The following is a 121,896-nucleotide window of genomic DNA, read 5'->3' as shown; positions in this document are numbered from 1 at the left end:
TGAGATCATGCAGGTAAAGCGCTTAGCACAGCTCCTGGCATACATCGGGCACTCAATAAATGATCATTATTATTACTGACAGTAATGCCTACACCTCTGGGTGGGTGAGAGCCTGGGAGAGTGCCTGGTGGTACGCGGCCGGCGTTCGACAAAAGTGAATTCTCTCTCCCTTCCCTCATGCCCGCCGGCTCCCGGGGGACCCAGGCATTCCGGCCTCCGGCCGCCCCCCCACGCCGACCCTTACAAAGGCCCTCATTCATGCCTCGCGCACAAAGCGGCCCATTCACCCGGGTCCCTTGGGCTTCCCGCCCCTGGCCGCCCCCCGAGTCTCGCCATTGGTCTCACTCCTTGCCTGTCAGACTTCGGGTCCCGCCTATGACCGCGCCGCCTAGCTCCACGCTCCGGCGCCGTTCTTTTCCCACGGCTGGCACACTCCGGCAACTTCTGATTGGTCCCGCCCGCCAGCCCCTCCTCTTGATTGGCGGGCGCGTCCCTCGTGGGCGGGTCCATAGCTTGTCGCAGCGGGCGCCGATTGGCCCCTGCTGCGCTTGTGTGGGCGGGGCTTTCATGGCTGGCCCTCCTCTCTTTCTCCCCAGGCCGAAGCCTCTGGACGGCCCTGGAAGCCGGTGAGTGCCCGGGGCCCGATGCCCGCCTGAGGCGGCGAAGTGGGACTGGGCCCGGGGGAGACTGGAGCTTCGGGGCTCCGGTCGGGGCTCCGGAGGCCGGCGCGGGCTGCGGGGGAGGGGCGGTGACGCGGACACTCACCTCGGGCGCGCAGCCGGACGGCAGCGGGGGTCGAAGGGAGGGGGGTGGGGCGGGGCGCCTACACTCCCCCAACTCGAGCTCCTACTATGTGCGAGGCCGGGTCGGGGTCCTCGCTGGAGCCCCAGGCCTACTCCGCAGATGGGGAAACTGAGGCTCGCTTTGGGACCTTGGACGCTTTAATACCTGAGTCATTGCCTTCAATCCCCCGCTCCCAGATGACAGTGTCTCTATTTTCACGTGTAAAAATTGCGGACCAGAGACAGGGATCATCATGACTGGCGGAACAGAGGGGTGGGGAAAGACATCTTTGAGCCCCCACGGTGTACTTGGGCGCTTTTATTTTTATAACTAAATAATTACCTTTAATTATATTAACTCGAGATGGGTTATATTGTACCCATTTTACAGGGAGGGTAAAACAGGCTGGACAGAGGCGGTGACTGCAGGGGGACAGGGTTGAGAACAACACTTCAGAGACCAACTGTGTGCTGAGTTCCTTAACCTTTTTAATCCCACAGTAGTCCCCCAAGGAAGGCTGTAGTCTCTAATAGATGGGGAAGCAGGTTGAGAGAATTACCAGTTGGGAGGAGGAAATTGACATCTTTGAGGACCTACTACACGTTGCTCTCAAATCTCCTCTTTAGAATGACAGAAAATGGTCTGGGCTTGAATCCCATTTCTCCCTTTTACTGACTGTATGACTTTGAGCAGTTTACTTCGTTCACCTCTCCATGCCTCAGTTTCCCCATCAGAGAAGTGGAGATTCTGAGATCATTCTATGAATTTGGACAGCTGTTCTAAAAGCAGGAAAACAAACACCCGGCACATGGTAGGTGCGCTTACCACTATTTAGTCCTCAGTTCACTCCTGAGAGGACTGAAGCTCCAGAGCCTAGAAAAACATTTTGTCGTCTTCTTTGGTACTCCTAGTGCTCTCTGTGGATTGTGTGGTCCCATTTCCAGGGTCGGGGAAACTGAAGTTCAGCGAGATTAAATGATGTCGTGAGGCATTACTTGTTTAAGCGCTGGGCTGGGCACTTTCTCCCACATCGGCTTATTCATTTCATTGGCCTCAATTCGCGGAGAGGAAAGCCGATGCCCAGAAAGCTTGAGCGGGATGTGAACCCCCGGAGTCCTCAGCCCTCTCTGCCGCGGGTCCTTGACCTTTGCTCGCCAGAAGAAGGAGGGGCCCCTGGCACTGCTGCTGCCGCCGCTGCCGCCCACCTGGAACAGGCTTATCCCCGCCTCCCGCCATCCCCCTGTCTAGAGCCTTGCAGCTCCAGGACCCGCCCCCTTCCCAAGCCGGGCAGGTGCTGGGTGACATCAGAGCCGGGCTCCCTCCCGGTGACGTGACGTGGCCCCGCCCCGCGCTGGACCGCGGAGGTAGCCGCACCTGAGAGCTCGGAAGAGGACGGGGGATTCCCGTGCCCCCTCCCCATCTTCCCGCTTCCTGTACCAAGCCGGCGCCCCCCAGGTAGCCCCGAGAATCCGCGGTTGAGGGGACAGCTACACGGGCACTTGGGTCTCGGGGAGATGGGGGTTGGGCGCTGGGATTCCGGGATCTGAGGAGAGGCGCTGGGGGGCCAGGAATCCCAGGTCTGATTAAGGACGGCTCTGGGAGTCTGGGCTCCTAGGTCTGGAGGGAGGAAGGCACTGGGGCCAGGACTGTGTGTCTGGGAGCCTGAATTTGTGGGTCTTGAAGGAGGAGGGGGCTGGGGACCTGGACTCCTGGGTCTGGGGGCCCAGATTTCCGAGTCTGGGGGCAGAGAGGACCCCTGAATCCAAGCACTAGACTAAGGTCAGAGGGCCAGATGCCAAGGGCCCCAACCCCTACCCCAGGGGCAGATCCCTGGCTCCTTTTCCTTTCCAGCCCAGCAGTTTCTGCCCCTCCCAGGGCAGGTGCTTTCACCTGCGCTGGTGACAGAAATGAGCCCTGGCAAAGGTGTTCCAGCAGGCTAAGGAGGGTGGGGCTGCCAAAGGGGCAGGCCCACTTCATCAGAGCTGTTATCAGCCCTCAGAATCTGGATGTCCCAGGCGTCCTCAGCTCTAGCCCGCCTGCAGTAAGGTGAGGGGGCTCGGACTCATGGGTCCAAGGGAGGAGGGGGCTGAGGGTTCTGATTCCTGGATCCTGGATGAGTAGCCTGCTGGGGGCCCAGACTCCTGAGTCTGGAGGAGGAGGGGGCTGGGGGCCTGGACTCCTGGGTCCAAGGGAGGAGGGACTGGGGGCCCAGATTCCTGGCTCTAGGGAGGGGAAGCATAGGGCTGGGTGATTGTAAAAAACTCCCAAACCCTTCCTGGTCAAAGGCCGCAGGCTGGAGAGGAAGTGGGTGGGGTGAGGGTGGGGGTAAAGTCCCAGGGATGGGACTTGGCTGTGAATGGATCAGGGCCGCACGGTAGGCCTGGGGTGAGCCTGGGCAACTTGGGGCCTGGGAAGTGGAGAAATGGTATCCAGCGGTGGGAGAAGCCTGCTGTTTGAGTGCAGGGGCCTTGGGTTTGAGGCCCGAGAGCATCAGGAGCAAACGTCACAGGGTGGGCTGGGGGCCTGGGACTGCTGGTGGTGAGGAGAGGGTCTGGGGGAAAGAGGGACATGTGGCCTGGAGCTGAGTTTACGGGTGAGGCGAAGACAAGAGCCTGATGGGACCAGATTTAAGGATGCCCCAAGAGGAGCTGGGTGTTTGGAGGGACTTCTCCAGGGATATGTCGGGGGTGGGGGGGCCTGGAGGGCAGAGGCAGAAGCACCGAGGTGGAGGAGACAGAACACTGGGGGGTTCCTGTGACAGGGGTGGCGGTGGCCAGGCAGTGATGTGGCCATTTGAGGCAGTGGGAGGGATAGAGGCCGACTTTTCCCCTGACCTGTGCTTAGACTGCTGTAGAATTGCCGTGGTCTGTTCACTACTGGTCTGCAGCCCCTTTAAGGGCGGGGAGGGGTCTAGCACAGGCTGGCTCCTCCAGCGCCTCCCCTGTCAGCTCACAGCTCATCTGGGTTCTGACTGTCCGAGACTAGAACTGTCCGAGACTAGAGCACCCCCAGACCAGGAGCTCCTCAAAGCAGGGCCCTGTCTGACTTATCTCTGGGTCCCCAGACTCACTCTGGGCAGAGCCTGGTACTTGAACAGCCTCAGGGAATGTTGAGTGAATGCAGAAGTGAATGAATGGGGCCAGTCTCCCCATTATAAAGAGAAGGAAGTCAGGTCACAGGGAAGGAAGCCACTAACCGAGGGATGAGATTCAGGTCTGTTCTGGGGTACAGCAGAGGTGGTCAGGGAACCTAAGTTACAGAAATCAGATTGACACCCTCCTAGGGCTCACATCTATGAGGTCAAGGTCCTCATCACAGCACAATCTGACCCCTTTGGTCCCTAATCTTACCTTACCTACCACCCTCTCCGCCTGGATCACCTGGCACCAGCCACACTGGCCTCTCACAATGCCACAGACATACAGGCACACACCTGCCCCAGGGCCTTTGCACGGAGCTATTTTCCCAGCCTGGAATGCTTTTCCTCCTGATGTTCCCATGGCCTGCTTCCTTCATCTCCCTCAGATCTTTATTCTGATGCCACATCAAAGAGACTTTCCCTGGCCACCCCAATTAAAAGTTCAGCTCCCCTCAACCCTAACATCTCCTGTTCCCTGCTTCATTTTTCTCCTTGGCATGTATCATCATTTAACATACTATATAATTTACTTATTTATCTTTGAATCCATCTCCTGGGATTAGAGCAGTGCGAACTCATACAAATACAATGCAAGGCAAATGTGTAATTTAAAAATTTCTGGCCACATTAAAAATGAAAAAGTAAAAAGGAACAAGTGACATGAATGTTAATGATATATTTTATTTAACCCAATATATCCAAAATATTATCAGTGCAATATGTCGTCAAATGTAAAAAACACGAATGAGCTTTTTGTTGTACTGGCTTTGAAACTGGGTGTGTGTCTTATGCTCAGAACCCACCTCCGTTTGGATTCTCCATTTCAACTTTCCAGTAGCCACACAGGGCCATGGCTCCCGAAATAGCCAGAGCAGGGCTAGAATGTAAACACCTTAGGGAGGTGGGGACCTTTTTCTGGCTTGCTTTTGGCTATATGGTTGATGCCTTGAATAGTGCCTGGCTCACAGCTTGGCTTATTAAAGAATTAATTCTTAAAAATTTATCTCATTGAAGTATAGTTGGTTTACAATGTGGTGTTAATTTCTGCTGTACAGCAGAGTGATTCAGTTATACATATATACTTTTTCATATTCTTTTCCATTATGGTTTATCACAGGGTGTTGAATATAGTTCTCTTGTGCTATACAGTAGGACCTTGTGGTTTATCCATTCTGTATATAATAGTTGGCATCTGCTAATCCCAAACTCCCAGTCCTTCCCTCCCTCATCTCCCACCCCTTGGCCACCACAGATCTGTTCTCTGTGTCTGTGAGTCTGTTTCAGTTTTGTAGATAAGTTCGTTTGTGTCATATTTTATATTTTTTTTTTTAATTTTTATTTATTATTTATTTATTATGTTTATTTTTGGCTGTGTCGGGTCTTCGTTTCTGTGTGAGGGCTTTCTCCAGTTGCGGCGAGTGGGGGCCACTCTTCATCGCGGTGCGCACGCCTCTCTCTATCGCGGCCTCTCTTGTTGCGGAGCAGAGGCTCCAGACGCGCAGGCTCAGTAGTTGTGGCTCACGGGCCCAGTTGCTCCGCGGCATGTGGGATCCTCCCAGACCAGGGCTCGAACCCGTGTCCCCTGCACCGGCAGGCAGAGTCTCAACCACTGCGCCACCAGGGAAGCCCTGTGTCATATTTTAGATTCTACATATAAGTGACATCATATGATATTTGTCTTTGTCTGACTTACTTCACTTAGTATGATAATCTCTAGGTCCATCCATGTTGCTGCCAGTGGCATTATTTCATTCTTTTTTTAATGGCTGAGGAGCATTCCATTGTATGTATGTACCCCATCTTTATCCATTCATCTGTTGATGGACATTTAGGTTGTTATTAAAGAATTATTAAATCAGGGATTCCCTGGGGGTCCAGTGGTTACGACTCGGAGCTTTCACTGCTGTGGCCAGGGTTCAATCCTTGGTCAGGGAATTAAGATCCAACAAGCCACGTGGTGGGGCCACACACACACACACACACACACACACACACACACAAACAGAATTATTTAATGAATGAATGGATAGAGAGGTGAATGGGTGGAATGAGTAAAGAAAGATCTGTGGATCCATTTTGCAGACGTGTAAATCGAGATCTGGTGGAGAAAGGCAGTGGCGACTGCCTGGGGGATCTGGGGTGGGGATGGAGCCCCGCCTCCCCGACCCTCACCCTCTGCTATCTCCCTGCAGACCATGGCAGCAGTGACCGTGTCGGTGCCCGGGCGGAAGGTGCCCCCCAGGCCGGGCCCAGTGCCCGAGGCGGCCCAGCCGTTCCTGTTCGCGCCCCGTGGGCCGGGCGTGGGGAGCGTGCCCGGGGGCTCGGCCATGTCCCCGCAGGTGGAGTGGACAGCACGGCGCCTGGTATGGGTGCCTTCGGAGTTGCACGGCTTCGAGGCGGCGGCCCTGCGGGACGAGGGCGAGGAAGAAGCCGAGGTGGAGCTGGCGGAGAGCGGGCGGCGGCTGCGGCTGCCGCGGGACCAGATCCAGCGCATGAACCCACCCAAGTTCAGCAAGGCCGAGGACATGGCTGAGCTGACCTGCCTCAACGAGGCCTCCGTGCTGCACAACCTCCGCGAGCGATACTACTCCGGCCTCATCTATGTGAGTGGCCTCCTTCCCCGGGAGGGCATTGCCCGGGGTGCGGGTCTGGGTGTCAGCACCACAACTTGAACCAACCTGAGGCTATTTATAATCTTTATCCCATGTCGTATGACTCTGCCTACGCTTACTTGCCAAATGATAAACTATTGCATATCAAGAGTGCCTCAGACCCCATTGGGGGCGTCCTGTAATATTATAGGGTAGATGCTCCTTATTATTTTCCTTAAGTTAAAAAAATTCTGAATCCTCAAATATAACACATCCAAAGGTTTTGAGAAAGGGATATGGATCTGTAGTGATAATTAATGGGAGCCACTGAGTATGGAAAACTGCCTGCCTGGCTCTGTGCATTTGTTTCCTTTCATCTTACAAATAGTAGAGTGTTCTATACCTAAAAGGAAACTGGGGCCCAGAGAGATTTAATAACAATAAAAACTAACATTTATTAAGCATGTACTAGGCACTCTAAAATATATTGTTTCAATACATTTGCACAATTATAAAGCATTTTGTCCCCATTTTACAGATAAAGAAACTGAGGCACAGAAAGGTCAAGTTCCTTGACCAAGGTCACCCAGTTGGACTTGGCAGACGTGGGTAGTCTGGCTCCAGGCCCCACCACTTTGCTCTGATGCCTCTTGGGATTAAGACGGGATTGATGATAGTGATGTCGACTATGGTCTAGTCTCTGTTAAGCATTCACTGTCTCACGTTAAAAGCAAACAGGTGGAGTAGGGCGGCAGTTCTTAACTCTGCTTCACGTTAGAATCATGTTAGGAATTTTTAAAAAATACCAACGCTCAAGCCCCGCCTCACCCCATTTAAATCAGGCTCTCTGAGGGTGTGACACTGGTCTTTTTAATAAGCTTCTAGGGTGGTTCTAAGGGACAGCCAAAGCGTTATTCAGAGCAAACAGGATTAGAGAGAGTGACAAGGAATGTGGAGAATAATAATGAGAAATAATGATCATGGGTGGCTAGCAAATGTTTATCCAGCACTTGTGATGTGCCAAGTACTGTTCTAAGTGCTGCATGTGGGTTATCAGCTCACTTCTGGGGCGGAGCTTGTTCTTATCACCTGATGTTTCAGGAATGTTAAGTGACTTGGGTCCCAGGTCACATGGACATGAAGGATTTGAACCCAGGCAGCTGGCCCCAGAGTCATGCTCCGAACACCAGCTTAGAGGGCTGGGGTCTCACTACCTTACTCATTTCAACTGACCCCACAAGAAGAACTACAAAATACCTCGCTAAAACCCTAAAAGGAAAAGTGCTGGTTTTATATTTTTTTAAAAACCACAAAACTTTAATGAGAGTAATAAAAGAATATTTCAATAAATGATGAGATGTATCAAAAAATAAAGATAAATAAACTGGCCCCAGTATCCACCCCATTAGGGGTCACAAGCACAAGATTAGAATATTTTTTATGAAATCTGATTCCTGTTTGGGGAGGAGACTGAGGTTGTGAGAGGGCCAGTGGCTGGCTCAGGGGCCCTCAGCTTTTGGTGGCAGGGGTGGGATTTGAACTGAGGGCTGTCTGGCCCTGGATGGAGTTGGCAGCTTCTCCAGGCTGTACTGGGCCCTTATGATTCCTCACTAGCCTTTGCGAGTCCTGGGAAAGAGACCTCTGTCCAGGCCACTCCCCTGGACCTCACCAAAGACAAGGGATCAGTGGGGCACCCAAAACACTGAGCCACCCTTTTCCTGTGAATAAACACTCTGAACCCTCACGGCAACTTTGTAAGGTATCTCCTATCATCCCCATTCTGCAGGTGGGGACACTGAGCCTCAGAGAGGGGCCAGGATTTGGACAAAGCCCCACCAGCTACAAACCAGCTTAACTGGGATTTGAACCCAGGCCATCTGACTCCAGACCCTACATCCTATCCACTGCATTAGGAAGATTATTGAGAAAGTTCAGGGGAAAAAATGGTAAGGCCTGAGCTAAGGCTATGGCCCGAGAGCCAGAGAATTGGGACCTGACAAATGAAAGTGAGATGGAAGATTCCAGAAGCCCAGACAGGAAGCAAATAGGGCCTTAACAATAATCATTAGCAATTAGTGAGGGCCTGCTTTCTCCGTCAGGAGCTGTTCTAAACTTCTTTCCAATATGATCTGTTGACCCCCCTCTCCACATAAGGCTGTGAGGTAGGGGTTATCACCTCCTTTGTCCACGGCTTGGAGAGGAGAAGCCATTAGCCCAGGAGTAGCTAACAGCTAACATATTGAGCACACACAGCGAGCTCCCTGGAGGCCCAGTGGTTAAGACTGCAATGGCAGCGCAGGTTTGATCCCTGGTCGGAGAACTAAGATCCTCGCATGCCGCGCGGCAAATAAATAGATAGATAGATAGATAGATAGATAGATAGATAGCAGGCACAGGGCTCCAGGGCCCACGCTGAGCCCTGTACTTGGAACGGGAACTTGCGGATGGCTCCCAGCAGCCCTCTGTGGAAGCGCTGTTCCCGTCCCTGTGTGATGAGAAAATGGGACCCAGAAAAGTTAAGGTGCTTGCTCAGGCCACGCAGCTAGAAGGTTCGATTCAAGCTCCACCTTGTTCGTCCTCGGGCCCTGCTTAATAAATACTAACTGGCCAACTGGTGATGGGAAAGATAGCGCTTCCCAGTGCAAGGAGTGGGGGGCGTCCAGGGTTCTAGAAACCCAGTTTCTGTCGCTAATAGGCTATTTGGCCTTGAGTGGCTCAAGGTCTCGGTCCCTTCACTGGGATGCTCTGGGCAGGAAGGGAACCCATCTGCCGGACACTGGCCATGTTCTCTGCTCCGTGAGGCACTGGAAGGTGCATGGTGACATGCCACTCTCAGAATCCTTCTAGACTCGGTGGGGGGGGTTACAGCTCCATTTTACCAGGACTGGCAACTGAGGCTCAGAGAGGGCAAGCCCCTCGTGCTAAGTCACACAGGGCTCGAAACCCAGGATGACGTGGCATCCGAGTCTGACTGAACTCTTAGCTTTCAGGTGGGATGGGAACGTGAGCGTCTTGGGACCCATGACTGGAGTGCCTTTTATGGGGCCCCGCCTCGGGCTGGCTGGTTTTTATTCATTATCGTCCTTAATCCCCACAGCCTCTGTAATGAGATGGGGAGGGTTTCTCAGGGAGAAAACCGAGACTGTGGGGAGAGTCACGGGGCTGAGGAGAGGGGGAGGCAGGGAGTTGCACCCGGTGGGTCTGTCTTCAGAGCCCCGAGGGCTGGGGCAGCCACCCCAGACCCTTCCAGCCAGGTTTTCCGCAGCTGTGCCCCGGCCACTCAGGTGTCCCCGACCCTCTCTAGGCACACCAGCCTCTGCCCTTTGCCCCCTGGCCTTGGCAGCCAGCTCAGGTTCCATCTGGTATGGTTGGCAGGAGGGGGCTGAGATGGGGAGTGGCACGGGTCGGGGAGGCTCCTCTGTCAGCCAGGAGTGGGGGCCTGGGCACCAGCAGCCATGAGATACCCTCCCTGGGAATGTGGTCCGGCCGCCCTGCCCTCGAGAGCTCCTGGGAGCTGCTGGCAGGGAGGGCAGACACCCAGCAAACCGGTTGTTCTGCTCTAGACTGGCCACCCACCCTCCCATCCTTAAAAGCTTGGCACCTGGGAGCCGGGCAACCTGTGGTGGCCACACCCTCGCTCTGCTTGAGAAGCTCTAGCCATCTGGGAGCTTAAAGCAGTTCTGCTACCAACCAACAAGTAACCGGCTAGCCATTTAACTAGCTAAGTAGCTAACTAGCTGGCTAAGTAGCTAACTAGTTTCACAGTTAACTAGCTAAGCCCCTAAGCAGCTAACTCTCTGCTGGATTAGCTAGCTTAGTCCAGCTAACTTAACTAGTTAGCTCTCTGGGTTGGTTTAGCTAGGTGATCAGCTAGCTCTCTAGCTGTCTAACTGCCTCTATCCATCCTAAGTGCGTCTTATCTACCCGAGGCTCTGTCCAAGCTGGAACAGTTCTTAAACCTTTACAGGGTCCTGCACTCAGGCCCAACAGCTGTGTGGACAAATTCAGGGTGTCCATGAACTTGGATGCAAAAAAAAAAAAATTACATCTTTATTTTCACTCACCTTGAGAACCTGTTTAGCATTTCCTCCAATAATAAGGAACCACCAAGATGGTCGTGGAAGCAGGTCCTGTGAGTCTGTTATGAACAGAAACTGCAGACATGCTCTTGTCATGTTTCAGCTGCTGCAGATACTGGGAGCACCTTTCCAGAAATGTTCTATGTGTATTCAGGCAAATTCATAAAAATATTCTTCTTGCACCCCTTTCAATGCAAACAGTTCTTACCTTGTCTCCTTTCCGTGGTAATGTTTTGGAGATAGTTCTCTACCTGTATACAGTATACCGAAAGCATCATAGGAATTCATTGTATGACCGTGCATCCAGATTGTCTCCAGTCTTTCGCTGTTTTAAAAATGATGCTACAGATGAACTTGCACATGGTCCTTTCACGCATGTGCGAGTCCAAGCAGTGACAGGGCTACAGAGCCTGCCTTCTCTCTCTGTGTGTGAATCCTCATCCGTACAGCACCTTTGTGCAATTTGGAAAGCTTCTTTTCAACCATCAGCCTGAAACTCTTTGTAAAATATGTTCAAATCTACATTGTCGTGGTGTGAATGGCAGCCCCTTTGCCAGATGTCCTTGTGCAGTGCACAACCTGCCCAGCTGTACACGGCAGCCCCATGCTACCCTCTGGGCCACAGGCAGGCAGCTAGCTGAGGCCCTCTCCTTCTTGCCCGCTGCAGACCTACTCCGGCCTTTTCTGTGTGGTCATCAACCCGTACAAGCAGCTTCCCATCTATACGGAGGCGATTGTGGAGATGTACCGGGGCAAAAAGCGCCACGAAGTGCCGCCCCACGTGTACGCAGTGACTGAGGGGGCCTACCGAAGCATGCTCCAGGGTGAGTGTGGGGCTTGGGCTGCTGGAGGTGCCTCTTCAGTGGGGACTGGGCTGGGGGTCAGGATCAGATGACAGGTCAAGGATTTCAGACACTGTGAGGCTTCTTTGTGGGGCAGGAGGTAACACAAATGGAGGGCCAAGTGGGCAAGGCTCTGGGTCCTACCAGACAGGCCCCTTTTTATCTGTCTCTCTGTTCACCCCTTCCCTCAACAAGTCTCATTTGGGACCTCACTGTTGCCAGCTCTTGCAAAAATTCCTCTTGAAACAGTGATTCTTAAGAGTGTTCATTCATTCAACATTTATATTGTTGACATGATCTACATTGTCATGGGTGAATGGCTGCTTCTTAGACGATGGGCAGCATGGGGTCGCTATGTACAGCTGGGCAGGCTGAGCACTGCACAAGGATGTTCGTCAGAGGGGCTGCCATTCACCCCATGACAATGTTGATCAGTTCTGCCAAAATTCCATAGTTCCCATGTAGTATTCATACTATACTCATTAGATATTTATTATGTATACATACATACATATATATATATATAAAATACCTGCAAATACCTGCATTATGCACTCAAACATTTATATATAATGTTTTTATAGTCACATTATAAATCTGTATTTAGTCAGAGGTAACATTTTATTTGGTTATATAATCTGTTACATATTTTTTATACTAGTTAATATAACTTAGGAATAAATGTTCAAGAAAATAAGAGTGAGTGCCTACTCTGGGTCAAGCACTTTTCAGGGATGAACACATTTAACGTCACAGCCACCCTATGAAGGAGGTGTGCTCGTTATCCCTGGTTGCCAGATGGGGAAACTGAGGCATAGAGCAGTGCACTCACTGCCCACCGTCCCACGGGTGGGTCAGTGGCTGAGGTAGGATTTGAACCCAAGGCCCCCAGCTGCTGCTTGCGTGTAGGTCACACTGTGTATCATGTCCTCATCCTGGGTTGGGCACTGTGAGTTTTGACATGTGACCCTCCTGGATTCTAATACCTGACCCCGACTCAGCCTCTTGCTTGCTGTGTAACCCTGGGAAAGTGGCTGTCCCTCTCTGAGCCTCAGTTTCTTTTTTTTTCTTTTTTTTGGCCACACCATGAGGCTTGCAGGATCTTAGTTCCCTGACCAGGGATTGAACGTGGGCCCCAGCAGTGAAAGTGCCGAGTCCTAACCACTGGGCCACCAACGAATTCCCCCTAAGCTTCAGTTTCCTCAACCTGTAAAATGGAGACAATAAACTCCAACTGAACAGAATGTAATTCATTCAAGAAACTTCAATTTGAGCCCCTACCATGTGCCTCCTTGTGCTGAGCATGTGAAATTCAAAGACATGAGAACAAGATTCTGGATCCCAGGTTCAGCCCTGGATACAAAACAGGCCACAATACTGTATTATATACTAGCTGGTATATTAAAAAAAAATTGTTTTTGAAGATTCTCTCTGAGTTCTGACTATGGCCCTGTGAGGTAGGGGCTGGTTTTTTTTTCTGGCTACGCGGTGCAGCTTGTGGGATCTTAGTTCCCCGACCAGGGATCAAACCCAGGCCCCAGAAGTGAAAGCACCAAGTCCTAACCACTCTGCCCCATTTTTCAGATGGGGAAAGTAAGGCACAGAATACCTCAGAGACTGACGCAAGGTCACACAGCAAGGCGGGGAGGTGGCTGGGCCTTGAACCCGTGTCCGTAGGGCTCCCAAACCAGGCCGCTAACTCTGAGGCCCTATTGAATGCAGCCCTGTCTCTGGCTTCAAACCACCCAGAGACCTCCTGCCCTCCTTAAAAACCATCCAGACCCTTTAATCGTGGTCTCCAAACCCATCTGCATCATCTCCAGCTCTGCCCCCTCCCCCAGCCTCACTGGCCTCCTTGCTGTCTCTCAAACATCTCCAACTTTGTCCCACCACAGGGCCTTTGCACTGGTCGTGCCCTCTGCCTGGAATGCTCTTTCCCTGCTTCCTCGTCCTTTAGGGCTGAGATGAAATAGCACCTCTTCTGAGACGCCTTCTGGCTCTCGACCCCTCCCCTCAGTCACTTCTTATGACTTTAGACCGGGGCTTCTCAATCCTGGCTCTGTTGACATTTGGGGCTGGATCAGTCTTTGGAGTGGGGGGTTGTCCTGTGCATCATAGGATGTTAAGCAACATCCCTGGGCTCTACCACTAAAGCTTGTAGGACAACCCTCCCAGCTTGTGACAACCAAAAATGTCTCCAGACATTGCCAACTGTCAAATCTTCATTTTTAGTTTATGGGGTTTTGTTGTTGTTTTGTTTGTTTGTTTGTTTTGCTGTGCTGCATGGCTTGTGGGGATTTCAGTTCCCAGACCAGGGATTGAACCTAGGCCACGGCAGTGAAAGCCCAGAGTCCTAATCACTAGGCCACCAAGGAACTCCCCTAGTTTATGTGCTTTTATCCCCCACTCAAGCGGATGCTCCATGAGGGCAGGGACCTTGCAAATTCCCACTGCCCTCAGTGTCTGACACTTAGTAGGTGGTCAGTGTGCATTGTGTGAAGGGTTGTTGAAGGGTGAGCGCAGGAGGAGATGGTGGGGACTGAGCTGTGCTCTCTGCCCTCAAGTTGGGCAGATGACCCACCAATGGGCCACCAGTCACCATAACTACCATTCTGTGGCCTGTTTTCTATTAGAGGCTGAGCCTGGGGTCCAGGATCTCACTCTCATGTCTCTGAATTTAACACACTCAGCACAAGGCAGCACACGGTAGGGGCTCAAATTGAAGTTTGTTGAATGAATCACATTCTGTTCAGTTGGGGTTTGTTGTCTCCATTTTACAGGTGAGGCCACAGGCTCAGAGAGGGGTAGCTGCTTTCCCAGGGTCACACAGCAAATGAGAGGTTGAGTTAGGGTTAGGTATTAGAATCTAGGAGGGTCACACATCAAAATCCAAGCTTTTCCTTAGCCCTTGGGAAGGATTTTGAAAAGAGGGTAGCCAGTGTCTCGCTGGAGAAATCCTCCCAGGTGACGCATCCCCCTCTGTCCCCTACAGATCGTGAGGATCAGTCCATTCTCTGCACGTGAGTAATCCTGAAGGACTTCCTGGAGGAAGCGGGGTCCCGGCTGGGCGTGGCTCTGCTTGGAATGGGCGGGGCTTACCTTGGAACATTGCTGACCCTTTTTGTTTCCCTTTGTGCCCCCCCTTAGCGGGGAGTCTGGGGCTGGGAAGACAGAAAACACCAAGAAAGTCATCCAGTACCTCGCCCACGTGGCATCATCACCAAAGGGCAGAAAGGAGCCAGGTGTCCCGGTAAGTGACCTGCCTTGGGACGTCCTCTGGACCCTGCCACCAGCAAGGCCCCCTCCATCTCAGGTTCTGCTTCCCCCCATAACTAACTCCCTGCCTCCCTCATGGAGGGACACAGTTGTGGGCCTTCTCCTAGCTGCCCATGCCCCCTGCGTCCCTACTGTGTGCCTGATATAGTGCTGGGAGCAGAGGCAGGGTAGACACAAAAATGTGAAGGCCAGTCCTTGGCCTCATTGGCCCTTGGAACAGCACCTGGCGCACAGTAGGTGCTTACATTCCAGAGCATCCACTGTGTGTCAGGCCTGTTTAGGTTCCGGCAATTCCCAGGTTTACTCTATAACTGGGCATTTATATAGTACTAGTCCCTTTGCTTCTATTACTGTAACACTCCAGTGAAGTGGGTGTGGTCTTCCTGCGTTAAAGACGGGAACCCAAAGTCACAGCTGTGGTGAGTTGGTTGTCCGAGGCCACACACCCAGGAAGGGCTAGCCTGGATTCAAACCCCGGGTGCTGCGGGTACCCCCCCCGACGCCACCCCGCTCCACATGGCCAGTTTCCCCAGCCCCTCGTCTCTCCGCCTCACCCCACCCACCACCTGAGACCACCAGTTCACCTGTGTGTCTGTCCACGTTCCATGTGCTGTGTCCTGGTCCGTGTCCCGGTCCGTGTCTCGTGTCCTGTGACTTCCTCAGGCCTCCACCAGCACCGTGTCTTATGTGAGTAGTGGGGAATCACCTCGAGTCCTGTCACCCCTAATACTACCTGGGTCACCCCAAACCACAGTCTTCCTGGCAGACAGGGCCCCCTCAGGCACTGATGGTCACCCCTGCCAGGAAGCCACATTGCCACTTATGGCAGTCCTGCTGTGTGCACGCCCAGCCCCACACTGTCATTTCACACAACCCTACTGTGTGCACATAGGCCCCCCCGCACCCCACTGTTGCTTATGGCAGCCCTACTGCATGCACACACCTAGGGCCCATGCTGCCATTTAGTGTGGTCCTACCGCACATGTGCAGACCCCAACCACACAGCCGTTTCTGTTAGCCCTACTGTGTCTGTGCAGACTGGCCACAGATCCCAATGTGAAACAACCCAGAGGCCACAACTACCATTTATTGTTGATTTGCTAAATATATGTAGACAGAGCCCACAGATACCACGAGGTCACACAACCCACAGACCCACACTGACAGTTATGGTAGGCTTAATGTGTACACCCAGCTCAGGCTTGTGTCTGAGGGCTCACAGGGCATTTAAAGAAATAGTTGGTGTCTTTGAGAGCCTGGCTAGGAAAGAGGGGAAGGGGATTGCTGTTGACTGAGCACCTACTATGTTCCTGGCTCTGACACCGAGGTGGCTATAGGGAAGTTCAGAATAAGATCCCTACCCATGGGGGTGGGGGGAGGGATAAATTGGGAGTAGGGGATGAAAAGATGCACATTACCGTATATAAAATAGATAAACAACAAAGATTTACTGTATAGAACAGGGAACTATATTTAATATCTTATAATGAACTATAATGGATAAGAATCGGAAAAAGAAGAATATAGGTATATACATATATATGTATAACCATATCATTTTGCTGTATACCTGAAACTAACACAATATTATAAATCAACTATACTTCAATTTTAAAAAAAGGTTCCTGTCTTAAAAAAATAAATAAATAAAAAATCCCCACCCATGGATCAGCCTGACTGGGGGAGGAAACTACCAAACTTCCAAACAGTTTGAAGCACTTTACTTAGATGGTATAGATTTTTCTTTAATTCTGCAAGTGATACATGAGTATATATTCACTGTAACAACAGCAACAACAACAAAAATCAGATAAAGTGAAATTCCTCTTTCCTTCTCTCAGTCCTCCTTCCTTGGAGCGTCTTATGCTGTTGACAGTTTGGTGTGTATCCTTGCAGACCTTTCTCTAAATGTTTACAGACATGTGTCTATCCTTATAGAAATAGGAGTCTCGTTCTGTGGTGTGCTTTTCCCTCAATTTATTTTTTATTAATGGGATCACACTGTAGGTGTTTTCCTGCAACTTGCTTTTTGTTTTGTTTTGTTTCCACTAACAATGTATCCTGGAGATGTTTCCTCAGATGTTTCCTCGTTCCCTTCACAGTAGACTGAAGGGCAAGACCCAGATGCGGGAAAGCGGGCACACACCCGGACACACAAAGGCCCCTCACACACAGGCACTCAGCCGGCTGTGACACAGACCCACCCCCCTTACAGCTGGGCCAACCCCCCTGCCTCCACTGACGCGCCTTCCCCCGCGCCCCTGCAGGGTGAGCTTGAGCGGCAGCTTCTTCAGGCTAACCCCATCCTGGAGGCCTTTGGCAACGCCAAGACAGTAAAGAATGACAACTCCTCCCGATTCGTGAGTGCTGGGGGAGGGCGGTGCCTGGGCCTGAGTCAGTGAAACAGGAGCTGGGAGTTTCGGAGGATGGTGGAGGGGAGGCAGGATGTGTGGGTCTGTTGAAGGAGGAGGGGCCTGGGGGCCGTGACTTCTAGGTCTGAGAGATGAAGGAGCTGGGGACCTGGGTCCCGAGGAAAGAAGTCAGAGGGGCCTGGACCTTGAATTCCCCTGGGAACTGCCCCCCCCGAACTGGAACCTCATGATTGGAGTGGGGGTCAGTGGAGGGAGAAAGCAAGAGGCAGCCCTGGCCCTGGGAGGGGTGAGTGTGGGTTGGCGGTGCTCTCTAGGCCCGCGGGATCCTTGGCTAAGTCCCTGCACCCGCTCCCCTCGCAGGGCAAGTTCATCCGCATCAACTTCGACGTTGCCGGGTACATCGTGGGCGCCAACATCGAGACTTGTATCCTCACCGCCCGGAGGGGTGCCTGGTGGGGGGGACGAGGGGTGGCAGCCAAGGAGGGTGGCTCTTGGGATCTCACGGCTTACGGAAAACAGGCATCCACACTCGCCGGGAACCCTGGCTCCCTGCAGCTCAGAAACTGTGCCTCAGTTTCCCCCTCTGCAGAAGGGGAAGGACCCTAGAACCTCAGGAAGGGGCAGAGAGACAGCATCTCCACATGAAGGGAGGAGGGCAGGGCCTCCCGGAGCTTTTAGGAGAAGGCCAGCCCGGCCTCGCTATGGGGCTATGACTTAACCATAGAGAAAGGTCGCGAGCGCAGGCAGCAAAAGGGGAAGGCGTGTGGGGCTGAGTGGGGGGGCGGGCAGCGCCAGCTTCCAGAGGCCTTGCCCCGTGGAGTCACACGGGACGTGCTTAATTCCCAGCTGTGCCAACATGTGTGAAATGTTTTCTACCAGGCACGCTCATCAGAGACTCCGCACCCAGGGTTTTTACTGGGGGCTGATCACATAGGCACTCTCTCCCTGGCACGTACCCAAATTCCAGAGTCCCCGAAGGAAAGCAGGTGTTCAGAAGAAACCATGTTGTTTTGCACAAATAGTTTAGGTGCAGGGGGCCCCTCCTGTCAGCCAAGGAAGGCTGGGAACCCTCCCGAAATCCAGGTTCCCAGACACCAGCCAGAGGCGGGCCTTGCAAGCCGGCTAACTCGGGCCAGCTGTGTCAAACCTTTCCCACACATGCTCGGTAGGAACTTAAGAGAGAAAACCCAGAAGCTCCAGGAGTGCAGAGCTTAAGAGAACAAGCGAAGAAATCACACCCACCCGCGTTCGAATCCCAGCTCTGCCACTTTGAGGCTCTTGAGCATGTGATTTGACCTCTCCGGGCTTCAGTTTCCCCCTCTGTAGAGGGGGGACGGATCATAGAACCTACCCTGGAAGGGTCTGAAGTGAGGCAGGTTCTAAGCATGGCCCCTGCCACATCGTAAGCACTCAAGCATGAGCTATCTGGGAATTCCCTGGCAGTCCAGTGGTTACGACTCAGCGCTTTCACTGTGTAAACGTGCCATGTGGCTTTCCTAGAAGGGAGAAGCTGAGAGCCCCAGTAGTCATACGGGGAAACTGAGGCTGGGAGGGTCATGACAGCAGCAGGTATTCTTATCCTTGGTAGTGAAAAACCAGGCACAGCTGCAGTGTTTGACACATAATAACTCATTTACCCCGACAGCACCTCATAGACTCATGGACGGGTGTTAGTATTGGGCCCCTTGCACAGATGAGGAAACTAAGGCTCGAGGCTTAAGTGACACAAGTCCAAAGCCACCGGTCCAGTTAGCGACCAGGTCGCCGGCCGGGGCTATGAGTGACTCCACTGTTCCACGGGATAGCCGGGGGGTCCCCTCCATGCGGCACCTTGACTCGCCCCCCACCCAGACCTGCTGGAGAAGTCGAGGGCCATCCGCCAGGCCAAGGACGAATGCAGCTTCCACATCTTCTACCAGCTGCTGGGAGGCGCCGGGGAGCAGCTCAAGGGTTAGTGTCCGATGGCTCCCCGGGGTCTGGGTGGTAGCCGGCGTGTGGACCCCCCGGGGCGGAGGACATGGGAGGCACTAACCTTTGTCAAGCACCTGCTTTGTGTCAGGCTCCTGCTGGGTGGTGGATTCTCTCGCCTCCCGGATCCCACCGCCCCTGGTTTCTGCCGCCTCTCGACTCCTGCCACCCCCAGACTCTGCTGCCCTCTGGTTCCCGCTGTCTCCCGGGTCTTGCTCATGCCGGCTACGTGGCCACGTGTCTCCTGCCCACACACTTCTCTCCTGAAACTCCGGGGCTCTGCTTACTCCAGCGGGTGCTGTAACAAGTCCAGCTTTGCCGTCTCGTGGTCCCCGATGATGGTGGTTTGCGTGGCTTGTAGGCTCCTGCTGCCTCCTGTCTCCTGCTCTGCGCTCCTCCAGCCTTCTGGCTGTGGAAGCGCCCCAAGGCCGTCTCCTCTACGGTGGCCCCGGTGGCCCCGCTGCCCTGTGGCTCCCCTGTCATTCTGGCTTCTTCCACCCCATAGCTTGGGCCGCCTCCTGGCCCCTCCGCACCCAGCCTCCTGCTGGCGGTGGCTTCCGAACCCTCTGCCACCGGCCCCTCCTGTCCCATGGCTTCTGCTAACTCGGGCACCCGCAGCCCTGTTGCTTCTGCCAATGCGCGGCTCCTGCCTTCTCTGGGCAACTCTGCGACTAGAGAATCATTATGGAAGGAGGGAAGAGGAAGGGTCTAATATGGGCTAAATACCCACTTCACGCCCGGCCCTTCCTACAAAACCCTTGAAGGATGGATCCCCACTCATTTGACAGAGGAGGAGACCGAGGTTCCTAGTGGGGAAGTGATGCTCTTCCCGGGGTGGCTGTTGAGGAAGCCGGGACTTGAGTCTGACTCTACAGCTCATTCTTGACCTTGGCCTCCGCCCGTTACTCCTACAGCTGATCTCCTCCTGGAGCCGTTCTCCCACTACCGCTTCCTGACCAACGGGCCATCATCCTCTCCGGGCCAGGAGCGCGAGCTCTTCCAGGAGACACTGGAGTCCCTGCGGGTCCTGGGATTCACCCACGAGGAAATCACCTGTGAGTGAGCCGTGAGCCCAGAGCCCCCCATGAAGGATGGGGGTGGACACCTGGCCATGCATTGCTCGGTTTGAAAACTAAAACAGGGAACGGAGGAAGGAGGAAGCTTTAAATAGGGGATCGGGAAGGACACACTGTGTTGGTGATGTTTGCGCAAAGGCCTGGAGAGCCGAAGGTGTGAGCATTGGTGCTATCGGGGGAAGAACAGTCTAGGCAGGGGGAAACAGCGTGTGCAAAAGCCCTGAAGCAGGAAAGGCGTGGCATGTTTGAGGAATTGAAACTTCTCGAATGGATTCAATTAGTGGGTGACCCAGGGGAGTGGGGAGATGGAGCCACAGGGGCAGGTGAGGCCTCAAATGCCAGCCTGAGGGGCTGGGATTTGTCCTGAGGGCACTGGGGAGCCATGGGAGGGCTGGGAGCCGTGGAGGAGCAGCTCTGGGCCGTGTGGAGGATGGACTGTAGGGCAGGAGGAGGCTGAAGTGAGGGTGCAGGGAGGACCCTGCCCCTGGCCCGGGGTCTTCCTTGGTTGGTCTGGGCTCGGGGGGCACTGGGGTGAAATACTCAGCTCATTACCCGTGTTCTTCTGCTTTGCCCCCCACCTTTCTCACCAAACAGTACATTTTGACAATAGTTCCGTTGCAGTACTGTATTCGTTTGCCAGGGCTGCCATCACAAAGCCAAAGCACCATAAACCGAGTGCCTTAAACAAGTGAAATTGATCATCTCCCAGGTCTGGAGGCCAGAAGTCTGAGGTCAAGGTGTTGGTGGGGTTGGTTGGTCCTGGGAGAATCTGTTCCCTTCCCCTCCCCTAACTTCTGGTGGTTTCCTTGTTAGAAGCGTCACCTGATCTCCGCCTTCAGCCTAATGGGGGTGTGCCCCCCTCCCTGCCCAAGCATCTGTATGCAAATCTCCCCTTTTATAGGACACCCATCATTTTGGATTAGGGGCCACCCCAGTCCCGTATGATCTCATCTTAGCTTAAATAATTACAGCTGCAACGACCCAATACCCAAATCAGGTCACATTCTGAGAGGTCCCAGGCATTAGGATTTTAGTATATTTTTGAAGGGAATAGAGGGACACGATTCAACCCATTACGTGCACATAGAGGGGGAAATCTCAGTCCTTTTTCCGGCTACCTGGCATTTCATTGTCTGGATGAATTGTGATTCCTCTCACCAGTCCCGCGGAGACCCTGATTTCCAGTTCTGAGCGGGGCCGGGCCTGGGTCTCATTCTCCTCTGGTCTCCGGGGCTGTGGAAGGCCTCGGGAGCCACTGTGGGCTCCAGGGCCAATGGGGAGGGCTGGAGACACAGTCAGTGCCAGGTTGGCTGTCCACCCAGGCAGCGAACAGGCCAGCGTCCTCAGGCATATTGACACAGGGTCCCAGGCCTCCCTGCTAGATTTCCCAACCACGGGTTGCGTAACTGCCCTGCTCCTCCCTGGGCAGCTGACAAACAAATTCAGATGGAGGCCACAGTGGGGGCCTGAGCCTCTCAGGTACCGCCTGCCCTCCTGACACAGGTCACCTCAAGTAACCCTCCTGCCGTGTGGTGGGCGCGGGTAGCAGCTCCGATTTTTCCAGTCCCGAAACAAAAATTTTGCACCACCGTCGGCGTGTAGTGACATAATCTGAATATGATCAAAGGTCATCGTGTGAAAACCAAGTCGCCCCGGGCCCCTCTGAGCCCTAGTTTTCCACTGTTAAGCTTCCTGCATCTCCTGCCAGAAATATTTCAGACATGTAAGAAAAGACACACATTATTCTCCAGCCCCAGGGCTGATGTTCAGCTGTAATGTTGATCAAAATGTTACCGTATTTCTGGGACTTCCCTGGCGGTCCAGTGGTTAAGACTCCGCGCTTCCACTGCAGCGGGCACGGGTTCGATCCCTGGTGGGGGAACTGAGATCCTGCATGCCACCCACCCCCTCCAAAAAAAATGTTACCGTATTTCTCTCCTGATTTAAAAGTTCCTGCGCAGTGGTTGATCCAGATGGGCCCCACCTCCCTGACCTTCCTCCCAGGACCGGCTCAGAGGCACCAAATAACCATGAAAACACCTGGCATATCAGGCCCCACACCCTGGCCTGGGTCCTGCATGGCACTGGGGTAAAATAGCTCATCACCCCCGTGCTAGCGTGGGCTTTGTCCCCTACTTTTCCCACCAAACAGCATGTTTTGGCAGTTATTCTGGTTTTGTAGGTATAGGTGAATTTCAGGGTTTTTTGTGGTTGCAGAAGGTTTCACTGTTTAGATGAGCTGTGATTCTTGTAGCCTGTCTGTCCCTTGCAGACACACCCTTCGGGTGACTGCATTCTGTTGCTATTGGAACGAACCCCCATCCCCCCAAAAGTGCCAAGAATATCCTTATAAGTAGGTCTTTGTGCCCATGGGTGAACAGAACTGCAGGATCAGCTCTTAAGCCACAAAATGCTGAGTCCAAGGAGAGGTGCAATTTTTGGTTTTATCCAGCTTTAACGGAAATTTAACAGCTTTATTGAGATATCATTCACATACCAAAACATTTACCTATTTAAAGTATATGTCAGGGAATTCCCTGGCCGTCCAGTGGTTAGGACTCCGCACTTTCACTGCCAAGGGCCCAGGTTCGATCCCTGGTCGGGGAACTAAGATCCCGCAGGCCGTGTGGCGTGGCCAAATACAAGCCAGTGGCTTTTAGTACCTTCAGAGCTGTGCAGCCATCCCCACTATCAATTTTAGAACATTTTCAGTGACCCAAGAAGATAACTTGCGCCCCTTTGCTGTCGTCTGCCGGTTTTCCAATGGCAGCCCCTGGCAACCACAGATCTGCTTCCTGTGTCTATGGATTTGCTTATCCGGGACCTTTCATATAAGTGGAAACATACAATATATCATCCTTTGTGGCTGGCTTCCTTCCCTCCGCATGATGGTTTGAAGTTTCATCCATGTGGTCGTACGTATCCGTGCTTCCTTCCTTTTTACTGCTGAATAATTTTGCTTTTTACCTTTTTCTTATGGAACCTTTCAAACAGGTATGCAAGTAGAGAGCAGAGGGTCGTGAACCCCCCACCCCTCCCCCAGGAACCTGGCACCAGATCCAGCAGTTAGGGGCTCATGACTTCTTGGCTTTCAGCTCTAACCCCCAGCCCCTTTCCCTTCCCCCAACCCCACTCTGTTTTTTTATCTTGTACTGAATCGACCTCGCCGCCGTCCAGAAGGTGGCGCTAGTTTCCAGTTTCTCCCACCCTGTCTCTGGAGCACCTGTTCCCCGACGTGGTTGCCAGCAACCACTGTTGTCAGCTTTTTTGCTTTTGCTGGTGTGGCAGGTGGATGGGGTCTCATAACAGTGTGATTCTGTGTCTCACTTCCAAGGAGTGGAGCCAGCCGGTCACCTTTTTTTCTAGACTCTCCTTTGGAAGAAAGAGGAGACAGAGATGGGGAGTTCTCTGGCGGTCCGGTCCAGTGGTTAGGACTCGTAGGTTAGGGATGGCCCTGGGTTCGATCCCTGGTCGGGAAACTAGGCTCCCACAAGCCCCATGGCGCGGCCAAAAAGAAAAAAGGACACAGAGGTCCAGGGAGGTGGGGTGTCTGCCCTATAGGACTCACTGCCTTTGATGAGGTGGTGGTGGAACCCGGGTCTGACTCCAAAGCCAGCCCGTGATCCGTTTCCAGAGAGGCAGGTGGGCGCCTCTGGGTCACCCACGGGAAGCCCAGGGCAGAGAGCGTTCAGGGCCAGTGGAAGCAGGACCTCTACCCCCCTCCTCACTTCCCATCCACGTTGGCGCCGTAAATGCCACCAGGGAGGTGGAACAGGCAGCCTAGCACGCAGGGAGGTGAGCTCCTGCCCACGTGAGGCCGTCGTAGCCTCGCCAGCCCCACGCCTCCGCCCATGCAGGTCGGGGCTTGCTTACCGCTGGCTGGGTTGAAATCACCAGCCAGAGCTGACTGCCAGCCCCTCAGGCGTCAGGTTCACCGGGTGCTTGGAACCCGCGCAGGTTCCGAAGCCAACCGTAAAAGGCCATTTTAAAGGCCACCGCGGGGGGGGGGGGACTCGAGTCTGGGTCAGGTCTGAGCTGATGTTAAGGATGAATAATCATCCAGTTTGTTAGGGGTGATGATGCGCTTGCGAGTCTATCAGGAGATGTGCTCATTTATTTATCTTTTGGGAGGTGCCTCGCTTCCCTGCCGCAAAACCTCGCAGCGTTTCCGGGACTCTCGGCTGTCTCCCCCCCCGACACCCCTGACCCCCCGCCCAGCCCCTCCCACTGCCCAGCAGGGGAAACCCGGGCCCAGGAGGCCACTGGCTTGCCCCAGGTCACGCCTCAGTAATGCACCCCCCACTAGTTAACTCTTGGCCATTTGTTCATTCGTATATCGATTCATTCAACACACGATGGAGTCTGCGGGCCAGACCCCTGCGGACGCTGGGAGAAATGAACCGTGACCAAGACAGAACAAGCCCCTGCCCCCTGGAGCGCTGAGACCCAGGGAGCATCAAATCACACAAGTGGATTAAAGTTGATCCCCTGTTAGAGTGATGGCTGGAAGGTGCATGGAGCAGTGACTGTGGGTCAAGGGGGTGGGGGGTGGGGTCTCGGAAGGGGCGGGGCAGCCCCTGGAGGAGGTGGCGCTTGGCTGAACCCTGATGGTCAGGCAGGAATTAAGCAGGTGTAGGTGGTCCTGGACCGCCTCTATGGGGAGGGAACTCCCAGGGCGAAAGCCTGGGGGCAAGAGAGAGTGTCAAGTGTTGGCGGAGATGAAAGAGGTTGGCCTGGCTGGTTGGAGTAACTGAGGGGACCCGGGGCTGGAGCAGGTGGGAGGATTCGGGACAGGGTGCCGAAGACCTTGATAAGGGATAAGATTGAATCCCAGAAGTAGTGGGGACTGTGGAAGGAATTCTTCCCCCCAAAGTGGCAAGCTGAAGTTCACTCATGAACACAGTCATGGAGTGCTTACTGTATGCAGAGGATACAGTTAGAAGGTGAATAAGGAACAGATACTTTCCACAAGGAGTTACGATCCTGGAGATGGAGAGGAAAAATTCAGATTTGTTGCGTGCCCCGAAAACTATACCAAAACCTTTTTTCTCTGGGGGGCTAGAATTCATGGACCGTAAAATTCGCCACTGTCAAGTATACAGTCCAGTATTTGTAATATATTCACAAGGTGGTGTGAATCATCACTGCAATTTCACTGTCTAATTCCAGAAACTGAGTCTCTTCTCAGCAGTGATCTTTTTTTTGACTACATTTCAAAGGGTATGAAATTCGAAACGAACTAAAAGTCTATGATCATTCCAGTGTCCCGGGCTCCCAGGAGGCCACCTCTGTTAGCTGTTTCTTGTGTGTCCTTGAGAGTAAGGCTTCTTGAAGCTGTCAGGCCAGTGACCAACACCACCCCCCCCTTCTGTTTTCAGGGATTTTTTTAACCTTTTTTTTTTTTTTTTAATTTTATTTATTTATTTTTGGCTGTGTTGGGTCTTCGTTTCTGTGCGTGGGCTTTCTCTAGTTGCGGCGAGCGGGGGCCACTCTTCATCGCGTTGCGCGGGCCTCTCACTATCGCGGCCTCTCTTGTTGCGGAGCACAGGCTCCAGACGCGCAGGCTCAGTAGTTGTGGCTCACGGGCCCAGTTGCTCCGCGGCATGTGGGATCTTCCCAAACCAGGGCTCGAACCCGTGTCCCCTGCATTGGCAGGCAGATTCTCAACCGCTGCGCCACCAGGGAAGCCTTAGACTCTTTTTTAAAAAAAAAAATTTATTTATTTGGCTGTGCTGGGTCTTAGTTGCAGCACGCGGGATCTTCGTTGCAGCATGTGAGATCTTTTTAGTTGCGGCATGCAGGATCTTTTCGTTGTGGCATGGGGAATCTTTAGTTGCGGCATGCAAACTCTTAGTTGCAGCATGTGGGATCTAGTTCCCTGACCAGGGATCGAACCTGGGCCCCCTGCATTGGGAGCGTGAGTCTCAACCGCTGGACCACCAGGGAAATCCCTAACCTCTTTATTTTGAATAATTTCAGATTTACGGAAAAGTTGTAGAGTACACAAAATCGCTGCATACCTTCTCCCAGATTCCTCAAGTGTTACCATCTTGCCACATCTGCTTTATCCTTGTCTATCTTTCTAATTACTTGTTCTGAGCTGTTCGAGAGTAGGGGTGTAGCCCAGGGATCCCTTCACCCTTCGTATTCCCGATGACCACTGTCACAAATGACCACAAACGTAGTGGCTTATAACAACACACATTTATTCCCTCACAGTTCTGGAGGTCAGAAGTCAAAAATCAGTCTTACTGGTTAAAGTCAAGGTGTCAGCAGAGCTGGTCCCTTCCGGAGGCTCCGGGAAGAATTCGTTTTCTTGCCTTTTTCAGCTTCCAGAGGCCACCCTTATGCCTTAGCTCGTGGCCCTTTTCTCTGTCTTCAAACTGCATCACTCTAGGGACTTCCCTGGTGGTCCAGTGGTTAGAGCTCTGCGCTTTCACTGCCAGGGCTTGGGTTCGATCCCTGGTTGGGGAACTAAGATCCCAAAAGCTATGTGGCGCGGCCAAAAAAATTGAAAAAAAAAAACCCAAAATGCATCACTCTAACCTCTGCTCATGTGGCCTTCCCCCTCTGCCTCCCTCTTATAAGGACCCTTATGATTACGTTTTGGACCCACCTGGATAATGCAAGATTAATCTCCCGTTTTAACATCCTTAATTTCATCACATCGGTAAAGTCTATTTTTCCCTGCGAGGTAACATTCACAGGATTCAGGCCGTGGACATTTTGTGGAGAGGGGGCATTACTCATCTTACCGCCCACCCCCCAGATCTGTCTGTGCTTATTTCCTGAGAACATTCTCTGACACAAACACAGTACAGTATCATCATTAGGAAATTAACATTGGCACTATTAGTACTATTATCTAATCCACAGACCTTATGCCAACTTTCCCAATAATGTCCTTTATAGCAAAAAAAAAAATTTTTTTAAGTTAAACAAACACACACACACACACACACACACACACACACTTCCCCAGTCCAGGATCACACACGTTGCATCTAGTCGTCACACTTTACTCTCCATCCATCTGGAACCAGTCCTGAGTCTTTATCGTTCGTGACCTTGACACTTGGGGAGATTACAGACCAGTTGTTTTGTCAACGTGCATGTGTTTCCTCGTGATTAGATTCGGGTTACGCATTTTTGGCATGGGTCTCCCAGAAGGGTTCCCCCCTCCACCTTCCGCCCCTCCCTTTTCCTAAGTAAACTTTGTGCAGAAGCTTACGTAGCATAGACACCAGAAAATGAGCGCGGTGCCAAAGCACCCAGCTCAGGGGAATTTCTGCAAGTGACACCCCATATCACCAGCACCTCGAAGCCCCCTCAAGCCCCTTCCCCTCACCGCAACCCCCATCACCATTATGTCGGCATCTAACAACATGGAGTTGTTTCGCCCGCTCTTGAATTTGGAACAAACAGACCCATACAGTCCGTGCACTTTTTACCTGGCTTCCTCCTTGCAATCCTGTGAGTGTGAAATCTGTACGAGTTCAGTGAGTGGCCAGAAGGGGCCTCTGAGGGGCTGGCTCCACTGGTGTGTTCATTCTGTAAAATCTCACTGAGCTGGATGGAGGTGATTTGTGTGCTTTTCTGTGTGTGTGCTCTACGTTCGTACAAACATCCGAATTTTATGCTAAAAGAGGGACGAAAAGGGCAGCCCAGCTGTTAAGAATACAGACCCCAGGGTCAGACCGCCAGGTGTGTCTCAGCCATGCCGCTTAAGAGCTGGATGATCTTGGGTAAGTTGATGACCCGAATGTGCCTCGGTTTCCCTGTCTGTCGAATGGGGGTTTTACTGTTTCCCATCGCAAGATGCTATTGCAGGATTCGGCTCAGTGAGTTGTTCCGAAGGTGACATGAGGTCATTTGTGAGTGTTTGGAACAGGACCTGGCACGGAGTAAGTGAAAATAGATCAGTGTCCTTTTCAATCCGTAAATCGTGAAGACTATTCAAGGAGCAACGTGGATGAGGTAGCTGGGTGTTGGCGCTGGTCTGAAGCATCACCACGAAAGCAGCAGACACGAGCCCAGACTGATGTAGGCGTGTTATATGGTCCACTCCAAGCAGAGGGCAGCTTTGCGGGTGGAGACAAGGAGGCTTTGACACGATGACCAAATCTTGATATAGTTCTGAACAAAACCAAGACCAGCCTTCCCTCGGATTCCTCAGTGACTACACTCCTGGAAAATGCACTGTGTATTAAAACCAAACACAAAACACTTTGTGTGTATACATAAAGCAGCTGGGATTAGTCTCAGAGCATTCCAAACCATGATTTCACAGACGTGAATGTCCTCTGGGACGTTTCGCGATCAGACGGAATGTGAGCAACTCTTTGTGATACAGAAGGGCATCTCCTCTGGTCCCCACCTGCCCGGTCTCTGTGGCATCCAGAAACGTTGCCAGGGTGGCCCCCATCCCTATGCTAACCAACCCCTGCACGTTCCCGAGACGTCCTCTAGGGGGCAGCATTGCCCACTCATGGCGAGATTTCTAGACGCTTTGCGTAGACGTGCAAATATTAATACAATCGATTTCTTTTACGGTGTCCCAGTTGGAGAATTCACCTACACACGACATTTATTCGTAACCCCCAAACCAACAATCCTGGTGCTTTTGTGGTCATTGCGGTCATTCATAGAGGAGTGAAAGTTTTGAGTTGCCCAGGGTGCACCCAACTGAAGTCTTACGGGGTGACATTCTGCCTTCTTGTTCCAGCCCACACTGTAAGCCACTGTCCTTTCTACAGTCTGTTGAGTGCCACGCTTTTCACTTTTGGGGTGCTTTTTGGTTGGTGATTTCACTGTCTGAAATGTCCCCCTAAATGTAGTGCTTAATGCTGTCCGGTGTCCCTAAAAGCAGGAAGGCTGTGATGTGCTTTACAGAGAAAATAGGTGTGTGAGAAGAGCTTCCTTCAGACTCCAGTTATAGCGAATGCTGGCTGTGAGTTCAATGTGAATCAATGCTATATATCAGATAAGATGTCTTTTAAAAAAATTTTATTGTAGTTGATTTACAATGTTGTGTTAATTTCTGCTGTGTACCAAAGTGACTCGGTTCTATATATATATGTGTGTGTGTGTGTGTGTGTGTGTGTGTGTATTCTTTTTCATATTCCTTTCCATTATGGTTTATCACAGGATATTGAAGAGTGTTCCCTGTGCTCTACAGTGGACCTTGTTGTTTATCCATCCTATACACACTAGTTTGCATCTGCTAATCCCAAACCCCCACTCCTTCCCTCCCCTACCCCCCTACCCCTTGGCAACCACAAGTCTGTTCTCCATGTCTGTGAGTCTGTTTCAATTTCATTGATATGCTCATTTGTGTCGTATTTTAGATTCCACATATAAGTGATATCATATGGTATTTGTCTTTCTCTTTCTGACCTACTTCGCTTAGTATGATAATCTCTAGGTCCATCCATGCTGCTGCAAATGGCATTATTTCATTCTTTTTTATGGCTGAGTAGTATTCCATTGTATATATGTACCACATTTTCTTTATCCAGTCGTCTGTCAATGGACATTTAGGTTGCTTCCATGTCTTGGCTATTGTAAATAGTGCTGCTGTGAACATAGGGGTGCTTGTATCTTTTCAAATTAGAGTTTTGTCTGGGTATATGCCCAGGAGTGGGATTGCTGCAATTCTATTTTTAGTTTTTTGAGGAACCTCCATACTGTTTTACATAGTGATGCACCAGTTTACATTCCCATCAGATAAGGTGTCTTTAAACAGAAACACACATAAACCAAGGTGATGCATTGATCAGTTGATGAAAATGTGACCAGAGGCTCCCAGGAACCAAACCTGTATTCCCCCACAGGAGCATTTGTTCACATTTGATAATTCAGTGTTTCAGGTGACCCTATAGAACATAATTACCAAGAATAAGGAAAATTGACTGACCTTGACATTTTCTGCCTTTTTTTTTTTTGCATAGATAGTGGTTGCCATATACACCATTCTGCACCTCGAATTTTTTACTCGATATTTTAGAAATCTTTCCATATTGCTAAAGATCTTCCTCATTCATCTCTCTAAGTTCTTTTAAATCTTGTATGCATTGCTCTATGAGATCTCTCATGCCACGCGGTGTGGCCAAAAAATTAAAAAATAGAATAAAATACAGAATTCATTTATCCATTCATGTATTTAAGACCTGCTTGGTGTCAGGTGGTGGTATAATTGGACATAAGGTTTTTGAGCTAGATTTCTTTTTTTATTATTTTTTTAATTGAAGTATAGTTAATGTATAGTGTTGTGTTAGTTTCAGGTGTACAGCAAAGTGATTCAGTTATACATATATATACATGTATCTATTCTTTTTCTGATTCTTTTCCATTATAGGTTATTACAAGATATTGAGTATAGTTCCCTGTGCTATACAGTAGGTCCTTGTTTAAGCTAGATTTCTAAGGGGCTAGTTCAGACCACGTGTCAGGACCCTGAGCCTCGCTGATCTGTGTTTCTGCTGCCCCTTAGCCATGCTGCGGATGGTCTCGGCCGTTCTCCAGTTTGGCAACATTGTCCTGAAGAGAGAACGGAACACCGATCAAGCCTCCATGCCTGACAACACAGGTACCACCACATGGCCTGCTACCCACCCACGTACAGAACATCCTCCCTCCCCAGCCAGACCCGCCTCCCACCCAGGACCACCCTGATTTCCTGCCCTTTGCTGAATCTTTACCAAAATAACACCGTCCACTCTTTTCTTGATTATAAAAAGTGTGAGCTCTGCTGAAAATTTGCACAACACCAGTGTGCCAAGGTGGAAGGGGGCGCGGACAGCAGGACCCTCCATCATCCCAGCCCCTCCCAGAAAACCACCATTAGCACTGGGCATATCTCCTCCTGGCCTCTGTGCTCTGCATATATATACTTTTTTTTTTTTGCCTTTCAGCAGAAGTATAGTTGATATTCCTTTTTTTATCAAAATGGAAATAGCTCTGCTTCTTTATTATTATAAAATAATACAATCTGAATGGGAAAGAAAATATGGCAAGACAGGGGAGTATAAAGGCAGGGAAATTACCCATAATTACTGCTAACATTTTTGGGGGCATTATTCTCTGGGCTTTGTTGTTCTACGTCTGTATCAATGTGGAAATAATTATCACAGAAATGGAATCGTGCTTCACACCGCCTTCCCCTCGAGATGGGAAGAGCTTTCTGTCCTGATTATGAAACCCTATGGGCTATTTTCAAAAGCTGTACAACACAGAACATATGAAGGAAGGGGCATCTCTCACGATGTCACTGATCTGAGCTATCCCTGTGACATCTGGGGGCCAGGTTCACACACCCAGCAGGCGTGCCATACATACTCACTCATTCATTTGATTTACAAAATTGGGGTCAGACCTTATAAACTGTTTTGAAACCTGCTTTTTTCCCCCCCTTAATGCAATGGGGGTAACTTTTCAAGGTTATTAACTAGAACTCTACTGGGGTTTCTTCACCTGGGTTCTGTGAGGAGAACTGTATGTCAGTATAATTAATCTCCTTTGGAATCCCGTGTATTTCATTTTCTGCATTTGCAAACATTAATCGGAGAAGCAGCCCCCAGGCTCCACCGGCTGGCAAAGTACACACCAAGGGCTTAGAACCCCGTTAAGTCACCCTGTTACTGGCAGCATAGTACTCCGTGCTGTTTTTTCAGTTTTTAAATATTCCCATATAATGCAAAATCACTGTAGAAGAATTAGAAATTGCAATTGCATCAGAGGGAGAGAGAGAGAGAGATTGATTTAAATCCTCATCACCTCTCAGAAATAACCACTGTTGACATTTTAATGTGTCTCCTCTACAGTGTTTTTCTCTTTTGCTGGAGCTGAGTATTTGTAGTAACTGTCTTCCTGTGATGCAAGTGATAGAGGCTCAAAAACACTTCTTAATGATCATTTTAATTCAGAGGCGAAAGAAGAAATACACCTGCCCACACAGCCCTTCCTCCATGTTCTGCCAAAACAGCTACTCACATTTTGGCAATTTTTTTTTTTCCTACAAAAATAGGGAAGAGCAATGAATTTTTAAAGATTTCTTTTAGGTTTGGCCACCTCACTGAACTCTTATTCCAAGAGTTTTCCCCCAGCATTTTATTGAGACATTTTCCAACATACAGAAAAGTTCACAGAATTTTATACCGAACACCCAGATCCACCACCAAGATTCTACCCCTGACATTTTACTACACTTGCTTTATCGAATATCTTTCCATCCTCTGTTCATCCATCTCCTTTTCTGGCGCATTTCAAAATCGCAGATATTGGTATAGACCCTTCAGCCTGTGTATCGTTTACTGGCATCCAATATTTGTTTACAGTTCTTTCACGGACTTGAAGGGAAACATACAAATCATGAAATGTACACATCTTAAGTGTACCGTGTAATAATTTATAATACTAATTATTTATGTATTAAATAATAATTATTTATAATGCTTATATTATTAATTAGTAATAATAATGTTATAAATAATTATTATTTATAATAATAGTATTTAGTGACTGCAGAACATTTGTTCAAATGGATGCACCCTGACTCTCTAACCAACCCCTAGCTGTTGGACATTCGGGTTGCCTCCTGGTTTTTTCTCCATTGTAAACAATGCTGTGATGAACATCCTCCTAGTCTAGCCTTTGCCCACATCCAGAATTATTTTTGCCAACTTAGGGTTCCAGGAGGAGAATTATTGGGCCGGAGAATGCACACACCTTTAGGACCCGTAACGCCTCTAGCGGGGAAAGGCTGGTGTTCCACCAGCAGTGGGGGGTGACACCCTCTCCCCCCTCCCCCAGTCTGCACCGTCCCCACCTCCCAGTGCTGACCGCATCTTGGTGCCTCTCGCCCTCAGCTGCGCAGAAGCTCTGCCGCCTCCTGGGCCTGGGGGTGACAGATTTCTCCCGCGCCCTGCTCACCCCCCGCATCAAAGTTGGCCGGGACTACGTGCAGAAAGCACAGACCAAGGAACAGGTGGGCAAGGCTGGCGGCAGGTGGGCAAGGCTGGCGGCAGGCGGGCAAGGCTGGCGGCAGGCGGGCAGACGGAGGGCCCTGGATTTTTAAGCAGCTTATGCCCGTGTTTTCTCGCTCACTCAACAAACTTTTGCTGAGTGTCTGTTCAGTTACCGACTCTGGTCTAGGTGCTAGAATAAAGGCAGTCATGGAAACAAAGACCACGCCTTCAGGGAGCTCAGGCTGTAGTAGGGAATCAGATAATAAAAGAAGAAACGGGTGCTTTCTTCAAAGGAGGGGGTTGGGGTGCTTGGGAAAGTCTTCTCGGCAGAGGCGACATTTGAGTTGAGACTTGGATGGTTCAAGACAAAGGGAATAGCATGTGTAAAGGCCCTGGGGCTGGAACAAGCTTGGCGAGTTGGGAACATTAAGGAGATCAGGGAGGCTAGACAGTGGGGGAGAGGGTGGTAGAAGCTGCAGTCAGAGAGGTTGGAAGGGGACAGATCACACGAGGTCTTAGGAGCCACAATAAGGAGGTGAGTTTTATGCAGAGTGCAGCAGGAGGCCAGTGAGGATTTAAGCCAGGGAATAACTTGGTTCAGTTTGTCTTTATAAAGATTCCCTTGTCTACTGTGTGGAGAATTGGGTCCCGGGGGCCCCAGTGGAAGCAGTGAGACACAAGGAGGCCGCTGCCATAGTCCAGGCAAGCGATGATAGCAGCACAGAGAAGGGTGGTGGCAGTGGGGGTGGGGAGAGGTGAACACAGACTAGATGTTTTCAGAATTCCAGTTTTGGGGCAGAGGCCTCTCCCTGACCCCAGGCTGGGCTCTCGAGGTGCTAGGACAGAGAAGGCACAGTGAGGGATATGAGATTGGGGATCACACTGGCCTGGGTTCTGCTCTCAGTCAAGGTACTGTTGATAGGATCCATTTTACAGATGAAGACACTGAGGCACAGAGAGGTTTATTCACATGCCTGAGGTCACACAGCCTCTAAGTAGCAGAGCTAGGATTCCAATCTAGGTGTTGGTCTCCAGATTCCACCCTCTTACCTGTCCTGCCGTGGAAATTGGTTCAAGGGTTGGGTGGAATATTTATGAACTAATGTGCCCCCAAGCACTTCACACAGTGCCCGACGCACAGTAGGGCATCACTAATGATCTACTGTTGTTAATGTCACTGCTCTTGATGAACCATGATGGGGCTCCGTCCACACCCATGTCTCCTTGCCGGCAGGGGGGGGTCGGAGGGCACCGATGTGCAGGCTGGGCCCTCACTGTGTGCCCTGACCTGCAGGCTGACTTTGCGCTGGAGGCCCTGGCCAAGGCCACCTACGAGCGCCTCTTCCGCTGGCTGGTCCTGCGACTCAACCGAGCCCTGGACCGTAGCCCCCGCCAAGGCGCCTCCTTCCTGGGCATCCTGGACATTGCCGGCTTTGAGATCTTCCAGGTCTGCGCTTTGTGCCTGGCTGGGGGCTGGGAGGGCTGCATCACGCTGGCCCTGTCCCCCCTCTCTCTGGGTCCCTGTCCCCCCCTCCCTGGGTCTCTGCCCCCCTCTCTATGGGTCCCTGTCCCCCCCAGGTTCCCGCCCCCTCCGGGTCCCTGTACCCCTCTTTCATGTGTCTCTCCTCCCCACAGCTGAACTCCTTCGAGCAACTCTGCATCAACTACACCAACGAGAAGCTGCAGCAGCTCTTCAACCACACCATGTTCGTCCTGGAGCAGGAGGAGTACCAGCGCGAGGGCATCCCCTGGACCTTCGTCGACTTCGGCCTCGACCTGCAGCCCTGCATCGACCTCATCGAGCGGCCGGTGAGCCCGCGGCTGCTCCACCCTCCGCGTGACCTTGGTCCAGCTCCTCACCCCACCCGGCCTCAGGCCTCTCCTTCCGTTAAATGGGGAAAACGGCATAGATCTGTGTGGCTGCTGGATGATTAGAACCCAGAACATGCCTGCCACAGGGCGTGGCTCGAATCAAAGGGCTGATCGATCGCTATAACGGTTGTTCTCGTGTTTGCTTGTAGGTCCCAAGTGGCACAAGAACTAAAAATTAGCAGCAACCTAAGCGTCCAGTATTTGGGGATCTGACTTAACTCTTCTGCCCTCCTCTGTTAATGGTCAGGCCAACCCCCCTGGGCTCCTGGCTCTGCTGGATGAGGAGTGCTGGTTCCCGAAGGCCACAGACAAGTCCTTTGTGGAGAAGGTGGCCCAAGAGCAGGGTGGTCACCCCAAATTCCAGCGGCCAAGGGCTCTGCGGGATCAGGCCGACTTCAGCGTCCTGCATTATGCGGGCAAGGTAGGGAGCAGGGGCCAGCCTCGGGGGCTGTGGGTGGGAGTGAGGATGAAGGCAGGGTGCAGAGGGAAAGCAGGGGCCACCTGGTGTCCACTGGGACAAGTCACAGCCAGGCCAGGGGTAGGAAAGCCCACGGAGGAGTGAGGACTCTGTCTGATGAAGTCAGCAAAGGCTTCCTCAAGGAGGGGATATTTGCAGTGTGTTTTGAGAGATGGATAGGAGTTCACCAGAGAACTGGTGAACTGGAGAATTAGGTGCATTTTATTCACTCATTTGGCCAACATATGCCTTTTGTGAGCTCAGCCCTGTGCTGAGCAAAGCTGGGGACCCACGTCAGGTATGATTCTGTCCTCACAAAGTTCCTTACCTGGGAGGGAGATGAAAACAGACCATCGGGATATAAGGCCTATAAGTGCTTTAATGGGGCCAGCTATGGATAGTGTCAAAGTCCAGAGGAGGGATCCCAGGGAAGGTCTCACAGAGGAGAGTGATGCTTGATCTGAACTCTAAATCAAGGGTCAGCAAACATTTTCTGTGAATAGTTTCAGTTCTGCGGGCCAGTCTCTGGCACAACTACTCAATTCTGCCATGAGAGCACGAAAGAATCCACAAGTTCACACATAAATGAAGGCCGTATTCCAATGAAACTTTATTTATTTTATTATTTTTAAAATTATTTATTTATTTATTTAAATTTATTTATTTATTTTTGGCTGCATTGGGTCTTTGTTGCTGAGCACGGGCTTTCTCTAGTTGCGGCAAGCGGGGTCTGCTTTTCGTTGTGGTGCGCGGGCTTCTCATTGCAATGGCTTCTCTTGTTGCAGAGCACGGGCTCTAAGCACACAGGCGTCATGGCGTGCGGGCTCAGTAGTTGTGGCTTGCAGGCTCTAGAGCGCAGGCTCAGTAGTTGTGCCACACGGGCTTAGTTGCTCCGCGGCATGTGGGATCTTCCTGGACCAGGGCTCAAATCCGTGTCCCCTGCATTGGCAGGCTAAGTCTTAACCACTGCGCCACCAGGGGAGTCCTATTTATTTATTTTTGGCTGCGTCGGGTCTCAGGGTCTCAGTTGCCGCACCCCGTGCAGCCTCTTTGTTGTGGCGGGCGGGCTTACTTGGCCCGCGACACGTGGGATCCTAGTTCCCCAACCAGGGATTGAGCCTGCGTCCCCTGCATTGGAAGGCGGATTCTTAACCACTGGACCACCAGGGAGGTCCCTAAAACTTTATTTATAAAAGGAAGTGGATTTGGCCTGTGGGCCATTGTTTGCCAATCCCTGGTCTAAATGATGAGTAGGGACTTCCCTGGTGGTTCAGTGGGTAAGACTCCATGCTCCCAATGCAGGGGGCCCGGGTTCGATCCCCGCTCGGGGAACTAGAGCCTGCATGCCACGACCAAGACCTGGTGCAGCCAAATAAATAAATAATATTTTAAAAAATAATAATAAAATAAATGATGAGTAACCTGTAGCCAGAAAAGAATGGGTGGAGGGAACAGCATACACAAAGGCTGGGGGGTTGGAGACCCATGTGTTCTGTTCTAGAACTCAGTTGTTTTCCAAACATTTGCTAAGATTTCCTGTGTGCCCGGTCCTCTGCTGGCTGTGAGTCAGACTCAGGCCCTGGCCTCTGGGAGCCACTGTCCGGTGGGGGGGGAACGCGTGCAGGGAATCGTGGTGGTCAAGACTGTGACTCCGTGGAAGGGAGCTGGCCGTGTGAAAATCCACGGAGAGGGAATCACAGGTGGCGGGAACGGCAGGGGTCACAAGCCTGAGGTGGAAACGAGCTTGCACGTTTGAGGACCAAAGTGGCTAAATGAATAAGGAAAGAAGTGTTGGTGGATGAGGTCCTGGAGGTGGGCAGAGTCCTCTTACGGGAAGTACAGAAAGGGAGAGGGACCATGCTTGCGGGTGGGTGCAGTTCAGGATACGGGCACAAGGTGTCCACCAGCGCTCTCTCCTGAGTGGTGAGCCCCAGAGCTGGGAATCTCAGAGCTTCTGGGAGGCTCCTTGGGAAATCAGCAGTGCTGGTGAACCCCCCATCCCACCGCCCTCCTCTGCCCAATTTCATTCAGGTTGACTACAAGGCCAATGAGTGGCTGATGAAAAACATGGACCCTCTGAATGACAGTGTCGCAGCCTTGCTTCACCAGAGCGCAGACCGGCTAACGGCAGAGATCTGGAAAGACGGTGAGGACCCGCTTCCCCAGGCCCTGTCCCTGGAGCTCTGTGCATCCCTTCTCCCAGCTCACAGTGTGAACACTTCTGTTCCAGAGTCTGAGTTCTGAACCTGAGTTGTCTGCTCAGAGGCAGAACTGGTGCCAGTAAGCCAGACGGCCTTACAGTAGTGATTCCAGTTAGTGATTGATTGATTGATATCTCAAACCAGCATCACACTCAATGATAAAACACCCCCCCTTAATCAGAAACAAGACAAGGATGCCCACTGTCAACACTGCTGTGAAACACTGTTTTGGCGATAATAGTTTATGCAATCAGACCAGAAAAAGAAATAAGTATATGAATATTCAAAAGGAAGCAACGAAGTTATTAATTGTAGACGGCATATGATCCCTAAAAAAAAAAAAAAATCAGGAGATTCAACTGAAAAAGAATTAATAACAACAAGAGAACTCAGAAGGGCAGTATTTACAGGTTAGTCAACTTTTGGGCTTTGCTTTCGTTGATCTCTCCCTAAGTTCCCTTCAGGGATTCAGGGAAGAAAAAAAGCAAAAACTGAGGTATAGTTTTGGAGTTTTCCTGCTCCAACAAGGCCCATGTGAGTTTGGCCATCAGTCTTTTCAGACTGACACTTTCAGACCAGCAAGCCCTGTCCATTCTTGCCCTCCATCCTTAGAGGAGGTTTGAGAGACGATTTTATAAAACTGACAGAACCAGCATCTTGGTTTCCTGATTCTAGGTTTCCAGAATCTGTCAGTTTGCCTTAATCTTTTATTGAAGTGAAAAGCATAGTAGTAGAAGCGCCAGCCCATGCAATTAGACAAGAGAACAAAATAAGCAAGATGAGTCATTCCCAAAACAAACTCACAGAGCGAAAGGGCATAGCACACCTTGATATAGTGAGCTGATTTTAGACAGAGAAATTTGATGTTAGTATCTCATATAGTTTATACAAGAGGGATTGAAAAGCATTGTTTGATGTTCAGTAACAGAACCAGATTCTGCTGAGAATCATCTCCTTCAGACTGAAAATCTTCCCCATCAACTTCTTTAAAATTTGTGCCACGTTCATGGGCACATGATGTTCCCCCTAATCCTTCACATGCTCCACCCTGTATATGCTTGGCTCTCAAAGTGTTCCAAGAGAGAAAGTAGAAGTGGCAAAGCCTCTTGAGTCCTAGACTGGAACCCCGCACAGTATTATCTCCTCCACAATTCTCCTGAACAAAGCAAGTCACAAGGCCAGCCCAGATTCAAGGAGCTGCAAGTCACAGAGAGGGGTGGGGGATTGGGGCCAATTCTGCATCAATCTCTACTACAGCTGCCCTGAGCCCAGAGTTGGCTTTGCTTTTGGGCATCCTGACAGCCTAGAGTTGGGTACCCAGCATCCTGGCAGCCCAGGGGAAAAGGCAAATGAGACAAGCTCTCTTCAGAGAGGCAAACACAACAAGCTGGTGGGAGCCTTGAGTTAGTCCTTGAGCTTCCTGGCGGCCAGGGCAAAAGGGGATACCTAATAAAACAGATACAGACTCACCCTCTAGGGAGAGAGGTTTTTTCCCCCCGGGTATTAAATTCTCAGAGGACATTCGCCCTTTCAACCAACACTGACGCCCTCACTAGTCATCATAAAGCTGAACAGGGCAGTCTTCCTGGCTTTAAAAGTTCATGGCCAGGATCAGGTTTCTCCTCCTGCTTTGCTCTGTGCTGTTGACTAATAACCCTTTCTTCTTTTTTCTTCTTGCCTCTTCTCATGCTGCTCCCTTTGCATCTCCCATCCCATCTCCCTGCCTCTCCCCCCATCTGTCCTCACCCCCACCCAGAACACGGGGGCTTGCAGCAGTTCTCTTTCCTTGGCTCCTTCCCACCGTCGCCCCCAGGATCTTCAGGGAGGCACGGCTCTGCCATTTCTCCGTCAGGGGGTGGGTGTTGCTGTGCATCAACGGGTGAGATTTGCCAGACAAGGAGGGTGGGCCCTTTGGACCGGTAACCTGGTTTTGAACGTCTGTCCCCTTTCCTTGCCGTACAGAGATCTTTCCCTCTTCTTTCCCATCCGCACCCCTTGTTGGCTCCCTTAGCAGTTTCCAGACTCTTTGTAACAGCACAAGGCCTTCTTCTAACTAAACCGCATGTAAAAGTACAAACAATTGTGATAGTATCAGCTGGCATTAATTGAACCCGTACTATGTGCTGTGCACTGTGCAAAGCCCTTTTACCATTATTAACACATGGAATCCTCCGAACAACCTAATCAGGCAGCTGTTAGTACTCTTACCCCTGTTATACAGATGAGGACATGGAAGCACAGACAGGTTAAGTCACCTGCCTGTGGTCACACAGCCAGTAAGGGACAGAGCTGGGATTTGAACCCAGAGCCTCTGCTCTTACCTGTGCTATAAGAACTTAATAAATGATAATTATCCTTTTGATAATAACTAGGAGCATGGCGGTAGGAGGGAGACTTGAACCTGGGGAGGAGAAATGCCATATCTGAGCCCCCACTGTGTGCCAGGCACTGCCCTCAGAGCGAGTTATCTAGTTGACCCTGATAACCCTCATGATTGGGGATTGCAGGCCATCAGATTCTGCCCCAGCTGCAGGTCCTTGAGAAACTGGGAATGATTCAGTACATAGAATTTGAGACAAAGGAGTGCGTATTTCTCACTAGTTGAAGTGACAGCATCAAATGACAATAGGGAAAAAAAATTATCATGAAATCAGGCCTTTCTGGGAAAATGGTGACTATGGAGGCAGTTTGCCTTATTTTACTGTATGTTTTTTCATTTCTTTTTATTTATGTATTTTTAATTTTTTGCCTTATTTTAAATATTGCCTTATTTCAAATATCGTAATAAAGCCAGACTTCATTACATTTTTAATGTGACACTGTTTCAAGTTCCTGAAAATGCAGCTGTGGTTATTGCCCTTTTCCCTCTCTGTGCCTCAGTTTCCTCATCTGTAAAATGGGAACGATTTTTATAGGCTTATAAATAAGCCGATGTATGTCAAGTGCTTTGAGCAGTGCCTGGCAGAGAATAAGTGCTAAGGAAGCATTTGCTATCTTCATCATCATCATTTGCTGATAAGGAAAATGGAAAAGAAGGGTCAGAGACCAGGGTTCGAGAAGATTCATACTGCCCGGGTTCAGATCCTGGGTCTTCAGATCCTAAGCTGTGTGGCCTTGGGCACAGTCTTCCATCTTTCCGAGCCTCAGTTTGCTGGTCAGTCCAATGGGCTGATAATACCTACCTTACTAGGCTGTGAGAGGTGTTTCATATGTAAAGTGCCAGGTCCTATAAATAATAAGATCCTTGACCTTTGGCCAACCCAGCCCCCTAAAACTGACCTTTGACTTTATTCTCTCTCTACATCTGTTTCCTCCTCCCACAGTGGAGGGCATCGTGGGGCTGGAGCAGGTGAACAGCCTTGGGGATGGCCCGCCTGGTGGCCGCCCACGCCGGGGCATGTTCCGGACGGTGGGACAGCTCTACAAGGAGTCCCTGAGCCGCCTCATGGCCACACTCAGCAACACCAACCCCAGCTTCGTCCGCTGTATCATCCCCAACCATGAGAAGAGGGTGAGTGACCCAGCCCGGCGAGGGAAGGCAGCTCTGGCAGTGGGTAAAGTCCCAGTCGCTGGATGTGGCTGGAACCATGTCTGGCCCCAGGCTCACTTCTGACTGGCTGTGTGACCTCGAGCAAGTTGTTTTCCCTCCCAGGCTCAATGCCCTGTTAGGAAAATTCATTCATTCATGGGACTTAAGTTTTACTGAGCACCTACTAAGTGCCAGGTAGTGGGAATACAGTGAAGTCAGGGAGGGCTCCCTGGAGAAGGTGAGGTCTGAGCTCGGAAGGATAAGTGGTATTCTAAGCAGAGAACAGCTTGTGCAAAAGCCCAGTGGTTGGTTGGAGCATGAAAGGTACAAGGGATGGAAAAAAGACCCTTGGAGCCGGGAGTGTCATGTAAGTGTGGGGAGACCATGCCTGGCCTCCCAGGCCACCAGTAAGTTTTCTTGTTGGGAAAATCAGAGAATAGGCCCTGTAGAGAAGGGTCAGCATAGTAGAAGGTGAAACTAGGTGCCTGGGGCTTATACTGTCCTCAGAAAGTAGGAGCTGTGGTTATTGAGTAGGTGGAGCTGTGTGTGTCTGTGTGTCTCCTTTCTCATAGCTGTAAATACCATATTTTATCAAATCTAAGACACATTTATTGTGACATCTTAGCATCTCTGAAGTTGGGATGTGGCTCACAATCAAAGGCCTGTCAGAGTTTAACTGACAAGAGTTTTTCTTTCTTGGTGGTATATAAGATAACAGTGTGTTTTACAATCGATAGTGGCTTTTATTTGATGAAATATGGCATACATGGACTCAGCCACTTCTCCAAGGAGCCTTGGTCCTTTTAAGTGGAGAATGGTGCTTACAGTCTAAGATCTGGGTGCTAGGTGTGCTCAGTGGTATCAAGGTGTCACTCCCAGGACCGCTCAGTAAATAGAGCTATGTACGTACACACTAATGTATATGTGTGCATACGCATATGTGTATACATGTACACACATATATGTGTACACACACTTGCATCTATGTTTATTTCTATAACTATCTTTATATATTGAAAACCATGAGTTCCCACCAGTATGTCAAGTTCCAGTCCAACATCTCTTTTTAGCAACAGTCAGATCCTGTAATATAGCACACATTTACTAGTTTTCTCAGTCCCCTTTTATGTAATCAGTCTCCTGACCTTGCTAGGCACCTCCCCACTCAAGCCTGCCAAATGTCTTGTTGAAGGGTGGAATGGAGGAAGGAAGGAGGAAAGGAAGGATAGAAGGAAAGAAGGAAGGAAAGGAGGGAGGGAGGGAGGGAGGGAAAAAACCAAAATGTTACTGTGAGACCATCCTATATATTATTTCCAATTTCCAGCTATTTTCAGCCATTTCCTTGGGGCTCTTTTGAGAGAGCCACTAAGATGGCTTAAGCAAAAGTGAGAATGTATCAGGAATTCCCTGGCGGTCCAGTGGTTAGGATTCCACGCTTTCATTGCCGAGGGCCCGGGTTCCATCCCTGGTTGAGGAACTAAGATACCACAAGCCACAGGGCACGGTCAAAAAAAAAAACGTGAGAATGTATAGATTCACATAACTGAAGATTCCACGATAGGTTCAGGCACAGTTGGATCCAGGTGCTCAAACGGTGACGTCAGGAATCTTTTTCCTTTGCTTGACCCTGCTTTTCTATGTGTTGCCTCCTCTCTGATGAAGCTCTGTCTCCATTCTCAGGGTGGCACGGCAGCCACCAGTGGCTCCAGGCTTTCATTCTTTCAGTTCAGCAACCCTAAAGGAAAGAGAGAGCTTCTGGCAGCATGGATGTAGCAGAAGTCCCAGGGCTGGCTTTCACTGGCCTAGGATGGCTCTTGTGCCCACCCTTGAACCAGCCTGATTGGCCTGGCCTGAGTCACATGACCATGTCCGGAGCCAGGATGAGGTCAGTCCTAGCCACTCACGGACTGAGAGCATAGGGAGAGGAAGAGCGCCCTCCCTCCCACAGAATGGAAGCGTTATTACCAAGGAATAGGGAACATATATAATAATAAATAAACAGAAACTCCCTTTTTGCTGGGACATAAACATTCTGAGGGCAGGGGCTTTTATCTCCTTTTTTACTGCTGAGTCCCCAATGCCTAGAACACATTGTGTGGCATACAGTGAATATTCAATAAACATTTGATGGATGAATAAATACATATATGCTTAGATAGCCCTTGAAAAAGATACAGAATGGTGGTTCTCATTTTTTAACCCTCCTCCCCACCAGATATTTATATTCTGCCCTAGCCCAGGGCCAGGGCTTTTTTTTTTTGCTTTTTTAAGCATGTGAGGACTGGACTACTCCAGTGTGTAGTCTGGGTTGAGAACAACTGATCTAGAAGGCTCCATAAAAAACTGGGTATTGTGTTGACCACTCCGGGGCCCTGGGCAAGGCAAGAGTTGTTTTTCAGAATGTATATTTGAATTTTTTTGTAGTGTTTAGATTTTTACCATTTGTGTATTACTTTGGGGGGGGGAAAAAAGCAGGGAAAAGAAAGAAAAGGCAATGAAAGTTAACTACCAAAAATAATGATGTACATGCTTTGTTCACACGTCACCTTCCCAGACTATCCTATGCAAATTCAGCACTCCCCATCCTCCCTCCCCTCTGCTCTTTGCCCCTTAGCACTTAGTACTCATTTACTTCTGACGTTTGTTAGTGATGTCCTGACCTCATCTATTGTCGACCTCTCCCAGTGGATAGTGAGCTCCCTGGGGCAGGCATTTCTGCCTGGCACGTAGTAGGTGCTCAGTAAATTATAGGTTGAACCAGATGAAATTGCCGACCATTTTTGACCTGCCCAAACTGCCATCCACCTGAGTTCCCCTGACGGCTGCCATCCAATGAGTGGCGCCTCCGTGTGGCAGCCACTGACCTCGCATGTCTGTGACTGCTCTTTGCAGGCTGGGAAGCTGGAGCCGCGGCTGGTGCTGGACCAGCTGCGCTGTAACGGCGTCCTGGAGGGCATCCGCATCTGTCGCCAGGGCTTTCCCAACCGCATCCTCTTCCAGGAATTCCGGCAGAGGTGAGCGGCATGGGGTGGGGTAGGGCTCGGGTGTGGAAGCCACCACGCCTGCATCCAAAGCACCCCGACTGATACTTCTGGGAGGGGTCAGGGGTGGGGCCTCAGCATGAGTGGAGGGGCGGGGCCTCCGGGCAAGTTCCTTTGGTTACTGAGTCTCAGCTTTCTCCTCTGTGATGTGGGAGAGCAATGCCCCATTCAGTGGGCTCCCCGAGAGAAAGGGCATAGAGTACTATGTTGCAATCTGGATATCGCAATCGGCATTTCTTATAAAAATGCAGTCGAGGACTTCCCTGGTGGTGCAGTGGTTAAGAATCCACCTGCCAAAGTAGGGGACACAGGTTCCAGCCCCGGTCTGGGAAATTTCCACATGCCACGGAGCAACTAAGCCCGTGCACCACAACTACTGAGCCTGCGCTCTAGAGCCTGTGAGCCACAACTACTGAGCCCGCGTGCCACAACTACTGAAGCTCGTGCACCTAGAGCTCATGCTCCACAACAAAAGCCACCGCAATGAGAAGCCTGCGCACCGCAACAAAGAGTAGAAGCCCGCACGCGGCAACAAAGACCCAATGCAGCCAAAAATAAATAAATAAATAAGTTTATTTTTTAAAAAACGCAGTCGAATAAGAGAGAAGAAAAAAATATCAACATATAAGAAGCCAGTAACATGGTGAATATTATAACAAAAATTATGCTTCATGCAAACTGTATATAGCAGCACCACGCGATAGAAAGAGAATGTGAGCCCCATATACAAGTAAAAATTTTCTAGTAGCCATATTTTTAAAAGTAAAAAGAAACAGGTGAAATTAATGATAACAAGAGTTTATTTAACCCAGTACACCCAAGATATTAGATCATTTTAACATGTAATCAATATAAAAAATTAGTAGTGAGACATTGTGCATTCTTTTATTCCTACCCAGTCTTCGAAATTCGGTGTATGTCTTACACCTGTAGCACGTCTCAATTCCGGCACTAAATTTCCAGTGGTCAAAGTGAAATGTAGTCCTATCAAAACAATGAAATTGTGGGAATTCCCTGGCGGTCCAGTGGTTAGGACTCCCTGCTTTTACTGCCGAGGGCACGTGTTCAGTCCCTGGTTGGGGAACTAACATCCCCACGATGAGCGGCCAAAAAAAAAGAAAAGAAAGAAATTGTGTTGAGCAGAAAAATATTTTACACTGCTTCAGTTTTTATTTTTTTTTAATATTTATTGATTTATTTGGCTGTGCTGGGTCTTAGTTGCGGCATGCGGGATCTTTTAGTTGTGGCGTGTGGGATCTTAGTTGCAGCATGCAGGATCTAGTTCCCTGACCAGGGATCGAACCTGGGCCCCCTGCATTGGGAGCTCAGAGTATTAACCACTGGCCCACCAGGGAAGGGAAGTGCCCCCTGCTTCAGTTTTTAAATTTAAATGTCACTTAGTTAAAATGAAATGCAGTTAAAAATCCAGTTGCCCAATTGCCCCAGCCATGTTTCAGGGGCTCAGTAGTTGCATGTGGCCAGTAGCTGCTGCATTGGACAGCGCAGGTTTGCAGTTTCATACTCCAAGTGTCCCCAGACCAGCAGCATCAGTATCACCTGACAGCTTGTTAGGTATGCACATTTTCAGGCCCCACCCCAGACTTACTGAATTAGTATCTGCATTTTAACAAGATCCCTGGTGACTGAGAAACTCTGATACCCACACACACACGTTTCTCAATCACCAGTCAAAAAATATGGCATATTAATATATGACATTAATATATAATATTATGTATATGATATATGTGTGTGTATATATATATGTGTGTATATATGTTTTATATCTAATATGCATTATTTTTAATGAAATGTCAGGATCCAGGGAGAGGGCACAGCAGGGGGAAGGCTCTGAGGACAGACACATGTGCGCTTATGAAATGTACTTTTAAAATTTGGAGTTGCACTGAGAAATGTGAAAGAAGCAGCTGTAAAGCACTTAGCTCAGGACCTGACACGTAATAAGTTCAAGAACATCAGCCCCTATTTGTTGTTATTCTCACACTTCCGAGACACACCTTTCTTTTACGTCTCAATGACCTATGGTGTTAGTGTAATTAAACACTCGTAATCAGTACGTGGTGTGTCCTAGGAGCGGACACGCCTAGGACATATTGGTGATGTTGCCATTGGTGGTGGTATTAATGCTCTCAGCCTGGTGTGTGGCCCTCGGTAGTACTTAAATATTTGTTTTTCTTACTGTTCCTATTGTTATTGTTATTATTGCTATTTGTCACTCTGAACCCAGTGCCTGGCCGTGGTGACAGTTTGCTGTTACTCTTCACCCCCACCCCACCCCTCCCCACCCACTTCAGGTACGAGATCCTGACACCCAATGCCATCCCCAAGGGCTTTATGGATGGGAAGCAGGCCTGTGAGAAGATGGTGAGTGTGGGGTGGAGGCTGAGGGTGTGTGCACGAGTGTGAACGTGTGTGCACAGTCTCAGGTGGTGGAGGAGGTTGAGCTGGAGCCTCCCCTTTCATCACCCCTCCTCCTCATGACCCCTCCCCCACTCCCACAGATCCAGGCCCTGGAATTGGACCCCAACCTCTACCGCGTGGGACAAAGCAAGATCTTCTTCCGGGCGGGGGTTCTGGCCCAGCTAGAAGAAGAGCGGGACCTGAAGGTCACAGACATTATTGTGTCCTTCCAGGCAGCTGCCCGGGGATACCTGGCTCGCAAGTGCGGCTCCACACTATCTCTTGGGGTCACGTTGGCCAAGGCTGGTTCAGGGAGGGGTTGACCAGATGGCCCCAGGGGGCTGGTTCAGGGAGAGGTTGACCAGATGGCCCCAGAGGCTGGGTCAGGAAGAGGTTGACCAGATGGCCCCAGAGGCTGGGTCAGGGAGGAGTTGATCAGTTGGCTCCAGGTGTCAGGGCCTCCAGGATGGTAGAAGGACTGAGAAACAAAAGGATGGAGCCACTAGATGCCCAGGCTTCTCGGTTCTACAGTCCCTGAGGCTCCTGAGCAATGCTGGGGACACAGAGAAGAGCTAGACTCAGCCATAGGGTGACCAACCATCCCGGTTTGCCTGGGACTGGAGGTTTCCCAGGATGCGTGATCTTCTGTGCTAAAACAGAGAAAGTCCCAGGCAAGCCAGGTCCGTGTGATCACCTTAGTGGCCAGTCCCTCAAGGGACTCCAGTCTGGAGGGGGAGACATACACGGGCACAAAGTGTCACAGTCCAGGGCGAGATGTGCTTTGATGGGGGTCATACAGGTACAGCGAGAGGCCCTTCAGACCAGGTAGATGAAGGAGGATGGGAAAGGTGTTCCAGGCAGGAGTGACAGCTTGTGCCAAGGCCCAGTGATGTGAGAGCCTGGTACATTTCAGGAATGCAGGGAGTTTTCAGGAGAGTCTCCTTCTCCCTTGGAACTGGCCCAGAGGAAGGATCAGAGAATAAAGGACTCCCCAAACACCAGGCAGAGGGTCAGGGGCCATATCCAGGGGCACTGAGGAGCAGGGGAGGGGTGGGCCAGCTGTGGACATAGAAAGCCCTCTCTGGAGGCTGGGAAGCTGGGGAGGAGGCTGGGGTGAGGGTCCAGTGGGTGGAAGATGAGGCTGGGGCTGAACTGGGGCTGAGGCTGTGGGAACAGAGAGGAGGGAACAGGGCAGAGAGAGTCAAAGGCAGAGAGACTGATAGATGGAACCCAACAAGATTTACTGATAATAGAGCAGTGCTTGCACACAGTAGGCATTTAATAATGGTTGACAGGGCCTGGAGGGGCTGAGTCTCCATTGTCCCACCCACCCATCTCCCCACCCAGGGCCTTCCAGAAGCGCCAGCAGCAGCAGAGTGCTCTGAGGGTGATGCAGCGGAACTGTGCAGCTTACCTCAAGCTGAGACACTGGCAGTGGTGGCGGCTCTTCATCAAGGTGAGGGCACCTGGAGAGGTGGCCCAAGTGGCAAGGAGACAGGTCCTTGGGGCCAGGTCTGCTTGGGCAAGTGACTTTCTTGGTTTGGGCCTCAGTTTTGTGCATCTGTAAAATGGGACTAATCAGCCCACCTTTTGTTCATCAGGATTCTTGAGGTAACAAGTGACAAAAAATCTGACTCAAACCAACGTGGATAAAAGATATGGGACAGCTTTAGGTGCAGCTGGATTTAGGGTTGAGTTGAGGTCCCTAAGACCCCCTAGGATTCAATGATTCACTGGAAGGACTCACAGAACTTAGAAAAGCTGTTAATGCTCATGGTTATGGTTTATTACAGTGAAAGGATGGACATTAAAATCAGAAAAGGTAAAAGGCGCACAGGGCAGAGTCCAGGAGAGACCAGACACGAGCTTCCAATTGTCCACTCCCAGTAGAATTGTACAGATAGGGCTTAATTCTTGTAGAAATGCTGTGTGACAGCACATATGGAATATTGCCAACCAAGAAGCTTACCCAAGCCTTAGTGTCTAGGGTTTTCATAGGCATGTGATTGACCCCCTTGACTGTCCACATGGTTGACCTTAGTTACTCCAGCCCCTCCAGAGGTCAAGGTAAACAAAGGACTCTTATCAGGCAGGATAATCCAAAGGTTTAGAGATGATCTCCCAGGAACCAGCCAAGGGCCAGTCCTTTCCTTGAAATGTGCAGTGTTTGAACAACCCAGACCTGCTGAGTTAACCCTTTATTGCACAAGGGCCCAAACAATGTTAGTTATCTGACATTCTGTGCCTCCCATGTGACTTTCCTCCATGATGATCCCTGCAGACTTTTCCCACATGGCGGCCACCAGCTAGGCCAGTGTGGTCTTTTCTTATCGCAGAGCTCCAGCCAGAATCCCAGGTTTCACTCTCACTGGCCTGGCTGGAGTCATATGACCATCCCAGAACCAGTCAGTACACATCAGATGAGCCAGGCTGGCATCACATGCCTGCCCAATGCAGAGGGGCAGAGCCAAGTGTGTGAGCTTCGAGGCAGGGTGTTCTCCCAATGGGAAATTGGAGAGCAGGAAGGAGTATGGAGATTTGGAGGCAAAAACACAGCTGTTCAGTGTAATTCTGAATATGACGTCTGAACTGTCAGCCTACATGCCCTCAGTCCATGTTAACTGAGCACCTACTATGTGCCAGTAAATTTTGAGGGTACAATAATAAAATGGTAAATAAAAACAGACAATGCCCCACCAACAAGGACCTACTGTATAGCACAGGGAACTATACCCAATGTCTTGTAATAACCTGTAATGGAAAAGAATCTAAAAAAGAATATATATATATATATATATATATATATATTAGAATATATAAGAATATATATAGTTATATATAACTGAATCACTATGCTGTGCACCTTAAACTAACACAACATTGTAAATCAACTATACTTCAATTAAAAAAAAAATACAGTGCCCTGCCCCGTGGAGCCCACAGTTTAGGGCAGGGGTTGGTAAGCTATGGCCCATGGGCCAGACACCTGTTTTGTAAATGCCCATTGGTTGGTTACTGTATTGTCTGTGGCTGTTTTTGAGTTACAGCAGCTGAGTGGAGTAGTTAAAACAGAGACAGGATAGCCTGCAAAGCCTCAAATATTTCCTAGCTGGCCCTTTAAGAAAAAGTTTGCCTATCCTAGGTCTGGGGACAGGAGGTGTGGTTTGCCAGGTGTCGACTGAAAAAAAAAATACACAACCTACAAGTTGAGAATTATGTTTTGTTTGGGGCTTTACTGAGGACTTTAGCCCGGGATACGGCCCTCAAATAGCTCTGAGGGACTGTTCCAAAGGAGTAAGGGAGGAGCGGGGATACATAGGAGTTTTGAAACAAACAAACGAAAAACAAAACCAGGTAGTCAAACATCAAGATTACTGCTAATTAAAGAAAAACCAGCCATCTTGAGTTAATGAATTTAGCGCTTTTCTCTGAATGGGAAGATGCAAGAGTCTGGGCTGAATGAAATGATTCCTTTGATATGCACCTGAATGACCTAGGGCCAGCATCCTGTTTTCCTCCATCCTGAATCCCCTCAGGGTGCACCGTTGGCGGCGGCTGCAGTGGCTCACAGCTTGATAGCCTCCACATCCTCTGTTTACTGATATGTCACACGATGTCCGGCAACATTCTTTGTCCACACAGGCATCAGTGAATGAATCCCACAAATAAACAGAAAGTTATAGCTGTGATAAATGCTATGAATTAGCTCAGAAAGGAAGATAATGAAATAGAAAAAGAATCAAATACAGTAGAGAAGTTGAGAAGAATTGGAGTTGAGGAGAACCAAAGAAAAAGCAATAGAACAGACATGAGCAGAGTATATCCCGCTTAGCAAAGGGGAGTGTGGTTTGGTGAAACTTTTCATTTCGGTTATTCATGTGTGTGGGGGGGCTGGCCTGTCACTCCAGCCTGGAATCACACAGTGTAAAGTGCATCTCTCACTATGGACCTTGGACTAAGAACTTTGAGGCACAGTGTCTCCTGTAGGCAAAGGGACCCTGTAGCAAAAAAGGGACACGTTTAGCGCTGCTTGTAATGTACCCCGGACTGTTCTAGGCTGTTGGCAAATGTGAAGTCATTCACTCATTCCGACTGATGAGGTCACAAGGCCAGTAGTGGAGGAGCTGGCATGCGAACCCAGGAGTGCGGCCCTGCTCAGAGCGTGAGTTCTTAGCTCCTGAGCCCAGCGGCCTCCCACGGTGGGAGCCAGCCACCCACCATCCCTCCTGTCCCCCTAGGTGAAGCCACTGCTGCAGGTAACGCGGCAGGATGAGGTGCTGCAGGCACGGGTGCAGGAACTACAGAAAGTGCAGGAGCTGCAGCAGCAGAGTGCCCGCGAGGTGGGCGAGCTCCAGGGCCGGGTGGCGCAGGTAAGGGGCGTGGTCCCCGGGTGAGGGCGTGGCGACGGGAGGAGCCGGTAGTGGGCGGGGCTTCCAGCTGAGCTGGGTCGGGGCAGGGGTAGGTTGCGGGCGGGCGGAGAACCGAGGTTTCCTGGGGCTGAATGGGGGCGGAAACTGGTGTGGTTGAGCGGCGAGATGCTGGGAGCGGGGCCCTGGGGATGTAGCCAGGGTGTTGAGTGGGGGTGGGGCTGGTTGCTGCAGAGCCAAGATGCTCAGGAGGCTGGTCCAGCATCGGGGCAGGGCAGGGGCAGGGTTATCGTACACAGGCGGTAGACTTTTCACTGTTGCCAGTATTTCTGGAATCTTAACGCTGAAGCAAACCCCTTCTTGAGCATTTTTCTGTTTGTTTTTTCAGAATTATTTCCTTTGGTTAAATTTCTAGGCGTAGGAGTATTAAATGCACTGTGAGCTGATAGAAAGTCCTCCCTGGGGCTATTTGGAGGAGGGACTGGAGATGGGGAGACTGGAGGCTGGGAGACCGGGAAGAGAGTCCATTGGGAGAGGATGAGGCTCAAGCCTGTTAGGGTTATGGGGAGAGAGGAGGGGCCAGGAGGGATGGAGCTGGGAACTGATGGGCTGTAGGGAGGTGAGGGAGAGGGAGGCACCCAGGGGTCTGACTTGGTGACTAGGGGTCACCCTGAGGAGCAGGATGGGGGACTGTCTTCCATCCCTCCCTCCTGCCCCCCAGGCCTCAAAGGGCAAAGTAACTCAGGGGGCAGGAGGGACCTGGTGCTCCAGTGAGGGCCATCCTGGGAGCACCACCTAACGGACGCTGACCTCCCACCCCACCCCCAGCTGGAAGAGGAGCGTGCCCGCCTGGCAGAGCAACTGCGAGCAGAGGCAGAATTGTGTGCTGAGACTGAGGAGACCCGGGGGCGGCTGGCAGCCCGAAAGCAGGAGCTCGAACTGGTGGTGTCGGAGCTAGAGGCCCGTGTGGGCGAGGAGGAGGAGTGCAGCCGCCAGCTGCAGACCGAGAAGAGGAGGCTGCAGCAGCATATACAGGTCTGGCCCCCGTGCGCCCGAGGCCACCCCCCCCACCCCTTCTGTTTACCCCACACACCTTTGCTTCAGCAAACCCTGCCTCTTTTGGCCATGAATTTGAAAAAATGAAACAAAACAAAACTCAGCTCAAAGTGTCTTAAGCAAAAAGAATACTTTTTTTTTTTTGCTTTCAAATTAATGGGAGACTCTACAATGTGTAAGCTTCAGGCATGGCTGGATCCGGGTGCTCAAGCAGTAGCTTCAGTACTCTGCCTCTCTCCATCTCCTGGCTCCATTTGCCTCTGTGCTGCTGCATTCCAAGGCAGGCTGCCCTGCCATGGTTCCCCTTGAAAATCCATTGTGTATTTTACACTTAAGGCACATCTCAATTCAGATGCTAAGTTTTCATTGGCAGGACTTCATCTGCATTTGTATTTCATAACTTATTCAGTGAAAAAAAGTAGATTAACATCCCCAAGTTGATCCAAACATACTTAAAAGTTTCCTCAGACTGGTCACATTTTAAGAACTCAGTAGTGCTTTTTTTTTTTTTTTTTTTTTTAGAACTCAGTAGTGTTTTAATCACCTCCTCTTGACCCCATTGGTGAGGGGGGCAGGGATCCTGCCCTGTGGTTATGGAGATGGCCTAACACACCACACCTGATCCTGGACAGATGGGATAGAAAACACGTTATTAGTCACAAGTATTCACAGCCTGAGGGAGGCAGACACCATGGCACAGAGAGTCACAGTGGGGTTGCATTCAGGAATGGCATGAACAAGCTGCAGCTGTGAGAGGCAAACTTAGTAGTAACAAGAGGATGAGGTGACCCCTGTTTCCTGCAGGAAGATGTGATTGGTTTGTTTATTTTATTTATTTATTTATTTTTTGGCCGTGCCACACGGCATGCGGGATCTTAGTTCCCCGACCAGGGATCGAACCCATGCCCCCTGCAGTGGAAGCGCAGAGTCCTAACCGCTGGACCACCAGGGAATTCCCGATTGGTTTCTTTAAATAATTCCGAGGACTAGCAGGTAACTGAAGCCTACTAGATAGGGATAAGCAGGTACCCTGTCTGGTCCCCAGGATACAGAGGGTTATTGGTTAGGGGACCTTATCTTTGGTAGCAGGGCAGGTAGAAGAACTTGTGATTAGGCCATTATAGGGACTCCCAATTTTACCAGCCATCAAGGCCACAAGTAATAGTGAATTTTTTTAAATTGAGGTGTAATTGACATATAACATTATATTAGTTTCAGGGGTACACATAATGATTCGATATCTATATACATTGCAAAGTGATCACCACAATAAATCTAATTTACATCCAGCACCTTAAGTAGTTAGAAAAAAATTTTTCTTGTGATGAGAATTTTTAAGATCTACTCCCTTAGCAATTTTCAAATACACAATACGGTATTATTAACTATAGCCGCCATGCTGTACATTACATCCCCATGACTTATTTCATAACTAGAAGTTTGAGCCCCTTCACCCATTTCTCCCACCTCCCTACCCGCACACCTCTGGCAACCACCAGTCTTTTCTCTGCATCTGTGAGCCTGTGGGTTTTGTTTTGTTTTGTTTTTTTGTGCCACTCAGCTTGCGGGATCTTAGTTTCCCAATCAGGGATTGAACCCAGGCCCTCGGCAGTGAGAGCGCCAAGTCCTAACCATTGGACCACCAGGAATTCCCTGAGCTTGCGTTTTTTTGTTTTTTGTTTTTTTTAATTAATTATTTATTTATTTATGGCTGTGTTGGGTCTTCGTTGCTGCATGTGGGCTTTCTCTAGTTGTGGTGAGCGGGGGCTACTCTTCCTTGCAGTGCGCAGGCTTCTCATTGAGGTGGCTTCCCCCGCTGTGGAGCATGGGCTCTAGGCACGCAGGCTTCAGTAGTTGCAACACTTGGGCTCAGTAGTTGTGGCACACGGGCTTAGCTGCTCCGCGGCACGTGGGATCTTCCCGGACCAGGGATCGAACCCGTGTCCCCTGCATTGGCAGGCGGATTCCCAACCACTGCACCACCAGGAAAGCCCTGAGCTTGTGTTTTTTTCTTGTTTTAGTTTTGTTTCTTAGATTCCACTCATAAGTGAGATTGTCTGGTATTTGTCTTTCTCTGTCTGACTTATTTCACTTAGCATAATGCCCTTGAGGTCTGTCCATGTCATTGCAAAATATTGAATCTTAATTTCCAGTCTCACACCACAAATCGCCCGCCACACGTGCCTGGTGACTGCCGTAGTGGACAGTGCCCATCTCTGTGATATGTTTATTTATGATGTTTATAATCTTCACACACACACACAAGAATGTGATTTCAATGTGATAGACAAAGATTTTTATCTATCCTAATACCTCAAACAGTGCCTGACCCCCACCAGACACTCAATCAGTGTTTATTAACCCAATGAATGAAAAGTACGCGTTGGATCCTTCCCAGCCCCACCCAGATTGTGGACCTGTCTGAGCCACGAGCCCCGGAGATCCGTGAACCATCCCCTCCACCCATCCTTCCCACCACACGCCAGTCCCCAGCCGCTGGGTCCTCAACCCTGCCTTCTCCCCACTGCAGGAGCTGGAGACCCACCTCGAGGCTGAGGAAGGGGCCCGGCAGAAGCTGCAGCTGGAGAAAGTGACGACGGAGGCAAAGCTGAAAAAGTTGGGGGAGGATCTGTTACTCTTGGAAGATCAGAACGGCAAGCTGAGCAAGGTGGGTGGGCTGTGAGCCCCAAGGGCAGGGGGAGTGGGCTCACTGGTGAGCATGGGTCCTTCTCTGCATCCCCCCCAGCGTGCCCCACCTCTAGGGGTCTTCGAACTCTTGGTCTTGGCTGTGTCTCCTTTGAACCCTTTCCATCTCCTTGCGTCTCTGTCGCAGCTTCACTCAAGCTGGTATTTATTGAGCAGCTATCATGTGTCATTATCTATCGCTGGATCATCAGACACCCCAAAGCCGTATCGCTAAAAACAACCCCCATTTCATTACATCCCATCGTTGTGTGGGTGGGCTGGGCTGTGGTCCCCTTAGGCAGTCGTGGTGACGTAGTGGCGGGCAGGGCACTGGAGGGCTGGTGTCCGGGTGCTCTTTTGCATGACCTCTCTGCCCACGGGAGAGCCTGGGTTTCTCACCTGGCAGCTCAGGGTTCCCAGAAAAAGAAGTGGAAGTGGGCAGGTCTCTGAAAGGCTTAAGGCTGGAACTGACACGGCATCACTTCCCTTGAATTCTATAGATCAGGTGTTGGCAAACATTTTCTCTAGAAGGCTATATAGTAAATATTCAGGCCTTGGCAGGCCATGCCGTTTCTGTGACAACCACTCAGTTCTGCCATTGTAGCATGAAAGCAGCCACAGATGGTCCGTGATCAAATGGGCGTGGCTGTGTCCCAATAAAACTTTATTTATAAACACAAGCAGTGGGCCATATTTGGCCTGCAGGCTGTGGTCTGCAGACCACTGTGCTTAAAGCAGACTCAGTCTAGATTCAAGGGTTGGGGAATTAGACTCTGCCTCTGTCTGGGGACATGGTGAAGAGTCTGCCACCATCTTTAACCTGGCACAGCCAGGACTGGGCTAGGCACAGGGGATATGGCGTTTAACTAACTAGAAAACCATTTCTGTCCTCACAGGGGCATGGGGGGAGAGGGAAGCTAGATGAGTCACCCCAGGAAATCAACATAACCACACATCATGAACTAATTATAAACTGTCAGAAAAGAACAGAAAACCATGGAAGTGGGGTGGCCTGACTTGTGCTAGGGGTAGCCAGGGCAGGCTTCCTGGAGGCAATGGTGCCTGAGTTGAGAGCTCAAGGATGCACAGTTTTCTGCAGCATTCCTTGGATGCAGTGGCTCTTCTCTTCTACTCTGTTCTATTTGTTCCTTTTTGAGGTAGTGCCGACCCACTGCCTTGATTTCCAAAACCACTCACAGTTGGAAAAGTGCTGCTCAAAAATAAATTTAAAAATAAAATAATAAATAAAAATAATAAACAGAAAGAAAAAAGAAAAGAGCTGCTCCAGGCCAGTGCTTCTCAAACTCCAGTGTGCCCAGGAATTATACGGAGAACTTGTTAAAATGCAGATTCTGATTCAGCGCGTCTGGGGTGGAACCTGAGATTCCGTTCCTAGCAAGCTCCCATTTGGTGCTGACGCTGCTGGTCTATGAGTCGGACCTGGAGTTGTCACAAGGCTCCAGAACTCACCCATAAGTGCAGCACATGTGCAAAGATGTTCACTGCAGTGTTGTTTATAATAGCAGTTGATTTGAATCAACCTCAGTATCCATCTGGGGGCCAATGGGTTAATGAATGGAAGTGTCCTTCAAATAGTGGGAGTCTCCATAGTTAACAGGCGTGAACCCGGTGCGGGTGGGACGGGTCCCTAGACCCTAAAGGATGCAAAAGGAGGGAAGGGGGTTGGGAGCAGGAAAGGTCAGGGAAGGATGGAGATGAGCAGAAACGCAGATGAGAATGATATCAAAGATGAGGGTCGGGCCCCTGACACCCCACCCCCACCTCCCACCACCCTCAGGAGCGGAAGCTGCTGGAGGAGCGTCTGGCCGAGTTCTCATCCCAGGCGGCTGAGGAGGAGGAGAAAGTCAAGAGCCTCAATAAGCTTCGACTCAAATACGAGGCCACGATTGCAGACATGGAGGGTGAGCGCCTGCCCCTCAGTGGGGGCCAGTGCACACTCCAGCGGGGTCAGGGGGTACCTCGGGTGACCCTCGTGTGCTGTGGGGCCTCAGTGGTCATATCTGTTAAATGGGGGCAGGAAAGAAGACTCGGGACAGGTTAGGTGTCCTCCCAGCTCTTAAGTTGTTTCTGTCTCTCTCCATCCAATTCTCTTACTCACTCCTAAGTGTCTTGGGTCACTCTCTCAATCTGACGGTCCCACTAGCTGTTTCAGACACTTTTTTATCTCTGTCCCTTGCCGTGGACTCAGAAGCAGAAACAGAAGGGAGAGAGCACAGGAGGAGGCCGGGGAGGCAGGGAGGAAAGGACAGGGCAGAGAGAACCAGCGAGCAGGAGCAGGGGCTGTCACTGGGGGGCGGAGGGGAGAAGGCATGTGGGGGTCTGGGGACCAGTGGGCGATCCCAGGGATGGGGAAGCTGGGAAGGAGGGGGAGGGGTGGAAAGAGATGCCGAGCTCAGCCTGACTGCGGGGCCGTGGGTCTCCCTGGGGGTGTGGGTCTGGCTCCCTTGTGCATGCCCCACCCCCCCCACCTCCCGCCTCCAGATCGCCTCCGGAAGGAGGAGAAGAGCCGCCAGGAGCTGGAGAAGCTGAAGCGGCGGCTGGACGTGGAGGGCTCAGAGCTGCAGGAGCAGATGGTAGAACAGCAGCAGCGGGCGGAGGAGCTGCGGTCCCAGCTGGGCCGCAAGGAGGAGGAGCTGCAGGTCGCCTTGGCCAGGTGCGGGGTGGGCCGGGTGGGGTGCACAGCACGGGGGGCACCGCCTGCCAGCGTTGGGGGCGCCCGGCGAGACCCTCCCGCAGGTACAGAGCTCGGCCGAGCCGCTCACCAGCCGTGCACACCCACTCTGAGCCTCAGTGTCCCCTTCTGTAAGATGGACACAAGAGTTCCAAGCCCACCTGGTTAAGGGAAAACTGAAACCGGGCCCTACGTGTCTAGTAACTGACACAGTTTCTTGCACAGAGGCAAGGAAATGCTATTTCTTCTTCTCCCACAACCCCAGCCTCTAAAAACCAAACAGCCCAGAATCCGCTGTGATTGGATAGGTGGTCTGGCCATCTTAGGAATCATAATCATCATAATTATAGTCATTCACAATTATTCAGCACTTACTGTGTGCCAGATATGATGCGCAGTGTTTCAAATGCTTTTCACCCACTGCACTCCATGCGACCTGAGGTGCCCTTGTGTATGGGCGCAGCTTGATTTCAGAGAGGTTACAATGTGGGGAAATTGTGCATCTGAGAATCGATGGGACACGGGGTTGGTGGAGGGGGGTTAAGAACACGCACCCTCCAGCCTGACTTCTGGGTTCAAATCCTGGCTCCTCCCCTTTTTGGCCATGTGACCTCACCTGGGTGACATCACCTCTCGAGCCTCAGTTTCTCTATCTGGAAAAAGGGCATGATTATAGAAACTCTCCTAGGATTAGTGTAGGGATTAAATGAGAAAGGGCTGAGAACATGCTTGGCACGCCCTAAGCCCTCATTAGCTGCTGCATGTGTCTGTTCTTACCTTCTGTTATTGCCGTTGTTATTTTTTTCCGTTTTCTTTTGTATTGAGGTGAAATTCACATAACAAAATTAACCATTTTAGGGAGTTCCCTGGTGGTCTAGCGGTTAGGACTCCGTGCTTTCATTGCCGTGGCCCGGGTTCAGTTCCTGGTTGGGGAACTGAGATCCTGCAAGATGCGTGGCACAGCCAAAAAGAAAAAAAAATTAACCATTTTAAAGCATACAGTTCAGTGGCATTTGGTACGTTTGCGATGTTGTGCAACCACTACCTCTATTCAGAACATTTTCATCACCTCAAAAACAAAAATCCTATTAAGCGATCACTTCCAATTTCCCCCCTCCCCTCAACCCCTGGCAACCACCAATTTGCTTTCTGTCCACATAGGATTTGCCAATTCTTGCTCTTTCACGGCAGTGGAATCATATAACACGTGGCCTTTGGCGCTACATTGCCGTCCTCGCGGCAGCCCTGTGAAGGGGGGCAGTCACGCTCTCTCACAGACCAGGAGCCTGCAGTTCAGAGAAGCTGTCACTTGCCAGGGCAGGTGGCCGAGCAGGGCATACAGACCATGGTCAGTGCATCTCCCTGAGCCATTCTTACAGGGATTTTTGTTTGTTTTTTCTTTTCTTTTCCTTCCTTTTTTTTTTTTTTTTGCCCGCCGCCACAAGGCTTGTGAAATCTTAGTTCCCAGACCAGGGATCGAACCCACGCCCCCTGCAGTGGAAGTGCAGAGTCCTAACCACTGGACCACCTCCCTGAGCCATTTAACCCAGAGTCCACGCTGCCACTCCATTCACCTTCCCTTTGCAAGAGGTCGATCCCATAGGGGTTATGAGGAGGGACTCTGGGGTCAGCCACCCACTGACCATGTGACCAGGGCAAGTACTTTCCCGCTCTGGGCCCCAGTTTCCTCGTTTGGCGTGAACATTACACAAGATGATAAAGTAAAGTGCTCTCAAGTGGCAGGAACTTAATAAGTGTCCCTGTGATTACTGGTGGTGTCATCCCCATTTTACAGCTAAGAAAGCTGAGGCTCTGAGTACTGGAGACACGTGCCCAAGGGCAGAGCTGGGCTTTTAACCCGGGACTGGCCGTGTCTGGCCCCTCCAACCCCTAGAAATCATCCCCACCCCCTGCCTGCCCCTATACCAACCCCCTGGTCCTCGTCCACCCCCAGGACAGAGCAGGAGGGCGGGGCCCGGGCCCAGCTGCTCAAATCCCTGCGGGAAGCACAAGCGGGGCTGGCCGAGGCCCAGGAGGACCTGGAGGCTGAGCGCGCAGCCAGGGCCAAGGCAGAGAAGCAGCGCCGGGACCTGGGCGAGGAGCTGGAGGCGCTGCGGAGCGAGCTGGAGGACACGCTGGACTCCACCAACGCGCAGCAGGAGCTCCGGTGAGGCTGGGCGGCCTGCAGCTGGCACAGGCCGGGCACGTGGGGGGCCGGGGGCTGGGCAGGGAAAAGGATGTGGGTCCAAGCTCTCCATCTGCACAGTTGTTTAGTCGTTCAACAGTTGTTTATCGGACACTGGCTCTGGGCCCAGCGTGGGCCAAGCTGGGGACAGAGATGAGTCAAGACTCAAGACTCAGGCATTGCCCTCAAGAACTCCCAGGCCAGGGTTAGGCAGATTCGAGCAAAGACAGACACAGTCCAGAACAAAGTGAGCTTTAATGGAGTACGACAGGGCATCGTGGATGATCAGAGAAGGCCCTTGTATCACTCTATGGGAGGGAGCCCAAAAAGACTTCTTTGAGAAGGGGCCTTTTGAATAGGGTTTCAAAAGATGCGTAGGAGCTCACCCTTAAAGCCACCCTTCTTCTGCAGCATCACTGCCCAGATCCCTTGGGGAATGTAGAGTGAGGGTCCCCATCCTTGGAGGGAAAGAATAAAAGGAGGCACAACCAGCAGTCAGGGGCTCCTTCAAAGTCCCAGCCTTCCTCTATTCTGAAATTCTGTTCCCTTCCCCTTCCCCAATACAAGGTCCAAGAGAGAACAGGAGGTGACAGAGTTGAAGAAGACTCTGGAGGAGGAGACGCGCGTTCATGAGGTGGCGGTGCAGGAGCTGCGGCAGCGCCATGGCCAGGCGCTGGGAGAGATGGCAGAGCAGCTGGAGCAAGCCCGGAGGGTGGGTTGAGATGGGGGAGGGGTGTCTGGGGAGCCATGGGGAGGGGAAGCAGGATGCTGGGTTGGAGGATGTACCTCTGGCTGGTTCTAGGCCAGCCCACTTTTCTCCTCACGTATTCATGTCCCTGATCCATCTTGCATTCAGCAAATGTTAATTGAATATGTAGTATATTCCCGGGGTGGTACTGGGGGCCCCAGCTGTGAGCCAAGCAACCAATACCCACTTCCATTGTGGAGCTCACATTTTAGCAGGCGAGGCAGAGGGTAAACAGTCTAAACACATAATATATAGCGGGGTCATAAGTGCTATGGGAAGATGATGAACAGGAAAGGGGTTTCAGAGTGCTAATGGCCAGGGGGCGTGTTGTGATTTGAAATAGAGAGGCCTTGGAGAGATTCAGTGAAAAGATGACATCTGAGTAAAACACTGAGGGAGATGATGGGTGAGCCATCCTGGCATCACAGGGAAACATGTTCCAGGCAGGGGGAACAGTCAGTGCAAAGGCCCTGAGGCAGGAATGTGCCTGGGTGTTTAAGGAACAATGAGGAGTTCCAGAGGGAATAGACAGTACAAAGGACTTGGGGTATTCACGTGCCTGGTCTTGTAGAGAAAGGGAATCATAAATCATTGCTGTCTGTCTCCCCCACCAGAGCAAAGGTGCATGGGAGAAGACCCGGTTGGCTCTGGAGGCCGAAGTGTCTGAGCTACGGACGGAGCTAAGCAACCTGCAGACCACGCGTCAGGAGGGTGAGCAACGGAGGCGTCGCCTGGAGTCACAGTTGCAGGAGGTGCAGGGCCGGGCTGGCGATGGGGAGCGGGCACGAGCAGAGGCGACTGAGAAGCTGCAGCGAGCCCAGGTGAGTGCGGCGGCTAGGTCGGGGGTGGTCTCTGCTGTGTGGCTTTGGGTGAGAGGCCTGCCCTCTCTGGACTTCAGTTTGGTCCACATCAACCCTACTGTCCTTTCCAACTTTTCCAACATAAGCACACATTAATAGCTAGTATTTGGTGAGTGATTACTATGCACCGAACATCCTGTGTATTTTGCCAAAGCCTCCTCCTAATGCTCCTTTGAGGGAAGTGCTAATATTGTTCCCATTTTACACACAAGGAAACTGAGGCCCAGGGAGGTGAAGTTGATTGTCTTAGGTCCCTCAGAGCCAAAGCGTGAACCCAGACATGACTGATCCTGTAGCTCTTAACCCTGCCACAGCTCCCACCCTCCACCCTCTTATCTTCTGGTCTTAAATAATCCATGGTCTGATTAGAAAAACCCAGCATGAATACTTGGACCTGTGTGAGGACAATATCATACTGTGACTGTTAGAAGAAATGTGGTTTTTTTTAATTTTAATTGTATTATGTTTTTTAACTAAACAACCAATACCTGTTTATTACTGAGAATACAAACAAGCAGAAAGAGGGTAAGAATGACTTTTAATTCCCCAACCCGAAGGGGGTGAAAACACTGTTACCATTTTTAATTTCAAGATTAAAAGAGTGTATAGGGGCTTCCCTGGTGGCGCAGTGGTTGAGAATCTGCCTGCCAATGCAGGGGACACGGGTTTGAGCCCTGGTCTGGGAAGATCCCACATGCCACGGAGCAACTAGGCCCGTGAGCCACAATTACTGAGCCTGCGCGTCTGGAGCCTGTGCTCCGCAACAAGAGAGGCCGCGATAGTGAGAGGCCCGCGCACCGCGATGAAGAGTGGCCCCCGCTTGCTGCAACTAGAGAAAGCCCTCGCACAGAAACGGAGACCCAACACAGCCATGAATTAATTAATTAATTAATTAAAATGTTAAAAAAAAAAAAAAGAGTGTATAGTTAAGGTGAAAGTTAAGTCGATATAACAAAGAGACTCCAGAATTCATCAGCTTGAATAAAAGACATGTGTCTTCCCTGTCAGGAAATAGGCTCAGAGTAAGCAGTCGAGGCTGGCGGGACACTTATGCTCCATGAGGTCACTCCATTATCCCTGAGGGCATTGACCTCATCTTCAGAGTTAAATCTGGATTGTGGGCACCTGTGTGCTCCAGCTTAGGAAGGGGAAAAGAGGATGGGATGGAATTTGCATATATCACTTGGCTTGCATTCCATTGGCCATAACGTAATCACATGACCACACCTAGCTGCAAAGGAGACTGGGAAATATAGTTTCTAGCTGGCAGCCATGGGCCTACCTAACAGCCTGTCACAGTGGGACCAGGGGAGAAGGGATTTGGGGGTACAGCTAGGGTCTGCCCCCATGGAATTATGCTACGTAGTGCTCGTTGTCCTAAGCACTTTACATATTACAGAAATAAAAGTGACACCAAGAGTAGAGTCTGGTGGCTGATAGCAGGAGTTCTAGGTTGCACTGGTCAGTAGAACTTTCTTCAGTGATGGTAATGTTCTGTAATTGCACTATCCACCTGGCACGTGAGGAGTACAGCTGAGGAGCTGGATTTTCATTTTATTTAATTTTAATTACTTTAAAGTTAAATAGCCACCTAAGGCTAGTGGCTACCGTATTGGACAGGGCAGCTCTAGAGCCATTCTGCCTGGGCTGAAATCTCAGTTCCACCACTTGTAGCTGTGTGATCTTAGGCAAATTGCCTAACCTCTCTGTGCCTCGGCTTCCCTTTATGTAAACTTGGACTAATAATAGCATCTACCTCATAGGGTTGGTGTGTGAATCCAGCGAGCCTAAACTTGGAAAGCTTTTAGAATAGTTCCTGGGCTCTCAGTAGGCCCTCAAAAATTGTCAGATGAAAAAAAAAAAAATTGTCAGATGTACCTATATATTGAGCACAGGTATATACCAGGCACTGAGCTAGTCACTTTACGTTCATTATTTCATTGACTCTTCAAAGCAGCCTTGGGAGGTAGGTCCTGTTATCATCCCCATTTCACAGATGAGAAAAACTGAGGACCAAAAAGATAGGAATCAGGCACTTACCTGGTGGTCCAGTGGTTAAGACTCCATGCTCCCAATGCAGGGGGCCCGGGTTTGATCCCTGGTCAGGGAACTAGATCCCGCATGCATTCCTCAACTAAAAGATCCCTCATGCCACAACGAAGATCCTGCATGCCACAACTAAGACCTGGCGCAGCCAAATAAATAAATATATATATATATATATATTTTTTAAAAAGATAGGAATCACTTGCCCAGGTCACACAGCCAGGAGGTACCAAGGTCAGCTCAAAATATCATTTTCAAAAGTTCAAAGCATGACTGTCATACAAAGACATAGTAAGCCCATGTCAAAGATTTATTTAAAGCATTAATGAACCATAAAAAAGAATGAAATAATGCCATTTCCAGCAACATGGATGGACCTAGAGATTATCATACTAAGTGAAGTAAGTCAGACAAAGACAAATATCATATGAGATCGTTTATATGTGGAATCTGAAAAAATGATACAAATGAACTTATTTACAAAACAGAAACAGACTCACAGACATAGAAAACAAACTTATGGTTACCAAAGGGGAAAGTTGCAGGGGAGGGGTAAATTAGGAATTTGGGAGTAACATATACACACTAATATATATAAAATAGATGAACTACAAGAACCTACTGTATAACACAGGGAACTATACTCAATATTTTGTAATAACCTATATGGGAAAAGAATCTGAAAAAGAATAGATACATATAACTGAATCACTTTGCTGTACACCTGAAACTAACACAACACTGTAAATCAATTATACTTCAATAAAAACATAAATATTAAAAAAAAAGCATTAATGAGGGATCCAGCAGAACGTAAAGATGTTCAAGGAGAGAAACAACAACAAACTGGTGTGTGTGTAGTCAGCAAAAAAGAGAATGCCAGAACGAAATAGCGCAGTCAGAGACAAAACTGGTTAATGTCCCAAAGGGCAATCAAATTTAAGCTTTATAGAAGTGTAGTTGATTTACAATGTGTTAGTTTCAAGTGTACAACAAAGTGATTTATTTATTTATTTATTTATTTTTGGCTGCGTTGGGTCTTCGTTGCTGCACGCAGGCTTTCTCTAGTTGCGGCCAGCGGGGGCTACTCTTCATTGTGGTGCACGGGCTTCTCATTGTGGTGGCTTCTCTTGTTGCGGAGCATGGGCTCTAGGCGCGCAGGCTTCAGTAGTTGTGGCACATGGGCTCAGTAGTTGTGGCTCGCGGGCTCTAGAGCGCAGGCTCAGTAGTTGTGGCACACGGGCTTAGTTGCTCCGCGGTATGTGGGATCTTCCCGGACCAGGGCTCGAACCCGTGTCCCCTGCGTTGGCAGGTGGATTCTTAACCACTAGTGCCACCAGGGAAGTCCCAGTCCTGTCCTTTCTAAAGGATGCCTGACCACTGCCTTTTCTTATTTCCAAGTTTTCAGATAAATTTTCTTACCAGCCAGAATTTGAACCCAACCTTGTTTGTTAAGTGAACCTCAAAAAGGGAGAGAAGAAGGTTCAGGGTAACACACATGTGCTGGAGGCACTCACCCAACAAACATTTCCTGAGCACCTACTGTGTGCCAGGCCCTGTTGTGAGCCCTGAGGACACAGCAGGGAACAAAGCAGATGAGGTCCTACCCTACGGAGGCAACAGTCCCGGGGGGAGAAAGTGGCAAACTGCTGCCCGATTCCTACAGCGAAGGAACGTGAGACCAGGAGCTGCACCCAGGATCATTGTGGTGGTGATTTGCATGCCGGGGGAACAGCTTTATTGTAATATAGTTCACGTACCATATAATTCACCCATTTAAAATGTACAATTCGAGACTTCCCTGGTGGTCCAGTGGGTAAGACTCCGTGCTCCCAATGCAGGGGGCCTGGGTTTGATCCCTGGTCAGGGAACCAGATCCCACATGCCACAACTAAGAGCCCACATGCCACAACTAAGACCCAGCACAGCCAAAATAAATAAATGAATATTTTAAGAAAATAATAAAAGAAAATGTACAATTCAATGGTTTTTAGTATATTCATAGAGTTGTACAATCATCCCCATAACCTAATTTTGGGACATTTTCATCAGCCCAGAAAAAAATCCTGTACTGTCCAGCCATCATCCCCCAGTCCCACCCCCTGCCCCGGCAACCACTAATCCCCTTTTGTCTCTCTAGACTTCCTATTCTGGACATTTCATAGAAATGGAATCATACAGTATTTGTCCTTTTGTGTCTGGCTTCTTTCACTTAGCATAATGTTTTCAAGGTTCATCCCTGTTGTAGCATGTATCAGTACTTCATTCCTTTTTATGGCCAAATAATATTCCATTGTCTGGATAGACCACATTTTGTTTATCCAATCATCCGTGGATGGACATTTGGGTTGTTTCTGCCTTTCAGCAATTGCGAATAATGCTGTCGTGAACACCCCTGTACAAGTTTTTGCCTAGACTTCTTTTCATTTCTCCTGGGTACACACCTAGGAGTGGAATTGCTGGGCTGTATGGAAACTCTGCATTTAACCATTTTAAGGAGCTGCTGGACTGGTTTCCATGGCAGCTGCACCTTTTTACATCCTCACCAGCAATGGGTGGTAGGGATTTGAGGCAGAGGAGCAGAGGGGTTGGCTGGCTGGAAGCCACCATTAGAAGATGTCCCTTCCCTGCAGGCTGAACTCGAGATTGTGTCTGGAGCACTGAGCGAGGCCGAGTCCAGAGCCATCAGGCTGAGCAAGGAGCTGACCAGCACGGAGGCCCAGCTCCACGATACCCAGGTGATCCCAGCCCACCTCTCGCCACCCGGCTCCCCCCAGGCCTCCCCACCCTCCTGCCCACACTTAACATCCATTCTCCCATCCATCTTCAGGAGCTGCTGCAGGAGGAGACCAGGGCGAAGCTGACCCTGGGGTCCCGGGCACGAGCCCTGGAGGCGGAGGCGGCAGGGCTGCGGGAGCAGCTGGATGAGGAGGCAGCCGCCAGGGAGCGGGCGGGCCGCGAGCTGCAGGCTGCACAAGCCCAGGTGAACAGCCCTGCAGGGAGATCTCAAAGGGATGCCCAGTCTCCCAACCTGTTCCTCCTGGGTTCCCCCGCTCCGGGGTGGCCCCATTGCCCAGCATGTCATAGGCCAGGCCCCGGCAAGCCATACTCGCCTCTGTCTCTCCCTCAGCCCCAGAGCCTGTAGGTGCAGACCCCCATCGCTCCTGTCCCCAACTCAATGTTTCATTCCCTACTCTCTGTCCCCACAGCCCCAGCCACCTGGATCCTCCTCTCAGCCTCCCTTCAAACCTCCCTGCCCCTAGTCTCTCCCCTTCCAGCTCATACTTCACATGGTCTTTCTACACCCTGAGTTGACCCTGCCCTTCCCTAGCTCACAGACCTCCCATGGCTCCCCAGCTCCCCCCGGACAAAACCCATGCCTCTCAGCTGGGTGTCAGAGGCCCTGCACTCTCTGGTCCTTCCTTCATGTTTAGCTGTATTCATCTCTCGTCTCTTTCCTCACTTCACTTGGGAACACGCTTTTCATTTTTCAGGACTTAGCATCAGCCTCTCCTGTTCTGGGAAAACCCTGACCACTAGGCTCTGAGCTCCCACAACCCTTCTTTCTCCTTTGTCCCCACTCCGATCACCCTGGCTGGAACTGTCTTTGCCCATGAGTCCCCCCATCAGACTGGGAGCACCTTGAAAGTGGGACCCCATCAGAGTTAGATCTGGATCCCCAGCATAGGCCAACATAGAGCCTGACGTATAGGAGGCCTTGAGAAATGCCTGTTGAATGAATGAGTGATGAATGTATGCTTGCAAATATCCTTCTTTAACTGGAAAACTCCTATGCATACTTCAAGATCCATCACAAATGCCCCCTCCTCCAGGAATTCTCTCTTGAATGTTCTAAATAGATTTTTGAACCCCTCCTGTGGACTCCCATGGGTCTCATACTTCTTCTACCTTAGCCTCCATCACCCTGGCTGTGATGTTCAGTCTCCCCCACCAGACTGGGTGTTCCCCAGGACAGAGCCCAGGTCTGATTCATCTTCTGGGCCCTGGTGGGAACCATTTTAATCTCCTGGAGGAGCTGGGGCTCATAGAACTCACAACCTCATCCCTACTCATGAGGCAGAAGTGCCCAATGGAGTGAATTATTTCCCCCTTCAGGCCTCAGTCTCCTCATCTGGGAAATGGGGCCCCACCAACTCACACCTGGATCGCAGCCATGAGTGACACCCTCCCTCTCTCTCCTCCCCCACCCCAGCTCTCAGAGTGGCGGCGGCGCCAGGAAGAGGAGGCAGGGGCACTGGAGGCAGGGGAGGAGGCACGGCGCCGGGCCGCCCGAGAGGTTGAGGCCCTGACGCAGCGCCTGGCAGAAAAGACGGAAGTGGTGGAGCGGCTGGAGCGGGGCCGCCGGCGGCTGCAGCAAGAGCTGGACGATGCCACGGTGGACCTGGAGCAGCAGCGGCAGCTCGTCAGCGCGCTGGAGAAGAAGCAGCGCAAGTTCGACCAGGTGAGGCACCTCGGGTTACCCACCTGGGAAAGCGGGACACTGATCTTGCTGCCCATGGTCATTGTGAGCAATCAGTAACATGTGATGCCACAGCTCAGCTGTGAACTTGGGAGGACCTTAGGGCCAGATGCCTCTTCCCTCTGAGCCTCTGTAAAATAGGACACCCATCCATCCTGGCTTATGTCTTGCCCCAAAATAATTATTGGCGGTACCCACTTTTGCTCCCAAAAGAGTCCTGAAGGTACACCAGAAGGTACTAGGAAGATGAAATGAAATAACACATCTTGCTTCTCCTGCTGACTCCCTGTGGACCTCAGGCAAGCTGCTTGTCCCATTTCAGCCTCAGTTTGCCCATCTAGGAGATGGGCATAATATTAAGCGGCTGGCAATCTGAGGATGGAATAAAATTCTCAGAACCCCAGAGCATTAAGATCAGGCAACCCCGAGGTTCAAATCTCAGCTGAGGCCCTTTCTGGCTGTGTGGCTTGGCAAATTGCCCGACCTCTCTGTGCCTCAATTTCTTCATCTGCAAAATGTGAGAGTCCTTATTTTGCCTTCATTTTTGAAGGGTATTTTCACTGACTGTTGAATTCCAGGTAAACGGTTTTATTCTTTCCACACTTCAAAGAGATCATTCCATGATCTGTGGCCTCCATTGTTTCAGGTGAAAAGTTAGTGGTCATTCAAAGCATTGTTTCCTTGCAGGTAGTGTGATGTGGTTTTCTAGCTGGTTTAAATTTTTTCTCTTTCTCTTTGGTTTTTAGCAGTTTGACTATGATATCCAGCTGTGGGTTTTTGTATTTATCCTTGCCAAGCTTCCTACAGCTTTGGGGTGGTATTTTTGATCAGATGTGGAAATCTTCAGCCATTATTTCTTCAAATGTTTTTCTGCCCCATTCTCTCTCTCTTTCCTCTTCTTCTCAGACTCCAAATACATGTGTGTTTGACTGCTTAATACCATTCCATAGATCATCAAAAATTTTTTAAAGAATTAATTTTTTTGTATCTCCTAGAGTTTTATATAAATTATTTTTATATAAATCTCATTTTTGACTGGCTTCTTTCACTTGGAAAAATTACTTTGAGATTCATCCATTTTTAAAATAAATTTATTTATTTTATTTATTTATTATTTTTGGCTGTGTTTGTTCATTGCTGCGCGTGGGCTTTCTCTAGTTGTGGCAAGCGGGGGCTACTCTTTGTTGCAGTGCAGTGGCTTCTCTTGTTGTGGAGCACGGGCTCTAGGCACGTGGGCTCAGTAGTTGTGGCTTGCGGGCTGTGGAGCGCAGGCTCAGTAGTTGTGGCGCACGGGCTTAATTGCTCCGCGTCATGTGGGATCTTCCTGGACCAGGGCTCGAATCCATGTCCCCTGCATTGGCAGGCGGTTTCTTAACCACTGTGTCACCAGGGAAGTCCCGCATCCATGTTTTTGCATGCATTAATAATTCATTCCTTTTTTTTTTAACTGCTGATTATTATTCCTTTATAGACCACATTTTGAAAAGAACATTTGAGTTGCTGTTTCTAGTTTTTGACTGTCATGAATAAAACTTTAACCTTTCCAATAGATGTAGTGGTTTTAATTCACATTTCCCTAATAAACAATGATGTTGAGCATCTTTTTATGTGCTTATTTACCATCCATACATCTTCTTTGGTGAAGTCCCTGTTCAAATCTTTTGCCTTCTTTTTTTTTTTTAAAAAAAAGATTGTTTCTTTTCTTATCATTGAATTTCAAAAGTTCTTTATATATTCTGAATGAGTTCTTTATTAGATATATTGCTTGGCAAATATTTTCATCCAGTCTGTGGCTTGTCTTTTTATTCTCTTAGTAGAGACTTTCAAAGAGCAGAAGTTTTTGTTTTGATGAAGTCCAGTGTTTGAAGTTTTTATTCTATGGATTATGCTTTTGGTGTTGTGTCTGAGAAATCTTTGTCTAACTTAAGGTCACAGTGGTTTCCTTCTATGAGATTTTTTCTAAAAGTTGTCTAGTTTTAGGTTTTACCTTTAGGTCTATGATCCATTTTTCTTTTAATTTTCTATGATCCATTTTGAGTTAATTTTTATATACGGTGCTGTCATAGCTCCAAGTTAATTTTATATGTATCTGGATATCCAGTTGTTCAAACACTATTTGTTGAAAAGACTCTCTCCACTGACTTGCTTTGCATAGATATTGAAAATCAGATAGTATTAGTTCTCCAATTTTTTCTTCTTTTTCAAAGTTATTTTACCTCTTCTTGGTCCTTTGCATTCCCACGTGTATTCAATATTTTACAATCAATTTGTCAATTTCTACAGCAAAAAAAATCTCCTTGGTTTGAGATTGTTTTGAATCTATAGATCAGTTTGGGAAAAATTGACATCTTCATGATATTGAGTTTTCTGGCCCAGGAACATGGTATATATGTCCATTTATTTAGATCTTCTTTAATTTAATCTCAGAAATGTTTTATAGTTTTCAGTGCCCATCTTTCACATCTTTGTCAGATTTATTTCCATGTATTTCATTTTTGATGCTATTTTAAATATTATTTTTATTTAATTTCTGATTGCTAGAATATGGAAGTGTAATCAATTTTGTATATTGATCTTGTATCCTACGATCTAGCTAAACTCACATTTTGGTGCTAGTAGGTGTTTTATAGATTCCAGTGGATTTTCTAGAATTATGTTTTCTGTGATTAAAGACAATTTTACTTCTTCCTCTCCTTTTTTTTGAACCTTTCCTCTGGGACTCCAAATACATGTATGTTTGATTGCTTGATACTGTCTCACAGGTTATTAAAGCTCTGCTAAGTTTTTTTTTACAATATTTTTTCTTTGCTCTGTTTAGATCATCTCTATTGACCTGTTTTCAAGTATACTGATTCTTCTGATGTGTGTACATTCTGCTCTCAATTTCATCCAGTGACTTTTTTACTTCAGATATTGTATTTTGAAGTTCTGGCATTTTTCTTTGGTTCTGTTTTACAGTTTCAAATCCCTCCTGCAGTAACCCTGCCTCTTCACCCATTGTATCCATCTTGTCCTGAAACTTACTTAACACAGTCAAAGTGCTTGTGTGATAATCCCAGTATCTAGGTCATCTGTGGGTCTGTTTCCATGGACTGATTTTTCTCTTGACTGTGAGTCCCATTCTCTTCCTTTTTTGCATGTCTTGTAAGTTTCATTGTTTGTCAATTGCTGTGTCTTAAAAAACAGTGAAGGTTGAAGTACATTTTAAAAATTTATGTATTTTGTTCCTACCATTACCCCAAGAGGAAGAAAGGAACACCATTTCCTCAGTTGTTTATCTAGAATGAGGGACTGATCAGTTGATCCATTTAAGAGGTTTTTTTTTTTCTACTCAAAATTTCCTTTCATTTAATTTTTAAAAATTGAGGTATAGTTGATTTACAATGTTGTGTTAGTTTCAGGTGTACAGCAGAGTGATTCAGATATGTGTGTGTGTGTGTATATATATATATATATATATATATACACACACACACATATACACATTCTTTTTCAGATAATTTTCCATTTAGGTTATTACAAGATATTGAGTATAGTTCCCTGTGCTGTACAGTAGGTCCTTGTTGGTTAACTATTTTATACATAATAGCATGTATCTGTTAATCCCAATACCAAATTTATCCCTCCCTCCGTTTCCTCTTTAGTAACTGTAAGTTTGTTTTCTATGTCTGTGGATCTGTTTCTGTTTTGTAAATAAGTTCATTTGTATCATTTTTTTAGATTCCACATATAAACGATATCATATGATATTTGTCTTTGTCTGACTTATTTCACTTAGTGCGATAACCTCTAGGTCCCTCCGTGTTGCTGCAAATGGCGTTATTTCATTCTTTTTTATGGCTGAGTAATATTCCATTGTATATATGTACCACATCTTCTTTATCCATTCATCTGTCGATGGACATTTAGGTTGCTTCCATGTCTTGGCTGTTGTGAACAGTGCTGCTGTGAACATAGGGGTGCATGTATCTTTTCATATAGTAGTTTTCTCTGGATATGTGCCCAGGAGTGGGATTGCAGGATCATATGGTGACTCTGTTTTTAGTTTTTTAAGGACCCTCCATACTGTTCTCCATAGTGGCTGCACCAATTTACATTCCCACCAACAGTGTGATCCGTTGAAGAGTTGAGCTGGTTTGGGACACAGCTGTGACTTTAATCCCTCTACGTCCCTCTTGTGTCTCTGCCTCTGTCTGTCTGTCTGTCTGCCTCTGCCCTTGGCTGCTCTCTCTTCCCCATCCCCTTGCACATTCCTTTCAGCTAACCTGTCTCCCCCACCCCATCTCCCTCACCCCGGAAGCTCCTGGCGGAGGAGAAGGCAGCCGTCCTTCGGGCGGTGGAGGAACGCGAGCGGGTCGAGGCGGAGGGCCGGGAGCGTGAGGCCCGGGCGCTGTCACTGACGCGGGCGCTGGAGGAGGAGCAGGAGGCGCGGGAGGAGCTGGAGCGGCAGAACCGGGCGCTGCGGGCCGAGCTGGAGGCGCTGCTCAGCAGCAAGGATGACGTCGGCAAGAGCGTGAGCAGCCCCCCGTCCGGGGACACGCACGTGGCAGCAGCACACACCCGTCACGCTGGGGGACACACGCACACGTGTGTGCTCTCCCACACAGAGGGCGAAGGGAACCAGCGTCCAAGTCCCATGTTCATGTACCAGACGTACGTGTTCTCGCACACACGCAGAACGTGAGGAGAATCTTCTACCAAGCAGGCGCGTGCACACAACACACACAGAAAGTAAGGAGAGCCAGTCATCAACGTGCATGTTCACGCGTGCAGAACATGAGGAGAATCTTCCAGCAAACATATATGTTCACACGCTGAACATGAGAGCTGCTTACAAAACATACATATTCACCTGTGTGTTCGTGAAATGTGAGGCGAATCTTCCATTAAGCACGCTTGCTCATGTGTACACACAGGGCATGAGAACCACTCGTCTTGTGTGTATGTGACTCAGAGAGGAAGAAAGAAAAAAGAAAGTGAAGAAAATTTGCCACAACATACAGCCTGAGAACCACTCCACAAACATGCGGATGTGCACGCGCGCACACACACAACACACACATATATGCACATACGCACATATGCATACACCACATACATACATACTGCACACACCACACGCGCATTATAGATATGCACATTGCATACATACATACCACACACACACACATATACCACACACACATACACACACATGCACATACACACATATACATACACCACATACATACTGCACACACCACACGCGCATTATACATATACATATCGCATACATACATACCACACACACACCACACATATACCACTCACACATACAACACACACACATATGCACATACACACATATACATACACACACCACATACATACATACTGCACACACCACACACGCATTATAGATATGCACATCGCATACATACATACCACACACACACCACACATATACCACACACACACACATGCACATACACACATATACATACACACACCACATACATACATACTGCACACACCACACACGCATTATACATATACACATCGCATACATACATACCACACACACACCACACATATACCACCCACACACATATACATACACACACCACATACATACATACTGCACACACCACACGCACATTATACATATACACATCGCATACATACATACCACACACACACACACACACACACACACACACACTCACACACACTGTGAAGACACCCCACCTTGCCACCCCCAACTCCACTGAGCACACACAGTCTCCCCTACCAGGTCTCCGTCTTCCCCCAACTCATACATCCCTCCAGGGCCTGTGAGGGGGTCTCCCAGGCCAGTTCCCAGTCTCTGCTCACCCAGCCAGTATCCCAGCCTCCCAGCCTTCTGAAAGGTCTGAGACACCCTCCACACCATCCTTCTTTCATTTGCCCAATAAATATATTTGTGGAGCATCAACCAGAACAGGCCCAGGGCCACAAGCCACCCTGGCTAGTGACGGGAGGCACTGATGGAATGCGTGTTTAGTTGGGTCCCTGGGCAGACACAATCCCAGCATCCTTATTGCCAGGGGTGCGATGGCTGAGGGCTTTATATTCTCCGCATGCTCTGGCATTAATCCAATGGAGCTTTTAGCCAGGCCTGGAAAGAACCCCCATCCCCATGACACACCCTTGGCCTGCAGCCCCAAGGATAATCCAACTCATGCTCAAACTGCTAAGGTCTGTCCTTTGGGAAAAGTGTTAAGTTATATATAGTGACTCCAAAGGCCTTTGTGGGAAGTAGGATGTTGATGGGAGAAGTCTGAGTCCTTCAAGTCAACCAAGTTGATTGGCAGGTGCCAAATAAAAGGGGGACCAGTTGGACCCTTCTAAGCACTGAAAGTAGATACTGTCACTGACCAGCATTTTCATGAGGGTCATTAGGCAGGGGTGATAAGCAGATATAGTCCCTGCCCTGTGGAGCTCACAGGCCAATGTGGGAGGTGGGTGTTGCCCAAAAAGACACATAAGCACATGGTAAAGGACCACTGTGACTAGGGCTGAGTCAGAGAGCGACCCAGTGCCAGGAGCATGGGTAACAGGGAGGCCCTGACAGGTCAGGGGATGCCTCTCTGAGGAGGTAACAATTAAGGAGAGGCCGTGGGGGCGTGTCTTTGAGAATTCATAAGCCCAGGTCTGCTTTCACGGGATATTTGGGGTTTTCATTTACACCTCCCTGAAAGGTCTGGAAAGCCCCACGCTGAGAAAAAGTAGTAGTCGCTAGCGGGTTGGTAATATCCTGGGGAGTCTGGCAGAAACCAACACTGCTAACTCTGGAGCTACGTGCCTTCCACCCATTTCCACGCGGTATTCCTGAAGATGAAGCCACAACGAAGTGAGCTCACAAACCAATCACAAAACCAGGAATTCCCTGGGGGTCCAGTGGTTAGGACTCTGAGCTTTCACTGTCAGGGCCCCCAGTTCAATACCCGGTCAGGGAACTAAGATCGTGCAAGCTGCGCAGGTCCCGGCCAAAAAAAAAAAAAAAATCACAAAACCTACGAGGAAATAATCCACCATGAGTGAGAGTCAGCCGACCTAACAAACACTGGAATGGACTCTCAGGAGCTTCAGATAATAGAATTATGGTGCATCGGTTATTAATAAAATATGTTCTAGGATGATCCAGAATGAGACACGTAGTAAGTAGGTGCTCAGGAAATGTCGAACGTGTGAATGAACGAGCGAACTAGGATGGGCACGTCAACTTGCTGCCCCCCACCCCTTCTGTCAAAGCTTCCCTCCCCTCTAGCCCAGGATAGATCTCGGGTCCTGGCCTCCCCACTCCTCGGTGACCCAGGTGACCCAGGTGCCCCAGCGCTCACTCTCCCTCCCCTCCAGGTGCACGAGCTGGAGCGAGCCCGCCGGGTGGCCGAACAGGCAGCCAACGACCTGCGAACACAAGTGACGGAGCTGGAGGATGAGCTGACGGCGGTTGAGGATGCCAAGCTGCGCCTGGAAGTGACCGTGCAGGCCCTCAAGGCGCAGCACGAGCGGGACCTGCAGGGCCGAGACGAGGCTGGTGAGGAGAGGCGGCGGCAGCTGGCCAAGCAGGTACAGGCCGGGCGCCCATCCGGCGGGGGATGCCCGTCCAGCGGGGGATGCCCTGGCGCTTACAGGCAGCAAGAGAGGCCGGAAGTCTCACCCACCCACCTGCTACTCGGTGTTTCTACCCAAGTCCCTCCTGCTAGCCAGCCCGCCTCCTGTTCCCCAACCCACTCACCCATCATGACCCATGAACCCACACGCACATCCTGTTGACCCATTCAGACACCCTCCATCCGCCAGAACCCTCCACCCAGCTACCACCCCATCTACTGAGCCACCCAGCCGCCCATACACAGCCTCCCCACCAACCGGCACTTCTACATAACCAACTCTGCATCTGACTTCCCCTCCATGCACCCAGTACCCCCTTCCAATCAACCTCCTCTCCCCCCAGTCACTCCGCTATCTACCCCTCCACACCCACAACCTACCCAGGCACTCATTTACTCATTCATTGACCAGCTCATCTGCACCCCACTTCATCCACGACCTTCCTCCCGAATTCATTTACTCCTTCACCTGCTTCCTCATTCATTCCATCTCTCTCTCTCTCTCTGCACCATTCATTCATTCATTCATTCAGTATTCATTCAGTGGAGGAATTTCCTATGGTCTGCAGTGGGCAAGGCTCTCCACTAGGGGATGTGTGCTGAGCCTGGGAGGGGCGGGTCAGCTCTGAGTGTCAGAAAGACCCCTCTGGGGCCATATGGGCAGCAGACTGGAGCGGGGGAGACTGGAGCTGGGAGGCCCCGAGAGAGAGATGAAGACGTGATCCAAGGCTGGGGGGCCGGGGTGTCTCTGGGTATTTGTTTGACCTCGCCTGGCTCCACTGATCCAGCCATGGGCTCATCCAAAACTTTGTCCTGGGGGCACTGGGGAGCCGCAGGAGGGCCATGAGCAGGGGAGGGGCAGCGTCAGCTCTGATTGTAGAGGGACCCTTCTGGAGCCATCGGGAATGGGCTGGCGGGGAAAGATGGGAGCAGAGAGGAAGCTGGGGCAAGGGGGGAGGATGAGGCCTGAGCTGGGGCTGTGGGGTCGGAGAGGATGATGGAGTTCGGTGGTGGAGAGAGGCAAGGGGCAGGAGGAACGGGGCTGGAGGCCTGGGCCGGGGCTGGAGGGTAGACGTCTATGTCACTAGCATGTAGAGGAAGCCTGGGCCTCCCGTCCCCTGAGCCCGCCCCTCCCGGCCTCCCCCGTCCCAGCTGAGGGATGCAGAGGTGGAACGCGATGAGGAACGCAAGCAGCGTGCTCTGGCCGTGGCCGCCCGCAAGAAGCTGGAGGCCGAGCTGGAGGAGCTGAAGGCCCAGACCGTGGCCACCGGGCAGGGCAAGGAGGAGGCGGTGAAGCAGCTTCGCAAGATGCAGGTGAGGGGTGGAGCTTAAGCTTCGGACCGGGGAGGGCCCCACCTCCCGCCGGCTCCAAAACCATCTGGGGCCCCGCCCTCTCGATCCCAGGAGCTGCACCCAGCGTAGGCAACAGCTTTATAAACATCCATGCCCCAAAGGCTCATTGGGTTCTTTTTCTGTTCTTTATTTCCTTTATTTAAAATGCGTAATGTTTAAGTGCAGTTTCCTCATTGTATTTCATTTTTGAAGTGGAAATACCTTAGGGTTCCCCCCCCCCGCCGCAGCCCCATTATGAAACTTATACATGGTTGTTTAAAAAGAATTTTTTTTGGATGGTGATGTGTCAAGGTAGGTTCATCACTGATACCTACCATCAAGGTAGGTCCCACTCTGGTGGGGGATGTTAATGATGGGGGAGACTGTGCATGTGTGAGGGTAGGGGCTGTGTGGGAAATCTCTGTACCTTCTGCCCAAAACTGCTGGGAACCTAAAACTGCTCTAAAAAGTAAAGTCTATTGTTTTAATATAAATTTATTTATTTATTTGGCTGCATTGGGTCTTAGTTGCTGCGCCCGGGCTTTCTCTAGTTGCCGCAAGCGGGGGCTGCTCTTCGTTGCAGTACGGGGGCTTCTCATTGACGTGGCTTCTCTCGTTGGGGAGCACGGGTTCTAGGCACGCGGGCTCAGTAGTTGTGGCGTGTGGGCTCTAGAGCACAGGCTCAGTAGTTGTGGCTCATGGGCTTAGTGGTTCCTCAGCATGCGGGATCTTCCCGGACCAAGGCTCGAACCCATGTCCCCTGCATTGGCAGGCAGATTCTTATCACTGCACCACCATGGAAGTCTCTATTTTTTTTTTTTTAAGTATAGACCTGGCCTGTCCAATACAGAGGGTACCAGCCCCATGTGGCTACTGGGCATCTAAAATGTGGCAGGGGAAAAAAAAAAAAAGGGAAATCCCTGGCGGTCCAGCGGTTAGGACTCTGCTCTCACTGCTGAGGGCCCAGGTTCCATCCCTGGTTGGGGAACTAAGATCCCACAAGCTACCTGGCAAGGCCAAAAAAAAAAAAAAAAAAAAAAAAAGGTGGGTGGGTCCAAAATCCAAGTTACATGCTAGATTCAGAAGACTTGATAAAGTAAAATATCTCAATTTTTACACTGATTATAAATGGAAATAATAATATTTTGGATATATTAGGCTACATAAAATATAGTGTTCAGACTAGTTTTACCTATTTCCTTTTACCTTTTTAATGTAGTTACTAGAAAATGTTAAAGAACGTTTGTCCTTGCAGTGTATTTCTGTTGGGCAGCACTGGTGTATGAAGATTCCTCCCCAAAAGTAAAAATTATAAACCATGTCATCACTGAGCAAAAACCCCTACACTGAAAACCTATTATTATCAAGCAGATAATAATAATATTAGTAACAGTGATGGTAATTGTCCTTCTACCACCAAGCCTGCCCGCTGTCCTCACGGTGTCAACAATCACTCGCTACACCACTGTAAAGATATAGAGCGGGGATTTTTTTTTTTAACGGCGATGGACATTTCGTTTGTGTTTTATTTTTCTTTATTTTAAGCACCGTTGAGGAGAAAAACCCTTTTACCGTCATCCCTACGCACTCTTAATAATGTGTCCCAGGTAGCTTGGGACTTTCCTCGCCGTCCAGTGGTTTCGACTCCGCGCTTCCACGGCAGGGGGCGCGGGTTCGATCCCTGGTCTTCGAACTAAGATTCCGCATGCCACCTGGCGCGGCCAATCAACCAAACATCAATAACGTGGCCAGGTATCAAAGTGGCTAAAAGGGTGAACTCCAGGGCCAGACAGCCTGGGTTCAGGTCCTGGCTCTGCCACTTACCATCCTGAGCACGTTGCTGAACCTCGCTGTGCTTCAGTTTTTCCATCTGTAAACTGGGGAGGAAAATAGTCCCCACCAGCTGGAGTTGTGAGGATTAAAGGAGTCAGTGTGTCTGTAGAATAGAGCCTGGCCCAAGGTAAGTGACCGGTGTTTCCCATCCCTATTATTACTGCAGAGCCCAAATATTATCCCCATTTTAGGCTTACTTTAATTTTGATGTGCTTCTTTTTTAAAGAGGTGAGGCCCAGAGATGGGAAGGGGCTGGCCCAAGGTCACACAGCCAGCGGCTGGGGGCGGGGTGCAGAAGCCCAGGTCCGCAGGGCTCTGCTTGCTCACGGGGAGCCCCCACCGGGCTGATGCGAGGGTAGGGGGCGTCCCCGTGAGTCACGATCAGGCTGGGTCCGCTCACTCGCTCACTTCGTCCCAGGCCCAGATGAAGGAGCTGTGGCGGGAGGTGGAGGAGTCGCGCAGCTCCCGGGAGGAGATCTTTGCCCAGAACCGGGAGAGTGAGAAGCGCCTCAAGGGGCTGGAGGCGGAAGTGCTGCGGCTGCAGGAGGTGATGCCAGGATGGGCGGGGCCGTGGGGGAAGGGAGGGTGGGCGGGGCCTGGGGGAAGCTTGGGAGCCCAGAGAGGGTCCGGAGCCACAGCCGCAAGGTCCTCTCTGGGGCGGTGTGGGGCGTGGACCAGGGGGAGAATGGAGGCTGGGAGGCTGGGGAGGGAGGATGAAGCCTGAGCCAGAGCTGTGGGACGCAGAGGAGGGACCAGGGCAGAGTAAAAGGGCAGGACAGACAGGGCTATGGGTGGTAATGGGGCAGAGGAGTCGAGGGGGTCTGGCCCGATGACCGGGGGAGACTGGAGGAGGACCTGGCTTGAAAGGAGATAGTGGGCTCAGTGAGGAGGCCATGAGGGTGAGGGGCCTTGAGGGGCAGCAAGAGGTGGACACGGACCAGGGGCTCCGGAGACGGATTTAGGAGACATCTGCCTATGGACTGAAGTTCATTCCAAGGTTATCCAGGGGCAGCATGTTCAAGTGCAGTGAAAAAAAGGTCAAGAGACTTGAGGTGTGAGGGTCAGGGAGACCAGTGCCCAGACAGCCTCCCCTCACCACAGCTGACCACCCCCTCTCTCACTCATCACAGGAACTGGCCGCCTCAGACCGTGCCCGGCGGCAGGCCCAGCAGGAGCGGGACGAAATGGCAGATGAGGTGGCCAACGGCAGCCTTAGCAAGTGAGTGGTCCCTGGTAATGTGGGGCAGGGCGCCCTCCTCTGGCCATCCTGCCCTCTCACCGCCCCCTGTGCCCGTTCTCCCTAGGGCTGCCATTCTGGATGAGAAGCGTCAGCTGGAGGGGCGCCTGGGGCAAATGGAAGAGGAGCTGGAGGAGGAGCAGAGCAATGCAGAGCTGCTCAATGACCGCTACCGCAAGCTGCTTCTGCAGGTGAGCACAGCTGGGTCACCCACTGCCAGCCTGGGTCCTTGCTGACCTGGGGCCATAACACCTTCAGTTCTCTTATTCAACAGACATAGGAAAAGGGAATATTTGAGTTGGGTTTTGAAGGTTGAATAGGAGTTCTCAAGGTGGAGGGAGACATTGATGCATTCATTCACTTGTATTTCTGAAGCTTCTCAAAGGCTGGATTCAGGGATAAATTATGTGGGGTCTCTATCCTGCAGAGTTCCCTGGGGAAACAGACAGGGAGTTACACCGTGACATTATAGAGTGACATGTGTGATAATGTAAGTATCCAGGGCCCAGTAGCGAGAGGGAGAGAACTCTCTGCAAGAGAGAGGCATTTGCAAGAAGGGGCATTTGGCTGGGGTTTTAAAGCATACGTAGGAGCTAGGCAGACAGACAAAAGCATATTTCATTTGTATATTTATTTATAAATATTTTATTAGGCTTCTGGAGGCCCATATCCTATTCTGGGTGGTGCTAGGGACCTAGAGATGGATCATTCCAGGTCTCTGCCCTTAAGGACATCCTAGTCTGATGGAGGAAACAGCCTATCCCAATACAGAAATGCAAATGAAAATGGAGGAAGCACAAGACACTGTGAGAATGTAGAGAAGACTGGATCAGTATCCAGCCTGGAGGCTGGGGGCTATCAAGGAAGACTTCCTGATAGAGGTGATGCCTTAAGAGGTCTTGTAGGAAGTTAAGAGTTTGCCAAGCAGACAATAGAGGGATGAGATTTCCAAAGAGAGACCTACATCTATATTATTTCATTCATTTTAAAAGATACATTTTGAGACCTCTCATGCTGGGGACTCAGAGAAGAGTAAGAACCCAGCTCAGCCCTTGGGGAGCCCCTAGACCAGTAGGAGAAGCAGTCATACACCATGATGATGCACTCCCATCTCACTCAGAGTAAAATCTCAGTCACCAACAAGGCCCCACACTCTGGTCCCTGGCTAGTTCAGACCTTAGTTATCTCTAACCCTTTTTCCCCTAGTTCACTCTGCTTCAGCCGCACCAGCCTCCTCACTATTCCTTGACTATGCCTAGTTTATTCCTACCTCAGGGCCTTTGCACTTGCTGTTTCCTCCTCTTGGAAAGCCCTTCTCCCAAACCATCACACATCTCACTCCCCCAAAACAGCCTTCCCTGACCACCCCGTGTGAAACAGCCACCCTCCCTCCCATAATTTCTCTCCATTCTCTGCTTTAATCTCTTCATATCACTTACCACTGCCTGGCATTCTATTATATATTTACTTATTTGTCTATAGTCCATCTTCCCAACAGAGTGTAAGCACCTTGAGCATAGGGCCTCTGTCTTAGTTTTCACTGCTCTATCCCCAGTACCTAAAACAGTACTGAGTGCTCGTTATAAATGAAATAAATAAGCCAGTGCATGCCTAGTGGAGAGCCCGTAGGATACTACAGTCATATAAAGAATGATGTGACTTAGCCCAGCCCACATCTTTGGCTGTTGGTGAAAAGGAGAACCTTTTCAAAAAATCAAAATAAAACTTTTTTTTTTAAACCTATTTCCTATTTATTTATTTTATTTATTTATTTTTGGCTGCATTGGGTCTTCGCTGCTGCGCACGGGCTTTCTCTAGTTGCATTGAGTGGGGGCTACTCTTTGTCGTGGTGTGCGGACTTCTCATTTTCTCATTGCAGTGGCTTCTCTTGTTGTGGAGCACAGGCTCTAGGTGCGCAGGCTTCAGTAGCTGTGGCATGCGGGCTCAGTAGTTGTGGCACACGGGCTTAGTTGCTCTGCGGCATGTGGGATCTTCCCGGACCAGGGATCGAACCTGTGTCGCCTGCATTGGCAGGCGGATTCTTAACCACTGCGCCAGCAGCAAAGTCCCCAAAATAAAACTTTTAAAAGACACAAAAAGGAATTCATAAGAAAATGGCAAATATTGAAGACAGGCAGGGAAGATCCAACATATGGATAATAGGAGCCCCCAAAGAAGAAAATCAAAGCAAGGGGTCAGAGCAAATAACCAAAAAACATAATGCAAGAAAACTCCTGAAACAGAAAAGTTTGTAGCCACTGTGTACCTGAAGATATTGACCCATACTAACTCATACCATGACAGATTCTAATAAAAACTCTTGGACTTATAAGAGGGGAAAAAATTCTTTAGCCATCCAGGAAAAAATGAACAAGTGATATATAAGAAAAAGAAAATTAGATTGTCATCAGATTTTTCACAGCGAGACTTTATGCTGGGAGAAAATGGAGGGATGTAGTTATGATACTCAAAGAAAGAAAATTTGAGCCAAGGATTTTGTATCAGGCAAGACTTACTTTCTTTTCTTTCTTTTTTTTTTTTGTGCAGATATATGTTTGTTTTTTTAGTATAGTTGATTTACAATGTTTTGTTAGTTTCAGGTGTACAGCAAAGTGATTCAGTTATATATATGTATATGTATTCTTTTTAAGATTATTTTCCATTACAGGATATTGGGTATAGTTCCATGTGCAATACAATAGGTCCTCGTTGATTATCTATACGATATAAAACTTACTTTCATGTATAAAGGATATAAACAAGTTGTCAGCGTGCAAGAATTCAGGGACTGTTATTCCCAGGAGCCCTTCCTGAAGAATCTAGGAGAGCAGCAGTCCTCAAAGTGTGGCCCCGAGACCAGCAGTATCAGCCTCACCTGGAAACTTGTTGGAAATGCAAGTTCTGGGGCCCCAACCAAGTGAATGAGGAACGAATGAATGAGGAATGCTGGAGGTGGGGAAACCCAGGAATCTGTGTTTTAACAAGCCCTTCAAGTGGTTCTGAGGCATGAGGAGTCAGAACCACTGCCCTGGAGATCCAGGTTCAGATGATCAGGGTCACTAGAGAGACATCAGCTCAAGAGAGTAACAAGCATACAGTCTGCCCATAGTTCTACAACTAAGTGAAGGCTGAAAAGGAGTAAGAAGGATAATTGGCTAAATGTTCAGTTATTTATATCACAACTATTTTTTAAATGGAGAGAATGGGCAAATATGCAAAAAAAAATTTTATTACTATATTCAGTAATTATATTGGTAATAGTAATATTATGTGTATAGTGTGGGATAAAGTAAATGATTAAGGATGGAATATTCTAATTCTACCATCTCTACCTGTGTTCATAATCTGAGGATCATCAGCATGTGAGAACCAAGATATAGATGTCATGGAGAACAGGCTAAGTTAAAAACAAACAAATAGGGAGTTCCCTGGTGGCCTAGTAGTTAGGATTCCAGGCTTTCACTGATGTGGCCTGAGTTCAGTCCCTGGTTGGGGAATTAAGATTCCACAGCTGTGTGGCACGGCCAAAACAAAACAAAAAAAACCCCACAAAAACCCTCTAGTCCCAAATTTGACTTGGATGTATTCATGTGAACTTTTGGGGTAATTTATATAGATCCATCCTATCTCTGTCCACCGAAAAGGCCTCTAAACAATAACCAACCCAATAGCAATGAACATCCCTAGTATATAAATCGTGGTCTAGAAATACCATTCCCCCCACTCAAAGAAAATGGGGCTTTTTTTAAAAAAAAGAAATGGCTCGTTCCAGATCTGAATCAGGAAACGAATCAGAGTAGCCTGGACCATCTTGTCATACCATGCCTTAGTCTGCTCAGGCTGCCATAACAAAATACCATAAACTGGGCAGCTTCAATAAGAGAAATTTATTTCTCACAGTTCTAGAGACTGTGAAGTCCAAGATCATGGTGCCAGTAAGATAGGTTTCATTCTGAGGCCTCTTCTCTTGGCTTGTATGTGGCTGTCATCTCGTCATGCACTCACTGGCCTCGACTTTTTGTGCATGTGGGGGTAGAGAGAGAGCAAGCTCTCTGGTATCTCCTTACAAGGGCACTAATGCCATCATAGAGGCCCCACCCTCACATTTCTCAGCTAATCCTAATTACCTCCCAAAGGCCTCATCTCCAGGTACCATCACATGGGGATTAGGGCTTCAACGTATGAATTTGGAGGGGACACAAACATTCAGTCCATAACACACCCTGGTTATCTCAAAAGCACCTAGAAGTCAACCTGGAAAGGCTCCCACTGGCCCCAAAGGGAGCAACTTGAGCTTCAACAAGGGTCAGAATCGCACTGCTTTAAATCCATCAAATCTGTTTAAATACATGAGTTCACAACGATATTTTTAAAAATACTAATTAGTCACTGTATTGATTTACTGAGGCTGCTGTAACAAATTGCCACAAACTGGGTGGCTTAAAGCAACAGTAATTTATTCTCTCACAGTTCTGGAGGCTAGAAGTCCAAAATCAAGGTGTCATCAGATTGATTCCTTCTGAGGGAGCATCTGTTCCAGGCCTCTCTCCCAGCTGCTGGTGGGTGCCAGCAGTCCTTGGCTTGTAGACGCATCAGCCCAATCTCTGCCTCTATCTTCACACGGCCTTCCCTGTGTCTTCTTTATGTGTCTGTGCCTCCTTCTCTTCTTGTAAAGACACCAGTCGTATTGGTTTTTGGGCCTACCCCAATCCAGTATGACCTCATCTTCATTTAACAAATTACACCTCCGAAGACTGTCTTTCCAAATAAGGTCACATTCCGAGGTTCCAGATGGGCATGAGTTCTTGGTGGACGGCTGTTCAACACGATAGAGTCACCTTCATAAAATGACGTGGAACCATTTCATTACCTTGAAAACTCATAGAGAAAAAGAATTAATTCCCTGGACTGAACTGCCTATTTGAAAGAAACCGAACAGAGAAGCATGCTGAATTAGACCGTGAATGTGTAATCAGGAAAATACAGGTGCAGAGAAACTCTGTAGGTCAGACAGCCCAGGTTCTTCAATAGATAAATTGTAAGGAAATAAAAGGGATGGAGTAGGGAACTGTAGATTAAAAGAGACTTAAAAGTCATATACAAATTCTTTTTAAGATTTTTTTATTTTTATTTTTAAAATTTTTATTTTTATTTTTATTTGGCTGCGTCAGGTCTTAGTTGAGGCATGTGGGATCTTTCGTTGCGGCGCGCGGGCTTCTCTCTAGTTGTGGCATGTGGGTTTTCTCTTCTCTAGTTGTGGTGCACAGGCTCCAGGGCGCATGGGCTCTGTAGTTTGTGGCACGTGGGCTCTCTAGTTGAGGCGCTTGAGCTCAGTAGTTGTGGTGCATGGGCTTAATTGCCCTGTGGCATGTGGGATCTTAGTTCCCCGACCAGGGATCGAACCCGTGTCCCCTGCATTGGAAGGCAGATTCTTTACCACTGGACCACCAGGGAAGTCCCTTAAAGATTTTTTTGATGTGGACCATTTAAAAAGTCTTTATTGAATTTGTTACAATATTGCTTCTGTTTTATATTTTATGTTTTGGTTTTTTGGCTGTGAGGCATGTGGGATCTAAGCTCCCTGACCAGGGATCGAACCCACACACCCTGCATTGGAAGGTGAAGTCTTAAAGCACTGGACCACTACGGAAGTCCATACAAGTTTTTTTTTGTTTTTTTTTTAATGGGCAGGATTCAACTATAGGATCTAGGGATGCATCTTTGAGTAATAAAAAGAGCAAGGAAGTGATCACCCCCAAAGTCAGGATGACATACTATTTGGAGGAAAAGGAAGAGGTTGTTATTAGGATGGGTGCGTAAAGTTCTGTTTCTTGACCTGGGCAGGGGCGACAATGGTGTCTGCCTTTTATTAACCCATTAAGCCATATATTTGATCTGTTTTTTACTTTTTCTATATCACGGTTTTATTTTCCAAAAAAGGTTTTAAAAAAAAAAACAGCATATGCTAATCACCACGTCGATGTCTTCCTTTGAGGGTTAAATGAAGTAAAGTATGAATCAGACTGGATCTGACTAATTTCTGTGTCCCCGGCATAGGACCTCACTCAGAGTACCAGCTGAATAAATAAACAGGCACTATTATTAGAGGTATGTTTACACATTCGCAGTGTAGTAGCTCCTGTTCATTGAGCCGGCATTTCTCAAAACGGTCCTGCATATCATTCGTTTCAAAACCACCTGAGATGCTTGTTGAAAATGCAGATTCATGGACCCCATTCCAGACCTGCTGAATCAGAATCTCTGGAGCGGAGGGACCCTGCAGTCCACAATTTTTTAACAAGCTCCCCAGATGAGCCTGGTGTGAACAAAAGTGTGATAACCCTTGGAATAGACTCATTCACAGTCAAAGGTAGAAGTTATAGCGTTTAAACAAGTTTGTGATAGTCTTGTGGGCTTATTAAAATAGCAAAAACCTATCTAAAAGATTAAAACCCAGGGCTGGCACTGCCGTTGGCTGATAAGCCAATTGGAGAAAAATGCACGCTACCATTTGTTGAGTATTTAGTATATACCAGGTTCTGTGCTATTTATTTAACAATCATCAACTCACTTAGTTGTGGGAGGTGCCTGCATTTACCTCCCACCTTCCCTCTGAGACTCCACCATGACAGTCCTGCCTTTCCCACTGCTGCAGGTGGAAACACTGACCACAGAGTTGTCAGCTGAGCGCAGTTTCTCAGCCAAGGCAGAGAGTGGGCGGCAGCAGTTGGAGCGGCAGATCCAGGAGCTCCGGGGACGCCTGGGTGAGGAAGACGCTGGGGCCCGGGCCCGCCAGAAGATGATCATCGCTGCCCTTGAGTCTAAGCTGGCCCAGGCTGAGGAGCAGCTGGAGCAGGAGAGCAGGTGGGTGGGAGAGGAGGGCACAGCTGGAGGGCAATCCTCACATTCTGGTCAATGAGATGAAGGGGAGCTGTGTTACAAGCACATGGTTTAGAAACATCCAAAAGGCATCATAATATTAATGGTTGATGATTTCCTATATCATTTAGGATGCTTTGTGCTGCAAGTAACTGCATTCCCACTATATAATTTAAACAGTAATGTAGCAGTTAGCTATAGCTGCATAACAAACCACCTTAAAATTTAAGTGGCTTAAAACAACAATTTTTTATTATTGCTCATGAGCCTTTGGGATGGCTGGTAAGTTCTGCTGATCTGAGCTTGGTGGGCCTCACTCATGCATCTTTGCTCAGCTGAAAGTCAGCTAGATGGATTTGCTGATCTTGGCTGGGCTCTTGTATGTCTCCAGCCTGGCCTGGGACAACTAGGCTAACTTGTCTCTGCTCCAGGCTGGCCCAGGATTGTTCACATGACAAAGTGAAGGTTCCAAGAGTGAGGGCTTCTTGGGGTCTAGATTTGGAACTGGTACAATGTCACTTGTGCCACATCCTGTTACTAAAGCAAGTCATGTAGGGAATCCCCCGGTGGTCCAGTGGTTAGGGCTCCTCCACACTTCCACTGCAGGGGGCATGGGTTTGATCCCTGTTCTGGGAACTAAGATCCTGCATGCTGCACATGGCATGGCAAAAAAAAAAAAAAAAAAGCAAGTCATGTGGCTGGCTCAGATTTAAGGGAATGTCCAGTCATGGCTGCCAAGCACTGTCCATTGCTAGGGGCCCCATCACATGGACTTCACCCAGGTGTGGATGAGCAGGGACCGTGGGGATGGGGAAATTAAGGAGACGGGAGGGAAAGGATTGGAGGGGAGAGAGGAGGTAAGGATGGCCCCCGGTGTCTGACCTGCGTATCTAGGCGGATCAGGGGGGATTAGGAGGAGGAGTAGGTTTGGGAGAAGGCATTGAGCCCAGTGCAGGGTGTGCAGGGTCTGGTGGACAGCTGAGGCTGGGGGCTGAACCAGGCTGGAGCTCAGGAGACAGATTTAGCAGATACCAGGCTGTTGATGGTTGTAGAAACCTGGGGCACAGCTGAGCTTGTCCGGGGAAAGTGTGTGAGTGAGAAGGGGAGAAGACAACAGAGATGGTTGGAGATGGAGCTTTGGGCTTCCAGACTGTTCCACAAACACAGAAAGCTAGAGAAAGAAATTGAGAGAGAATTCCAGGCTAGGTAGAGGGAAGGTCAGGTGGGAGATGATGAGTCCTGAACTGGGGGCTAGGGCTGTGAGGCTGAGGAGGGGACAAGACAGAGTCCAGGGGGCAATGGGACAGGGTTTGGTTACTAACAGGCTGGGGGTGGGGCAAAGGGGAGAGAAGGGGTGAGGACAATGCCTGGTGGTCTGACTTAGGGACTGGTGGTCAGTGGGTCAGTCCCCTGAGAGGAGGAAAGACTGGGGCCGGGGTGGTGGGGGAATACAGTTGAATATGAGAGACCGAGTGGGATATGGAAAACTGGTATAGACATGGAGACACTTTTAGGACCTTCAGGCATCTTACTAGAAGCTAAGGACTAGGTTCCCTGGTGGGAGCCTGGGTACCAGTGTCTGGCCTGAGTGGACTGTGGGAGCCAGTTGTGGGTGGAAAAGAGGGCAGAGGCCACTCTGAGAACAGGTAGCCACTGGACGAGGCTTGGGGGACTGAGCCCCAGGTGAGCAGCTCTCCTGATTCTCCTGTTCATACCTCTCCATAGGGAGCGCATCCTCTCTGGCAAGCTGGTACGCAGGGCTGAGAAGAGGCTTAAAGAGGTGGTGCTCCAGGTGGAGGAGGAGCGGAGGGTGGCTGACCAGCTCCGGGACCAGGTGAGCAGCTGAAGTTATTGAGGTGCAGTGGGAGTGGTGGGGGGACCACTGACAGAGAAGTAGCACATGCCACCTCTGGAGGCAGTGAGTTCCCATCACAAGAGGACGTGTGGGTGCTGGACTGGAACTGAGTGCAGACACCATCCTGGGGCTTGGTGCATCAGGAGAGAGCTGGAATCAGTGACTTTGTGATCCGTAAATTCTGGAATCTAGGAAAGGCCCTGGTGGGGACCTTAGACAGCCAGGGAGAGGGAAGAAGTTAAACCCTACCCAGAGACTAGGCCACAGCTAAAATAACAACACCTGCTGTTTACTGAGTGCTTTCTACGAGCCAGGCACTATGCTAAAGACATAACAGGTAGTACACTTAATTCTTATCCGAACTCTATGAGGTAGGTTAAACTATTATTTTCCCTCTAATTTTGGTGAGAAAACTGAGACAGAACGGTGAATTAACTTGCTCACAATTATTTATTTAGTAAGAGATAGAGCCAGAGTTCACACTCCAGCACTCTGGCTGCAGAGTCTGTTTTCTTAATTATTTATTGAGCAGTTACTGTGTCCCAAGTACTATGCTACCTGCTTTTTAAAAAATACATGCTTACGTTCTCTCATCAGCTCCATTTCACAGGCGAGAAAATGGAAACTTTAAAAGGGGATATAATTTGCGTCAGAGTCACACAGTCAATAGAGAGAGCCTGGATCAGATCCTCTTGCCAGCTTCCACCCCCAGGCTCAAATGTGACTGAGTCTAGTTGCTGTGCCCTTAAAAGCTCAGCTGTGTTTTATTCACCATTCATCTCACAAAACAATTGTTGAGCACCCTCTATGTGCCAGGCGCTGTGCAAGGCATTGGAGATGTGGCTGTGAATGACACAGAGAAGGACTCTGCTCTCAAAGAGCTCAGATTTTCAACATAGGAAAAGAAAGATACCATAGACCCTATAAACAAGCAAGATAATTACAGATTGTGACAGGGGCTATGAGAAAAAAGAGAATGAAGAGAGAGGGGGACACAGAGGACTGGGGAATCCCCCCTAGATTGGGGGTGTCAGCAAGACCTCTAAGGAAGTGACATTTGAATTGATACTGAAGGGTGAGAAAGAGCCAGGAAGAGGGAACAGCAGGTGCAAAGACCCTGGGGTATGGAAATGAGCTTGGTGAGTTCCAAGCAAAAAAGCAGACCAGTATTGCTTGAGAGAAGAATGGGGTTGGGGGGGGGTGGGTGTTGAATGATAAGAAATGAGGTCAGAGGAGTTGGCAGGAGGCAGGTTATGTATGTCCCCTCCATGGAGAGAGAGATGGCAGGGTCTGGAGAGGTCTCAGTGAAGATGGTCTGATCAGTGTGTTTATGGGAAGAAGACCCTGCAGGGCCTGGAATGCCAGGCTGAGGGGCTGAGACCTTGTCCCAGGGGTACTGGGGAATCACGGAGGACTTTGAGCAGGTAAGGGTTAGGGTCAGCCCTGAGCATAGAAAGATCCCTCTGAGGCCGAGTGGGGGATGGCCTCACATTTGAATCTGAGGTGGAGGCTGGTGAGAGGATCTAGGAGAGAAGAACAAAGCATGAATAGATGGCAGGGCACAGGACAGAGTCAGGATGTAGGAGGGATGAGCTGTGGGGAGCGCTGGGTGAGGGTAGCACCCAGAGAAATGACCCGGCCCCCCTGCTCACGCCAAGCTGGAGAAGGGGAACCTTCGAGTGAAGCAGCTGAAGCGGCAGCTGGAGGAGGCCGAGGAGGAGGCGTCCCGGGCCCAGGCGGTCCGCCGGAGGCTGCAACACGAGCTGGAGGACGTCACAGAGGCCTCCGAGTCCATGAACCGGGAGCTGAACACTCTGAGGAACCGGCTTCGGTAAGGCCACCCCGCACATGCGCACCCTCGCTCCATAAATCCCAGTATCTCGCTGTCCCCTCATCTCTCTGTGCCGCCCTCCCCATTTTATTCTGTCTCTCCATATCTCCCTATCGCTCACTTTTCTCTCTGCCCCCTGGTCTCTCCTCCCCGCAGACGCGGCCCCCTCACCTTCACCACCCGCTCAGTGCGCCAGGTCTTCCGACTGGAGGAGGGCGTGGTGTCCGACGAGGAGGCGGCGGCGGAGGAGGCGGAGCCAGGGTCTGGGCCACTGCCCGCGGAGCCCGAAGGGTCCCCTGCGGCCCCACCGCAGTGACCCTACCCTGCCCGCAGCCACCGGGCCCTCCCTCCCTGGCCCCCTTGGTGCCTGTCCCACGAACAACCCTCTGGCTTCTTGCACTTTGGAAATGGTGCCACCCTCTGGCATGACAGCACTTATCAACCCCACGGGGGGGCGGGGGGTCCCCTGAGACTTCCCGTGAACCCCTAAACACAGAGGAGCGGGCAAGCAGGGAGGAAAGGACTGGGGTGCTCTCGCTTGGGAGAAATTCGGGTGTAGTTGGCAAGCTGGGGTCCCATCCAGCTCCAAATCCTTCCTTCAGTTATGAATGATCTATATTAGGAAGGGAGCACGGCTCCCCTGCCTTCCTCAGCCAGGGCTCCCCACGCCCCTTCCCCCTCCCTCTTCCTCCTCCCCCTCCCCCTTAAGTCTCCCCCTTCCCCCTCCCGCTCCCTCTTTCCCTCTCTCTCCGTGTCTTTCTCCACTTAGCCACTGACCCCGGAACTTCTGAGCAACAGCACCCTGAGCCCCAGGCCACCACCAGCCTTTGACCCTTGCAGAGGGGCAAGATAAGGGGACCTCACTCATTCCCCCTCCCCCCATGCTCCCTTCTGGTTGCTCTTGTGTGGTCACAGTTCAGTTGGAGTTTCCCATGGGAGTTGGAGGAGGGCCCCCCCCCCCAATACCCTCCCAGACTCCAGACTCTGGCAGAAATAAACTCCAACCCCGACTGGACCCCTCGGGGGCTGTATGTGTTCCTGCAGGGGTGGGGGGACAGGATGGCAAGGGGCAGCGGGTGGAGGGGGGCAGACTGCTGGTTCTAATCCAACTGGCCAGTGTTGGGGGACCTCACGTGTACCCAGCATCTAATGTGAAAGAACTCATTTTCCCCTCACCCAACCTTCCTCCAAAGTATCCCCTGCATTATACAGATGGGAAACTGAGGCTCAGGGCTCCAGGGTCCCTTGCTCCAAGCCTCTCCGTCAGCGAGTGGCAGAAGGGGTGCTGCACTCTAGTTGACCCTCAAGTCTTTGCAAAGCAATGATAGTAGTGACTGTTGAGCTGTTTGCTGAGTACTATTTGTTTAGCTGAGCTAAACTTGGGACATTAGTCTCAACCCTCAGCACAACCCTTAGAGGCAGGGATTTCATTGCCTTCCAGTGTCTAGAACAGTGCCTGGCACATAGTTGGCCTTAGTATGTTTGCTGAATGAATAGATCACCCCCGCTCGCCCTTTTAGAGTGGTGGAAACAAGCCCAGAGAAGTTGAGAGACTTGCCCAAGGACACACAGCTACTAAGAAATTGAACCCAGTCTGGCTTCAGAGTGGGTAACTCCTGAGCCCACACTCCTTTTCTGGGGACTAGTCACCGGCACATGACCCAGGAGCTCACATGACCCAGGTGCCCTCACAGACTTTCCAGTTAGGGGTGCGGATCCCCATTTTTACCATCAGGGAAACTGAAGCAGGTACTTGCCCCCGCCAAAATCACAAGGTGAGAGCCAGCGATGAGGGGGATGTCTGGACCCTCAAAGTGCAGGCCCTTGCCATCTTAGTACGACCCCTGCTCTTCTGTCCCAACCTTCTGTCTGCCCCCAGAGCCCCTAGCCCCATCAGGAGATCTTCTCTGGAGACAAAGAGGATGAAACTTTTAAATGAAAAGGAAACTTTTATTTTGGTGGCGAGTGAGAGGGTGGGTGGGAAGGGGGCATGACACTTTTTATTTGGGGGGGGTGACATGCTGCAGCTTCTGCAAGGGCGGTTCATGCACCCAGGGTGGGCGTGGGGGAGGCTTGGGGGAGGGGCCGTGCCGACCCCTCCCTCCCTGCCCTGGGGGTGGGCTGAGAAGACCCGCCATTAGCACCAGAGTTGGACGATTTGCAGACCTCCCCTCCCCAGACTGACTCCGGGCACCCTCCCCCATCCCTGAGAGCGCCCCCTTGCCACTCCCCCCCCACCCCAACAACAGGCCAGGCCCGCCCCGCCCACTTTTGAGTGAGAGAAACTTATTGCTGTGTGTGTGTTGGGGAGGAGCCGCTGTATTCAGAAAGACCCCCCGCCGTTCATTCCTTTCCCCAATCACCCCGCCCCCGCCCCGTGTCCGTACGTTCCCGGAGCGCAGGAGGGGCGCGACATGCGTGTGGGGAGCGCGTCATGCAGCGCATGCGTGTAGTTGCAGGCACCCTGGCGGCCGGGGGGAAAAGGGGAGTCGGGACTAGGAAGTTGTCCCTTTAGCTCTCTCTCTCTCCCTCCCCGAATCCCACACTGTTGAGTTGGGGGATGGGGAATGAGAATAACGTGTGTAGAGGTTTATAATGATTGTGACTACTTTTAAAAGCTGAACTAAAAAGCTGGGTACGTGTGGCAGATTGGCGAGCAGGGGGGAGACGTTGGGAAGAGGTCCGTACCCTTTAGAAAAATCCTCACCCCGTTCCCCTGCACCGTTCGGCTTCCGTGAGGGTCAGGGGTATCTGGGGTTTTGTTTTGCTTTAAGAAGTTAAACCCTTTGGCAATATAATCAGTCTCCAACCCCATACCCTGGTGTTTAAAGCCCTTAGCCCTTTGCCCCGCCCCACCCCGCTCCCGCCAGAATCCGCCCCACCCCTCACCCCTGGTTCGCCAGGGTTTAGGGTCCAAGGGAAGGATGGGGGGACTCAAAAATGCCCCTTGCATAGGAATCGTTGCATCAAGGATCGTGCTCAGTGACCCCACCACCACCAATCCTCGGGCGGGGGGTGGGGGGTTCCTGAGGCTGTGGGAGCAGAGGGAGGGAGGTTGCTAATTCCATAGGCCCCCAGCTACAAAAGGGGGAGTCCCTTAAGGATTCTGGGACCGGTGTGGTCCCTGGGCTTGGGGTAGGTAGCGCATCCTTCTTGAGCCAGGATGGGGTATGAGAAATGATTTTGCACCCGCGAACATGGGGGGTTGAAAAACGCCGGGGAAGGGCGAGCTGGGATCCCAGCCCAGGTGGATATGTGGTTTCCCAAGCTTCTGATATTCCAGCGTCCCTCCACTAGGGAACAGCCTCTACATTTTAAATGTAAACACCTCTAACCTAAATAAACGGTGTCCTGGCCAAGCAGCAATATCTGGACTTAACCGGCTTATGTGCGAAATGCCAGGAAAGACAAAACTTTAAAAATAAGTGTTTGTCCTTGTACTGCCTAAAACCTTAGCACATCGCCAGGGGTACAAATATGACCCTCTGGGAAACATTGGCGTCTATGAAGAAGGTGCCTTTGGGGCACCATTTAAAGAAAGGGGCTCTTGGAGGGGCAGGGTTAGGCATGAGAAGGGGGCTGCCCCGGGAAGGTCGGGTTCCCTGGAATTGCAGACAGGTTGAGCCTATCTTGACAATTCTAGCGTCAGGGGAACCTGAGGAGGATGTCTGATGTCAGATTTAGGGGTGTCCAGGAAATGTCCAGAGTGTGGGAAGGATTTGGAGCATCCCAAAGGCTGAAAGTGAGCTGAAAGGCTGGATCAAGTCTTGGAGGTTTGAGGTGCTGGGATGCAGCTCAGGGAATGAGTGGGTGGTGGGGCTTGGGCCGGGGTGGGTGGGGGGCGGTGCGGACAGCATCTGTGTGCAGAGGTTAAGTCCCAGGAGCGTGTGGGGATTTGGAGGATGCGGGGTGCCAGACTCAGTCTCAGGAATTCTGGGGGCAGGCCTCATGTGATGGGAATCTGGAGGGGGTGTTGGGGTAGTTTGTGTGCTACGGCCAGAACATCCCAGGAATACCGGGATGGGAGGTCTGAGTCCATGCAGCAATAGAGGCGAGCAGATCCCTGGGCGTGGGGTGGGGGGTGGGGGAGGAGGATGAAAGAGTGAAATTCACCAGAGGGACGCTCCTGAAGGCTGAGGGAGCAGCTGTCCTCAGCCCACCCCTCCCCCCGTGCCTCCGCTTCTACCGTCTGAGCTCAGCTCCGGTTTTTGGCTTGGGTGACTGTTCCTCCTTCCCCCACATTGCTGCTAATTTTTTTTTTTTTTTTTTTTTTGGTGATGGGTTGCCCTCCTGGGGTGAAGGGTAGGAGGCTAGGAGACCCTCCGGTAGCTTAAAGGCCAGCCCGACCCCCATGGAGGTCCCCACCCGCTTCCCAGAATGCCCCTTCCCTCGCACGCGGCATGCAGCCCCTGGCGGCTTATTGCTGAGGTGGAGTTGGAGAGGGCGGGGATCCAGTTTGGGGGAGGCATGCAGAGTAGAGGGGAGGCGCCCCAAAATGTAATTGGTATAATTTGGACGTATTTACACGAGTCGATTGCGGGGGGGTGGGGGGGTTCCTATGGCTCATGGAGACCTGAGAAGGCTTTTTTTCAGGAGGGGCGAAGAGTTGGGGGAATGGCCTTTGGCTCCTCCCCACCTCCATCCTAGGGGCCCAGGTGGAGGTGAGGGGCCCGGGGGTGTCTGCTGGCATCGTCTCGGTTGCATATTATTAATGACTGTTTGATTTTTTTTTTAACCCTTTCCCCCACCCCCCACCCCCAGCTCCTTTGACCTTCTTCCCTTTCACCCCCGAGTCCCCCCACGGGGGGGAGGGGAGCGCTAGAGGATGGAGGGCAGGGTTGGGGGAGCGCGGCGGGCGGCCCTGGGAGAGCCAGGGGGAGTGGCAAGGGGGGCGAGGCGCAGGGACACCCCGCTCAGGCCCGCGATGCTGCTCAGGCTGCGGGATTTCTCGTAACCTGGTGGTGGGTGGGGGGGGGCGAAGGGCAGAAACACGGGGAGGAAGCAAGGAGATAGGGGTGCAGGGGGAGGGTCCAACAGACAGAGGGACCCCAAGACAGAGAGAAGCAGGAGGGAAACAGAAGGGATATGAGATGGAGAAAGAGAGAAGACAGAGACAGGAAAAGGCAAGAGACAGGAAGAGATGGAGAGGGCGAGTCGGAGAGAGATGGCAGGCGACAGAGACGGTGAGGGAGACAGGATAAGAGACAGAGAGACAGACACCAAGACACAGAGTGACAGATGGCAAGAGACGGAGAGATGGACAGAGGCGGACCAAGGAGACGGAGAGAGAGAAGTGAACAAATTGGACAGTCAATCGGCATCGAGGAGAAAGGTTCAGACATGGGGAGGGGGAGAGACTCGGGGTTAGGAGGCAGGTGGCAGTCACCGAGCCTCGCCCACCCGACCCCCACCGCGGCCCCCTCAACTCCCCTCCCCCCGTTGGCCCCCTCATCTGAGGCAGAAGGGTGGGGGGCAGCGAGGCAGATGGTGGGCGGCACGGGCGTGGGTGGAATGCCAGTGGGGGAGCAGCCGGTGGAGAGGCCTTGGGAGGGAATGCGTGGGGCCGCAGGGGGTAGGGGGCTAACCTGGATGTAGAGGAATGAGGACAGGCGGGTGGGGACGCTGTGAGGGGCTGAATGGGGTGGAAGCTGGCAGCGCCCCCTCCCCGGGCGGGGCGGGGCTGGTGCAGGAGGACACGTCCAAGAGCAGTCCGATGAGGGCAAGACTCAGCTGAAGGCTGTAATGGGGTATCTTTAAAGGGCCAAGAAGCCTTTAAACGAGAACCTTCTGATGGGAAGGTCCTGACAATGTCTTGATAGTCAAAGGGATCTAAGGCTTAGGGGCACATGTGGGGTTTCTTGAAAACTTAGGAATGTCTGAAGAGTTCTGCCAGTGTCTGGGCTCTTCTAGGGCTTTGCTAGGCAGTACCAAGGGGTCTGTCTTGACGAGGGCATCCTGACTGTCGGAGAGAGGGCCTGGGGGAGGTTGGAAGCCCAGTATCTTGGGGACACCCCCTCCCAGCCATTCCCAATTGCTAACCTGGGGGGAAGGGGCAGAGGGGGACCGAGGGTCTCGCGAGGTCTCAGGCGGTGACAAGAGCTGGGGACAGAAATACACAGAGTCACGGGGGGGGGGGGGAAGGGTGGCCAGGGGGAACCCCCCAACACAGCCTCACTGTTGGGGGGACGGAGAAAAGCCGAGATCTCTTCCTCCTCTCTGGTGTTTTCCGGGGGAGGGGAGCAGTGAAATGGGGGCGGCCAGAGACATCAAATATGGAAGGAGCTTCCGAGGTGGCTGAGGGGGAAGGGGAGGATGAAGGAAGAGAGGAGGGGGAGGGCTGGGGAGGACGGGGGAGCGCAGGTCAGGTGCGGGAACCAGGTGGTTGGTGAGGGGAGACGGAGAACGGAGGGGTCATGGGGTGGGTGAGGGTCAGGTCAGGAGGAAGGATCTTGGTTGGGGGGGAATAGTGGAGGGTGGGTCCTGGAGGGGAAGGTTAAAGAGGAAGGGAGGTGCGTGGAAGGGGGAGGGATCCAGGACCTTGGGGGAGGGAGTTCTGTCAGCCCCATCAGCTCCAGCCATAATTTGAGTTCAATGAATGGATTTTGGCATCCGAGGCAAGAGAAGCAGAGAACTCCCCCCAACTGCCCCCCCCAGTCCTCCCTCACCCACATTCCCGAATCCTCCCCCCTCCCCCTGCCCCTCAATTCCATAGGGGCCCATCCAGACCTGGGGGTGGGGAACAAAGGGAGGTGGGTAACAGGACTGGGTGCAAGCAGGGGGAGGGGTGAGATGGGAGCAGGGAGGCAGGGGGTTGGTAATGAGATGAAAGTGGAGAATGATGGAGGTGGGGGGCGGGTTGCAACAAGGAGAAGTCCGGGGATGGAACAAGAGCCAGACAGCCCCCTCTGGACTAGGAGCCCAGAAGCCTGGGTTCTTGTCCCCCATCTGCTCTGTGGCTGGGGGTTGGCCATGGACCTCCCTGAACTTCTGTAAAACAAGGGCGTTTAGATGCGGCTGTCCTTGGAGGCTCCCTAAGTCCTGCTGTGGCATCTCCTTAGGCTGCAGGTAGGGATTCTTTAGGATGTATCTCTGTATTGCGTAGGGAGATTCCACAGGCATGTGTTGAATGAATAAGTGATGGATCAAATGCTTTCAGGTGGCCTCCCATCATTTTTAAGATCAAATCCAGCCTCTCATCATGGCCAAAAATACCTTCCCCCCCAGACTCCTCCCCTCTCCCCTAGGCCACTCAGCTCCAGCCACACTTCCCTCCTCCCTGTTCCTTTAACAGACCAAGCTCATCCCACCTCAGCACCTCAGGCAGCACCTCAGGGCCTTTTCACTTGCTGTTTCTTCTGCCTGGCTGGAGCTTTTTCAGCTTTCAAGTTTCATGTCACCTTCTCAGAAAGACCCTCACAGACCCCTTATCTGACCTGGCCAGAGTAATTATCCTTTTGTTTGTTTTCTGCTTCCTCCAGTCATGGAGTGGCAGACATTCGCTGTAAAGGGCCAGATGGTCAATATTTTCGGGGCTCTGTGGGCCATACCATCTCGGTCGAAACTATTCCAGTCTGCGGTTGTAGACAGTGGCTGTGTTCCAATAAATCTTTATTTACAAAACAGCTGGTGGACACATTTGGCCCGTGGCTGTAGTATGTTGACCCAGGCTCTAGAGTAGCAACTCTGTGATGGCAGATTCTTGCTTTGTGCCCTGCTAAATCTCCAGTGCCTGGAATTCTACCCTCAATCATTAGTGCTGCATGAATGAATGATGAATGAATGAAGAAGTTAGGGGTTAGCTGGGGTTGTTGTGAGGATTACAGAATATATGTTAGATTCCTGGCACGTGGAAAGTGCTTCGTTATGTTTGCTGAATAATTCATCTACTGTCTCCTCACTCTATCTCCCTCACCTCCCCAACTGGCCAGTCCTGACCCTGCCCTCTTGACCCCTGGCCCCCCGACACTCTCTGTCTCTTTCCTTCTTCTCCACCCGCATAGCCCTGACCCCGGCTCAGGCTTTGTCCTCTCCCCCTGGACCCTCATCCCAGCCTCCTCCCCAGCCTCCTGACCTTCAGTCTCCCCACTCCGGTGCATCCTCACAAAGTCCCAGAGCAGACCCGCCCCTCCCCAGATCCCGGGACGAGGCTCCTCAGCCCAGCTCTGCTTTTTGGCCTCAGTTCTAGGTCTGTGTCTGCCTCTGCCCCAAACTGAGAGCTCGTGGAGGGCAGGGGTGTGGTTGGATTGCTCACTGTTGAATCCCCTGGGCCTAGCACTGCGCCGGGAGCCTGTGTGTGCTTTGTAAGTGCTGGCCAATCCACAAGTGACTGGATGAGTGGCTGAGTCTTTCTCACCCCAACCTGCACCCAGAAGAATGTCCTGGGTGTGTACCCCATTTTCTTGATTAAATAAACAAAAGCAAAACCAAGGGGGGAGGCAGGGAGAGAGATGTGGATGGGGCTGAGAATGGGGGTCAGTGGTAAGGGCGGGGAGGGAGGTCAGGCACATGGTGGGGAGGGTGGGGCTTAGTTCTAGGGGTTAGTGAGGGGCACCACAGGTCCTGGGCAGGTGAGTGCGGGGCCAGTGTCAGGGCTGGGGGTTAATCGGATGGAGCTGTTCGGAGTTAGGGGACAGGAGTCTCGGTCAATGGGGGCTGCATGTTCTCAGATGGGTTAGTCGGGAGGGAGGGGGTTCAGAGGGTGGGGGCTACTTACCCTGGGGGGAGGGGGTTCGTCCACTAGGGGGATATCCAGGCTGCAGCGTTGGCGTTGAGGTCGGGCAAGAAGCTTGGGGGGCCTGGCTTACGCCAGTCTTGGGGGGGCAGTGGGGGAGCACCAGTGGCTGGGGGTGGGGGAAGAGGCCAGAGGGTCGGGGGGGGACATGGAGATGGAATAAAGACAGGTGAAGGGTCAGTGGTGAGGAAATTTGGGGGAGGGCGTCTAAGAGGGAGGGAATTTGGGGCCAAGAGATGGGGGAAGGGAAGTCCAGCACCTCCTCCCTCATCTCCCTCTCTCCCCTCCCCTGGGGGAGGGGAGGAGAGGGAGGGTCCCAGGGGGCCAGTGGAGGGCACCTCACCTTTCCGGATGGAGCCATCAGGGGAAGGGGCATAGTCAGTGAGAAGGAAGCAGGCTCGGTCCCGGCTGTAGCGGCCCCGGCTCCCGGGGGTGATGGGGCTCTTGTCTTCTGGTGACATGGCGGGCTGGTCAATAGCTGGGCAGTCCTCGTGGGCAAGCGCAGCTGCTGCAGGGTCCCCGTTGGGGCGGGGATCTGTGTCCCAAGGGTCAGACAGAGACACAAAGGAGAGAGTGAGGTGTGGGAACTCACGGAGAGGGCAAGGTCAGCAAGGAGAGGTGATGGAGGTGCAGGTTGTTAGGGGGTGTGGCTGGTGGGTTGGGGGAGCGGGTCATGGGTGGGGAGGGTGTTGAGTGTCGGGAAGGACAACAGGGTAGGGAAGGGCATTGAAGGCTAGGAAGTGGGGGTCAGGCGGGGTGTTGGGTGCTGAGAAGGGCAGGACTGAGGTAGGGTGTCGGGTGTTTGGAGGGACAGGGACGGGGGAAGTAGTTGGGAAGTGAACTGGGTGCTGGGAAGGAGGCTGAGACAGAGTGGAGGGTGGGACGGTTGGTTGAAGTGGACCGAATAGGGCACAGCTGGGGTAGGGTGCATGGTTTGGGATAGGTTTGGAGGGATGGCTGGGAGGGATGCAGGGGGCTGGGAGGTGGTAGTTTAGGGAGGGGTGTTGGACGCTGGCAAGGGCACAGTGGGAGGCGTTGGGAAGGTGACAGAGGAGGGAGGGGGGAGGTGGGGGGTCCCCCAGGCTCTGACTTTAGCTATTTTTAATTGGTGTGAAACTGGGTCAGCGGCTGAGGGAGCAAGATGGGGGCCGGGCGGCCCAGCTCCCTTTCTTGACCTACTTAAGGCATGGGGGTGGGGCCCCCCAGCCTCTCCCTTCCCCGGGACTGATGCCCCAGTCACTGCCTCTGAGACACAGACTCCCCTGGGGGGAGAGATGAGCACAGGCTCAGTCAACTTTCCTCTCCCCTCACCTCCTTCATCAGACACTGCAACAGTCCCCTGGCCTCTGTCTCTGGCCCTTGATTCCCATGTGAGACTCTCTCCCTGTGCTCTGAACCGCCCCCACCTCTCTTTCTCTGAGTCCCCCTCACCATACGGCTGATCACTCTGCCCCCCGCCCCCCTGGTTCCACTGAATACCGTGGCTGTAAGTCTGTCTCTCCCCAAAACTCTCTTTCACACGAAATCTCTGTTTCTCCATCACTGTGTATCTCCGTGCCTCTTCTCTGGCCTCGGCAATTGCTATTCACTTTCCTCTCTTCCGTCTCTGTTGCTGACCACCCCATCTCTCTGGAGTCTCAGCAACTACCTCCTGCCCCCCTCACAACCTCCCCACCTCTGCCTGCGCCCCCCACCTCCACCCCTCGCGCCCCCTCCTCACCTGCCCGGTTGATCTCAATCACTTCCTCCTGAGCCAACGGGCAAGGCTCCCCAGGGGCAGGCAGAGGAGGCAGCCCCATGACCCCGAGCCCCCCCGCCCCCCCCCCTGAGCAGCCCGGGGTGCGTGTGGGGCCCTGGTGGGTAGGCCCCTGCCACAGTCACCCCCATGGAGGGCGGGGTGATGGGTGGTGGAGGGCTGCCGCTGCCGCTGCTGTGGTGAGGATGGGGCGGGGGCGGGGGCGGTGGGTCGGGCTTGCAATAGTTGGGCGAGCCGGGCTGCGGGGGCCGGGGGATATGTTTATTCTTCTTCTTGGGCAGCTTCTGTTTGGCCATGGCCAGCGAATAGTACATGCCAAAGTTGTTGACAATGACGGGCACGGGCATGGCGATGGTGAGCACCCCAGCCAGGGCACACAGCGCCCCCACCAGCATCCCTGACCACGTCTTGGGGTACATGTCTCCGTAGCCCAGGGTTGTCATGGTGACCACGGCCCACCAGAAGCCGATGGGGATGTTCTTGAAGTAGGTGTGGTTGGAGCCCAGGATGTCATCGGGGTCAGCGCCAATGCGCTCAGCATAGTAGATCATAGTGGCAAAGATGAGCACACCGAGCGCCAGGAAGATGATAAGCAGCAGGAACTCATTGGTGCTGGCGCGGAGAGTGTGGCCCAGCACGCGCAGCCCCACGAAGTGCCGCGTGAGCTTGAAGATGCGCAGGATCCGGACAAAGCGGACCACCCGCAGGAAGCCCAGCACATCTTTGGCGGCCTTGGAACTGAGGCCCGAGAGCCCCACCTCCAGATAGAAGGGCAGGATGGCCACACAGTCGATGATGTTGAGGCTGCTCTTGAGAAATTCCACCTTGTCTGGGCAGAAGGTGATGCGCATGAGAAACTCAAAGGTGAACCAGACGACGCACACACCCTCCACGTAGGTCAGGAAGGGCTCTGTCTCCACCTCCACATTGGTGATGTTCTCCGGCGGAGCCCCAGGGATCGGGGAGGCCTGCGTCACTGTCTTGTTGCTGATGTGGATGAAACCCTCGTGGGTCTCCAGGCAGAAGGTGGTGATGGAGATGAGGATGAAGAAGAGGGAGGCGAAGGCCACATACTGCGGGGCAGGACAGGAGAGAGAGGGCAAAAGGTGACCCAGGCATCTGGTCAATTAGCCATCTCCCTGAGACCCTCCCAGTGGCCCCTTTCCCAGACACAAACTCCAGGGAAACCCAGGTGTCCCAACCCCAATGCCTCCATCACTTCTTGCATCCTGTTCTCTCTAAATCTTGCAAAAGGATCAGAGGCAGCTCTCCCCCAGCTTGGGAGAAGAGCTGGCCCCAGCAGCAGCAGCAGATGGACCACTTCTTTCCTGGAAACAGTGATTTCTGGCTCCTTGCTCTGTCTCCTAGACCATCCCCCCCACTCCTGTTCCCTGTGTCATATCTCAGGGGGTCCCTGGCAGGGTCCAAGCATTCTGCTGGGGGATGTGGGTAGGGAGGCTAAGATCATACATCCTGTGTCTCAGAGGCTTTGGGGCTTAGCTTGGAGCTGAGGGAAGGCGAAGGGGAGAAGGTGGGTCGGAGGCAGAACCAGGAGGTGGTTAAGAGTAAGAAAGCCTGGGTTTGAATCCAGCTTTTTCCCTGCCTAATTGGGCAAGGAGATTAAGCTTTCTGAACCTCAAATTTTTTACAGGATTGTTGTAAGGATTACATTAGATAAGTATACAAAGGGCCTGACTCCAAAACCAGTGCTTGGTCTAGTGTTTGGAACTTAGTAAGGCTTGAGCTGTTATTAGGGTGTTGGGGCATCAGTTAAAGGGAGCCAAGGTTGAGGCCTCAGATAGGTGCCGGTGTTTAAGGACCTTGATGCTAATGACTGGGTCTCAGAAAAGGGAGAAGGCTGGGTGAGGCCCTCACCCAGAGAGAACAGCGCAGAGTTGGACCCACAGAGGGGAAGAGGGGTGTTAGGTCCCTGAAGGAAGAAGGAAGTGAAGGGTCAAGACTGCAAAAAGGGAAGATGATAGGGGTGGGGTTTAAGGCTCTGGAAAGGAAGGGAATGTCAGGGGCTTGAACATAGGGGAAGGGGAGAGGGCAGGGCTAGGTCCAAGGAGAGGTGAAGGGGCTTGTCAGAGGTTCAGAGATATGGGGGCGGGGATGCCTGGTTCATTTCAAGATGGGGAAGGACCAGTGTCCTGAGCCCAATGGTGTGGCTTTTGATGAAGGCCTTGAGAAGAGGCAGGGTCAAGATCTTGGAGAAGGCCCCTAGAAATTGTAGTTGGCTTTATCAGATATGTAGAAGGGAGGTCGAAGGAGTGGGGTTAGTCCTTAGAGAAGGAAGGGGATGGGCTTTGAGGCAGAGGAGCCTTTAATCAGATGGGTAGAGGAGAGAGGGCCTGGGGTGCAAAGAGAGGAGAGCCAGAGTTGGCTCCCGGGCCAGCACTGTCCCTCTCTGCACTCTCTTTCCTCCACGGGATGGGGGGCAAGGTCCGGGCTTGGGAGACCTTGACTTTAATCTGAAGTGCAGAGCCGAGAGGCGGGCCAGAGTCCGCCTCAGAGATGACCCTAGATCTTGGGGTGGGCTAGGGGCTCAACTCTGGCCCTCTGCCCCGCCCCCCTCTTCGTTTCTCCGCAGTGGTTTAAGAGGCCAGAGGCCTCCGCAGAGCGCATGCCTGGCGCTCCCCCGCCCCCCTCCGAGCCGGGCGCAGGGCGCAGGTTGCGGCACCGCAGTGGGGGCGGGCCGGACGGACCAGGGGGCGGGGCGCGCGGGGGGCAGCACCACGGACAGCTCCCCCACCGCAGTGCGCAGCCGCAAGGCCTGAGCGCTGTCTTAACCCATTCCAGGCCGTGGCCGAGCAGGCAGTGCGCAGCCGCAGTGCCGCTTCACAGCGGGAGGCCACAGGCCAGGAGCTTGATTAACTCCTTCCCTCCCGGGACACAGAAAGAAAAGTGGGCACCCGTCGCAGTGCGGAGCTTAGAAGCTGGACAGCGTCAGGACCCCCTTGTCCAGAGATGCTTCAAAAGCAGAAGGGGTAGGAGGGCATGGAGTCCCTGTAAGAAGTAAAGGGGAGATTATGGGGAGAGGAGTGAGGGGGAGGTAGAGCCGGACCCTCCACTTTGCACTGGCCTCAACTCTCAACTCTCAAACTCTCATTTGGCGGCTAGAAGATGCTTGGCACTACGTGGACACTCAAAACACATCTGTAAAGTAAATGAATGTCCCCCGTAGCTGTCCCAGACCCCTAGTTTCACCTCAGAACCCTTCAATGGGGTCACAAGAGGGAAGGGCTCCCCAGGCCATGGGGGAGGGTGCCGCTCAGAGGCCTGAGGGAGCATATAGGGCCACGTCCTTTCTGCACCTCCTCTCCCCCACCTCCCCCCACCCAACCCCAAATCTTGCCAACTCAGCGCTTCCCGGGGACCAAACTTTATGCGGTGCCTCCGGCCCCCCTCCCCCTCGCTCCCTCCCCCGGTGCAAATGCGGCACTGCGGGTCCTCCGCGTCCTTCCCGGCCCAGGACGCGGCACGGTGGGGGGAGGGTGCCGGACCGCCTCCTCCGGGTGTTTGGGTCCCCAGGAGGCTAGAAAGGGGCCTGGAGTCTCTCCTCTTTCCCTCCTCTCTCTAATTCCCCACCCCCCATCTTGAACTGTCCTCTCCTCCAACACAGGGAGGAAGTTAAGAGGAGGAAGATGTTCAAATGAGAACCAGGGGGAAGGGTAGCTACTTAGCCTGGGAAGTTACAGATGTTTGAGGAAAGTTTTTTGAGGGGGGAGACGAAGAGAGCTTTGGGGGAAATATGGAATTTTGAGAGAGATAAGACTGGAGAGAGGAGAAGGCTGGAGTGTGGGCTCTTTGGTTCACTTAGCGGGAGGCGGAGGGGGGTCTGAGAGGCCCAGTCCTGTGCTTTGGAATGGGTAGTGGGGGGGGGCGTTAGGAAAGGGGAAGTGAGCAGGGCTTGGGGAGGGGGGTCAGGTGGAAAGATACCAAGGTAGGTCAGAAAGACCTGGGAGCTATTTTGAGGAGGAAGCTTTGGGGCTGATAACTTGAGGAGGGTCCCAAGGATTGAGATTAGGTAAAGTTCTGGAGCAGGAAGGAAAGTCATTTACCCACTAGGAAAGAGGCTGGGAAGCTGAGGGTGGGGAGAGGGTGTCCCAGAGATAGAGAGTGGGCTATGCAGTTTAAACGATGAAGGAAGAAGCTGGGAGAATCTGTGGATGAGAGAGAAGCTATTCTGGAGGGCATATGGGAAGTTCTGGAGAGGAAGGGCATATCATGGGGGCTCAGGACTCTTCTGGAGACATTGAGGAGGAGTGTGAAAGCCTTGGGGGAAGTCTGGAGCTGTATAGGGAAATCCTCGGGAGGGGAGTTGGTGTGGAGGATGCAGGAAGGGATGTGAACACAGAGGGGGCAGCAGGGTCCCAGGAGAGAAGATGCCCCAAGACTCTGTTGCAGTGAGGGGGAAGTATCCTAGCCAGAGCAAGTGGTTTGGAGGTTCAGAGGAGTCCAGGGGACTCTGAGATTGGGGTGGGAATTATTCTGAGACTTTAAGGGCAGAATAAGCAGGGGGGGTTCAAAGATAACCAGGAGACTCAAACTTGGAGAGAGGGAGGGGATGTGGAGACGGTCAGAAGGGGAATCAGAGGTTTTGGGAGAGCCTGCAGGGCTGAAGGCTGGAAGCTAGAGAGCAGGCTTCAGAGGGTCTGCAGGGGGTGGAAACAGTGTTCACAGGGCCTGGGACACTTTAAGGGTTAGGAAGAGATGTCTTCTGAGGACCTAAGGAGGTCCAAGAAACTGAGGGCTGGACAAGGGTCTTCTGAGGGTCTGAGGGGTGGCCAAGAGAGGTGAGAAGAGGTTAAAAGGGGCTAGGAAGACTCAGGGTTGAGGAAATGTCTTCTCAGGGTCTCAGGAGGGGTCCAGGAAAGGCAGATGTGGGGTTGTTCAGGGGGTGTATTTAAGAGATTCACGGTCGGAAAGGAAGTTTCTAAGGGCCTACGATGGCCTAGATAAGCAGGGTGGGGTTTAGAGAGGTCTGGAGTATTCTGAAGGTTGCAGAGAGATCTTCTGAGGATCTGGGGATGGCCAGGAGAGGGGGGTGTGTTCAGAGTACGGGAGACTAAGAGGCTGGGAGGCCGAGAGACCAGGAAGGGCTGGGAAGGGCTAGGGATTAAGGGCGAGGATGGGGCGTTTCTGAGGGTCTGGGAGCTCCAGGAGAGGGGAGGGGGATGGGGGCTCCGAGAGCACGCTCACCCTGGCGGCCCGCGACGAGTAGGGGTCCTCGAAGAGCGCCCACACGCGGGGCTGCCAGCGGCGCCACCACGTGCCGCCCGCGCCCCCTGGCGGGCCCCCGGCGCCGCCGCCAGCGTCCTGGAAGCAGAGGCGCTTGAGCTCGCCGCCCGCGCCGTCCAGGCCGCCGCCGCCCGCGCCCGCCTCGTCGTCCAGGCCCGCGTCATGGGCGCCCGCGGCGTTGGCAGCGTTGGCGGCGCCCGAGGGGTCGGGTGCCTCGAAAGAGTCGAGCGCTTCCTCGGCGTCCCGGTGCTGCCGGTAGGTCATCCAGCAGCAGGCCTCCACGTCGGTCTCGTCGATGCCCCAAAAGCCGAGCTCCTCCTCGAAGAGCGGCCCGCACACGTCGGCCGGGCAGTGCAGCTTGCCAGTGCGGTAGTAGTTTAGCACGTAGGCGAAGACACCCGGATGCCGGTCAAAGAAGAACTCGTCGGCGCCCGGGTCGTAGTCGAAGCGCGCCGCCGCCTCGGGCTCCGTCAAGCCGGCCAGCCGCGTCCCCGGCAGGGTGCGCAGCGTCGAGCGGTACGTCTCATGGCGCACGCCGCCCACGTTGATCACGATCTTGCCACTGTCGCCACCGCCGCCGCCGTGCCGCCCCATGGCCGCCGCCGGCAGCCCGGGGCATGGCTCGGCGCGCCGGCCCCCGGGCCCGCGGGGTGCCGGGGGGCCCGCCGGGGACGCGGCGGGGCCGGGCTGCGCAGGCTGCTGCTGCTGCTGCAGCAGCGGCGGTGGCGGTGGCGGTGGCGGCGGGGGCAGCGGCAGCGGGGACTCGGACGGCTGCGGCGGCGACACCGGCTGCTGTTTGCTGGACCCCTGGCGCCCGCGGAAGGATGAGACGCAGACTGAGCTCAGCATTGGCTGGGGGGCGGAGAGGGAGGGGCGGGGTCTCAGGGGGCGGGGCCGCAGGGGAGAGAGATGTGATTGGGTGAGAGGAGGTGATGGAGGGAGGGGGCGGGGCCGCAGGGAGGGAGAAACCGAATTGATTGGCCTGGGAAGAGGTGGGGGCGGGGCTAAAGCTGCGAGAAGGGCCCGGACTCCAACTCCGCCTAGCTGGTCGGGGCGGGGCCGCAGATGGAACACACCGATTGGGTCTTTCTGAGATAAGGGGCGGGGCCGAGCGAGGTGTTAAGGCGGGATGGGAGGCTAAAGTTGCCTGGTTTGGCAGCACTGGGAGAACAGAGGAGGCGGGGCTAAATATAAGACAGAGATCTGATTGAACTAAAAACAGGAGCGGGTCGGGCAGAGGAAGGGGACAAGTCCGAGCTATTTAAAGGGGTCTGACTGTCCGTGACTGGCGGAGTCAGGGGCAGGGCCACAATCGGGGCGGCCGTCTGGATTGCATAGAGACGGACCTAAAGAGCCGGCAAGCAATACCCGGTGAAGTGGGGCAGATGGAGACTGCCGGGTTGAGCTCCTAACATTGATTGGACGGGGCAGAGAGGATCTTAAGAGGCAGCGCCACAGAAATTAGAAACAGTCCTAATTGGGCTGGGAGAGTGAGGGGGCGGGACTGAATGAGGGGCGGGAACTGGAAATGGAGAGTGGCACTAGACTGGACTGAAAGGGGACACGGCAAGGGGAACAGGGACTGAGACCCAGTGAGAAGGGGCGGAAAGGGGCGAGGCCTGGAAACCTGAGAGCTTCTGGCTAGGACTAAGGGAGAAGGCGAGGTAAAGAAGGGGCAGGGTCGGAGCTGCAAACTCGGCCCGATTAGCCGGCGCTGGGCCGGGAGAATGTCAGGAAGGATGCGGAGAGACTGCGGGAGGTGGGTGGGATCCACGAATGGTAAAAACCGTCTTGAATGGGCTGTGGAAAGGCAAGACTAAGGGAGGAGCGGGGCTTTAAGGGATTTGAAAGCAACCAGGCTAGGTGGGGGCGGGGCAGGGCTAAGAGTGTAGAGAATGGCTAAGGAAAAGGTGAGACCTGCAGAGTACAAAGCTACCGGGATGGACGGAGCGGTGGGACCTAGAACGGGAAGTCTTGGGGGCCAGAGAACCTGGGAGACAGTTCTAAGGGTCAGCAGGGCCTTAGAAGGGGGAACGAGGTGAGGGAAAGTGGACGAGGTCTAGATAACGGCGGACTGCAGCCAGCAGAACCAAGGAATGGATGAGAACTGGTAAGGAGAGAGCCTTAAGAGGCGGAGGGGAGAAACCAAAAGGCGGGGCCAATAGGAAATTGGGCGGGATTAGGTTTCAGAGAGTCCTGGTGGGAGGACAGAAAGTTGGGGCGGGGCCAATGGTGGACGTGGCCAGAACTAGGCGGACCGCCCCGGAGCCGGTCAGGCCCCGCCCCCTGGGCTGGACTGGCCCCCCCCGGTGGTAGAGCGCAGGCGCGGGGGCTGGGGCGGGGCTAGCGGCTGCGGCTGGGGCTGCGGCGGCAGGAGGCTGTGCCTGTGGGAGGGAAGTGGGCGGGTCAGGGGCTGCGGGCGTCCCAGGTCTGCACTGTTCCCGGCCCGCTGCCTCCCTCTGCAGCTAGGGCGGCTGGTTGGTATCGCCTCCCTCTCCACCCCCCCTCCCGCTTCTGTGCCTCTTAGTGTCTCTTTTTCTCCCCTTTTCTGAATATTTGTCCCCCCGTCTCTGCCCTCACTCCTTTGAGGCTCTGGCCCCTCCTTACTCTCTGCGCTCCCTCTGGTTCTCTGTCCCATTGTTCTCTGAATCTGTCCCCCTCCTTCTGAGTCTTGCCCCTGTTCTCTCTAAGCCTCAGTCTCCTCTCCCCCGACTGTGTCTCGATCTCCCCACCCCCAGTCTCTTTATCTTGACCTCTGTACCTTTTTCTCGGATTTGCCTCTCTCTGGGTCTCCGTTCTCTCCAGTCTCTGCCCCTCCTCTTTGTGTCTCTGTCCTCCACTCACACCCCCCCCCACACACCCCAGGGTCGGCTCCCTCCTCTCTCTGGTCTCTGCCCATCCATCTGGGTCTCTGTCCCCCTAGCTCTTCTTCTTTGACTACCTCCTTCCCCGTGTCTTTTTCCCCTCCTCCGTCTCTTTTCCCCCTCTGTCACTGCCTTTTCTCTTTCTGTCCTTTTTCTTTCTTTCCCTTCCCTGGGCCTCTATCCCCCACCCCCACCCCGTGCCTCTTTCACCCCTTTCTGAATCCCTGTCCCCCTTTTTCTGGGTCTCTCTCCCCACTTCTTTGGGGCTCTGTCCTGCTGTCCTTCAGTCTCGGTCCCTCCCTCTGGATTTCTGTCCCTTTCTCTCAGGCTCCCACCGCATCACCGTCTCTAATCCTCAACCTGGCCAGGACTCGAGGCTGCGTCACTGCAGAGAGTTGCAGAAGTGGGGCCCGTCCTGCGGACCAGGGAGGTAGTTTACCTCAACTCCCCCCACCCCTAGACCTGGGTTCCCCCACTTCCCCCGATCCACTGTTCTCAGGCAGTCCTCAAGCCCCCATGGGACCCAGGAGGGTAGAGAAAAGACATCGGGGCTTCCTACTCTTCTCTGCCCCGGATTCTGGTGTATCCCCAGGCAGAAGCAGTGAATCCTGAGGTGAGGGAATGGGCTTGGGTTGAGTGAGGCTTCTAGGCAGGTGGGGCGTGGGGGTGGATGCTGGGGCCGGGGTTGGGTAGGCACTAGGAGCTGGGAGTAAGGGCTAGGGTAAGGACCTAAGTCAGCCATCCTCCCTTATACCCTCCCCCCACCCCACCCAACTCTACTTTTCTCTTCTGACTTTGATAGCAGCCAGGCACGGGATCAAGTTACCAAACCAGCGTTTTTGCGGAGGTCAGAAGATGTGGGAGAAGGTGCGGGCTGGGGCAGAGGGAAGGGGGGAAGGCAGGGATGGGGAGGGGGAAGGCAGGGATGGGGGAGGGGGAAGGAGCGAGGAGGCTGGAATAGGGGAGAATAGGGAATGAGACTCGGGATTAGAGACCGTGGGATTGGGGGAAGAGGCTCGGTCAAGGATGATCTGGACTCCATCAAGCCCTGGGAAATTTGGATGCCGTCACTCCCACATGGCCCTCTCCAGGCCCCACCAGGGTATGCGGGGATTTGTGAGCCTGAATTCTCCACCCATAGGGGAGGCTTCTGGAGGCATAATGAGGGCTTGGGTTATGGGACACCCAGCTCAGCAAACAGACCAGAGGGACGTGGACTCGATTTTTGGCGACGGACACCAGGGGAGGGGAGGTCAATGTCTGTTCACGTCTTCAGACCCTTTCCCCTTCCCTCCTCCTTCCCAGTCTATCCCTTCTCAGGCCTTCAAGGCACAAAATTCCTGAAAGCCCCAGACTCTCACCTCAGTCATCCTTGGCGCCCCCTCCTAACTCTCCCTCCCCCATTCCCCAAAGCCCTGGAATTGGGGAAGGGTCTTCCCCTTCCTGACTTCCAAGACCCCTTCCTTGTTCCTCCGCCCCCATTCCTATCAGTTCTAAATCCAGGAAAGACGATCTTCCAGGCACTAAAGCTGAAAATGTGGGGACTCTCTGCCTACGATCCTTGGTCTCCCGAGACCCTCCAATTACCTCTCCGCTGTAACCTTTAAGTCCTCCTCTCCCGAGTCCCCCGCCTCCAAAACTGGGATTTGGGCTGTCTTACCGCCCCCGGACCCTGTGCCTTCTCCCCCTCCCCCGTACTCACCCCAAGTCGAGGCGGGGCGGGGATGGGGGAATCCGGGACTGGCGATGGGGGGAGGGGTGACGCAACCCCGCAGCTCTGGGCAGCGAGAGGCTGCGGAGGGGGGTAGTGACATCATCGCCGGAGGAGGGGCGGCTCAGCTCCCCCCAACCCGGGGGCTTCAAGCCCCGCCTTTGTGGCGTACCCAGGGGTCCCGGAATCCCAAGGGTAGAGAAGAAGAACAGATTAAGTGTGCGGGAATGGTATCCCCTCCCCTTAGAACAAGGGTTGGAAAACCCTTTACGATTTCAGCCACCCCCCACTGCCACCTGTCGCTGCCGTCGCGACCTGTCGCCTCCCACGCGTGTTGTGGCTGCGCCCGCCCCCGTCAGGACGTTAACACCGCCTAGACTACAACGTCCGTGATGCTCCGCGGCGTCGAGTACCTTTGGGGAGAGGCAGTGTAGGCGAGGGGCTTCATGGGCTTCGTAGTATAGGACCTTCGCACCAGTGTGCACCTTGGAGAGGAGTGATACCTTTCTCCTTCCTTTCTTTCTCAACTCCAGAGAGCCGGACACTAACTTTTTTCTGAAAAAAATCACGCGCTTAAAAAAAAAAAGGAAGAGACCCAGGTAAGTTTAATAGAAATAGTGGATTTTTACTGAGTATCGGGGGGTGCGCATGCGCGTAACCAGGGCCTCAACCGGAGAACTGCGGCTGCGCAAGCCCACCCCTTCACTGTCCTGCTCCACGAGCTCGAGCACGCGCAAGCCCCACTCGCGCCCCGCTTTTCCTGTCGCCACGGTCGAAGACGGCCACGTAGCTGCGCAAGAAGACATCGCCGAGGTCCAGAGGGCGCGCCACGGTCGAAGACGGCCACGTAGCTGCGCAAGAAGACATCGCCGAGGATCCAGAGGGGCCCTGCGGGCGGAGGCATGTCCAGAGCCTGGAAGCCTGACAAGCAGAGACGGACGCCACCCCGAGCAATCTACAAGGCGACAAGACGGATCACAGGTGTCGTGTCACGCCCACCGGTGTTCCTTCTTCCTAGGAGCCAGAGCTTCTACCCGCCCACTACCGTGGGCACTAGAAATGTTTATGTGGTCCCTGCTTGGCCCTAGTGATGTCTCACTCCCAGCCCCACCCTCTCAACGCGTCACTCTCACGTCATTGTGACTGCCACCTACCTGGATGACGTAGTCCTGAGCCGTGAGGTTAAACCAGACCCCGCCAAGGAGGAAGGAGACTGGGGGGAGCGTTGGGATTTTCGAGCACTGGATGAGGTACTGAGGGCAAAGAGGAGCAAGTAGAGACGAGGGATTCCTTCTCTGCTCAAATTCTTTCCGTGGCTCCCCAGTGCAACAGGGAAATGTCCATTTTGGGCAGCTAGGTATTCAGGGCCTTGTGTGGTCAGGCTCTGCTGTCTTCTGTAGCCTTATTGGCTTTTCCCTCACTCCTATATAGTTGTTGCCACTTCCCCTAGGCTCCCATTTGATCAAAACCTCTTTTCCTCTAATTGAAAATCAAAAACTGGTGGCCCACGGGCCATACTGGGCCTATAGGTGTATGTAATTAGTCTTATACTAATTATAAGTTTACTCACTCTCATCCGGTCCTGTTCCCGGAGTCACTTAGAGTAGACACTTGGGAGGTGCCCTTGCTTCCTCTCACTAACCCCCGGCCTGTCACTCACAAGGTCCAGTGCTTTCAGCCCGTGCATACCTCTTAGCCATGCGATTCCCACCCACAGGCTGGAGCATCCTGCCCAATGTCCACGATTAAATCCCTACTAGCCTCCCCAGCCCACACCCACCAGACACCAGGTCCTTACCTCCCCCATTAGCAGGGGGACTCCCCCAGTGGCTGCCTGCAGGGCCCGGATCTCCTCAGTGGGTCCCGTGATGAGAGACGTGCCTGTGTCCAGAATGGCAGCACAGCCCCGGGCACAAAGAGTCAGCCCTGTGCCAACCTCCACACTGTGAGGCAGAAGGAGGCAGTCATTAAAGCCAGCATCCTAGGAGGCCAGGCCCCCAGCCCCCTCCTCCTGCAGAGCCAGGAGTCCCGGCCCACAATCCCTCCTCCATCAGACCTAGGAGTCTGGGTCCTCGGCTCCCTTCACCCCAGGACACTGGATTTTAGGCTCTAGCCCACTCCTCCCAGACCTAGGAGGCCAGGTTCCTCACCGCTCCATGTGGATCTGCCAGTAGGCAGGGATCGTGACTGACACAAAGGTGAGGGGTGGGATGTAGTGTGCTGGGTCCGAGCCACCCAGGACCAGCTCTCCGCCATCAGCTGCCTCAGGGTCCCTGCAGAGGCAGACAGCTGTATGTGCCATGGGCATTTCTCCTGCCAGCCCCAGGAGTGGCCAAGGGAGGGACTTCTGCCAATGGGGTGGTGTCTGGGTTCTAGGTGGGATAGTGGGATGCAGGCAGGGCCTTGATGTTGGGACTGGAAGCAAGGCAAGAAGCGAAGAGAAATGGGGCTTTTCTTGGTGCAGGTTAGGATTTTAGGGTCTTGGGAGCTTCCTGAAGTGGGCATAGGACTTCTTGATTTGACTGTAGAAGGTAGAACTTTTGTGGGGAGTGGAGCATTGAGGTTTCTGAATTGGCTCTGGAAGGTGTGATTGTGAGGAGTCAGTCTCCCCGAGCAGATGATGAGACTTTCTGAATTGCATGTCTAGAACTTCCGGGGAATTAGACTTCCTCAGTTGGCTGAGAGTGATAGGAAGAGGGGGTGGGGGCGGGCATTTCCTGGAAGTGTGGATGGTCAAGATCTACTAAGAGGTGGGTGGGGGGATTCCCTGGCTGTCCAGTGGTTAGGACTCCGCCCTTCCACTGCAGGGGGCACAAGTTGCAGCAAAAAAAAAAAGGAAAATGAGGCGGGTGGGACTTCCTGGGTTGGACGTCTGGGTAACTGAAGGGACATAGAACTTCCTGCCTGGATACTACCTGGATGACAGCTTGGGCTTTCTGAGCATAAGTTTAAAGCTTCCTAGAAGGTAGGTGTAACTTCTTAGATTAAAATGGGCAATTCCTGACTTCTGACGTGTGTTCTCAAATGGAATTGGGATTTCTTTATGGTGAAGATGGGGTTCTTAAATTCAGTATTTGATTGGGTAGGGCATGGAATTTCCTGGTTTGAGATTGAAACATGGAACGTTTTAAATGATGGTGTTTCTTTAGTAGGTCTTAAGGTGTTGCTTAGTGAGTGGAACTTATGAATAGGGCTCATGTGTTTCTTATATTGGGGCGGTGACTTCCTGAATGGAGAGTGGGACTTCCTTTATTGGGCAAGGGACTTCCTGAAGGAGGGCAGAACTTCCTTCTTGGGGCTAGGACTCAGAGGAAGGTAGACCCTCCGCCATTACCTGTTGAGGTAGAAGGAGAAGACAGGCTTATCCAGAAGCCCCTGGTCCACCAGTCTATCCAGCGGGGGCCGAACTCCTCCCACAGCCAGAACGGGAAAACCGAGGCCCAATACCCCATCGAAGTGGGCAAATGTGAAGACCAGGCTGGGCTCCCACAGAGCCTCCCCAAAAATCACCGATGCACCTGTGATTCCCCCAATCTGGGGTAGATTCAAATGGAGTAAGTTACTTCCGGGAGGACATTACCTACATGTCTCTGAAGTCTCCCAAACCAAGGCATGAATCCCAGGTCTGGGGACATCTGTAAACAACTCCAACTGCCTAGGAAGCCTTGCCTCGCAACTTGAGAAGGCCCGCCCCTGCCTGGGAAGCCCCGCCCTCTTCCCCAGGAAGCCCTGCCTCGCAATTCAAAAACCCCATCCGTTTACCCAGGAGACCCCGCCTCTTCAAGCCCCTCCCTAAACCAGATAATCTTAGAGATGGGCTTCTCCCAGGCTCAAGCCTTCCCGGGGCCAAGGTCACGCACAGTCAGCTTGTCCTCACTCAGGATGCCGTCTAGGCGGCCAGTTCCGTATTGAATGGCAAACTTGGTCCCATTGGGCCGGAAGGAGCTGGAGGCTTTGGAGTTGAAGCGGTGGTGGACCCCTAGGTCAGAAGGTGAGGGAGCTGTCACTGGGGGAGAGAGGTCTCCCCAGTGCCTCCTGCCTCTCCGGCCAACTCACCTGTGAGGATGCGTTGGAAGAGAACAGGTCCCCAAAAACCCTTGGGAAGACCGGGCCCAGCCCCCCTTCTCCCTTTACCCCCATTCAGCCTTATTCTCCCCCATGACAGCTCACAGCAGGGCAGACTGAAGAAGTGGCATCTCACGGACGGGACCCAGAGATTGGAGGAACCGGTGTCAAAGACGACAGAGAAGTTTTGTGGGGGCGTTCCCAGCCCAATTTCCCCATAATACTGGACCTGATGGCAAAACAGGAGAGGTCCTGGATGAAGAGCTTGACCAAGGGCAGGAAGGTTGGGGACAGCGGGGGGCTGTGTGGGGCTGTGACTCACGTTCATGTAGTTGGAGAGAGGCACAAAGAAGTCCTTGTCCCCAGGGGATGGAGCCCCCAACCTGGGGGGCTCTGCTGGCTTATCCCATCCCCTCAGTGGGTTCAGGGCCCTGAGTCCAGTGTAGACTCTGCGAAGTGGGGTCCTGTGAGGGAAGGAGATACCAACAGCTAAGGAGCTACCCTTTCTGGACATCCTCTATAACAGACGTCCCCAAATAGGATATAACGACAATGTAAGCATCTCCATGGCCCTATAGTAATAGTCATTACCAGAAACCCTACCAAACACCTACCAAACCACGTTGACAGATTTCCCCAAAGACTCTACAAGAGTGCACCATTCCAAACAGACTTTCCCCAAAACGTTTCAATAAAAGACCTTCCAAATTATGTAAAGTAAGCCATTCTGGAACGGACATACACAAAGTTTTCCAAAAACCCTAACATATGCCGGGGTTGGGGGGCTGTGGTGGCGGAGGGATGGATGGGGAGTTTTGGATTAGCAGATGCAGACTATTATGTATATATCAATAGAATGGATAAACAACAAGGCCCTACTGCATAGCACAGGGAACTGTATTCAATATCCTGTGATAAACCATAATGGAAACGAATATGTATATAGCATATATATCTGAATCACTTTGCTGTACAGCGGAAATTAATACAACATTGTAAATCAACTATACTTCAATAAAACAAACTTTTAAAAATGCCAAAAACCCCAACATAAAACTAGCCTTTGCAAAAGCCCTTACATACTTCCAGCACTGGGGGAAAAATGTAAGCACCAAATCCCAATTTTACTTTTTACAGTAAAATATATTCCAGATATATCAAATGTACATCACACTTAATGTGCAGTGTAAAATTATAAGAGCACTGGAAGTAAAGTGTTTAATAATTCTAGCAAAAGGAGGGCTTTTCTCAGAAAAGATGGGAAGATGAGAAATCATGGGAGAAATATTGATAAGGCTGTCTCTAAAATTTTAAACTTCTGTACACCCTTCCCCCAACATACAAAGTTAAAAGAGAAAAAAATCTAGTGGAAATAATTACAAGTTGTATGTCCAAGAGTTAGTATCTCTAAAATGCAAAGAGCGTCTACAAATAAATAAGAATAAGATAAGCAACCCTGTGCTGGGAGGCACTTATTCATGAGTCTTATATTTCTGCAGAGACACAGACTGACTATGTCCAGAGTGTCTTTTCAAGGATTTTGTTTAGTGAACAGCCTTGGAAGAGAGAGAGTGTCTCTCTCTGGAGCAAAGGGCAGGCAGGTATATGATCCAGTATAAAAGATTCAAGCCTAGGGTTCCCCTGTTGTAATGCACCTCACCACTTGTGCACATATCACCTGACTCCGTTCCTTTCACCCTGTGGGAACCGAGGCTCAGAAATCTGGCGCAAAACTGGCTACGACTATTGCCGGGAGTACTAAATTGTCCTTTGCCTCACACCTGGGAATCTTGTGTCTTCCACCAGCAGCCATGAAACTGTGGCAAATTAACTTTACAGTTCTTGACATTAAGTAGGAAAATGGTCAAAAGAAATAAGCAGGTAATTTTCAAAAGAAGTACAACTTCTAAACACATGGAAAAATGTTCAACCCCAATAGTTATCAAAGAAATGGGAATAACAAGAGTGAGAGACCTTTTCATTTTCTTTCTTTCTTTCTTTTTTTTCTTTTCCCCCTGCAGATTGGCACAGAATTACCAATACTCACTGTTGGCTAGGAGGTTAGGAGGTGTAGATTGATACAAACTTTCTGGAGTATAGTTTGGTAACATCATGAGTCAAAATTGGGAGTGCAGCTTTTAAGCCAATTAGTTTTAATTCTGGGAATTTCATCTATAGGAGATCATTAGACAAGTGCACAAAGATGTGTTTATGAGCATGTACCTAATTCTGAAAACTGTTGTGCACGCAATGGCCAACGCTGGGAACATCTCAGCTCTGCTATAAAAGATGCCTAGAATGGAATCCATTCAACCACTAAAAAGGGGAAAGTAGCTCTCTACGCCAGTGGTTTTGCAAAGTTGTTTTGAAGCAGAATCACCTAGAGCACGGGTGATAGGAAAAGTTTTTTTGTAAAGGTTTTGCAGGCCATCCATCTCTGCTGCAACTACTCATTCTGTCAATATAGCACAAAAGCAGCCATAGGCAACGTGTAAAAAATGAACATGGCTGAATTCCATTAAACTTTATTTGCAAAAACAGGTGACAGGCTGGATTTGGCTCTTGAGCCGAGTGTTTTGCCAATCCCTGACCTAGAGGGCTAGTTAAAATTTAGAACTGCTCATTTCTTTTTCTTTTCTTTTTTGGCCACACCATGCATCATGCAGGATCTTAGTTACCCGACCAGGGATCAAACCTATGCCCCCTGCATTGGGAGTTCAGAGTCTTAACCACTGGACCACCTGGGAAGTCCCTAGAACTGCTCGTTTCTGATTGAGTAGGTCTAGGATGGAGCCTGAGGGCCTGCATTTCTAACAAGTTCCTGGGGCCTGCTCAAGCCGATGTTGGTGGTCCTGAGTCAACTCAGAGAATCATTGCTCTTTCCGTTGACTTGGGAAGTGGCTATGACCTCTTCGGTTCAAAAAGTAGGTTAGCAAACATCATGTGCAGTAATCTTTTTGTACCTGCCTGTAGTTTCTCCTTGGGGCCCTGCCCCCCACATCTTTGCGGCCACCACCCATGACTTAGTCTTTGAGAGGCTTAAGAATGTAAAGTGGGGAAAAAGTGTTTCTTGGAAAAGTAGACCCCCCTCCCCCCATCAAGAGTTCCAGGGAGTGGAGAGAAGGGAGGAGAGGAAGGGAGAGATTGGGGGAGGCACCAGAGGTGGGGGGGAGGTCATAGGAGTCCCCAAAACTGGACTTCTTGAGACCTCAACAATCTGGAAGATGTGAATCTGGGGGAGTCTCAATTTAGATGTCACAGATCTGGGTCTCCAAGATCTGTTGGAAGACGGGTGTCACAGGTCTGGAGATCTCAGTATCAGATCATCAAAGCTCAGGGTGGGATCAGCAGAGTTCTCCCAAAAATGTGTACTGAGAAGATTGGGACGGTCCCCAACCAAGGGTCTCAGGGTGCAGGACCTTAGACTCAAAGGGCTTGGGTCTTAGGAGATAACAGGGTGGACCCCTCAGGGGTGAGAGCCTAATTTGGAGATCTAGGAACCCAAAAAGATAGGAATCATGGATCCTGGGGTGTCAGGTTTGGGGGTCGCTGAACTGGGGAGCCCCAGACTTGAAGGGTAAGAGGGAGAGAGTCCGTCCCAGGTTTTGGGGTGGTGGGGGTCCCCATTACCGGATCAACGTGGCCCCAGTGGGCTGCATGGTGAGCAACGGTAGTAGCAGCAGCAGCAGCGGTGGCGGAGACATCTCTGGGGACCCGTGTGGACCCAGGCGTCCTGCGGCTCCGTTTTCTTTCCCCGGAGACTGCGCCCTGTTCACTGCCCACTTCCAGGTTTGAGAGGTGACTAAGACACGAAGTTTCTTGGTGGGTGATGTGGGAGTGATGGGTGGTATTTTGGGAGGAATGTGCCAAATATTTTGGTAGGGTCGCCGGAAGTATTGGCGTGCCTCACTCCGGACTTCGGTGGTGGTGGAGAGTCTCCTGCGCCCCTCCCTTACCCATTCTTTAGCTATTGTCGCTTTTACTTATACCTTTCACTTCAGTTTTTCTGTGACTCATTAACCACAAGAGTTTTCTGGGGCAAACAAATGTATGGGCGGGGCGTTTGTGAAAGGTCTGGGGGAAGGAAGAGAGGGTCAGACTAGACGTCTTCTGCCCCATATTAAGTGGGACTGCCAAAGTGTCAGGACCCCGATTCCTATTGTTTTATTTGGAAAATACTGAAACACACACACAAAAAGTCCATAGCCCTACCACCATTGAAAAAGCATAAAAATAATTTGCAGTGTCTCTCTGTCTGCCCCTTTTTCCGTAATTAAGTTTCTCAAATATTGAGGAGCACCTGAAAACCCAGTTTAAAAGTGCCCTAGATTTCTGGGTACCACCCTCAGAGATTCTGATTCCAAAGGCCTGAGACGGAGCCCAAGAATCTGCCAGAAAAACAATTCATTTACATTATTACAACTGTGTTCATGTTATTTCCATTTACAAGGACTGGGTAGCCCTAGAGAAAAGCAAACTTGGGAGAGTGTACTAGTTAGTTAATGCTGTGTAAAAATCACCCCCAAACTGAGTGGTTTAAGACAGAAATCATCATTTATTATTATCTTTGGGGGGCTTTCTGTGTTAAAAAATCGAAAGTAGTTTGACCGTGCAGTTCTGGCTCATAGTGTTGCAGACAGATGTCAGCTGAGGCTGCCATCACCTGAAGGCTTCAGTAAAGCCAGAAGATCCGCTTTCAAAATGGTTGGGGCCCCGCCTCTTGAACTTGGGTGTCCTTTAGGATGTTGTAGCAGGAAAGTCCCTTAGGTAGATGCTGGAGGAAAGTGATCTTCAGGGTGGAGTTACAAAGAGGGAGGGCCTAGGACCCCCAAGTTTCAGGAAGCATCCTCAGCAGCGCCACGGAGAAGTGCGGGCATTCAGTGAAGAGGAATCCTAAAGGAACAAAGGCTTAAGCGTTGCACAAATAATGATGCAAGAGAGAGAAGGAAACATTGCAAGAGGGAAAGTTTTGAATAGGGAGAGGAGAAGGGATTCAGTGCCTAAGTGGAGGGGTTGGCTTCTTACAGATTGTCCAAACATGGTCATGGGTGGGGCAGCAGTGTACCTCTGAAGGTGAGCTAGTAGTGTCCCTAAGGCAAGCATGGGGAAGTTTCTTTCTGATTGCTTCTATTTTTTTCAGCAAAAGAAGAAGTGAGAACGAAAAGGGCAAGGGCTGCTAGAGGTTTAGAGAAAGAAGATGAGAAAATGATTTCTTAGGGACTGGAGAAGAAAACTGTGGCAGCCTTGCAGTTTGGTTCTGAGTGTTTGCAGTCACACATCTGAAGTGTGTCCACTCACAAGCTCAGCTGGGTGAGAGCAGGCACACAGAGGCAGTGAGTTCATTTTAACCAGAGTTGGGGTTTTGCCAGGCAAGTATGACTGAGGGAGAAAGAGTAAGGGCGTTAATGTTATTTGTGCAAGGGCACGATTATGGTGGTTGACCATAGAATCTATGCAGCCTAAGGAAGGGAGGACATGAGAGATGAAGGAAACAGGAAAAAAAGGGTAGGATCGAAGGATCAGAGGTACCAATGGCATTACAGAATTGAAAGGCCCTATATGATTAGGCCGCGTCCCCTCCCTGACATCATCTCTTCTCACTTCCCCTCCTTCACTCTTGGCTGTTCCTCAAACATCCCAGACATATACTCCTGCCTCAGGGCCTTTGCACGGGCTGTTCTGTCCAAGTGTTTTCCCTCCAGAAAACTTTACTCACTCCCTCTCCTCCTTCAAATCTTTGCTTAAATGCCACCTTCTTAGTGAAGTCTACCCTGTCTACCCTATTGAATATGTCAACCATCCTCCCCCGGAATTTCCAATCTCCTTTACCCTGATCTATTTTTTCCCCATAGCACTTGACATCTTCTAACATTTCATTAACTGAAATTAACACGACATAGTTAATGTCATCAGTAGTAAACCACGTGCTTCTTAGAATCAGTGATACTTTTTAATTAATTTATTTATTTATTTATTTTTGGCTGCATTGGGTCTTCATTGCTGCGAGCGGGCTTTCTCTAGTTGCTGCGAGCGGGGGCTACTTTTCGTTGCGGTGCGCGGGCTTCTCAGTGCGGTGGCTTCTCTTGTTGCGGAGCTCGGGCTCTAGGCGCGCGATCTTCAGTAGTTGTGGCCCGCGGGCTTAGTAGTTGTGGCTCGCGGGCTCTAGAGGGCAGGCTCAGTAGTTGTGGCGCACGGGCTTAGTTGCTCCACGGCATGTGGGGTCTTCTCCGACCAGGGCTCAAACCCGTGTCCCCTGCATTGGCAGGCGGACTCTCAACCACTGCGCCACCAGGAAAGTCCCAGTGATACTTTCTATACTGCTAATTTACTTATTATCTTTAACATTTGTGTCCCCATTAGAATCTGATCCCCACAAAGGCAGGGATCTTGGTCTGTTTCACTTGCCACTCTGTCCTCAGCACCTAGGACAGCGCCTGGCATCTTGCAAAGGGTCAATAAATATTTTTAACAACCCACTTTGAGCACTGGTTGCACTGAGGGATTTCCCTGACACAGCAGATGGTGGGCCAGTTTCTCTACAGTAACTCTCCCCACATCTCCCCCTCCTCTGTGTCAGCTGTTGGAATACTCAGTCTTTTTTCCTTTTCTTTTCTTTTAAAATTTATTTATTTTTGGCTGTGTTGGGTCTTCGTTGCTGCATGCGGGCTTTCTCTAGTTGCGGCGAGTGGGGGCTACTCTTCGTTGTGGTGCGCGGGCTTCTCACTGCGGTGGCTTCTCACTGCGGTGGCTTCTCTTGTTGCGGAGCACGGGCTCTAGGCGCGCGGGCTTCAGTAGTTGTGGCTCACGGGCTCTAGAGTGCTGGCTCAGTAGTTGTGGCACACGGGCTTAGTTGCTCCGCGGCATGTGGGATCTTCCCGGACCAGGACTCGAACCCGTGGACCCCTGCATTGGCAGGCGGATTCTCAACCACTGCGCCACCAGGGAAGCCCAGAATACTCAGTCTTGACACCTCAGAGTCCCCCCTCAGAGTCCCCCCCCAACCCGGATTTTGCATCTTCCGGCCCCATTTTTTTTTTTTTTTTTTTTGGCCGAGCTGCGCGGCATGCTGGATCTTAGTTCCCCGACCAGGGATCGAACCCGTGCCCCCTGCAGTGGAAGCAAGGAGTCTTACCCACTGGACCACCAGGGAAGTTCCCGGCCCCAATTCTTACTCTCTAAGATTAAGTGGTTTCTGA

At 51.4% G+C, this 121,896-nt stretch overlaps 3 protein-coding genes and 1 long non-coding RNA gene across 9 annotated transcripts; 2 read left to right on the top strand and 2 right to left on the bottom strand.

The window, feature by feature from the left end:
- The first annotated feature begins 572 nt into the window (after nt 1–572).
- On the top strand, nt 573–90,946 carry MYH14 (myosin heavy chain 14). Of its 6 annotated transcripts, none has more exons than XM_036833385.1 (43): nt 573–626; nt 6,115–6,525; nt 11,260–11,416; nt 14,427–14,454; nt 14,582–14,684; nt 15,374–15,397; nt 16,978–17,070; nt 17,443–17,506; nt 18,934–19,032; nt 19,965–20,105; nt 30,619–30,714; nt 32,993–33,111; nt 34,386–34,538; nt 34,727–34,900; nt 35,211–35,384; nt 37,452–37,566; nt 39,378–39,476; nt 40,945–41,132; nt 44,043–44,164; nt 46,507–46,576; nt 46,714–46,874; nt 47,960–48,068; nt 50,851–50,982; nt 51,808–52,014; nt 54,566–54,703; nt 56,519–56,642; nt 57,223–57,394; nt 59,367–59,579; nt 60,165–60,309; nt 60,960–61,166; nt 65,885–65,989; nt 66,082–66,234; nt 67,465–67,713; nt 72,032–72,244; nt 75,109–75,321; nt 76,518–76,679; nt 78,949–79,077; nt 79,661–79,749; nt 79,835–79,958; nt 86,423–86,631; nt 88,372–88,480; nt 90,160–90,332; nt 90,489–90,946. In XM_036833385.1, the coding sequence occupies exons 2-43, from the start codon at nt 6,118–6,120 to the stop codon at nt 90,646–90,648; spliced, it is 6,123 nt and encodes a 2,040-aa protein (XP_036689280.1). In that variant the 5' UTR covers nt 573–626; nt 6,115–6,117; the 3' UTR covers nt 90,649–90,946. The 6 variants fall into 6 exon arrangements, with proteins under 6 accessions (XP_036689280.1, XP_036689279.1, XP_036689282.1 ...); XM_036833384.1 differs by lacking the exon at nt 573–626 and adding an exon at nt 2,101–2,238; XM_036833386.1 differs by lacking the exon at nt 573–626 and adding an exon at nt 2,756–2,829.
- Nucleotides 90,947–94,583: 3,637 nt separating this feature from the next.
- KCNC3 (potassium voltage-gated channel subfamily C member 3) lies at nt 94,584–106,917 on the bottom strand. Its single transcript, XM_036833402.1, is given in 6 exon segments — nt 94,584–95,287; nt 99,046–99,172; nt 99,407–99,598; nt 100,784–100,886; nt 100,888–101,892; nt 106,022–106,917. Coding segments are annotated over 5 exon segments (2,292 nt in total). The 5' UTR covers nt 106,910–106,917; the 3' UTR covers nt 94,584–95,287; nt 99,046–99,068.
- A 2,279-nt stretch (nt 106,918–109,196) lies between these two features.
- Nucleotides 109,197–111,235, top strand: LOC118885158. Its single transcript, XR_005017455.1, has 3 exons — nt 109,197–109,354; nt 109,727–109,771; nt 111,169–111,235. It is a non-coding gene; the product is annotated as an uncharacterized LOC118885158 (long non-coding RNA).
- Nucleotides 111,236–111,313: 78 nt separating this feature from the next.
- Nucleotides 111,314–118,709, bottom strand: NAPSA (napsin A aspartic peptidase). The gene is made up of 10 exons (XM_036833549.1): nt 118,331–118,709; nt 115,023–115,164; nt 114,806–114,929; nt 114,496–114,614; nt 113,970–114,169; nt 112,786–112,908; nt 112,434–112,578; nt 111,790–111,888; nt 111,460–111,590; nt 111,314–111,425 (listed from the first exon to the last, which is right to left on the bottom strand). The coding sequence occupies exons 1-10, from the start codon at nt 118,402–118,404 to the stop codon at nt 111,338–111,340; spliced, it is 1,245 nt and encodes a 414-aa protein (XP_036689444.1). The 5' UTR covers nt 118,405–118,709; the 3' UTR covers nt 111,314–111,337.
- Nucleotides 118,710–121,896: the final 3,187 nt, after the last annotated feature.

The sequence above is a fragment of the Balaenoptera musculus genome, chromosome 19 (assembly GCF_009873245.2).
Source record: "Balaenoptera musculus isolate JJ_BM4_2016_0621 chromosome 19, mBalMus1.pri.v3, whole genome shotgun sequence".
Classification (NCBI taxonomy): domain Eukaryota; kingdom Metazoa; phylum Chordata; class Mammalia; order Artiodactyla; family Balaenopteridae; genus Balaenoptera; species Balaenoptera musculus.
This window is presented reverse-complemented; position numbering and strand designations above follow the sequence as displayed.

What these genes read in the sequence shown, in the direction of transcription:
- MYH14 (XM_036833385.1), top strand. Translation starts at nt 6,118, where the DNA reads ATGGCAGCAGTGACCGTGTCGGTGCCCGGGCGGAAGGTGCCCCCCAGG. An exon ending in CCGGCTTTGAGATCTTCCAG is followed by an intron (nt 34,539 to 34,726) that starts GTCTGCGCTTTG and finishes TCCTCCCCACAG; the next exon opens with CTGAACTCCTTCGAGCAACT. An exon ending in TCGACCTCATCGAGCGGCCG is followed by an intron (nt 34,901 to 35,210) that starts GTGAGCCCGCGG and finishes GTTAATGGTCAG; the next exon opens with GCCAACCCCCCTGGGCTCCT.
- NAPSA (XM_036833549.1), bottom strand. Translation starts at nt 118,404, where the DNA reads ATGTCTCCGCCACCGCTGCTGCTGCTGCTACTACCGTTGCTCACCATG. An exon ending in ACTGGGGCCACGTTGATCCG is followed by an intron (nt 115,165 to 118,330) that starts GTAATGGGGACC and finishes CTTCCCTCACAG; the next exon opens with GACCCCACTTCGCAGAGTCT. An exon ending in TGAGTGAGGACAAGCTGACT is followed by an intron (nt 114,170 to 114,495) that starts GTGCGTGACCTT and finishes AATCTACCCCAG; the next exon opens with ATTGGGGGAATCACAGGTGC.